The sequence below is a fragment of the Peromyscus eremicus genome, chromosome 14 (assembly GCF_949786415.1).
Source record: "Peromyscus eremicus chromosome 14, PerEre_H2_v1, whole genome shotgun sequence".
NCBI classification, from domain to species: domain Eukaryota; kingdom Metazoa; phylum Chordata; class Mammalia; order Rodentia; family Cricetidae; genus Peromyscus; species Peromyscus eremicus.
This window is the reverse complement of record NC_081430.1, coordinates 83,631,694-83,750,954: the sequence shown is the minus strand read 5'-3', so window position 1 is coordinate 83,750,954 and position 119,261 is coordinate 83,631,694. Positions and strand designations below refer to the sequence as shown.

The 119,261-nt window shown below is 49.2% G+C and overlaps 1 protein-coding gene across 1 annotated transcript; it reads right to left on the bottom strand.

Moving 5' to 3' along the window:
- Window positions 1–51,229: 51,229 nt before the first annotated feature.
- On the bottom strand, window positions 51,230–83,072 carry Jdp2 (Jun dimerization protein 2). Its single transcript, XM_059279465.1, has 3 exons — window positions 82,854–83,072; window positions 58,935–59,039; window positions 51,230–52,326 (listed from the first exon to the last, which is right to left on the bottom strand). The coding sequence occupies exons 1-3, from the start codon at window positions 83,052–83,054 to the stop codon at window positions 52,141–52,143; spliced, it is 492 nt and encodes a 163-aa protein (XP_059135448.1). The 5' UTR covers window positions 83,055–83,072; the 3' UTR covers window positions 51,230–52,140.
- Between the last annotated feature and the right edge of the window lie 36,189 nt (window positions 83,073–119,261).

The window sequence follows — 119,261 nt, the reverse complement described above, 5'->3', positions numbered from 1 at the left end:
TGAGAACCTGTGAAATGAAAAACCGATGTGCAGGGATCCAGCGACATATGGTAAACAGAGACCCTCAAGCAACTGCTGTCGTGAGCAGCTGAAGTGATTTACAATGAGGGACCGCCGCTACTCCACCTCTAACATGGTGGGCACTTGTTCGTCGGAACAGACCCTGGCCCCTTTGAGTCACAGTAATAATGTTTTAGTTGCTGATTGCAGGGAGATGGAAGAGGTGGGAAGAAAATGGAAGACACTCCAAGGGCTCAGGTCAAGCTGACAATCCAGTCTCTCCATAGCTGATATTGTGACACCTATAGCTCGGCCTTGTTTCAAAGCAGCAGACTATATCATTTGCAAATGGTTTCTTTCTTTTTTAAATATTTTTAGATTTTTAAAGTATGTATAACTATTTTGGCTACATGTGTATGTGCACCACATGCGCGCCTGATGCCTGTGGAAGTCAGAAGAGGGCATTGGATCCCCTGAAACTGGATTTACAGACGGCTGTGAGCTACACAGATGCCTGTGAGCTACCGGGTGGGTGCTGGGAACTGAACCCAGGTCCTCTGCAAGAGCAGCTAGTGATCTTAATGGCTGAGCGGTCTCTATAGCCCTGCAAATGGATTTCTTAAGATCGTCCAAAATAGGGTCTTTTTGTTTTAGCTTTTTAAGTGTGACAACGTATATTCATGCCAGTCCAGGTCCCCTATCTTTGCTCTTCCACGTCTCAGGAAAGACAGATTCCACTGGAACACACAGGGATCAACTCAGTTCACAGGCTTTCAGTTCTGACTGGCTGATGATTGACAGACGAGGGCAGGGAGGCTCCGGACACAACATTAGGAGAGAAACCTAGCAGAGCCAAGTGTGGTGTGGCCCTGGCTGACGGTGGAGAAGGTGCCTTCCCTCCTTGAGAATCATGTCAGGAGTCAGGCTTCCTTTCTAGGAAGGAGGTGAGACACCTCCAAAGCCAGAGAGAGGGAAGGAAATACTGACTTGACACCCATAATAGTGGTTCTCATGCAACCCTTGGTTAGATGGGAAATTCTGGACACATTGTCCAGTAGGGGGCAGTCTGTGGCCTCGGGGGCAGCTTAGTGTCTCAGAGGAGTAGATAGCCCTGGCCTCTGTTATCTCTCTTGACTCTCACTCATCTGCCTAGGGATGCACAGGGGTTGACTCTGGGCCTCGTCAGCACCCACAGACGCCGACTCTTCTGCCTAAAAGGTCTCAAGTAGATTGTCGTCTATTCTCACCATCTGCTTTGAGTTATCCAGCAACTTCTATGAACCGAAGCACCCCAAGCTAAGTGGGGAGCAGGATGTATGTGAATCCCTGACACCCCACTTGGCTCTCATTGGTGCTCTCTGAAGCCCCTGTCTGGGCTCTATGCCTCCACCTTGGCAGGTGGCAGGGCTGGTTCATATTCCCAGAGTGCCGGCCTCCTGTTCCTTAGTAGCCCCTTCTCCAGTTAGTAAAGATGAAACCCAGGGACAATAAGCAAGAGCCTCTGAGGAGTGTATGCAAATGACCCAGACTCCCCAGGGACTCCACGTGAACACTGGCTCCTGGCTGGGGGGGAAGTTTAAGGCCTCTTCCATGCTCCCACACACTGATGTCCGGCCGTGTTGGGCTGTTTCCCGGGCCAGGCCAGAACCTTCCTGTCTAAGCCATCAATTGATTCATAACATTTAAACGCCCCGCCACTCACCTTTTTTTCTGAGCTCCCTTTTGAGGGATACTCTTGAGATGTGGTATCTTTGAAGTCTTCGAATGGGCTGCTATTAAGTTATTTGAACAAAAAATAATAAAAATCCCCTAACTGCTTTAATTTAAAGAACTTTTTAGTGGAAAAAGCACATTAGGGTACATCATCACAGCTTATGGGATGGCGAGAGGGGAGTTTTTACAAAGTTCCCCAAACAAGCAGAGAAAACACTTACCTGAGGTAGAGCTCTCTAGTGAAGGGGCCAGAGGGGATGGCCAGGTGATGTCGAGGAAAGTCCCTTGCAGTGGCCCAGAGTCTAGTCCTCTGAGTTTTCAGCCTAGATAAAGACTGAAGGAAACCCTGAGATGGAGTGGTAGCCCTTCATGAGGCCAGCCTAAAAGGTAGAGGGCAGGTTTCTTGATATTTTGGCCACAGAAGTCTTTGTTGTGGAGGCTGCCCTGGGCTTAAAAGGATGCTTAGCATTTCTGGTCTTCTACCCACCAGACTTCAGTAGAACCCCAAGTTGAGAAGAACTGACATGTCTTTAGGTATCACCAAATGCCCTGAGGGAGGAAGCATGTACATCCTAAACTTCCGGCTCCATCTGTCAATCTCAGCCTGTGGCCTCTTCTGTCCCCTCCTCCTCAAGCTCAAGCTAGGCAGATGTCCCTGTTCCATGATACAGCTTTTGAGTCTTCAACCTGAGGGTGTGGCCATGTTGATAGCAGAGTTCCTGAGGCACTCAGCATTGCTTCTGGAAGGTTCCAATCTGCTTTTTACCTTTCGGACAGGAAGGCATTGGAGCAAGGCCCCTCAAAAGATGAGAGAGGATTTCCAACTTTTAGTTTCCCATAAGATTAAAAAATTAAGGGCTGGCAGGATGGCTTAGAAGGCAAGGGTGCTTGCTGCCAAGCTTGACAACTTGAGTTCAATCACAATGATACTCACTAGGAAGCTTCCTCCTTGATGGCTAGATTTCATAGTACTGATAAGGGGTATACAGGAAGTCTCTGATAGTCTTAACCAGCTGTGTACTCTGGATGCTACAGTAATAACCAGCATGGCAAAATATGTCTACGGATATACTAGTGGCATAACCATTATGGGGATAACCAACCACCTTCTGAATCGATTTAAGACCTCCTTCACAGGAAGAAACTCTTGCCTGCATGAAGAACCCATGTTTGAGTAGCTCATAGACCCTAGAAGTGAGCCTACTATTATTATTTTGCTAAATGGACATAGTATCAAACAGTTCTGTAAATTTGAATCTTTGTACCCATAGATTAGTGCAGCTCTTGGGCATCATCAGAGATGTTTCTTTGGATAGTGGTTGGTGATTAATGCAAAAACTTGCAACTGGTCAAGGTACAGAGAATAAATGTCTGTGGAGTGTTCAGCCACAAATGGGGCATCTATGTCAGACACACTCCTCCAAGGCTCATGGACTATTGCGGGAAAGGGGACAAAAGGGTGTAAGAGCCAGAAGTTGGGGAGGACCAGTGTGAAAGAGTGTCTTTTGGACATGATAGGACATGACAGGACGTGAGGACCACTGCACTCATAACTCACAGTAGCTATGCCTGCCACACAAGACCTGTACAAGATGAAGCCAGTCAACATTCTAGCATGGAGTGGAGGGGGGCAGGGCTCACAAGTTCCCATCTCCAGCTGAGGTGCTATTGACAGTTGATAGTTTTGGGAGGAGAGACAGTCAGGTTTCTTTGAAGGTGGCCTCTGGTAGGTTGATCATGTTCTAGTGGTCATGTGTATATGGGCGGCACAAATGGAACTTGGTGGGTTATTTAAAAAAGATAAAGAAGGGCTGGAGAGATGGCTCAGTGGTTAAGAGCACTGACTGTTCTTCCAGAGGTCCTGAGTTCAATTCCCAGCAACCACATGGTGGCTCTCAACCATCTGTAATGAGAATATGTATATATAATAAATAGCTAAATCTTTAAAAAAAAAAAGATAAAGAAGGATGTTAAGGGACAACTGACTCCATTTTCTTTTTAGTTAAATAATGATAGACTTTGATCATGTCTAGAGGTCAACTTGGTTTTTTTTATTTGTTCTTCCTCAATAATCTTGCAAATTATACATTGTAAATTGTTTCCATTGTTCCAAGAATTAGCTGATCATAAAATGTTTTGTGGTATGTTGACTGTCTGACCATAAACCCATAACATGTATCTTTCCCATGATCATAAAAAATAACTACAAAATTCCACTTTTAATCACTTGCTCACTTGCCTTTAGTCTGGACCATTTTCATTCTCCTACTGTCAGAGACTGAAAATATGGCCCAACTGTTAATAAATTTTTATCCTGCAACATCTTGGTGTTAGCTCCTGGGTTTTGACACTATAATAAAGAAGGAGGAGGAGGAGGAAGAGGAGGAGGAGGAGGAGGGGGGAGGAGGAAGAGGAGGAGGAGGAGGAGGAGGAGGAGAAGGAGAAGAAGAAGAAGAAGAAGAAGAAGAAGAAGAAGAAGAAGAAGAAGAAGAAGAAGAAGAAGAAGAAGAAGAAGAAGAAGACACAAAGTTGTGAGGAAGTGGGAAGGTGAGAGGTGGATCTGGAAGGAATTGGGGGAGGATTGAGGGGTGAATAAGATCAAAATACATGGCATGTATGTATGAAATTCTCAAAGAATGCTGGGAGGTGGTGGCCATGCCTTTAATCCCAGCACTTAGGAGGCAGAGTCAAGTGGATCTCTGTGAGTTTGAGGCCAGCCTGGTCTAGAGCAAGTTCCAGGACAGGCTCCAAAGCTACACAGAGAAACACTGTCTCAACAAAACAAAACACCTCAAAGAATAACAATATTATATTTTTTAAAATAAGGTTGAGAAGAATAGTAGACACCTATGCTGACTTCTGGCCTCCACACCCACATACAAAGATGAATGAGCTCGCACCCACATGCATACCACAGAGAAAAGAGCAAGAGGCTAAAATTATAAAAAAGAAAATGAATCAACAAAGAGATAGCATGTTTAAAGCTGTGTGTGTGCTAGAACCAGGCAGTCAGAGATTCACCTAGTCCTTCATTCTTGACAGTGAGGGCAAACCCCCTCTATCTGGCCCTTTCAGAAGATCTCTGGCCTCTCTGAAGCGAGGGACTTTGGGAATGCCAAGTGAAGCAAATTGTTCTGCAGCCTCTCACCTTCACCTACCTGTAAGATGATGGGAGAAAGACATGTCCCAGGAAGCAAGAGGGTAGGCAAGCTACCTCTTAGCTGTGAATTTGACTGTGAAATCAAGCGACTGGCTTTGTCACTCTGTAACCAATCACTTGAAACCACGCCCCACTTTCCTAATCTACATAGCAATATACATCATAGAAACTGACATATTTAAATTGCTTAGTGCCATGCTTAGTGCCTAGAAAAGCATGTGGTACCCATTAGCTCTTATTACCATAATATTCACTTCCTATAACCTAAATAGGGCTGGTTTTGGGAAATGACTCAGTGGGTCTGACAAGTATGTTGATTCTGAAAAGTTAATTTCCCTTGTATTACTGAGATCTTCTCTACACGTTCATTCTTCTTAGTGGATTTTTAAATTGAAATGTAATTCACAAAACATGGAGGTACTGTGTGTGTGTGTGTGTGTGTGTGTGTGTGTGTGTGTGTGTGTGTGTGTAGGCAAAAGATTGATGTCAGGTTGTGGCAATAAGTTATGGCAACATATATTTTACATTTTTGAAGACTGAATCTTTTTCTGGACCTCAAAGCCTGAGTTAACAATACACCTTGAGGTCTTAAGCCGTTAAGACTGCTGTCCTACTGTGTATACAGCCTGTTTGCTTAACCTGCCTTTAAGGGAACAATGTAAGCTCAGAGTAATACTGTGAAGGCAATGCAGACTCCATCTTAGGGAAGGGCCGCCATCTCAGACCACCTGCTGTGCTCAGTTCCAGGAAGGACCTCAGGAATGTGCCATGACAACTCATATCAACAGATACAGGGCAGTGTGCTCCTGCAGACATTCTGTCTGCAGTTTATGGCCCTTGAAGATATCTAGATAAATTTCTGCTGAGCATCCCAGATAATCCTGCTTAACAAGGTGTGATTCCTCGCCAAAAAGTCCAACCCAATAGTTTCAAATATAGTTTTGCGCCAAAAGTCTAGACCAATAGTTTCAAAAAATCACCTTGCCCTGTATCCCTTCTACCCAATTCCAAGTTGCCAAATCATGTCATTCCTGGCTTGTAGTTCTTCCCTATAAAAACTCTCTCTCTATCCCTGGGCCTGCCGCCGCAGCCGCCACCACCACTACCACCACCATATTTCCCTCCATCTGCCTGGTGGTGGCCCAGGTTCAAACCTGACAATAAAAAGACCCTTATGTGCTTGCATCAGAAACCGGCTCATTGGTGGTCTCTAGGGGTTTCGAGAAACGGGTACAACAGTAAGTAGCACATGCTTTTAGTCCCAGCACTCTAAAGTTCAAAGTCAGCCTGGTCTACATGATGAGTTCTAGAGCAGCTAGGATTACATAAAGCAGTGGTTCTCAACCTTTCTAATGCTGCAACCCTTCAATATAGTTCCTCATGTTGTGGTGACCCCCTCAACCAAAAAATTACTTCTTTGCTACTTCATAACTGTAATTTTGCTACTGTTATGAATCATAATGTCAATATGTGTGTTTTCCGGTGACCCCTGTGAAAGTGTCGTTGGACCCCAAAGGGGTCACAACCCACAGCTTGAGAACTACTGACATAGACACTGGGGGGGGGGAAGAGAGAGAGAGAGAGAGAGAGAGAGAGAGAGAGAGAGAGAGAGAGCACGCACAATATAACAGCCAATCTTACTTGCCTTGGATTCCCCATGTCATCAACTTTTGCAACCTAAGCTAGTGAGTAGCTGTGATCTTGTTGTATACTTTCCCATGCTCCTGACCCAGAACGGGGCGTATCATTTGCTGAAAGCAGCAGACACAGAGGTTGAAAGTAGTCTTCTAAAATAACTATCCACTATAAACATTGAACACAACACTTACGGCCATTGGTTGACAAACAATGATATCAGTTGTACCGTTTGTTGTCTGGGTCAGTTGGGGTCATTCGGATCCAGTTACTCCATCCCTACAAAACTCTGTTAAAGATTTTTGTAAAGTGCCCCATTCCTTCACCATGTGATGCTTCCTGTGCTGTTCAACAAAGCCGGAGCAAAGCCCTTTGTAAAAGACAAGACACACAGAGACAGACATATGCAGACACACACGCACAGTCCACACAGGGACAGACACAGGTACACAGTCACAGGACAGCCTTCAGTCAGGCGCAGATGCAGACTCACACAGCAGGTGCCGGATGGGACACAGGGAGCATGAAGTAGAGAATTCAAGTCTGGACTTGCTCTTGCCTAAATGACTCCAAGGGGGCGCACGTTTCTTCCTTTCCTCAATGCGACACCAATGCATTATTGGTGACTCAGAGTTGATCACTAATGCATTTAATCCACGCATCAGGGGTCTTTCTCAGTCACTTTCCGTAAGCCCCAGGGCTCTTCTCGACTCCACATCCCCAGGGCTGGAATTACAGGTGTACAACCCCAAACCTGTTTTTTGTTTTTTTTTTTAACGTGGGTTCAGGGGACCAGACTCGGGTCCTCGTGCTCACATAACAAGCGTTTTGCCCCCTCAGTCATCTCCTGGGCCCCTAATTTTAAAAACGACATTTGTTTATTTGTTTATGAGTGTGGAGGTCAGAAGACGGCCTGTGGGAGTCAGCTCCCTCCTCCCACCGGGCACGTCCCAGGATTGGCATTCAGGCTGTCAGGCCTGGTGCCAAGCACCTCTACCAGTTCAGCTTTCTCGTCGCCCTATGGTCCACTTTTAAAGTTAATCCTCCCCCCTCCCATCCATGTAGCTGTACAAGCATCACTACTATCTAATTTTCAGGTATCTTTCTTTTTAAATATGCTAGACATGCACCAGAAATATCAGTATCCTCAAAGAAGTCCCATTTCTGCTAGCAGTTACTCCCACCCTCCAACCCCCTCCCCCCCACCATAACCACACACACGTTTTGGAACTAATATTCTGTCTGTGTGGATTTCCCTGTTTTGGTCATTCCGTATGTGCTGGGTTTTGTTTGTTTTCTGTTTGTTTGGTTGGCTGGTTGGCTTTGGTTTTTGTCAACTTGGCACAAACAGAAACACATCTTAGATGAGGGAATCTTACCAAGAAAATGCCTCCATCAAATTGGCCTGTACTCTAGTCTGTGGGGCATTTTCTTGATTAATGATTGGTGTGGGGAGAGGTCAGCCCATTGTGAGCAGAGCCAGCCCTAGGCTGATGATCTTGTGTTGTATAAGAAAGCAGGCTGAGCAAGCTATGGGGAGTAAGCCAGTGAGCATCATTTCTCTATGGCCTCTGCTTCAGGTCCTGCCTCTAGGTTCTTGCCTTGGGTTCCTGTCCAGACCTCCCTCCATGATAGACTATGACCTGAGAGTTGTAAGCTGAAACACACTCTCTCTTACCCAAGTTGGTTTTGGTCATGGTGTTTGTCACAGCAATAGAAAGCTGACTGAGACACCATAGTAACGGGGACTATTGGGGTCCAGCCCCTCAGTAGTCCTCTCCCAGGATCTGGGAAGAATCTACAACCAGCTGATAATCTAATCTTTGACTATATGAAATGAATCTACATACACAAAATTCTTTAGTCCATACACTTTATTCTTCTGAGTCAGTTCTCTCTCTACATGGCTTCTGTTCTGCTCTCTCACTTAGCTCCTCTCTTGCCTGATTTCTCTCTACATTTATATGCTGTTCCCCCATGTGCTATCTAATTGTTTCCTCTAATTCTGCCCCATCTAGGTTCTCATTCATCTAGTTTTTCCATCTTAGCTCCTCTTCGTCCTTAGTTCCTCTCTATAATCTTCTAAGTTCCCTCTCTCATTCTTTCCCATCTCCTTAGTTCTTCCCGTCTTACTCTTACCTACCTAGTACTTCCCCATCTGGCTCTCCCTCATCTTCCATCTCATTCCTCTAGTCCTCTCTTCTAGCCCTTCAATCTAGTTCCTCTCTAATCTAGTTCTCTTCCAATTTAGTTTTTCCGCATCTCAGTTCGTTTCCCCTCCAGTTCTTACCCATCGAGTTCTTCCATTCTCTTTTTTTTCTTCTCCATCCTGCTCTGAAAATAAAACTGCCTTTTATCCCTTTGGCCCTTACCTCTCCAAGCTATCTCTGTTCCCACCCTTTCTGGCAGGGCGGGGGAAGTGTGCTCAGTCGCTAGGCTACTTAGCTAAGCAACTTCCTTCACAGCTAGATGTACCTGTAAGCTGGAGCCCTTTAGTTCTGAGTTAATTGTTAAGGGTGGATCTAAAAGTAGAGATAAGACTTTGGAAAGGAGAAAGTTAAACTTAATTAGCACATCCGCCAGGCCTTCTCAGACAGATAGTCTGGATACTTAAGTCTGTTCTTAGAAAGTACAAAGGTATCTCTGATAAGATACTTCGTCCATCCAGGGATAGTCCTGGCCAGATGTTGCTAACGACGATAATGACAGAAAGGCCTGAAATTAGGGATCCTGCCTGCATTACTGCACAGGTTATCTAAATATTCCATTAGTAGAGAGGAAATTGTGCCCAATGAGTGATAGGAAAGCTACAATTGCACATGAGAAATTCATAGCAGGAAATGGCTAATAATCAAAAGCCAATATCACCAAGACCCCTTGAGCCTGGGCTTGACCTCTGGAAGGCCCTCGGCTTCTTCCAGGTGTTAGCTTTGTCATAATCAGCTGAAATCCTATTTCATATTATTGCAGCTTGCAGCACCGTATAAACGAAATCATGTTGATCTTTTATAAGTGGCCCTTTGGGGTAATGTTTTCAAAGCACATCCATGGCACAGCAAGTATCCGGGCTTCATTCCCTTCTACAGCTCAATAATATCCCATATCATGCCTATAACACACTTTGTCCACGCACCAGCTGGTAGACTTAAGGTTGTTTATACCGTGTGGCTCTTACAATAATGCTGCCGTAAACATTTTTGTCTAAGTTTTGTGTGGCTGTGTTTTTAGTTCTCCTGGACATACACCTAGGAACAAGGTGGCTGTGTGTGCCGCAGGACACTCTGCGTTTGACTTTGGAGAAACTACCAGAATGTTTTCTAGTAGTGACCTCATTTTACACTCCTCACCACACACATGGAGTGGTCCATGAGGATTTCAGTTTTTCAAATCCTCACCAATGCCCATCCTTTTTGTTATAGACATCTGACACGTGTGATGTAGACATTTTGGTTTGGTTTGTATTTTCCTAATGACTCTTTAAGTATCTTTTTTCTTTTTATATTTTCATGTGTGTGCACTGTACATGTTTGCATGTCTGTGGACATACATAAATGCGATGCACATGTTTACGTGTATATGGGGGGGCCACGCGCATGCGTGTGTGGAAACCTAATGTTGCTCTTGGGAGTCATCCTCCTTTGCCCTTCCACATTGTGGATTGAGGCAGATCTCTTAATCAACCCCAGAGCTCCTGGATTAGGCTGGTCTTGCTAGCCAGATAGTTCTGGGGATGGCTGCCTGTACCTTCTGAGGCTAGAATTACAGGCAGGCTGCCGAATCCATGGCATTTACTGGGGTTCTCAGGATCTGAACTCCAGTTCTCATGCTTTCTTGGCAAGCACTCAGGCATAGGTCTATCTCCCCAGTCTTGAACATTTTTTTTTTTTGGTATATCTATTATCTAGTGTATATTTTATGGTTTTTTCAAATCCTTTCCCCATTTAAAGGATGGATTTCTGTGTTTTTACTGCTGGGAGAGTTCTCCATATATCATCGATACCAGTTCTTTATAAGATATATGATTTGCAGTATTTTCTGGGGTTGCCTTTAACTTTCTCCTTTTTATTTTTCAATCACACACACATGTATCTATGTGTGAGTTTGTGCACATGTGAGTACAGGTGCCCAAAGAGCGCAGGGTGTCGGGTGACCTGGAGCTGGCATCCCAGGTGTTTGTGAGTTGGATGTGGGTGCTGAGAAGTGAGCTCCAGTTCCCTGTAAGCTCGGCGTCCACTCTTAACTGCTGAGCCATCTCTCTAGCCCCTCACTTTCTTGATTAGCCTGGTTTTAAACAAAGACCTTTTAGTTTTGGTGAAATTCAAGTTACCTGTTTTTGCTGTGTTTGCTCATGATTTTGTGTGGTATCTAAGGATTTGTTTCTTACTTGAGGTCACTAGGTTTATTTCTATGTTTTCTTCTAAGAGTTTTATAGTTTTAGTACTTACATTTTAATCTTTAATCCCTCTCTCTCTCTCTCTCTCTCTCTCTCTCTCTCTCTCTCTCTCTCTCTCTCTCTCTCTCTCTTTCTCTCTCTGTCACTCACTCTTTGAGACAGGGTTTCTCCGTGTAGTTTTGCTGACTGTCCTGGATCTCACTCTGTAACCAGGCAGGCCTCGAACTCACAGAGATCCGCCTGTCTCTGCCTCCTGAGTGCTGGGATTAAAGGCAAGCACCGCCACCACCACTCAGCATCTTTAATCTCTTTTACGCCAATTTTTATATGATATGAGGAAGGGGTCCAGTTTCATTCTTTTGCATAGGTATGTTCAGTTTGAGCACAATTGGTTGAAAAACTTTCTTTCTTCATCAACAATCTTGACAAGTATTTTTTTTTTTTAATTCTCAGGCCAGCAGGATGGGTATGCGCACGCTTCTGCATGTGTGTGAGTGCACATGTAGGTGTGTATACTTACATGTGGAGACCCAGGGTTGATTTGGGGAATCATCTCAGAGTGCTCTTCTGCCTTCTTGGTTGAGGCAAGGTCTCTCAAACCCAGAGCTTGTCAATATGTTAGTCTAGCAAGCTTGCTCTGGGGATCCCCACCCTGTTCCTGCCTTCTGAGACTGGGCCACCACACCTATGGAGTTTACATGGGTCTCTGGGGATACAAACTCCAGACCTCAAGCTTTTTTAGCAAGGGCTTTAACCACTGAGCAATATCCCCAACCTCCCCTTCATTTCTTAATATCTTTACTGAGAAATGAGTCACATAACATACAGTTTACCCTCCCAAGTACACAATACACTGGATATATTGAGTTGAACATTTTATAGTGTTTTCATTACACACACACACACACACACACACACACACACACACACACACACACTTCCCTTAGCTGTTACTTTTCTTCCTCCAAACCTTCCCACTTGCCCATCCCCCAACCACTCATCCACTCTCTGTGTCGATCTTTTTATTGACTTCTGTGATTTTTAGGAGGGAGCACTTTTGATTTCACTGGTTTTCTGTGTCTTTGCGGGGCATCATCCTACTGTCTTCATTCCCATTGTGGTTGATATTCACTGAATGGACAGAACAATAGTTTGCTGAGCCGCTCAGTTATCGGTAAAATTTTGGGCTTTAATAAAGTGCATCCTGATTCTCTAAAACTATTTCGGTGCCCAGAAAACTGATGAGTTTCCAGTAACTGACGAGGTGCTACTTTCAGCCTACGTGGTGACTTCCATTTTTTGTCTCAGTCACTACAGTGTCAAAATATTTACATTTCTTGTAATCAATATCAGCACTTTTACTTTTTCTACTTTTTGCTTTTTAAAGGGAAAAGACAACGCACAAGTAAATATTAAGTACTCACTCAAATGGCTGCCATACGAATAGGCAAAGTTAAGCCTGGGACGGTTGGTCGAGAGGCCGGCGAAGCCTTCCACTCCTCTCCAAGCCGCTGTGACTCAGCGACACTGTGATGGCAACAGGTGAGTCAGAACAAGCATAATAATGAGAAGAACATTAGTATGCAAGAGATGGGGACGTATTTCTAGACGACCAAAAAAAAAATGTTGGAAATGTACACGATTTGAATGATGAGCAAAAAATCAGTTTAGCACATGAAAAAGGACGGGGCGGGGTGGAGGGAGCGAGGCAAAGGGTGAGGGAGAGGGATATACTGGAGAACTATGCAGTTATCAAAAAGAATGTCACAGAAGAATGATGAAACTTTAATGATGCCCAAAACATTCACAGTATGGTAAGATATTAATGTATAAAGATATTAAATTAAAAATTAGGTTAAAAATAATATAGTCATCATACTCATTTTTCTTAAGAGCAGCCGTGTGCATTTAACTGGGAGACTATACACCATGATTGTAACAATAACACAAACCTCACACAGGGTTTTTCTAGCTGCTAGGCTTTGAATGTGTCTCCCAGTTCATACGTTGGGACCTTAGTCTGCAAAGTGACAATATTGTGTGTGGGGGGGGCGCCTAAATGGGAGGTGTTTAGCTGTGCCCTGGGGAACAGATGAATGACTTTTTAAAATGGATCTGCATGCCAGGCAATGGTGGTGCATGCTCTTAATACCAGCACTCAGGAGGCAGAGGCAGGCAGGTCTCTTACTGCCAGGACAGCCAGGGCTGGCTACGCAGAGAAACCCTGTCTTGAAAAAAACAAAACAAAAACAAACAGACAAACAAATAAGTAAATAAATAAAACGAGTTTGCAGAAGGCTGAGAATGCACTGCGGTGGCAAAGCGCTTGCTTAGCAGGGGGGAGACTGGGTTTCTTGCCCAACACCATGAAAAGTGTTTTCTGGAGTGGCTTCACTCCTCGGCACGCTTGCCTTTCTGCCTTCCTCCATCTGTTGGCACCTCTAGAAGGTCCTTGCCATCTTCCAGCACCTTGATTTTGGATTCTCAACCTACAGAGCTAGGAGAAATAATATTTATTTATAAATCACCCAACCTCAGCTGGGCAGTGGCGCATGCCTTTAATCCCAGCACTCGGGAGGCAGAGGCAGGCGGATCTCTGTGAGTTCCAGGCCTGCCTGGGCTACAGAGTGAGTTCCAGGAAAGGTGCAAAGCTACACAGAGAAACCCTGTCTCGAAAAACCAACCCCCACCCCCCCAAAAACACAAAACAAAACAAAAAACAAAAAAAAACAAAACAAAAAAAACAACGTAAAATCGATGAAGACATGTGTTAGTCGGCTTGATAGAATCTAGACTCACCCGGGAGAAGGTCCTGTGGACATGCTTGTGGAGAGTATCTCAGATGTGTTAACCGACACAGGAAGATCCTTCTGAACGGAGGAACTCTTCATGGCCAGAGGATCCTGGACTGTACAAGGGTGGAGAAAACAGTCTGAACCCCAGCATGCATGTATCCCTCTCTGTTCCCGGTTACAAGTGTGATGTGACAAGCTCCCCAGCTAATGCCCTTGGGGCCTCTCTGCTATCATGGACAATGTAACCTGGAACTGTGAGCTAAAGTCAAGCCAGGAGGGTGGGTGGTTACACAGCTCATTAACACACAAGATAGCTGACCCTCAGCTTCAGCCTCAGGGATACACCAGTCAACGCTCCCAATTCAGGCCACAGAAAAGCCACTCATCAGCCCCGTTCCTTGCAAATAGGATCTAATTCACCTCACTAACACGACCCCCCTCCCCCCGCCCCCCGAGAGAACACAGTGTTTCCACACTGTCCTCCACTCTTTACAAGACTTCTCCGTTTCCTTCGGTTTCTCCCAATGGAAGTGAACACTTCCTTGGGCATCCCAGTAACAAGATCAATAGGCAATCAGAAATGAAGAATTCTTTTTCTCAGTGAGCCATTCCTTGTTTGTTTTAGAGTTCAAAACTTTCAATTCTTGTTTAAGATATTTAAAATTCAGAGAGCTTTGTGGGGAGAAATTAACTAAAGATGATGCAAGGAATTATTTCCAGACCGGCAGACACTGCAGACAGGTTGTTTGCAGGATACATTTGTATGTATAAGAACGTCTGTCTGTCCAGTCATAGAAGCCTAGAAAAACAGGATTACAAAATCCTCCAAAGGTGGTTATCAATGCACACACACACACACACATACATGTAACAAAGATACAACTGGTCCTGGAGTGACTGTATTATATTATAAGTTCTAGAAGAAAATGAACAAGAGCTTAAAAACACAATTTTAATCCAATAAAAGAAGGCAGCATTTAATCTCAAGAGTAAACAATAATTTGAGTCACATGATATAGGAAATACACTGCTAGTAAGCCATTAGCAAAAAAATGTATTTTATATAGTCAGGGTTTCTCTGTATCAGGGAAACTTGAAAGGTGACAGTCTTCATGAAATAGCTTTCTTGAATGCTAAGCTCAGGCTGTTGTCTAGCATTTCTTTTAGTTAAAAAAAATCAGCATATAATGTGTCAGATACCATTATGACATTTCAGGGGTTGTTTTAAATTTTTATTGAAATCTATTTATTCTGTGTGTCTGCTTGTCTGTATGTGCACTGTGTGTGTGCAGCGAAGGACAGAAGAGGATGCTGGATCCCCTAGGGCTGGAGTTACAGGTGGCTGGGAACTTCCCAAAGCAGGTTCTGGAAAATAAACCTGGGTCCTCTGCAAGAGCAGCTTTTAGCCACTGACCCACCTCCTCAACCCCCGCTACAATATTTGTTTGTTTGTTTGTTTGTTTGTTTGTTTGTTTTGAACAAGTGGGGTTTTTCACTCTCCTCCACCCTCTTGTCTCCCCCACCCTCCTACACCAACCTCTTCAGTATAGAAGAATATTCATAAAAGTCCCCCATGAGTGTATCTGATATCAGAATTTGAGGAGTAGAACTCACTGCGGAATTAATTAGGAGGACGTTTTGTTTGTGGAAGTAGATGAGATAGTGTCTAACAGCCCCTCCGGGCTCATGACCATCTTCAAGGATGTGTCTGAGAAGACACAAGGCCATTCCTCTGCCATTCCGCCAGCGGAGGCAGCATCCTTGGATGCATGCGGGTGCCCAGGAGGACTAAGGTATTCTGTTCTTATGCAAAAGATTTATTTAAACTCAGCCCTGACCCAAGATGAGCTGAGCCCAGTGTTTGTCACAGAAACACTTCTGAAACCATGGGGAAGATATTCCAAGGGACAAATGCTTAACAAGAGGAGGGAGGCATGTGAGCTGGCCAGGAGGCAGTCCGGGAGGGTATAACAGAATGGATGGAGCCATGTGAGAAGGAAACCGTAGTGGGAAGTAGAGTGGGAGCATGTGGGTATCCAGAGCTAGACCAGGGGACAGGGCGGAAATAAGGTGAGCATCAGAATAAGGCCCCAAACCCTGGTGTCTGGAGTGATAGCCATATGGCTGTTGAGCCCTTCAGACGTGGTTGTTGATAATTAAGGTGTGCTGCAAATGTAAAACACATACCAGATTTTGAACGCAGTTGGAAAAAAGAATATAAACTGTCACTTAGTTTTTGTTGAATTGAAAGTATTTTGTATATAATAAAATATTATTAAAATTAATATCTCTTTTTGCATTTTGAATGTGGCTACCAGAAAATTCGAGGTGTGGCTACATTATATAATTTGAGGTTATTTATGTGGCTTACATTAAATTTCCCTTTGACAGTGATAGTCCAAAGGAATGTCCGAGCACACTCCCCACACATGGTGTATGTACCTCCAGAATGGCGCTGAGCTCCACTCTTCCAGGAATACTAGAGAATTTAGGTAGAAAAAATTGACAGTTTTCTTAGAAATGACTACAGTTCCTCTATGTGTGTTAGAATGTGTGTGTGTGTGTGTGTGTGTGTGTGTGTGTGTGTGTGTTTGTATAGGGAGGACCTTCCTTGTACTCTGCCCCTCTACTAGAGAGTGAAGACTGACATACGCAGAACTTATATCAATAATACCTTAAGCTAGGCTTGGTGGCACACGCCTTTAATCTCAGCATTCTGGAGATGGAGGCATGTGAATCTTTGTAAGCTTGAGACCAGCTGATCTATGTAGCAAGTTCCCAGGGCCAGGGCTATGTAGAAAGACCCTGTCTCAAAACAAAACAAAACAAAACAAAACAAAAACTCCAAAACAATACCTTAAGGAAACATGTATACCCAAGAAACCCATGGCATCTCCCTGTCTATATCAACCTAGTCCTTCATTCCTAAGGATAATTGTTGTACAACCAAGGATTATTAAGTATACGACCTGAGAAAAATGACTACAAAAAGAAGAGAAAAGAACAAATAAATCGACTATTGACTCTGGAATAAATAGAGCTAATTAATTATTTAAATTAGTCTTCTCAGAAATATTCGATATGGCGCTCATGAAGGAAAAACAGTATAAGAGCAGAGCAAAGAAATGAATGTGAATTAATTCAAAAACTTAAATTGAAGAGCTGGAAGAAAAAGTGATACAAAAAGGCTCACCTGGAAGGTCCATCCAACATTTGATTAATAAGAATTCCAGAAGGAAAAACAGAACAAAAAATACAGAAAAACAAGCGAGCCCTGGAGATGGCTCAGCGGATAAAGGCTAAGCCTGGCATGAGCTGGATCCTGGGCCCCACAGTGGAAGGAGATAACCTGTTTCTTCTGCAAGTTGTCCTCTGACCCCCAACACACACACGCCATGTCCATGTGTACACACACAAATAAATGTAACTTAAAAATCTAAAGCAATTTTAGAAAGTCCATAAACATAGAAAGATATATTGAACTGGCCAAAGATATTTTCCCAAACTGAAAAAAATATGTATCTTAAAGTTGAAAGTACAGATGAGACAATTGTAGGAAAGCCTATTTCTGGATGCCTCTTTGTGAAACCACATAAGATCAAGAAAATGGGGAGAGCATCCTAAAAACTTCCGGAGAGAAACATTGGGTAACTTACCAAGGAGGTAAGTGCACACAGGTGTCAGGCTTTGAATTTACTCTGGTGGGTGGGAGGCAGTGCCACAAAGTCTCCACAATTCTGACAAACGCATTATCTTGTAGGCAGAAATCAATACAGCCAAAATATGATGAAGCTGAAGGATAAACGACATCTTAAAACATGCAAGCACTCATAAAAATAAATCAGTATTAAGTCGGGCGGTGGTGGCGCACGCCCTTGATCCCAGCACTTGAGAGGCAGAGGCAGGCAGATCTCTGTGAGTTCAAGGCCAGTCTATAGAGTGAGTTCCAGGACAGGCACCAAAACTACACAGAGAAACCCTGTCTCAAAAAAAAAAAAAAACCAATAAATAAATAAATCAGTATCTCCATCCCTTTCTCAAAAAGTTACTAGAGAGTATGCTGCAACAAGATAAAAACAGACCCATGAATGGTGGGGTCCAACAGGAGAGAGCCTAACCTGAAATGAAAAAAAAGTAGTATTCAGTCCATTGCAGAAACAGGCTTGGAAAATAATAATAATAATAATAATAATAATAATAATAATAATAGTAATAGTAATAGTAGCCGGGCCGCAGTGGTGCACGCCTTTAATCCCAGCATGCCTTTAATCCCAGAAGCAGAGGCAGGTGGATCTCTATGAGTTTGAGGCCAGCCTGGTCTACAGGGTGAGTTCCAGGAAAGGTGCAAAGCTACACAGAGAAACACTGTCTCGAAAAACAACAAAAAAGTAATAGTAATAACAATAGTAATAATAATAACTGAGGCAAAGGAAGGAGGAAAGGGAAAAAATAAAGAAAAAATGAAACAAGAATTATTTTATTTTCAGTGTGTGTTATAAGTAGAAAAAAATGAAACAAGAATTATTTTATTTTCAGTGTGTTATCCAAGGCCAAGGTAGCCCTGACCGGCTTGGAACTCACTTTATAGACCAGGCTGACAGAATGGACAAAGATCTGTCTGCTTGTTACTAAAATGTGCTTGACTTTCTTTTAAATTTGATTTTTGAGATTGTAATATAAATACATTTCTCCCTCCCTTCCCTCCCTCTAAACCCTCCCATCCATCCTGCCCTCCTTTAAATTCATGACCTCTTCATATTGTTAGTGCATGCATACATGCATATACACATACATTCTTAAATATAACCTGTCCAGTCTGTATAATATTACTTACATGTGTGTGTCCAGGGCTGACTGATAGGCACTGGTGTGCTGGAGAAGACCAGCTCCCCTAACCCTTCTATTCACCCTTCTATTTCTTTTGCATCTTTATTTGTTTGCCATGCCTCATGGGTGTGAGTGAATGCCTGAAGGATACCTTTTGTGAGCCTCGTTTTAGTTTAGTCTGGCTTAGCAGAACCCAAAAACAAAAAGTGAAAATAAAGCAGTCTTCAAAGGTGTAGAGGTGGGAGCCTGGTCCTCCCAGCCTCCAGGTGGCAGCCAAGTCCTCCCAGCCTCCAGGTGGCAGCCAAGTCCTCCCAGCCTCCAGGTGGCGGCCAAGTCCTCCCAGCCTCCAGCATCAGAAGTGCAACTCTTGCCTTTCTCAAGTCGGCTGTCTGTCATGGAACTCTGGAGGAAGCTGCTTCGGGTGTCCTCATTGGTGGGAGCCCAGTCCTTAGTGTAGCATGTGGGCTTGTTGGGAGACTTAAATGAAGTAATGGTTGTCAAGGGCTCTGTGCCATGGCCACTCACAGTGCCAGCTGTACTGGCAGCCCTGGCTACTTAGTTCCCAGGCTGAGACAGGAATCTTCTGGAAAGCCCAGGCCTAAACCATTGAAGACCTCAGGGGCATTTTCCCAGTGGGGATCTCCCCCATGGAGAAGACAAGACCCTGCTATCTGTCAGAGGCACAGAGAGCAGCCTTGGGCCTTCTCTCTATCTCAGTAACATAGATAATCCAAGACCCGCTGGTTCCCCTGCCTTGGTGAGAGCCCAGCGACCATGGCGTGTAAGACGCCTCAGTCACAGGCTGGCCTGGGTGGCCTGGTCCCAGACAAAGCTTAACCATTTCCTGCTATTCTGTTTCCAAGACAGGGCATTTGACAGAAAGTCCAACTCACTCTTCCCGGCCCTCAGACCCTAGAGTCCAAGTTCCAGCTAACTTTAAAAAAAAAAAAAAAAATTCTGTCATGGTAGAGCACACACACAGATTCAGGCTGGGAATCACCAGATAGCGGGGCTTCCAGAAGTCTAGGCTGAGACAATGGAGAGCCTCTGCCTGCTTGCTGAGGTTTCTTGGTCTGAATCACTCAGCACAGGGGTAGCTAGCAGCGGGTGTGACTACTCTAGCCACAGCCACACATCTGGCTGACTCTAGAGAAGAGGGATGGTGCCCCAAACCCTCCAGGGGCTCATGGGTAAAACAGTTCTCCAACATGTGCTGTGAGGTGTGTAGAGTTTAGAGTTTCTATGTGTATATTTTTTTCTTTCATTAAAAAAAAAGGAAGGAAATTATGGAGTGACCATAATTAACAAATTAATGCCAAGACAATTGTCTATTGTGTAAATATATACTGTTTCCTAAACAACTACAAATGTTCTGCCTTTGTTTTATAAATGCATGTACCAATTTTTATTTATTTATTTATTACATTTATCCACAGCACAGGGGTGGAGGTGAGAAGGTGGGGGTCAGTTCTCTCCTTCTACCACGTGTGACCCAGGGATTGGACTCAAGACATCGGGGGAGGCAGGAAGTGCCTTGACTCACTGAGTCATCTTGCCAATCCTGTCCACTTTCCCACGACACATCAAAGACTGTAGTAGATGAAGGCATTAACGGAAAAGGAGTAGAGATTGCAGATTTGTAAGGCTCTTTGGAATTTGGTTTTCAAAGATTTTTTTTTTTTTTTTTAATTCAGCAGTGACTAATGAGTGGCAATATCACGCTTGTCCTGGCCAGAGTTTCTGGTCAGAGTTCAGAAGCTAAAGACTGCATGCTCCAGCTGCCAGCATCCTCCTCCTCCACTCTGCTCTTCTAATCTGAATGCTTCCTCGAGATTGTCTCCTATTCCCTGTGGCCTACCAACCCTTATTCTCAACCAGGAAACATTGGGAGGCACTCCCAGGCTGGATGTTCTGAAGGAATGCATGTGCATTTCTTCATCATAGTGTGGTGGTTCAGATGAGAATGGCCCCCGTAGGCTCATATATTTGAATGCTTGGTCTGAAGTTGGTGGAACTATTTAGGAAGGATTGGGAGGTGTGGCCTTGTCGGAGGAGGTGTGTCACTGGGGGTGAGCTTTGTGGTTTCAAAAGCCCAGGTCATTCCCGGTGTTTTCTCTCTCTGCCTCCTCATTGTGGGTCAGATATAAATTCTCAGCTACTGCTCTAGCTCCGTGTCTGCCTGCCTGCTGCCAAAATCCCCACCATGATGGCCCCAGATTAAATGCTTTCTTTTGTAAGTTGCCTTGATCATGGTGTCTTATCCCAGTCATAGAAACGTAACTAAGACACACAGCTTGTCCACCTCACTGCTGTGAAGTCCTGTACTGCCCACCTCTTCCATTAGCCATGCGCAGAAGGTCTTGTTTGTTTCCGTTCTCCAGAACCCAGCACAATGCCCAGGGTGAAAAGACCACTGACCTCTCTTCACTTCCGTTACAGTGCAGGGCAACTGTTGATTGAAAAACCTCTGCCAACAAGAATAAGTAAATAAAGAACACGTTTCCCAGAGTCTCATTCCTTCTGCAGCTGGGGTTAAATTATGACCTCCGTCCTGGTCTATGGTTTCCCTTTGAGACAGAGAAGGCAGTTCCTGCCCGCTGCTGCACCATGGTCCTCCAGCACAACTCATGACCAAGGACTTCCCCTGGTGGCTCTGTCAGAGGCTGGGCTGAGGCAGCTCTTTCTGCAGAAACTTGATAGCATCAAAGCAGGAGGCTTCCAGGCAGCAGACTGTCCTTGTGTGACTGGAGAGCTGGAGGTCCCCTCTTTCTCTGAAAGCTTGCTTTCCCGCCTTCGCTGTCCTGTGCCACTATCGTTTGAGTTCAAATCATCACAGGTGCCGGAGAAACATCGCAAAGTGGCAATCTCGGCTTAGAAGAGAGACTCTGGTGGGTCCAGTCTGAGCCGGGGGTCCATTCCTGTCCCACTCAGTTCTTGGTCTTACAAACATGGCTGCCGAGGGCCCGTTCCAGTGGAAAAGTGGGAGAATTCTCAGAGACCCCAAAATACAGGCTCTCAAAAGTGTCGTCTGGAGGAAGTAAACAGAAAAGGCCATGTGCTTAAAAAAAAAAAAAAACCTTAAAAGTGAGGAGTCAGAACTGGGAAGTGGTAGTGCACACCTTTAATTCCAGCGCTTGGGAGGCAGAGGCAGGTGGATCTCTGAGTTCGAAGTCAGCCTGCTCTACAAAGACAGTTTCAGGACAGCCAGGGCTGCACAGAGAAACTCAAAAGATAAACAAGCAAACACGCAAACAATAAAGTAAGGAGTCAGCTCCCTGGGGGCTCCCCCTGCTGTGCCAGGCCCACACTGAGAAATCTGAAAAGGGACAGAAGATGAAAAGCTAACAGCTAGACAGATCACATGGGAGCCTGAGGTGGCATCAGAAAGAAAGGGGAGGAAGAGATGGAGTCACGTGTCCAAAACATATTTACATATTGCATGAAATGGCCTCATGTACCCGGTGCTGGGGGTTGGTGGGGGGGAAGCCTTGGGTCCACCTATTCTTTGTCCGACCTTAAAGCCAGGTCACATTCAGTGTGTCTTTCTTTTAATACTGGTCCTGCAAGGAATGTCAAGACCCTTCTAACTGCTGATATTTGACCTCTGACACCTTGAGATTTTTATCTGAGTATAGAAAGTACAGCCTTATTAACATGCAGAGATCCAGGGAGGTGAGTGTAGCGCCTGTGAGTGGCCCTGAGAGGTTAAGAATTGCTTTCTTGGGGCTAGAGAGATAGCTAAGCCAATTAAAGGCACTGGCTGCTCTTCCAAAGGACCAGGGTTCAGTTCCCAGCACCCACATGGCAGCTCACAACTGTCTGTAACCTCAGTTCCAGGGGATCTGACACTCTCTTCTGTCTTCCATGAATATGAGGTATGCAAATGGTGTGCAGACATACATGCAGGCAAAACACCCAGAAACATAAAATTAAAAAAATAATAATTTATTTTCTCTTTCTCCCTCCCCCCCCCTTTCTTTCTTTCTTTTTTCAAGACAGGGTGTCTACATAGTCCCAGCTATCCTGGAACTCACTCTGTAGACCAGGCTGGCCTCGAGCTCAGAGATCCACCTGCCTCTGCCTCCTGGGTGCTGGGATCAAAGGCCTGCACCATCACGACTGTCAGTTTATATTCTTCGTGCCCTATTCCAGGAGCTCTTTTTTCTTTTTCTTTTTCCTGATCGCCCCTTCCCGCTGTCCCTTTTCCTCTGCCCCTTTGTCTCTTCGTATCTGGACAGGTAGAACTCTTTGGGCCTCTCTGCGGATATTAGGACAACAGAATTGGCGGGTTTCTAGTCTCACAGCAGTCTGGAATCATCCCACTCTTGATGGGATTTGCTTAATCCCAAATTGGCCAGTCACCCTGGTATCAGTTACGGAAGACATAGGCTTCAGCTTTCCTGAGTCTCTGAACCTGGCCGCACGCGATGCCAGCCAACATCGCAGATGCAGCTGGGATCACCTGGTGCTACTGAGCTCTGCAGTGAGCAAGGCCGCTGGAGAAGAGAGGCCTCTGCCTTTGCAAAGCCGTGATAGCCCCAGAAGCAACCAGGCAACCCCCGGTAACAGAGGCATACTATCATCCCATGGATGAGTTCACTGGGACATCTTAAGATCATACAGTTCAGCTGGGCAGTGATGGCATATGCCTTTAATCTCAGTACTCAGGAGTCAGAGGCAGGGTGGATCTCTGTGAGTTTGAGGCCAGCCTGGTCTACAGAGCGAGATCCAGGACACCCAGGGCTACACAGAGAAACCCTGTCTTGAAAAAAACAAAAAAGAAAAAGAAAGAAAGACACAGTGAAAGATGGACCATCTTGTGTCCATGCACAGACCTCATTTGAACTTGTGTGAAATAGAGACAGAAGTTTTAACCCTGGCTTGGTTCATTTTCTGTAGCTGTAACAGTACACCTGACGTCAGGTGATTTATAAAGAAGTTTATTTAGCTTGTTTTCTGGAGGCTGGGAGGCCAAGGCGAGATGGTTGCCTCATAGCCTGTGGGAAAGGCAAATGGGCAGGTGAAGGCATGCCAAGAGATAAGACCCAACAGCAGCTGGGCTCTCACACAGCCGACTCTCTGGGACTAATCCAGTGCCAAGAGCAGAAAGTCATCCATTCTTGTGAGAACCGACCCCGTTCCGTGGGAGCAGCTGTAGTGACCGAAATACTTCTTAAACGTCTCACCTCTGACACCATGCCAACGGCAACGGAATTGAGACACTCGTTTTGGAGGAGACAGACCATCATAGTCAAGCCACTGATCCCTGCTTGCAAGAAAGGATGGGCAACCGAGAGTCAGATGAACTGCATCAAATCACAGTTCCACCATTTTCTAGTCATGTGACCAGACCAACTATGGAATTTTTCAGCGCCTCAGTCTTCTCACCTGAATATGGGGTTGTTGCGGGTGCATATGGTATAGCCCATTCCAGGAGTCTACACTTTGGGGGTAGTAGTGAGCCATAGTTACTGCTATTATTAGTAGACAAGTAGGCAACATCCTCCTCATCTGTGTGTGCCCCAAGGGCAGGGCACAAGGTCTGCACAGGGCATAACCCCTAGTTACGGTAGAACAGGGTCCACTTGCTGGTAGGAGTAAAAACAATTATAGGAGATGCTTCCCTGTGACTTCTCCGTTTGATCATGGAGAAGATGTGCTTTCAGAACACTGAAAATTTCCAATATTGCATAACTGATCGTGAAAATCGAAGACCTGCCTCCAGAAGTCACGTCAGCGACCGTTCATGAAGGATCTGCTCTCCCAGGTCCATGTCCAATTCTTATAATCAGAGTCTCGTGTGAGGCTCACAGCATCCTGTCAGGTGGGTGGTACCGGACTCCATTTCCCGTATGTGGAAGCTAGGCTTGCTCAACATCGTACCATGTCAAGAAAGACGAACTGAATACTGTACGTACAGTCGAAGTACAGCCTGTGAAGTCAGGGATGAAAGGCAGCTTCGGAAAAAATTCGAGTTGATGGCGTGATATGATTACTGGGCTAACTGTTGCTCCGTGTGTTTTCACCTTGGTAAATGATCTAATGGCTAAATACTCTGGGGCAGAATACTACAGAGTGACACTGACTTCCACTTCCTGTTGATGTCCACTTCCTGTCTTCCAGCTGGAGACAGGGTCTTCAGCCTCTTCAGTGACAGAGTGGGAAACCTGTGATTGTTGGAGGGCCGTGGACTTGCCAGCCTGGTGATGATAAATGCCCAAGAAGAGAGTGCCTCCCCAGCACCCTTCCCCCCAGGCCCATCTCCCTCTTTCTCAGCTTTACCGTCTGCAGAGGGTGAGGAGGGAGAGTTTGGGGGAAACCCCTCCTCCGGTTCAGGTCGGCCTTTGTTCTCTGTAAAGCCCACTGTGGGCCTGCTCCTTCAGAACCCTAGATTTTGTTTTAATTTCTTCTCTCTCTCACGAATAAGAGCAGAATTTACCTCAATGGGACAGAGACTCTGTCAGAATATAGATCTTACTGGGGTCCATTGCTCCTTGGTCTATAGACTCCTTCTCCCTCAGATTCCTGCCCCATTAGGGGAACACAGACCTAGGTTCACCTCAGTCCAGGCCCCCCACCAGCCAGGGCTCCCTGTCTCCAGGAGTCTCACCTCAAAGATGACCTACGAGTCTTCATAATCTATACGCAGTCACGAGGCTGAGAGGCCAGGGGAAAACTGTGGTCTAGCCTGCCCCCAACCCACTTTTCATGGAGTCTACTCTCCATAAGGGACCCTGCAGGAGCCAAGACTCTCTCCCCACCCCCACCCCCACCAGGCACAGCACCCCTCCTAAGCAGGCAGCTGGAGCCATAGCCTGACGTACTGGCCCCTGTAGAAGGACCCTGGCATGATCTCTAGGGTATTGGGTGTCAACAGATTGTCATATCCACCCAGTGCACCCAGGCTCGACAATCCCAGTTCCTACAGGAGACAGCGGAGGCTCTGAACCATGAAGTGACTTACCCAACACTAGCCAGGAGGGTGCGGCTGGGGTTGGCAGGGAAAAGGGAGCATCATTTTTTACCACCTAGTGTCCTGAGCAGGCTGTGAAGGGGTTCGTAGGCTGGGAAATGGAGCAGACTGGTGAGGAAGAGAGGTCTGACGGGGCTCAGAACCCCCAAGGGAGACCCTATAAGCCTGTCTTCCTGTTCTCACTCCTAGTCTCAGTGACGGACAGATTCACAGACGACAATGGCAGGGAATGGACAGATTGTTCTAGAAACACCAAAAACTGTCCCCAATGAAGACTTGCATCAAAATAGAGGGACAAATAAACCCCAGTATCTTTTATTCCCAGAGCCATCAGTGTGCAGTGACGCCATATGACTTCCCTGGATTTCTGCTTATTCAATATTTGTTTTTCTCTTACCGCAGTCCCTACGTAAGCTACCACAAAGGCGTTGAGAATTCGAACAATATGCCACTCTAGGCAAATAAATGCGGTCCGTTGTTTTAGGGTAGTGATGGTGATCTGTTCCCAAGTTCAAACCCAGGCGCTGGTGGTCACAGGCTCAGAATAGACTAGAGGGGATTCAACTATGTGAGGCCCTCATCGGGGGCCAGGTGTGGAGGCACTGATGACCTGTGACCACACACGGGGTCTCGGTTCCACTCTTAACGAGCAGCAGGTTCCAGATCAACCTCAAAGGGCTTTTCAGCCCTGTTCCTCACTCGCTGTCCCACGGTTCTGAAACCCACTGCGGTGGGGGGGTGGAGGAACCCAGGAGACCACTGTCAACTGCTTCCTCCACCCTGTCAACTCGCCCCTCCAGGGAACCATTGCCAGACTCCTTGTAACCTTGTAAGCTGGGAATCCAGCAGGGACCCACAGCCAGTGTCCGGGAGCCTGGTGTCATGGGAGAGATGCGGACACAAATGTTAGGATTCCGCCATAAAAGGGAGAGGGTGGGGGCTATCCCTGTACCTACCTGAAGAGTCAGGCCTCTTCCCTAAGGAACCAAAATGCAAGCCAGGACATCAATGCTGCAGGGGACATGGAAGAGACTTGGCCTCAGGTCCTGTGGCTTTAGCCTGCTGCATACACACAGACAGACACACAGACACACAGACACACAGACACACAGACACACACACACACACACACACACACACACAGCCTGCAGCTCCCAGCCTCCTTGGCAATAAAGTGTGACCACACAATAAGCCTTAAATCAGGGCAACATGGACAGTTCAGAAGCATCACAGAAAGCTGTGGCCTGTAATCTTGACTCCCTCACCAGCTAAAGCAGAGGACACCAAGGACCCAGAGGAAATTAGAACCAAGGACAGAAAGATCCTGGATTCCTAAATCACCATATGTAAGACCCATTCACAGAATGAGAGTGTCCCTATGTGCCGCTGCATACTTGAGAAAGAAAGATGTTGTATAAAGCCACAGAGACTTGGGGACTATCTGTGACAGCAGCTGGTATCGCCCTAATTTCAACCAAGTAGGAATGGGGAATAAAATATTCTAGGTAAATTTAAAGTATATTAGTAAAAACAACCTGACTTCAGGGGGTAGGAGAACAGGTGGGGATGAATGGGAGCTGAAAACAGGATTAAGCTCTCCTTTCTGCCCAGCTGTGTGGCCATTGGAAACTCAGCCTATCCGAATCTTGCTTTCTTGGTTGCAAAATGAAGAGAAGACATCCCTTCTAGGATGGTTAAGATCGCTTGTCGACTTGACAGGCTCTAGAAGTACTTAGGAGACGAGCTCTGGGGCTCTGGATTAGACCCGTTTCTCAGGGAGTATCTGGATTATGTTCACTGAGGCGGGTGGGATGACTCTGTGGGCTAGGATCCTGGACTGAACGAACAAAAAAATAAAAAGGAGAAAATAAGCTGAGCCAGCATTCATCTCTCTGTTTCCTGACTGTGGACGCAATGTGACCAGCCACCTCAAGCTCCTGAAGCCTTGGCGTCCTCACAGTGTTGGACTGTACTCTCAAACTGTGAGAAAAAAAAAAAATTTCCCTCAAGTAGCCTTCCTCAGCATGGTAGTTTTGCACACAACTACGGGAAAAGCGACCCGTGCATCTCCTAAAGGCTGGGGATGGAGAGTTGCTTGCCCTGTGTGTGTATGAGGCCTTGGGTTCCAGCCCCAGCGCAGTAGGGAGAGAAAACTTGATGGATTCTGGAGAGCAGTAAGTAAATAATACCCGGGGTTGTTTCTAATGCATAAAGGGCTTATCAAGTCATAATTCCTCTGCTACTAGTTATACGCATGCACAGCACCACTTAGTTATTGATATGCTGGTAACATTTATAAACTTGATAAGCATTTATCAAGAACTAAGTATGGCCAAGGCACCATTGCAATTACCGACAGGTACCACTCAATCTCTTCCTCATTCGCAGGAATGACCCTATTCTGCTCCGGTTTTGCCGATGAGGGAACTGAGGCACAGAGCTGTTCGGCGATAATGCCCAGGCTCAACAGCTGGTTGACAGAGCTGGAGGTTTAAATCTCGGACGTGATGGCAATGTCCACACTGCAGATGAAGTACGGAGAGACAGAGAGATAGCATGAGGCAAAGGCATCTGGGAGCTCGGGAGGGTGGGGCCCAGACCCAGCTGTGGGAGTCCAGAGCAGAAGCCTCCTCCTACTGCAGGAGAAGCACTATCTTTTGCATTTGGCCAAGTGTGCTACCTTGGCAGTAAGGTCACTAAACAAAAACTAACTCTGCTCCTCTGCCACCTGAACGTGGCCACCCTCCCAGCACCGCTCTTGAGGCCCTTTCTGACTCGGCAACGAGCTGGGGGCTTTGGAGATTTACACGATGGAGACTTCCCCCGGATCTAAAAGACTCACACCTGAGCGACTCACTGAAATATAAATGGCTCTCAACCTCAGAAAAGCAAACTAGTTCTAAGAAACCGGGTTCCTGGGAAACAAATGAGAAGTAAAAGACCAGCCGGTTTGGGACACTAGACGTGTTAAGGCCCCCAATGACCACCAGAGGGCAGCAAAGACACCGGTTAGAGGAAGCAGCGTGTTCCCAGATCCGAGGGGGCTCCGCAGAGGGCCTCCTGCCTGGCTCAAGGAGCTTTCTCCAGACCCAGCACTTAGAAACGGATCTGGCTCTGGGCTGGTTCTTCGGGCCATGTGCCAGATGCCTGGAAGTTGTAGAAAGTTTGGCAAATACAGAAATAAGTGAACCAAAGTGGGTGAGCAGCTCATACCCAAAGACCCAGCACTAGGGAATCGGAAGCCAACCTGGACTACTTAACAAGGGGTGATCTGAAAACAAATGTGGGGGAGGGGAGGAAAGCGCGCGGGGGGGGGGGGGGGGAGGAAAAAGGAATCAAATTATTGATCTGATTAAAGAAAATGAAATTAAACTATTATACTTCTACCACCCAGGGAGGCATAGGTTTAGATATGCACATAATACAGATTTTTATTTTATAAAACTCATATCAGTCACCATATTGCAAATTAGTGATCCGCTTAAAAAGCACACCATATAAATCCCTATATGTGTGTATGCTTGTGTCTCTGTGTGTGTGCATAAAGTATTCACCCACGTGTGTCTCGCTTGCCCACCTTGGGCCCCCCTTAAGCCCGGTCCCCATCGCATCCAGGAGTGCAGGGCCCGGAGCAGTGAGGGGTGGGTGGGCAGGAACATCATTCTCTTAGGCTGTTGGTCCCTCTGCTGGGTCTCAGTTTTCTGAGGTCTGTAAAGAGCAGAGCTTTCTGTCTGAAAATACTCCAGCGTGTGCAGGTGTTCTGAGTTCGCTGAGTTTCACCAAAATGAGTCACTGAAGGTGTGAACGAGCGTCAAGGTTTAAGGAGTTACCACTTCCTGGTCCCATGCCAACACATCCTGCACCTCAGACTGAGGCACCGCTCACATTGGCCACCAGGCAGCAGCAACCCTCGGCTTTTGCTCTCCAAAGCAGCTCTTTGTCCCCGCAAGGAAAGCCTGGGTACCCTTATTCAGGGCCTTCCCTGCTGACCAGCAGAGGAGCTTCACCCCTAAAACGCATGGAACAGTGCGGAACCCTAAATGGCAGGCGAAGGTACACCAGGGAAAGAGGCCCCCAACCTCCTGCACTCAGGAGCCACACTGCCTTATCCACACAGTAATGAGGTGCCACTGCCCCCAACAGAATTCATTCATTGTCTTGTGCCCTGGAAGGCAGCCTATCTGGTTCTGAATTTCAGTCCATTACGTCCTGACCTTCTGTTCTCTGGTAAGTCACATGAACCGGCAGTCTAAACGGAGCCAAAGCAAAGACACAGGGAAGTTTATAAGGAAGTGTCCGCTATGCAGTTCAGTTGGGGCAGGGGACCGGAGCCAGAACGAAGGGGGCAGGGAAGATGATCCTGAGGGCCACAGTACCGTGACATACAATGTATCTTTTGGTTTGGTTTTGTTTTTGAGGCAGGGACTCATGTACCCTAAGCTGTCCTGGAACTCACTGTGTGGCCAAGGATATCATTAAACGCCTTCAGTGAATAGAGCTAGGAAACACATTTATTAAAATACATAAATATTTGCTGTGGGATGTTCTGTATGTTAAGTGTGTTGCTCTGATTGGTTAATAAATAAAACACTGATTGGCCAGTAGCCAGACAAAAAGTATAGGCGAGATAAAGAAAAAAAAATTCTGAGAAGTAAAAGGCTGAGTCAGGGAGATGCTGCCAGCCGCTGCCATGAGTACCAACACGTAAGATACTGGTAAGCCACAAGCCGTGTGACAAGATATAGATTTATAAAAATGGGTTAATTTAAGATGTGAAAACTAAAAATCTGAGCCATAAGACCAAACAATTTAAATAATATAAGAGTCTGTGTGTTTATTTTATAAATGGGCTACAGGACTGGCGGGCCTTGGCGGGAGCTGGAGAGAAAGTCTCCAGCTACATATATTAATAAGCAAGTGAGACACACGTGTGTGAATGCTTTATGCACACATACAGACACAAATATATACACATATAGGGATATATATGGTGTGTATTTAAGGGGATCACTAATTTGCGTGTGTGTGTGTGTGTGTGTGTGTGTGTGTCTGTGTGTGTGTGCTTTACAAAGGTAAGTGCTGAAATTACAGGCGTGCACCACTGTGTCCAACTTATCCAAACCTGGCAACTGAACCCATGGCTTCATGCATGCTGCCCTCTACCAGCTGAACTATTACCCCAGGGCATGACGTCATATCAGCAGCTTTGCCCATTGTCTAAGAGTTAACAAAGAACAGTGAAGAAAGTGCTTTGTAAGCTAGACGCACATGCCACTGTCTTTCTCCTCTTTGGGGGCCTATCCTGTCTCCATGGCAACTGGGCAGGCTTCCCAGTCCTCCTCCGCACTCCAGCCATGCCCACAAGATAACTGCAGGGTGTGTCCGCCCCACCTTCTCAGATGGGTTGCGGTCATATTCAGGTGGTGATCTTTAACCTGCAGCCTAGCCAAGTTGGGGTTCGTGGGGGACAGATGGGGGGACAAGGCAGAGGCAAAGGGCCTCTCCAGCAGCGGAGGGTGACCTTCAAAGGCAAAGTCTCCCCCTGTGGCTGGCAATGGGCAGGAGCACAAGTTGTTACAACAGGTATAAACAGCCTGTCGGAACAAGCCACACCTCCCCTGCAGCCTGACTTCATTCAGCCTTTTCTGCTGAAGTAGCCAGACAGTGGGACAGAATGGCAGGATCCCCAGCCTGTGAGTCACATAGACCTTGATTGAAACCCTTCTCTGTCCCTGACAGGCTTAGCACCCTGGGCCAGTGAGGGGAATTCTCTGGGCCTCTGTTTCATTGTGTGTGTGTGTGTGTGTGTGTGTGTGTGTGTGTGTGTGTGTGTGTGTGTTGGCTAAGGTGAAACATGCCTATAAGACCAGCAGTCAGAAAGCTGAGGCAGGAGGATCTCTGTAGGTATGAGGCCAGACTGGGCTGTAGTGCAACTGAGACCCTGTCTCCAAAATTAAATGAATAAACTATTATCTATGAACCCCCTTGGTTATTAAAAGCCATACATGTACTCAATATATGGCAGTTTGAAAGTAATTGGCCTCCACAGTCTCATAGGGAATAGCACTATTAGGAGGTGTGGCTTTGTTGGAGTGGGCATGGCCTTGTTGGAGGAAGTGTGTCACTGTGGGGGCGGGCTTTGAGGTTCCACAGGCTCAGGATACTGTCCAGTGAGTCAGTCGACTTCCTGCTGCCTGCAAGATGTAGGACTCTCAGCTCCAGCACCACATCTGCCTGCATGTCGCCATGAAGATAATGGACTGAATCTCTGAAACTGTAAACTGAGCCACCCCACTGAAGTGTTTTCTTTATTAGCGTGGCTGTGGTCATGGTGTCTTCTCACAATAATAAAAACCCAAACTAAGACACAGTGCATCCAAGTGAGACTCTTTGTTACTAAAATGAAGTTTTGTTTCCAGGGCTCTGCTGCTGGACTGAAATCTCCTGGGAGGGCTGAATACCTGCTCTGTGCTCACCTTCCTATGAGAAGCCACATTGACTTATCCATTGAGCCCTAGGAAAGCAGTACTTGAGATTTTCAATATTTTAGGGGGACATGAACAATGTTTCCATTTCTTTCTCTGTGTGATGCATGCTCTACAGTATTGGGGGTGGGGGTCTGGGAGGGGACGCGCCATGGCATGCATGTGGAGGTCACAGGGCAACCTCGGGTATTTGTCTTCACCCCCTCACCTTCCGCCTTATTTGAGGCAGAGTCTCTGCTGCTCCAGCTTCCAGGCAATCTCTTGTTTTCACCTCCCATCTCACTGTAGGAGTGCAGGGATTAGAAGAGACACGGGCTGCCACACGCAGCTCTGTGTGGGAGCTGGGCCTCCGAACTCAGGGCCTCAAGCCTAGACAGCAAGCACTTTGCCTACCAAGCCGTCTCCCCAGCCCATAATTTCTTTTAAAAATAGGAGGAAAACTGACCATAACCTAGCCCAATTCTGTTAACATTTTTTTTTTTTAAGGCAGAAGCATCCTTTGGGCAAAATGCCTATGGCTTAATGAAGGTCTAGGGACAAGGGTGAGGGGTGGATAGGAAGCAATCAGGGGGGATCCAGCTCCACACTGGCTAAGAGCAAGACCTGGATAATGGTACCAAATCATTTGTTCTTATGAAAAAATAGTCCTTTGAAAATCCTACCTCTTGGACCAGTGGGGACCCCCCTTTTCTCGACTGTTCAGTCTGTAATAGTCTATTTAACACTTCCTTTTTCCCTCAGCTTGAGCTTGAGGGCAAGGAGTTTGTCTGCTTTTCACCCCACATGGGTGGATGTCCTACTGTGTGCCACATGCTGCATGAATTCATTTGATGTATGGCATCCATCTGCGGTTACTTCAGGCTCACTTTACAGATCAACCAACTCAAGTCAAATGGTCCAGTGACTAGCCCAAAGTCACACAGTCGGGAGTTTAGTCTACCATGGCCTGCCACCATGAGGCTTAGCCCAGAGCCTTGCAGGCCAGAGGGAGAAAGAAGAGGTGGGGGAGGAATGTTCCAGAGGATGCCACCCCCCTCTGCCACTTTAGTAAGGCAGCTCCCCGAGCTACAGGACGGCTCAGCCTCAACCTAAACTGGGCACAGCTTCCCAACCTGCCCCTTCCAGCCTGTTCTCTTTGTGGCATCTCTTATGTAAGAGGACTTGGCTTTATATATTTTTTAAATTGATTTTTACAAAGATTACCTTTTCTATGCCTTTAATCTCTGTGCTTGGGGAGTTGAAGCAGAAAAATCTCTTTGAGTTTGTCTTAGGGTTTCTATTGCTATGAAGAGACACCATGACCACGTTGACTCTTATGAAGGAAAACATTTAATTGGGGTGGAGGCTTACAGTTTCAGAGGTTCAGTCCATTGTCATCGTGGTGAGACATGGCAGAGTGCAGGCAGACATGGTGCTGGAGAAGTAGCAGAGAGTGCTACATCTTGCACAGGCAACAGGAAGTAGACTGAGTGTCACACTGAATGGAGCTTGAGCATAGGAGACCTCAAAGCCCGCCTCCACAGCGACACACCTCCTCCAACAAGGCCACACCTCCTAATAGTGCCACTCCTTTGGGGGGCCATTTTCTTTCAAACCCCCAGAGAGATCAAAGCCAGGAGTGAGTTCCAGGATAGCCTGGACTACATAGTGAGACCCTGTTTTTAAAACTATATTTTTTCTAATTAAAAATAGTACATCTATCCTCATCTTATAAAAACAAAATAACAGGGATAGGAATATAGCTCAGTGGTACAGTATGTGCTTTGTATGAATAGGATCCAGGGTTTAATTCCTGGTACCACCCAAAACTGAAGTCAAATAAAATAGGCAGTTGTTTGTTTTGTTTTGTTTTGTTTTGTTTTGTTTTTTAATTTTAGAAGTAGGCTGCGCTTCACCTACTGCCCATGCAATGCACTCAATAAACTATTCTTTCTACAAAAAGAAATATTAAAATAAAAGTAAATGTAGATTAAAAATGAACACAAGAAAGTCATCCACAATCTCGCCACTAGGAATATTTCATTTTCCACTCATTTCTTTTTCAGTTTTTTTTATTGCATATGAACACTTATTTGCCCCCATGCGATCACATAATAAAGCTTTTTATAAACATTATGCAGAGTCCAGGGCCTGCCACATAGTTTAGCATCTAAAGGCACTTGTCACCAAGACTGAGTACCCGAGTTCAGTCCCCAGAACCCTCATAGCGGAAGGACAGAACCAGCGGCCACAGATTGTCCTCTGATCTCTACAAGTGCACTGTGGTGCACCAAGGCACAGCCTGCACACACTGAAAATCAATTAAAAACCTAACATTAAAAAGCAAACGCTTAAAGGAACAATTAGAATTAGAATTATTAGCCAGGCGGTGGTGGCGCATGCCTTTAATCCTAGCACTTGGGAGACACAGCCAGGCAGATCTCTGTGAGTGTGAGGCCAGCCTGGGCTACAGAGCAAGCTTCAGGACAGGTGCAAAGCTGCACAGAGAAACCCTGTCTTGAAAAACCAAAAAAAAAATTATTAAATATATAAAATAAAACTTAAATCTGGACTCAGCATTCCTTACTTTCTTCTAGCTATCCACGGCTACTGTAGTGCATACAACATGGGCATTGGGTTGTCAGAAGTGAGACCTGTGGTTCTTATATCCCAGGAGCTGAAGGATTTGACCACAGCATCTGTCCATTGAGAGAGGAACCACAGAACTTTTATAGACAATCCATTTCCCTTTTCCTGGGTATACAACTGGGCTATACTTCTGTTGAGGTTAGGTGTCATCATGTGACTGAATTGTAGCCAGTGAAAATATATATTGCTTCATAACAAAATATCCCCAGATTCAGCAGTTTAAAACAAGAATCAGTATTCTCTCTTGAAGTGCTGAGCCTGGGATTCAGGGGTGGCTCACCTGGGTGCCTCTGGCTCAGGGGTTTTCAGGAAGTTGTAGTCCGTGTCTTGGTCAGAGCTGTGGTGTCTGGAGATTTGACTGGGATTGGAGGGTCAGCATTCCAGGTCACTCACGTGACCGTCAGACCCACAGCAGTGGGGCATTGATAACCCCGAACTGAAAACCTCTGAAACTGTGAGCTTGATGAACTTTCCTCTTACACTGTTTCTTTCTGGGATTTTGTTCACAGCAATGAAAGATCTGACTTGCACAATATGTATGTACACGTGTGTGTGTGTGTGTGTGTGTGTGTGTGTGTGTGTGTGTGTGTGTGTGATGCCTACATACATACATTTATGCACACAGAGAACACAGGTGTCTTAGTTACTTTTCTCATTGCTATAACAAAATACCTGTCCGAAGCAACTTAAAGAAGGAAGGATTTATTCTGGCCCCCAGTATCATGATGGGGAGGGGCTGGTGCCAGGAGCGTGAGGCTGACGGTCACATTGCATCCGCAGTGAGGAAGGTTCGAGAGATGAACGCTGGTGTTGGGCTCCATTTCCCCTTGTTGAGTCTGGATGCCAATCCAAGGGATGATGCCTCCCACATGCAGGGTGGGTTTTCCCCTCGGTTAAACCTTTCCAGCAACTCCCCAGAGACAGGCCCAGAAGTATTTCCATGGTGATTATAAATCGAGTCAAGTGGACGATGAGGATGAGCCTTCACAGTAGGTGTGCACAGATGTGCATTGGCCTATGTAGACACACACACTTTCTCTTAAATCAGTCCTGGAGTTCCTCTTATGCTCATCAACATGCGGCTGTTGAATGAAGGGAGGTTGGTGCATTCCCTGATTCATTGTGAGGTTAATTCGAACAGGCTTGGAATCAGCACGAGTCAGCTTACTGAAGTGAGCCGCACTAACCCCTGGTTAAGCATTAAGAATGCTGATGAATACCATGATTCTGTAACTATGAGTCACAAGGGGCTTCAGGGGGGTGGTGGGCTGTGTTAACTTTACACCAGAATCACTTAATGTTCTCTTTGCTCAGCATTGATTATTGGTTATCATGAGGTTAGTGATTTGCATCTGGTTTTGGTGAGCTTTTGGAAGACCCTGCTGCCAGAGCTGGTAACACAGTAGGAACCACAGCTAGATGAACAGCAGGCACAAGGCTTCCTGGCATTAGCTCCATGTTTGGCTTTCTAGTTCCAAGTGGTCTTGTGACATGTCTGAGATCTGAGAGGAATGCTATTTACTGACTTGCTCCCGGCTACCTTTCTTACCCAGCCCAAGCCCCCAAGCCTACGGATTGTACCGCCCACCAGGGGCCAAGCCCTCCTCTATCAACTAGTGATTTACAAAATACCTCCCAAACTCGGCCACAGAACAATCGGATCCCACCAATTCTTCTGTTGAGTTTCCCTCTTCCCAGGTGACTCTAGGTTTGTGTCAAGTTGACAGCTGAAGCTGACTACACCATTTTTCCATCAATAGACAGTGGATTTGTAGGAATTATTGATTCAGACCCTGTGGTCTTCCTCAGCAATCAACCGGACTATAGACCACAATTATATACAGAGGATGTAGACAGCCTTGATTTTTAAGAAAGCATTCCATCTGGGAATACAGCCTAGGTGGAGGTGTACAATGTAAGTTAAATTTAAAAAAAACATCAAGTTGCAAATTAATGTGCACAGAATGACTTTATCTTTTTTAAAAAAATACTTGAGATATATATGTATGTATGTATGTATGTGTGTATGCATGTATGTTTAGATATAATTGTAGAGAATCAGAGGAAAAAAATAAGGAAGTGTGCATACCAAATCATAAACAGCCACAACCTCAGCAGAGGATATGAGGAATGGGGGATTGGAATGATCTGGAATGCTTACTGCTACAGTTTGAATGTTTGTGTTACCTCTCAAGTTCATGTTAAACCTGAAACCCCATGAAGTACTGTTAAGAGGTGAAACCTTTGGGGGTGATTATTACGAGAGCTTTTCCTTTGAGAATGTAGGAGATGCTCTGAGAAAAGGAGCTGATGGGGGGCGGAGCTCACTCTTTCTTTTGGGGTTCTGTCTCTTCATGTGAGTACACAGCATTCCTCCCCTCTAGAGGGTGCAAGAACAAGATGCCATCTTAGAAGGAGGATCCAGGTCCTGGCCAGACATTAAGCTTGCCTGTGCTTTCATTTGGGGCTCCCAGCCTGATCTTTGGGAAGCATTTTGTCAGTTGAGGCATCTTCCTCTCTGGTGACTCCAGGTTGTGTCAGGTTGACATAAAACTAGCCAGCACACTCAGTGTGTATCCTTCCCAGACTGACTTCTTCCACAGAGCGATACAGTCCTAGGGTTCCTCCATCGATCTTCATGGGTTGATACCTTGCTTGCTCTTGCTCTCTCTCTCTCTCTCTCTCTCTCTCTCTCTCTCTCTCTCTCTCTCTCTCTCTCTCTCTCTCTCTCTCTCTCCCCCTCTCTGTTTGTGTGTGTGTGTGTTGAGTCTCGGTATGCAGAGGCCAGAGGAAGATATCTGATATCTTCTAGCGTTCTCCACCTTACTCCTTTCAGACAGGGCCTCTCATTGAACTGGAAGCTCACCATTTTGGCAAGGCTGCCTGGCCAGTGAGTTCCCAGAATCCACCTGTCTCTACTCCCAAACCCTGGGTCTACGGGCACTGCTTTTTACATGGGTGCTGAGGATCAGGTCTTCATACATGCACTGTTACCTACAGAACCACCTCCCAGTCCTCACCTGGAGCAGTTCTGAACAGACTGCTAAGAGCATTTGCATGGACATGAGCTTAACCCACTTGGTCAAGTTATGCATAGTTGCTGCATTATATGGTCAGAGTGTATGTGGCTTTTAAGAACCCACCAAGCCGTCTTCCCAAGCGTTTGGATGGTTTTGTATTCCCGCCAGTAGTCAATGAGCGTCCCTGTTCCTCCCCTTCTTCTCCAGGATTGAGTGTTAACCTGTAACTCGGATTTGAATCACTCCAATAAGTGTATAGTAGTACGTCAGTGTGATTTACAATCCCTTCTGACTAATGTGTGCTTGTCATCTGTATATTTTCTTTAGTGAGGTGCCTATTAGCCATTTTGCCCTAAAATGCAATTGTTTGCCACTCCCTCCTCCTCCTCCTCCTCCTCCTCTTCCTCCTCTTCCTTCATTTTGGATTTATGAGACAGGATTCCTGTGTAGACCAGGCTAGCCTTGAACTCACGGGAATCCACCTGGCTCTGCTGCCTGAGTGAGTGCTGGGTTTAAAGGCGTGCACCACCATGCCCAACATTCTCTTTCTTCTTGTTGAGTTTGAGCAATTCTTGGGATATCTGGGCCACGAGTCCTTTATCAAGATCTGTCTTTTTGCAGATATTTCTTGTAACTGTGTTTTTTGTTTTGTTTCCATTCTCTTAACTATGGTCATTTGGAATACTTTTGCATTTTTCAAGTAAATGTTTACATAAAGCCAAAGGTGAGCAGAGCAGTGTGGCTTCGTTCAGTCATCTCTGCCTGGGTACACTACTAATGTAACTCTCCCAGAGAAGGGGAACTGGCTGGAAAACGAATCCATGCCTAAGGGTTTTAAACTCGTGAACGGTTTTCACATTTATACAAATGATTTAATAAATCCCAGTCACTGTTGAATCTATCAGTCTATGATGGAAACCAATCTCTTTTTGCAAGTCCCAACTTCCTGAGTGTGGGAGGGATGGCAGCAGAGACCCCACGTGGGTCACCTGCTCCTTGGTGGAGGAGTCAGGTGGGGATGGAGTTAGCTGTAATGGCTGCCTAGGCTTCCACCTGCCTCACACCAAGCAGACCATGACCTACTGGCCCTTCCCTAAGAACCTGATGTTTCCTTGTGCTTTTTTCCCAGACCCCAGCAACCGTGACCTTGGACTTTTCCCTCCCCTCAGTCCCCCTCTCTTCTTAACAGCGTGGGGATGTCTCTAGAGCAGTGGTCCTCAACCTACCTAATGCTGTGACCCTTTAATATAGTGCCTTATGTTGTGGTGACCCCCAACCATAAAATTATTTTTGTTGCTACTTCATAACTGTAATTTTGCTAGTGTTATGAATTGTAATATAAATATCTGATGCACCATCGCAAGGGGTCTAGACCCACAGGTTGAGAACCATTGCTCTAGATTCTGGCTAGAGGATGTGGTAGGAATACAAAAGACTCAGTTCATGGACCTGACCCCATCCAAGAGAAGATTCAGCTGCTCTGCCCCATGCCTTCACAGAAGGACCTTTGAACAGGGCATGTGGCTTGGTTGTAATGTCTTGCATGCAAGAAGACCGGGGTTCAATCCCCAGCACCTTGCATTTATCAGAGCATTCTGGAGGCCAGCCTTGGGGTATGGGATACCCTGCTCCTGCCAACACACACACACACACACACACACACACACACACACAGAGAGAGAGAGAGAGAGAGAGAGAGAGAGAGAGAGAGAGAGAGAGAGAGAGAGGGAGAGGAAGTGTTTTTCAGCAACTCTGAATAACATGGAGAAATCAGCTACTCAGATCTCGAAGCCTGGAGGAGTTGTCTTGCGGTCGGCATTATCCAAAGCTGAGTTAACAGAAGGGTGGCCTGAGCCTTTATTTCAAGAAGAAAAAAAACAGAGAATGAGAGCAGTCCTGCCCTTCCCTCTGGGGCTATAAATACTGCAGAGCAGGGCTGGAAGGACTTGGGGCCTCGGGAGGGTGAATCTGCTGAGGCCTGCAGCCAGCCTGTCAAGTCGTCTCTCTCTTCTGAAGGGTTGCTGAGTTTCTGTGACTGGTCACCTGAGACAGGGACAGCTTCTGGTCACCTAGACGAAGCAACTCTGGGGTAGCTGAGGAACGGCGCCTGTGCTGTAGAGATGGGGCAGCGGGACCAGGGCTGCTGTAAGAATATTGAAATATTGTTGGCACACAAAACATTGACAAAATCCCTGAACTACTGCACACGTTCAGTCGCAGGAGGGTTTTGTTTTTCATAGGAAAGACTGTGGTGTGCAGTCACCTCACACCACAGCCTAGCCCTTACCACACAGGCCTGCCCGCTGCCCAAGAAACCGTGGCCTCCCGGAAGATGAGGATTTTATTGGGTCCATACTTGCTCTCCAGCCTAGAAGATGCTTGTGCTAGCTTCTCAGAGCAGAGGGAATCAACTTAAAAGGTGGAGTGCTTTGTTTGGACCTGTTTCAGAGGGCTTAGTCTGAGGCCTCTGTCTCCTTTATTTCTAGGCTGTTGTGAGGCAGAGCAACAAGATGAACAGAGGTGTTCTTCTCGTGGTGGCTGGGAAGCAGGAGAGACAGAAAGGGCACAGGGACGAAGTTTATCTTCCAGGGCATGTCCCCACTCACCTACTTCCTCCAGCTAAGCCCCGCCTCTCTATCTCTACAGCAGTCTACCAGAAGATAACCCCACTGATGGAGCTATCATCCTCATGACCCGATCACTTCATGAAGCCCCACCTCTAAACCCCACTGCTTTGGGAACCAGGCCTTTAAGGGGGTACAAGGCGCACCCAAAGCATCCCAGAGCTCAGCTAACACGGGCTGAACTGAACCTAGCCGTTAGTTGTGGGATACTGAGTAAGTCTCTCAGCCAAGCCTCGGTTTCTCCGGTCACAGGATGAGTCTCGGTAATTACGACCAATCTCACCAGCAGGTGTTTTAAAGTGCTCAGTAAAGGTTTCCATCTTTGGTTCATCCTATTGCGTCAGGGAGTCACGTGGCTTGCTGTAATTGCGCACGTGTGTGTGTGTGTGTGTGTGTGTGTGTGTGTGTGTGTGTGTGTACGTGTGTTTTGCTGGGGATCAAGGCCAGGGCTTGTAAGTGCTAGGTAAGAGTTCTAACATTAACTCACATAGTCCTAGGGGATACGACGCCCTCTTGTGGCCTCCACAGGCACTGCACCTATGTAGTACCCAGACATACATGCAGGCAAAACATCCATGCACATAAAATAAAAGTAAAAAGGGATTTTTTTTAATTAAAACTTTAACAGAGATAGCAAGGCACAGAAGGTCTGAATCCAGGTCACCATGTGCAGAACTGTTTCTAAGATGACTGTACCGTTACCTGGCTTGGGATCTGATCATGGCGAGATGGGGCTAGCTTCAAAGAGCAAATAAGAGTCTCATGGGATCACATCCTCTCATACCCCAGCATGAGGGAGGGGCTGCTTTTTCCTCCCCAGCCTCCAAGCCAAAGGAGGGGGAGGAGACATTTCAAAAAAATTCTTGGGTTGAGTGGAGTCCATATACCCTGAGTGTCTCTGGGCAAGGGACTGCAAAGGACTTCCTAGTACCAGGAGCAGGTTAGTGTGGACTACCTTGGGCTCTGTTTAGTGGTGCCATGGCACACCTGGCCTCCTTTGGTTCTACTGTGTCTTCAGTTACATAGTGTAGCTGGCTAAGAGCAGCTCCCCCGCAGTCTAGACCAGCTGCAGAGCCTCATAATTGGCAGCTTTCCAAGTCACTGACATGTGTATGGTGATATTTTATTTGTATTAAAATGTTATTTGTATGTTAATAAATAAAGTTGCCCGGGGTCAGAGCTATTAGCAAGCCATAGGAAAGCAGGGCAGTGGTGGTGTACGCTTGTAATCCCAGCACTTGGTAGGCAGAGCTTGGTAAGTCTCTGTGTGTTCCGGGATACAGCCAGTATTGGATACACATGCCTTTAATCTCAATACCAATCATGGAAAACCTGGAGGTCTATACAGACAGGCCGTGACGAGGCAGTCATGTGGTTGGGTTTACAACCAATGAGAAGGCAGAACAGAAACTCTATATAAAGACTTTAACACAGAAAGTAGCTCTGGTTTGGAGAGATAGGACCACCACAGGAGGAAGGGTAAGGTTTTAGCTCTTAGCTCTGACCTCTTGGCTTTCTTCTTTGCATTGGTTCTGTGTTTCTTATTTAATAAGAAGGTTGGTTACATCTACACATGTAGGTTAGTCGGAGCACAGTTCCTAACACATTATGTACATTGTCTCCAAATCCAGAGGTCTGCAAAGGCCCCATGGCCCTTTCTCTGGGCAGGTGCAACGTCCAATAACTTGTGCTTCGTTTTGAAGGAGATTATTCAGGACGCTTCCGACCCATGGACCAGTGGGGATGCCATCAATGTGACAGGTCTACAAACCCACCTAGGGTTTCTTTCCCATTGTCGACCACCTCTGTGGCTTACCAGGCATCTAGTGATTGCCACTTCTTGCTCTGTGGGTCTCATGAGCATAATGACATCCAGTGGAGGCTTCAGGACACTGTGGAATGTCAAGAGACTCAAACTTTCCACGGATCGTACTAGGATGGACACAGAGAGTCAAGTAATCTTTATATTAGATACTGCATGGGCACCTCTGCCTTTCCTGTGTGAAAGTTGACTCTCTTCCCCTGTGGGTGAAACTTGAGAAGAATGTATTTACCCATTAGTGGAACTGCAAACAGTTCTGTATTGCCATCTGTATTACCTGCTTTCTGTCACTGCAACAGAACATCTGGGGTAATCATGCAATTAGGGGGATTAATCTTAGTTCGTTATTTCTGAGGCTTCAGTTCCAACCGCTTACCCCTGTTGCCTTGGGCCTGTGATGGGGCAGAGAGTGTCATGGCACCAAATGTGTGGTAGAGGAAGTCACTCACCTCCTGGCAGCCAGGAAACCCAAAGAGAGAGAGGAACGACCTGGGGTCCCAATATTCTCTTCCAGGGCACCCCACTAGTGACCTAACTTCCTCCTACACAGGTACACTTCTTTAAAATCCAACCACCTCCTAACAGCGCCACTGGCTGAGGACCAAGTCACTAATGCATGGATCTTTGGAGGGGGCCTTCAACATCCAAGTCACGGTACCAACTAAAGTGAGCTCCTTTTATCCTACCTGCTGATGGAAACTAAGAAGAGTGCATTGCCCGAGTGACCGAGTGACCAAGTGGTATTATCTGTTCTAATGATAACACACCCAGCACACTGGCAGCAATAGTCTAGGTCCACAGTAGTCTACATCACCCTCTGCAATCCACCTTGGACAGGGGTCAAGTGGCTCCAACCTACATCCCACCGACATCCTCCAAGAACTTGCAGCAGGAGCTTTTCCTCTGCTTTGCTCAGAGGGTGAGCTATCCTTTCTGATTTTGGGGGTGAGATGGGGGTGGGAGTGGGGGACAGCTTCAAATGCACCTACTCAGCTTTTCCCATCAAAAGCCACTGAATGTCAAGAACGAACATGAGGATCCTGCAGCCCCCAAGCATCTTCATCCCAAGTGCACACGTTCCGGTTAGGCAGACACCAACAGAAAGGGTGTGACTGTAACGCACCCCTGGAGCCACTGTGGGGCAGACTAGGGCCAGTCACCATCCACCTCCATGACACCATCCACAGACTGCAACGGCTTGCAGGCACCATCTTGGGTAAGTGTCTGTCACTGTGACGAAACACCGTGACCAAAAGCAACTTGGAGAGGAAAGGGTTTATTTTGGCTTATAGTTGGTGCTGTCCATCACGGAGGGGAATCAGGGCAGGGACTCAAACAGGGCAGGAACCTGGAGGCAGTGGCTGATGTAGAGGCCGTGGAGGGGTGCTGCTTACTGGCTTGCTCTCTGTGGCTTGCTCGGCCCACTTAATTATAACACCCAGAACCATGGGTGGCCCTGCCCACAGTGATCTGGGCCCTCCCACATCAATCACTGATCAAGAAAATGTACCATAGGCTTACCCACAGGCCAGTCTAGTGGGGGCATTTTCTCAATTGAAGTTCCCTCTTCCAAAATGACTCTAGCTGTGTCAAGTTGACATAAATCTGGCCAGCACAGGTACCCTGTGTTGTTGTCATCTCACATCCTTTATATTAATGGGCATGGTGGGATTCAACAGTCCTCAAAAGAGCTGAGAAATCCATTTCCGTACTGGAGAGTGTGCTGGGGATGGAGGAATTCCCCCGGCAGAGTCCCTAGTGCCCTTCCATTACTGCCTTCTGGGTCTACGAGCTGACTTCCATCCAGACACGGATGAGGACTTTGACGCCTACAGTAACGATGTCCTTCACATCTCTAGCAGGCCTCTCCCATTCTGCAGTTCCACAATCACTGTCGAGGCCAGGCAGCTCCAGTCTTAGGGCAGCTTTCCCTATGGTCAGCTCTTGCTACGGAGTGGCCAGTGCCAAGCTTCTCCGAGATGCCGATGTCCCTCACCAGAACGTGCCTCTCCCCTGGGAGAAGGCCTCTGGGTCTCTAGGGGACACTGTCAGATGATGATCTTTCCATCTCACACGTCAACTTCTCCCTGGACCTTCTGGGCCCTTTCCTAACTCTCTGAGGAGACCTTGCTAGCATGTCTCCACCTCACTTACAGGTTAGCATCATCTGCAGGCTTTGAGCAGCAACACGGGCAGCGGAGCACGATACATCCCAGAGGTTGATGCTGATGCTTGAGTCAGGGTGAGCGCTCCCACTTTTCCAGACTATGGCTCAATACTGTCGAGATACAGCCATTCCCACGTCTTCTCCTAGATCCAGCAGATACCTGTCAGCCAGGGTCCGGGCTTCCTCCAACAAGTGAGCAATTGCCTTTTCTCTGACCTGTGCTGACACACAGCCTTGCTTGTCTGCCTGGAGGTGAGTGGGCCTGAGGATAAACACCACGTGGCAGGGCCTGCTTCTGCAATCTGTGCAGGGGGCCTGCTCTCCTCTGCTTCTCCACAACATTCGACAGATTCTGGGGGTTCTTAATTCTCACTCACCCAAACGCCCCTATTTCAGGTGTTACGGACTGTTGCCCTAAGTGTTCTCTTTCAGGGCCCCGAATTTGATGTAAAAAATTCATCAAGGAGGCTGGCAAGATGGCTTGGGAGGTGAGGGAGCTTGCTGCCAAGGCTGACTACCTGGATGTGATCTCTGGGACCCACATGATAGAAAGAGAGAACAGGTTCCTGCAGGCTATCCTCTGACCTCCACAAGTATATTGCAGTATGTAGACAGACAGACAGACAGACACACACACACATACATACATAAGTTTGTTTGTTTGTTTGTTTGTTTGTTTTTAAGAAAGGAACTTCATCAATGGCTATTCATTCACAGATAAGTCTGCTGTCTTTACCTTCTGATTCCGGGTCCAGTTCTCAGCACAGTGTGCCCTGGTGCTATAGAGACCAGGGTCCCTTAAACACTACCAAGGTGAATTCTGGTTTTCACAGCACCCATGGAGTTTACAGTCAGCTGACTTCAAACTCGGTTGACAGAAGGTAAGCATTAAGTCCAGCTTTGTAACTGGCCCCCGGAGCGCTCAGGTGCCACAGATGTCCTTTAACCACCTGTATCACATCTCGATGCACATAGAACATCTGAGTGACTGTGCTCCTCACAGGTGTTATCCTCTCCACCGTCCGCTTCAGACAGCACCTGGCCTTGCCTGGCTCCTGTAAAGCAGTCTTATGCTCGGATGCTTAGTGTGTGTGGGGGGGGAAGGGAGGGGGAGCCGGTGCTCAGGTGCTTAGTTGGGGCGGGGGGTTGGAGGGAGCGGGAAGGACACAAGGACACAGTAGGACCAGGAGAGAGAAAGAGACAACCAGCACATGTGTCCCCAAATTCCAAATCCCTTCTACAGGCCACCTCTCCGCAGCTCCCCACCTCACCGCAGCCCCACCCTCCTCCCCGGCTCTCTAACCCTGTAAGACCTCAGGGACTGTGGGAGAGGCCTCAGAACCACGCACTGGAGGATGAAAGGGAAAGAAAGGCATTCTCCACACTCTCCTCCCTGCTAGCAACTACAGAAGAAGGCTCTAGCGGCATCGGCGGACGCCCTGAATTTCCAGGCCGTATGCGTATAGCGCAGATGAATTCCAGGAGAGGAAGTGGGACTTTCGGGGCCGCACCTGTGGGGAGGCACCGTCTGGTTGTGCCTGTGTGGAGGTCTGCTCAGAGTAGGTGATGAGAAGAAAAAGCTGAGTCAGAGGACCCAAAGGAGCACAACAGGTGTCCACCCAGCGTGCACCGTCCTTTAGAGGGTGAAGGTGTGTGTGTCCTTTTGCTGTCCTAGCAAGAAGTCAGCCTCTCAAAAGAGTTAATATTTATATTTATTCTTTGAGAGTCTCATACATTCACATAATGTATTTTGACCACATGCAGCCCCCTACCCCTCCCTCTAACTTCTCCTGGATCCACTTCCCACCCACTCCCAACCCCAAGTCCTTCATAAAAAATCATCCGTTGAGTTCAGTTTGTGCGCTGTCTGTCCATGGGTGTGGGGCATCCACTGGGACCTGGTCAACCTACCACGTGTCACACTTCTAAATAAAAATGACCTTCTTCCTTCGAAGCAACTGTCACAGCCCCTCAGCTAGGGCTGAGAGTTAGCTGAGCCCCCACCCCCACCCCCACCCCACCCCCCACCCCACCCCGCTCCATGCAGGGATGGCTTGGCTTTGTGCTGGTCTCATCTTTCAATCTGAAACCGCACATCCAGCTCAATTAACCTCCCCTTTAACCAAACTTGGGCATTCCTAAATGACCAAGGTATGCCAGTATGGTTAAAGACGCTCATTTCAAAATTTCAGAACTTAATACAAATGAATAAGAGGAGACTCTCACGATTTTGTATTTAATATGCATGTGTTTCTGCATTTCTGTGGATAGATGTAGGTGCCTAGGTGGTCTGTATTTATCTCTGTGTTGGGTCATGCCCATGTTTCTATTGTTTCATAGATCTGTGTGCCGGGCACTGGGGGTGGGTGGGTGGGTGGAGGTCCACCACACATCTTGTGGTGCTCACAGGAAATGTAGCCTATTTTTCCAGGTAGCAGGAAGGGTCAGAGTTAAGGATCTCCAAGTCTTCATTTCCGGGGTCTTAGGCCGCCGAGAAAGGACCACATTCTAATCCTTGGAAGCTGTTGTCATAAACCAGGGGGAACTAAGGTTGCACCTGAAGGTAAGGTGGGGTGCTTTTTGTTTGGCTGTTTTTTCGTTTTGGTTGGTTTTGCTTTTGATTTTTCAAGATAGAGTTTCTCTGTGTAGCCCTGGCTGTCTTGGAACTCACTCTGTAGACCAGGCTGGCCTTGAACTCACAAGGATCCACCTTTCTCCGCCTCCTGAGTGCTGGGATTGAAATAAAAGCATGCACCACTGTTAGGATTCTGCCACTCCTCCAGCTGTATGATTCTGCACATGTGCAGTCCAGTAGCTAAGCAAGGGGCCTTACGTCTTACATCACCAGTCCGCTGCATTTGCACACAGTGTGCTCACGCAATCAGCACACGTGTGACAAACCTCTGTAAGCCCACCTGTGCACGTGCAGGGGAATCCTTAAAAAGCCAGTCACAGACTCCTCCTCTCTTCTCCCTGCTCTCTCCTCCCCCACTCTCTCCCTCCTGCACGTGTGTCTCCCCCAGGCCTGGCCATGCTTTCTTCTGATCCCCTCCCCCCCCAATAAAGCTCTGATACTGGGTGTTGTCGTGTCTCATGACCTTTTCGCCCGGTAACAGCGCCGCTTATATTTTTAAAACAACACGCACCACTTCCCTGCTGAAGGTAAGACTGTTAATCAGCCTTAAAATTGAAGAGATTGTCCTAGATTATGTGGGTGGGAACAGTGCTATCACAAGGGTCCTTAAAAGACAGTAGAAGGGGCCCAGGGAGATGGCTCAGTTTGTGAACCGATGGCTGTGCACGCCTGAGGACCTGAGTTCAATCCTTAGCATCCCCACAAAAAAGACAGGCGCATCCACACATGCCTGTAAAACCAGCACTGGGAGGTGGAGACAGGAGGTTTGCAGGCCAGCCGCTCTAGCGGAATTGGTGAGAGTCAGGGTCCGTGAGAGAGATCCAGTCTCAGAGAGTAAGATGGAGAGTGGGTGAGGAAGACATCCCAGGTAGACCTCTGACCTCCTTATGTACACACACATGAACATGTACATACACATGAACGTGTACACACAAGAGTCAATGTTAGGGGAACAGGGCATGAAAGGGCTTGGGTAGCTATTATTGCTGGCTTTGGAGATGGAAGAGGGTGAGAATCGAGGACTGTGATCCTGGAAAAACCAAGAACACAGATTCTCCCTTAGTCTTCAGAAGGGCCGGTCCTGTCAACGCCTTGGCATCAGCCCAGTAAGAAGCATTTTACACTTTTTTGAAACCCAGAGCTGAGCGATAATAAAATACGTGTTGCCCGAAGCCATTTTACCCGCTGTAATGTCACAGCAGCCACGGGAAGCTGTGCACCACTGGGTCCTTGTCTTCCAAAGGTTGCCTCCACTTTCTCCACTGAAGGGGTCCGGTGGAGTCTTTGCACAGGGGGTATGGGTGAGGGGCGGGGCTGCAAAGTCGGCGGGGAAGGAGGAGTCTAGGGAGCAGGAATTAACTTTGAATGCACCGTAGCTGCCGCCCCAGTGCTCAGGCACCAGGAGCTGCTGAGCCAGGGCAGAGTGGCAGGGCGCTCTCCAGGGTAATACCCGCAGAGCGTCCTCCCCAGGGCAAGGCCAACTGGATTCACACTCTGAAGTGCTTCTCTTTTCCTCTAGGCCTGCAACTGAACTTGCACAAAGTCAGAGCCAAGTGTTGCAATCCGTTGTAATTTCAGGGTGGCTTTTATTTCCTGAGTTTGCTACGGAAATAATAGGGGGAGGGAAAAAAAAAAAAAAACCTGAAAAACCCAAGCCTTCTATTTGAATTGGGATTTGCTCTTTTTTATCAGGAAACTTGAACCAGACAAAGGAGGAAAGGAATATAAACTGTGCCTTTGAGCTCACACGCCACCTCCGACCTGGAGTTACTGGAGTTACTCTACATTTGATGACCAGGCTTAAAAGTAACACATACATGAACATGTACATACACATGAACATGTATACACAAGAGTCAATGTTAGGGGAATAGGGCATGAAAGGGTAGCTATTATTGCTGACTGTACAACAGTCACACGTACAGTTGAAACCCAGTGTCCTACTTACCCTTATGGAGTCTTGGGTCCTAGGCATCTATCACGTCACGTGTCAAGACATGGTCAGACGCAAACTCTGCAGCCTGCCTTTAGAGACTACAAGATAACTCAAATCACGTTGTGTTTGGATAAATACCAGCTAGCCTAACAGAGGGCAGGATAATGCTCGTTTGCCTGTATTCCTTCTTTGAGCCTGATAACACCCCCCTAGAAAGACTAGGATCCTACTGTCCCACTTTACAGATTTAAAAAAAAAGAATACAAAGCTCTGATTTGTGGGTGGGCATTAGAGCTGGGGACTCCATGTGTGCTGTGAACACATGAGGTTCTGTGCCGTCGCTTCCGTCCCCTGCCGTGATCCTCTGGCAGCTGAGGTCTCATCAGATCGTCTTCTTTCCCAGAGAGGCGCAGAGGCAGCTGTTAGCCACCAGAGTGGCCTAGAATAGCATTTCAGCACTGCTACCTAACAGGTCTGTAACCTTGGGCAAGGTCCCTCCTCTCTCTGCCTTGTCCTTCTAGCGGAGACTGTAGCACGGACCTCTCAGAAAGGCTATGTGAACCAGATGTATCACAACGCAGTGTGTGTGTGTGTGTGTGTGTGTGTGTGTGTGTGTGTGTGTGTGTGTGACACACAGGAAAACACCTGAGAGCTGGTTCTGATGGTGAAGCCAGTGCGTGTAACCACGGAGGAGAAAGCTACCATGGCAGGAACAGTAGTTTAGGCGACTGGTCTGGGGAGGCAGCCATCCGCGTAGCCTAAAAAGGGCTGCATCTATGCAAGGCCAGGTCTTGGTATCCCAGCAGGAAACTAAAGAAGCCACAGCCTGGGGTGGACAGAGGACCTGCAGGGGCATCTACAGGCCTCTTGAAGGCTCTTACAAATTCTCACTCTCCTCTTTCTCCTGGTTGAAAAGTTTTAAAGGAACACAGGGGGGCAGTTTACTACTGCGCGCTACCATAGCAGACAGTGAGCTGGCCAGGCTCTGTCTCCAGGTTGGGGCTCTGGGTAGACAGACCACACCAGGCAAGTTGGAGGGAGGGAACACAGGGGAAGGAGAGAGGGACCAGCTGTTTATTATTATTATTGTGCCACTCAAGGCCACTGGCACAAAGATTCAACATCAAGAAGTCACCCGGCCCCAGAAGCAACCCATTCCCAGAAAGAAGCATTATGGAGTCTGCTCCCATCCCACTTCTCTGTAGCTGAGTGAGCTCTAAGCTTGGGAAGCCTCCAGGTAGAAGGGAGCTAATGACAACCACCTTGCCTGCCTCACAGAACCCTGCTAACAGAAACAGATAACACATCTAACTGTGCTTTGCAAACTACTAAGTAAATGGTCGTTGCTGTGTGAACAGCACTGAGCTGCTCCAGCTTTTCAGGACAGGAAATTTGACTGTGGAGATGAGAGAGATATGTGTCCCTTAGGTCAGGTACACCTTTGCTGGGAGAGCTGGTTCACTACACCATCGTGGGCCAACCTAGAACTCCCTGGAGTCCACAGCTTTCTCCCAAATTCTGTCTATAATGGTGGCCTCTAAACTTCCTATTCCCTGGGGTGCAGCATTCATCCATAAGGACAGTCAGAGGCAGGTGGTGATGGGAAAAGCCAGGTGTCCCCGTTTCTCACTAGCTGAGTGACCTTGGGGTAAGTCACGTGTTCTCTCCGAGCCTTAGTTAAGCTATCTGTGTGAGAAGAGGCTCTGCTCTGCGCTGTTGTAGGAAGTACATGGGACTTCACATTAATCAGGCCGTTATGACTTCAACAAATGGTGGCTTCATTTCTGTCACCCTGGGTCCCCCAAATCCCCATCCATGAACGGGGCCAACGGCTGTGCCTTGACAAGAGCTGCCAGACAGATGAGGGGAGATGGGTTTGAAGCAAGCAAACAAGTACAAGATGAACCCATTGCGGTCTCCATGGGGCAAGACCAAGGTTTGTTTATTCCCCAGCAAAGGTCCAGTTCGTTGCAGTGTCTGGCACACTCAAGGGTGCACTCAAAAAAACATCTGTGGAAGCTGGAAAGAGATGGTTCGGCAGTGAAGAGCACATACTGCTATTTCAGAGGACCCAAGTTCGATCCCCAGCAACCACATCAGGTGACTCACAAGAGCCTGTAACTCCACTCTGCACATAGCTACACAAACACACACACACACACACACACACACACACACACTCACACTTAAAAATAATAAAAATAAATATTAAAAAAACCTTTGGCCTAAATAAATGAAGCAAGTACTCTCAAAGTGGTATGTACAGAGTTCTTTAACATCTCTAGGCCTTGGCCTCCTCATCTGTGAAATGGACATATTCAGGCTTACCTGGGAGGGCAGCTATGGAAACTACTCCAAATACCTTCTGCCCTGGGCATGCCCTCTCCCTGGGCAGACACCACTTGAGGCAGCTGGGTAATTAAGAGCAATGTTTACTGAGCGATACAGGGCTGAGTACTAGGAAGGGTTTACAAGGATGGAAATGCACCCCACCCGCCGGGCCACCACCCCCACAACACCCAGAGCCTACAGTACTTAGGAATCAGAATGGCTGTAACTGGTGGGTGGATGTCCGTAACAACAGACCATAGCATATATGTACTGTGTCACATTGAGTGATTATAGAAATCCATATATATATTGCTCGTATAAAATCTTCTTTTTTGTAAAAAATATTAAAAAAAAAAAAAAGTATAAAAAACCATGTGCAGTTGGAAGCCCCGCCAGCAGCCAGTCTGTAAACATTCATCGACTGAGTGTGTGCTTTGGAAGGGCGCCCGCGCCTCAGTGCCGCAGCAAACTCCAGCAGGGCCACCAGGCTGCGCCACCTGGGCAGGGCCATCACAGCCCACACAGTGCACCCCTTTCCATCGGTCTTGGGCGGGACTGGGGAAGATGGATTGGAGTCCACGCTGAGTTCCCTCCTCGGCCACACTGTGTTCGTGACGCATGGCTTTTCTTGGCTGCTCGGGAGTCCCTTGGGTGGGAGTCTTGGCAGAGAGGCCAGAGGAGTGCCTGAGGAGGCTACCCGGTTGGGCATCTCTCTGGCTGAGGTGGCCATCAAGCTGAGCCTTGGAGTGGGACAGCCCTTACCTGCGGGTCAACTTTGGTCTCATCGCTTGGTCCCTCTGGTTTCTTCAGTCCACTCTTGCTCTTGCGTGTCTGGGCTGAGTTTCAGAAAAGGGCCAGCTGGAGGCCAGTTATACTAAAAGCCTCATCGTAAGAGTTTGTCCTGCGCCCGGGAGGGGGCCTCCATCACCACGCTCCTCTTCTCCTTTTGCTCCGCCCCCCTCCCCTCTTCCTCTGACGCCTCCTCCAGGCCTTCAGTCACTTCTTGTCCAGCTGCTCCAGCAGCGGGTTGCCTTCGGACTCGGGAGTCCTGACACTGTCTGTGCGCACGATGCAGGTGGGGCGGTGGCGGTTGAGCATCAGGATAAGCTGCTGCCGCTCCAGCTTCAGCTCCTCTATCTGGGTCTTCAGCTCTGCGTTCATGAGCTCCAGCCTCTCTGACTCCTGTGCAGACAAGAGACACACCGTCAGCTGTCACTGCCAGCCTGCTCCTTAGAAGTAGCCAGGCATCCAAAAAAAAAAAAAAAGGAAGGAAGGAAGGAAGGAAGAAGGGAGGGAGAGAGAGAAAGGGAGGGAGGGAGGGAGGGAGGGAAGGAGGAAGGAAGAGAGAGAAAGAAAGGAAGGAAGGAAGAGAGAGAGAGAGAGAGAGAGAGAGAGAGAGAGAGAGAGGGAGGAGGGAGGGAGGGAGGGAGGGAGAGAGAGAGAGGGAGGGAGGGAGAGAGAGGGAGGGAGGAAGGAAGGAAGAGAGAGAAAGAAAGGAAGGAAGGAAGAGAGAGAGAGAGAGAGAGAGAGAGAGAGAGAGGGAGGGAGGGAGGGAGGGAGGGAGGGAGGGAGGGAGGGAGGGAGGAAGGAAGGAAGGAAGGAAGGAAGGAAGGAAGGAAGGAAGGAAGAAAGGAAGGAAGACAGGCACTCTGGCCAGCACCTGTACTGCTGGCATGGTTTTTTCTGCCTTCCAGGTCCCACTGAAGGCTGAGCATCTGGGGTGACTTTCTGCAGGCAGTACCCTGTCACACAGTAATGACCTCTGCCACAGTGGGATGGGTCCAAATGATACGCGGGGAGTAGCCCGATTCATATCCCTCCTCTCTCCCTTCCTTCTACCAACTCCAGCTTCATGGCCTCCTTGCTGTTCACTAAACAACACACCCAAAGGCTCCCCTGCAACAAGATTTGGGGGCCAAAAAAGGGGGGGAGGTAGGCCAAGAATGGAGGCCAGGTGAATCTGGAGCAGGCCCATGAAGCGTAGTCCGTGGTGGCCCACAGGACCAAGTGCTTTGCTACGAGTCAAATGTTTGATGGGATAGTCTTGACGCTGGGATTGATAAACCCAGCGAGGCCGTTCCTCCTAAAACGCGTGCCTCCGGGCCATTGGCTTGTAATTACTTAGACATTTCCTCACTTCTTCCCTCGGTATCCCCCATAATCTAGGAGTTTCGTCCACAGACAATCAACCAGCAACCTGCTGGACCCAAACTGATCTCGATGAGACTTCCTACACACTCCCAGCCCTGAGGAGAGGAAGGGATGCTGAGGGTATGATGGGGTATGGGGCTGTGTGTTCACAGTGGGGACAGGTGACAAGCATGCCTGGTCAAGGCCTGGGGTTCACACAACAGGACCAAGGGACCCAGCAATGGTTCTTCCTGCTTTTCAGTTACAGCCGGTACCTGAAAGCTCTCCTCACGTGTGAACTGAGGTGCCTCGGGCCGGCGAGTTCTTCACTGGGCATGACCTTGTCCCCAGGTGTGGAGAAGTGTTTGGCTCTCACAGCTAAGTCAGCATTGACTGGCAGATGGAGTGTGGAGAATAAAGATGCTGTGACTGTGCCACACAAGGCAACCCTCACAAGGACCCTCCGGTCCAAAACGCCAATGGTGCAGATGCTGAGTGACCTGTGTTAGTCATAGAGGCTGTGTGACAGGTCCTTCTGCCCAGGGCGGGTGCAGTTGGGGCAGCTTCTCTCTCTGAGACTCTGGGGCCTTCCGTGGAGTCCCCACACCTCCCGTGAGGGGCCATCTTCCTCACACTGCCGGATTGTGCCTTGTGCATATCTCTGAGGTAGCCACATGGGCTCCCAAAGAGCTCAGAATGGCCAAGGAAGGCAGGCTTTAGAACCAGACACCCAAAGCAACAGCTTCAAAAAGTAGAAAAGAAATGCTAAGGGGAAGCTACAGAAAAAAGAAAGAAAAAAGTTCTATGGTGGCTTTTAATGGGACAGGCTGAGACAAGACCGGAATGCTGGCCTGGTCCACACTTCTCAGAAACCGGGGAGATGGCTAGTGTTTCCTCCATCCTCCCCACCTCCCCCAGCCCAAGCTGCTAACACAATCTTCAGATTGTCCTCAGCCTTTGTATTGAGAAGCCTCGGGGCCATCTACCCACCTCTGAGGATGTGCCTCAGCCTGCCACGACAGCCAGGAATACTTTGGGGAATCCGGAGCCCTGTGAACTGCTTGTCCCTCCCATGCTCCTGAGGAGGGTCCACTCAGCACACAGCAAGCCCCCCCTCCCCCCTCAACCCAGCCATTCTGAGTGCAGCAGACCAGCAAGCCAGCAAGGAGTGCTAACAGCTCAGTGAGGAGCTGACCTCGGACGGTAGGGCCGTCCCGGGAGGGAAGGAAGTCTGGGTAAGAGCCCTCAGTGAAGAGATGAGGCAGGGGCAAGTTGCCATGCGTGAAGAGATAAGCCGGGACCACTGTGCTCTGCTCTCTAGGACCAGTAGGATACAGAGTGGGGAGAGCTATACAAATACTGTAGGTTTAGAATCCGAGTCTAGAGCAAGTTATCTTATCTGTGTAGAGGTGATGATCCCTGGGATTAGAAGAGTTCCCGTGGGGAGAGCATTGTGCACACTGAAGGGCTAGAGTAGATTAAGGGAGCCTTCCTTTACCCTCTGAGCAGGAAGCGAGTAGGAAAAAGAAAGATGCTTCATGGACGACTCAGCAAGTCTTGAGGACCGCCTGAGTTTGAAAATGGAGGCGGCAGGGCAGAGGGTGACAGTGGCATGGGCACCGGAATGGAACCTGAGAGGGGCGCTGGGCTGGCTGGGGAGTGCTGCCTGGGGTCTGGAAGGAGTTTGGCCTGGGTTCCAGTGTGCTGCGCCTGAAGTTCAGGCTGGACATGGCTAGCTGAACGCAGTGGCGTTAGCTTGCAACTCAAGCACTCAGAAGATGGAGGCAGGAGGTTAGGGGTTTCAAGGCCAGCCTTGGCTACACAGTAAGCTTGAAGCCAGCTTGGTGTGTATGAGGCTGTCTCCCACACCCAAAACAGGAATAAAAAAATGAAATAAAATAAAGCCTAAGGGAAGAATAAAACACAGCCTTCAGTACCACACAGATCTTCCTCCTCCAAACCAGCGGTGGAGCGTCAGCCCCTTCTGTAGACATCTGTGTCACAGCCAGAGAGGGTTTGGGCAACTTGGCCTCACTGCCACCGCGTCACTAACCCCTTCTTTTTCAGTTTTGTTTTTCGAGACAGGGTTTCTCGGTGTAGCCCTGGCGGTCCCGGAACTCGCTCTGTAGACCAGGCTGGCCTCGAACACACAGAGATCCACCTGCCTCGGCCTCCCGAGTGCTGGGACTAAAGGCGTGCGCCACCATGTCCAGCCCTGACTTTATATTTTAAAATGCCCTAGGGGACATAAAACCGAGTTCCATCAACTTTTCCTAAGGGTTGGGAAGCAGCTTGTGTCTGGGCCAAGAGCTGGCTGTCTGTTAGCTACGCTACTGTGAACAGCATTCCCCATTTCTTGGAGTGTGGGCAATCTGAATAGAGAGAACTGGGCAGTGGAGGAGGCCTACCCACTCACCCCTTGGAAACCTGCCAACACAGGGGACCCTTCTCACCCTTCCAGGGCCAATGTGACCACCAGGAGGAGAGCACCTGGAGAGAGCCCAGAGTATCTTGGGAATGTAATATGGTCTCATTGCCTCCAGGGCCCAGAGACTCTTGCGTTGGGTGCAATGGCCCAGCAGAAGCCAGAGTTATAGCAGAGAGACACCTCTGGCTGCAGACAGAGGCTTTGGGGTAGGCCCAAGATCTGTGGGGTGTGAACTGACCCTTCCAAAGGCGTGTGACCACCCAAATTCAGGCCTTGGCTGATCTAGAGAGGCGAACTCTCTGAGGAGTTGTCTCTCTTTGGGTTGCAAGTGAGTGTCCTGAGGTCAGGGTGGGGGTGAGGCTTACAGTCCATAGGCACTACCCACACAGTGGTCTGCCTTCACATCCAGTCTGCTGCTTCCAAGGCCACAGATGGGGGGAGGGTGTCTAGGGAAGAGGGGACTGGGCTGGAGCCCACATAGTATTGCTTCCTAGACCCAAGGTCGCATAGTGTTCTCCATCTAGGCTGCCACATCTCTTACTGGGACAACACAGTACTACTTCAGCTGCCCCAACCCAGTGGACCTGCCCCGCAGCCAGTGGACTCCTCCGACTGGCTGGCGCCTTTCTCCTCCTGAATCCTGTCATGGCTCCCCACGACCACAGACATTATCGTGTAATGGGGACACTCATGAGTGGAAGAAGGTGTCTTAATAACTGGGCCAGGACAAGAGGGATACACCGGTCTACTTCAGACAAGCCAGCATGTAGGATCCCTTTCCAAACGAGGCTCTGGGCCTGCATGCCCCTCTGTTCTTCCATGTGGGCATCTAACCCCCAGCCACACTAATAATGTTCTTTTGCATGCCCTGGACACATCCTTAAACAGCATCATCTGCTTTCATATGTGCTGCTGCTGACGGCCCCCTCTGCCCCACACTCCTCATCTTCGTACCGCCTTCCCGTTTTATCTCACAACTGAAATAGTTTCCTCCGTTCATCCTCAGGAGGGGCCCCCTGTAGTAGCGCAGTACATCCCCACAGCACTCCGGGGCTCCTGAACCAACATTCCTCACCAGCTACTGCTCCCCATTTGCCCCCTGCTGTCCACTGAGAATGGGGTCCACTGACCCACAGTGCAGCGGGCCCCTGGTTATCACCTGCTAGACAGAAAGATGGATGAGTCCCCGCCCTCCATCTGCCAGCAGTGTGGCCTTGGGCAAGCAACTTGATCTCTCCAAACTACAGACCAGTTTCTAAAATGGGAATAAACTGATGTTACCTTATTGAAACGCTGTCACCACGTGACATGCCCAGCACACGGTAAGGGTTTGACAAGTTCACCTGGCACCAACTATAGAGGCATACAGCAGGTGTTTAGCAAGTACTAGTAGAATGAAGAGCCTTTCATCCGGTACTGGCTCTCTAGTGTACTGGTGTGTCATTGAGAGCCTCTGGGGTGGGCGCATCTTGCCTGCTAACTGCTGACAAGCTCCAGGAAGCTGGAGTCGCATGGGCAGCTTCTCCTAAGAAGCCTGCCTGCACCTCCCGGCTCTGTCCATCAGGTACTCGCTGATGGACAGAAAACACGGAACACGCCCCTCAGCTTTAAGGCCTGTGTCTTAGAACCTGCTGAACAATCTCAAGCCTCGTGTTGCACACCCTCGCTTCAAGACCGCCCAGCAGTAGGAGACTGAGTCCTGTTGATAAGCACTGGCCTGCCCAGGGTGCCCACAGCTAGAGAGGTCTACACACGGCTCACACGGCTCACACTTGTGACCCCAGGACAGCGCTCTGCTTCTGGCAGGAGCGAGAAGGAAACCCAAGAAGGACAATGTCCACTCTTGCTCTGTCCCCTAACCGTGTGCCTAGTGCACCACTGGACACTTTCTGCACTGGCTGAATTAATCAGTGAGTTAATGAATGAACCAGCCAAGGAACTGAGAATCATGACGGCAATGGGGACATGAAGACCAGAGGCTTTGAGGCTAGTAGCAGGCCTGGACCTCAGTCCCACCCTTTGGTGGCCGAGAGACCTGGGCGGGTCGCCATCTGCACTGTGTCTACCTCACCTGCAGAAAGTGAACCAAGCAGCTCCCTATCTTCGTGGCTGCTCTGCCAACACAGTGAGATCACACAGGCAGCCCTTAGCACCGTGTCTGGCTCTGCAGAGGTTCACGGCTACTGCTCATCACTGTGGTGTCCCATAGAACAACAATGCCTGACGGTTAGGTTAGTATTATAGCATTGCTGTTACTGTTCAGTAAAACCAGTGCTGGGGTGGGATGCGGCTGACGACTAGGGGACGGACTATTCGGCTTTCTGCTCACTTCCCTTCTGTGCCACCATTTTTTGAGACAAAGGCAGGGACTGAGAGGCAGGACCCAGGGGAAGAAAGAGCACGCACCCTGCTAGGCATATCACAAGTAAAAAGGCAGATGGTAGCAGGAGGCAAAGGGGAGCACATGGAGGTGGACCTCCACATACAGACCAGTCCTCTGGTCCCTGGAGGCAGCAGCAAAGAGTTCAGAGGTCATCTTCAGTGGGGCTAAGCCTGTGGGAGCCCATTCTTGGGTTCCTCGTGGCTTTACCTAGCAGGTCCGCATAGAGGATGATTAGGACCATGGGCCTGAGTGCAGGTGTCTGAGATGGTCTGCACTTGGCTGTGCTGGGGGAGGAGGTCTTTTGCTCTACCCCTTGGCGTCTCTATAAAAACCCTGGGGCAGAGACAGTCGGGGCCCCTTGGAATAGGTTCCAGGCCCTCTCGAGGCTATCCTTTATTTTCTATCTGTTTATCTCCGCAAGATTCTCCGCAATAAATCCTTCTATCTAATATTTCCTGCTGCTCGCACTCAAGAAAACTCTGGGGAACTGTGGGGGTGGTGGGTAAACGCCCCACATAAGCCCTAGCCAGTGGGGATGCAGGTTGGATGCAATTACAATAAATGGAGTTTTTCCTGGTAGCCAGCCCAGGAGCTTCACTGCCCACAGACACAACATTGCCACTCAATATCCTACTTTGTTAACATGTATCCTAGAATACTGTGGTAGCCACGAGGGGCCAAAACAGATAGTGCAAGGTCAATCGTACCCAGGATCTAAGCTCAGCGGAGAAAACCATGGATCCTTCTACCTTCTGTGAGTTGGCATGCCCCGATGATGCCCCCAGCTGCGGAGCACATCAGCCCCTTGCAAAGGACAAGGTGCCTCCCCACCACAGCTGCCCCGCTCACCCTCTGCAGAAACTCCGTCCGTTCCTTCTTCTTGTTCCGGCATCTGGCGGCGGCAACTTTGTTCTTCTCTCTGCGCCTTTTCCTCCTCTCTTCTTCCTCGTCTAGCTGCAAGGGCACAGAGCCACGGATTAGACACCACGGACGGCCCTGGGCACAGCTCCCCACCTGACACGCGGACAGACACGGGGACAGATCCCCCTTACGCACCCGCATCTCAGCAAACACCTCCGGCTGCTGAGATGGATCGGTCTCCTGGTCATAGGAGGCTACTCCTCAGAGCAGGTGGGTATCCTGGGGAGGAGCCAGCGTCCTCTAAGGGCAGGGCTACCTGGCTCAGCCAGAGTTTCTGGGGCTGGGAGCCTGGCCAGTCCACTCATCAGAGGCAGGTAGCTCCCCACAAGGGAGTGGGGCAACCTGTTCTGCCTAGCTCAAGCCCTCTGGGTGTGATTTTTTTTTCCAGGCCAGCAGCTCCCAGGCACTTCCTTTAAAAACACCTTGGGCAGAAACCAGGTTCCCATTCTGCACCCACACCCTTCCCAGACTATCTTCACCCCACCTCTTCTGTTGGGACTTCAAACCCTCCCCTACCCATTCCTACCAATGTGGCTCCTTTCCTTGGCCCCCCAAACTTCTGGTCTATTTCCTCAGGCTGTCACAATGACTCTGTCCCCTCACCTGGCTTCTCTTCCCCTTCCAGTACTCCCCCAAGACTCCAGCTGTGAGACAGATAGGAGGTGCTAGGACACATGGCAGAGTCCCCTGAGATTACAAGCTAGCCTGTCTCTCCTAAGGAATTCAGGCTGCATTAGTAAGGCCTATAACCCAGGAGGGGCAAGAACTCACCACCTACTCACCCACCCTGCCTGGCAGTTGTTAGAGTTTCACTATCAATAATAACAGGAGTTGCCTCTTGCCTACTTTGGCAAATGCTTTCAACACAGACCCCTCTATCTTCAAGAACAAGTAACAGCACTGGGAAGGTGTTGTTACTGTCCCATTTTTGCAGACCGTACGTCTGAGGCTTAAAAGGTCACTTTATGCAAGGCCATTCAACAAAGACATGGCAGAGCCAGATCTTGAACTCGGGTTTCATCAGTTTCAACCTTTGTGCTCTAAAAACAAAACAACAAAACAAAACAAAACAAAAAAACCTGAGGCAGAGTCTCATGTAGCCAAGGCTGTTCCCCAGCTCACTGTGTAGTCAAAGATGACCTTGAATTTACCATTGTCCTGTCTCCACTTCCTGGGTGCCAAGGTTGTAGCTGGAGGCTGTCACAAATTTATTAGCTACCACCATCTACTGGATACCGGGGACTGAACCTAGGGCCTGTGCATGCTAGGCAAACACTCTGACACATGAGCCGCATTCCTCCGGGGGTATTCTGTTGGGGTGGCTTGTGCTGTCCTTGTCAACCAGGGAAATCTGGAGGCCTCAGAGGGCCAGCTGGACTGGGGACAGCTCCAAGTCAGAGGCCACAAGCTGTGGTGTTGCTCTGGGCTTGCCAACTCTGTCACTGCTTGAGTGGGATAAGGTTAGGGGGTGACTCGGGCACTCCACAGCCTGTGACCAGGTCTCAGTCCAAAGGGACATCAGCCAGGAAAATAAGTATCCTCTCTCCACGCCCTTCTGGCATAGTCAAGAGCATGGGGAGAGGACCCAGACCAGCACGCTGGCCCACGAAACAGATTCTGGCAGAGTCATCTCCTTCCTCCTCCATCATCAGCTTAAGACTCCTCTTTAAGCCACACAGCACCCCCCCCCCGCTCCCCAGGAGGCTGCCGGAGGGGTGCCTCATCAGTGCCACCACACCCGACACCTCCCAGGCCCCTGGCCTCCTTTGAAACGGAACCAGAAGTGACAGCTCCTCTGGCTGACCTGCATCTAGGATCCAGAAACCTGGCGGAAAGTGATTCCGCCCAACCTCGGCCTCACCCCAGAGCAGGCCGAGGTAACTGTGACATCAGGCAAAAGGAAGGAACTGGAGGAAGTGGCTGGCGGCGCAATCTCCCCTCTGCCAGGAGGCTTTGCCCACAAACTGCCATGGTGACGGATGCAGCCTGCCCCTGCCGGGCTCCAGGACCTCCAGCCTTTCCCTAAGCAGCCCGAGGAGACACAGTCCCTGTCCCCAGAACCTGGGTCCCAACCCCTACCCCTGCACAAGGCCTCGGTCCAGAGCTGGGAGCAATATATTCAGGGCCTGTGGCTGCAGGTTAAACAGGTCGCCTGGGTCAGCTTGACACCAGATCAGGGGACCGTGCTGTCCAGCCTCTGAGCCCATCAAAATCCTTCTGTCAATACTCTTTACTCTGGACACCATGCCATCCTCCGTGCCAGTCGGGCTATCCATGCCAGCTAAGGGGACTTCCCTTTCCTACTTGGCAAACTCCTTCAAGAGTAAATGTCACCTTCTCTAGGAAGGCCCCTTGGACGCCCCTGATAGAACTCCTGTGCTGCTACAGAATTCCACCCCAACCCCGGTTAAAGTGGCCACCTCCCTCCCTGCTGTTCTGGAGGATGGGTGCCTAAGCATGGCACTCAGTCAATGACAATGGGCTCAGCTGAATGAGCGGAATACCCGGCTGTAAAGAACAGTGCAGCTGGATGTGTTTTAACTGTACAGACTTGGGTGGCTGAGCTAACGTCCACGTGACCTTCACTCAGCACTCAGGAGGAAACCTGTTCTGCTGGGGTGCCTCTTGCCTGTCTGGAGGTGCTGGAAGTGTGGTACCTGTCTCCCCCAGAAGCACAGTGACTGGAAGCAGAATCTAGATTCGGGGTACAGGGACAAATCTGCGCAAGTCCTACACAGTCCTGGCAGGAACTGGGGTGTAAATTCAAAGCTAGAGTCCCCCCATTCTGCAGCCCCCACTGCATACACCCACCCCAGGCCATTCCTCCACCTATGCCCACCCTGAGCAACCTTTTCCACTAAATGACATCTCATGAAATCGAGATGTAGCCCAGGATGCCACTTGTCACATTTTCCCCATTAGAATGGGAACGCATTCCTCCGCCAACCCCCTCAACGCTGCTTTGGAGCTGCCTAGGGGAGGTAAGAATGACAAGGCCCTTCCAGAAACTGGCCAGGGGCTCATGGGGGCCTCTGCCTTCTCCACCTTCACAGCCACTGGGCTCCTCACACTACATCAGTGCCTCAACTGTCTGTCTGTGGCCTTCACTAGACAGAGACTACTCTCCCTGCCCTCCCCCAGCCTCCTCTGGCATCCCCAGGAAGGAAGCTGGACCTCCCTCTCCCTGATATCTCCTGAGGAGTTCTCCAAGGCATCTGACAAAATGTTCTCACCACACACAGCGCAGCACCAGAACTCCCAATGAGGGGGTGGCAGAACTCTTTACAACGAACGCAGCTGGAAGAACTGAGGTGTCTGAGGAGGAGGTAGCTTATGGCAGAGGGCATTTCGAGAATGGTACGATGGAGCTAGGGGCTGCGGAGCTCATCCTTCCCAGCCATCGCCTTTTTCTCCATCTGTGTTCTCCCTAATTCCCAGAAGCCCCCAGAGCAAAGAAGTCTACAGCGTCAGTGAGAAGTATTTCTGCACTGTACTGTGCATTGAAGGAAAAGACTCTTCAGGGACCCGCGACCTAAAAGGTCCCTCCTCACCTCATCCCATCTCTGCTCTCAGGTCCCTGCTGAGGGACAGGGAGGACCCTGAGGAACAAGGTGAGGATGGTTGATATGAGCCGAACTGTATTTCGACGTGAAGATTCCGAACGCTAGACACAAGAGATGTGCCAAGAGCGTCACCAACGTCCACCATTGCTGGAGGCGGAAAGGCCAGCCAGCTGAAGTGTACAGGAATAAAAGGAGATCTGAAGGAACCACTCGGCTGCGGGTGGGAGTCACAGGGACAGAGAGGAAGGGGTCGGCCGAGGTGGGTGAGCAAGATACCCAAGGCACACTGGAGGAGGCCCTCACCCCGGGGTCCCTGTAAGGACACGGTGGGCCCCAGGGAGGGAGTATACCCTTCAATGTCACATCTAGGCCCTTCGCCTGCTCTCCCTGGTGATGGCCCTGAGAGATCTCCCAGGCAGACACAGATGCACACAGAATGAAGAGGCAAAGATGGATGAAGAGAGGTGGGGCTTGTGGAAACAAATGGGAGACACAGACAGACAGACAATGGCAAGCAGAGGCACACAGACAGAAAAAAAAAGCATCTTGGTCCTCTTGGTTCCATCTAGTAGGGCCTGACTATGCAGCTTGTCTTTGGGGTTCACGATGGACCCACAACTCCTGAGACTATTTTTCTTTGGCACAGAGTCAGTCTGAGGTTTCTACCACTTGCTACTGAAAGACACCTGGGACATCAGGGTCCCCCCTCACGTAGTCAGGGGTGCCAGGTGATACGGAAGGAGCAGAAGGTGGTCCCCAGTGATCTTAGGAAGAACTACCCAGCAATCATGTCTCTAGACTCAGCCACAGGAGAGTGGCAGAGCGTGGGTACAGAGGACCCTCAGATGAGCAGCTACAGAAAGCGAGCCAACGGGGCCAGCCTTGGGAAGATTAACTTCTAAAACTCTCTCTCCCTCCTACTGCTATTCTGCTAAATGGACATGGTATTAAGCTGACTCCAAACACCTTACGGTTTTACGCACAGATTAATGCCTCTCTCAACCCTCATCGGAGAGGCTTCCGTGTGTAGTGGTCAATGGTTGACAGAGAGAATGAGAGCGTGTGGAGCTCTCGGTCCTAAATGGGCGTCTACCTCATCACCCTTTCCCTCCTGACGCTCAGGGATCATTGTAGAAGACAGAATGGAACGTGTCAGTGCCGGAGGTGGTGGGTGACTACAGCGAAGCCCTTTGCAGGACACATCTGGGCAGCTGTGCACATGAACCTGGAACAGTCGTGACAGCACTCGAAAAACCTCGGCGAGCTCAAGACGGACAGGACCCCAGCACGGAGAAGGGAGGCGGACGTGAAGTTCCACCCCAGCCAAGGAGCCATGAGCAACATGGCTGCTCAGAAAAAGAGTCAGTGTTCTTCAAGGGTGCAGCCCTTGAGAGGCCACCCTTACTTCAGGAGATAGCCCTATGCCCACACACATTCCGGCGGCCCTCAGTTCAGTAAACAATAAACACACGGAGCTGGGAGGAAATCGATGCGGGGAGATGGGAGAGAAATTGAGTGGAGGGAATGAGGGTTAGCTTGATCAAAACACACCAGATGCATGTATGAAATACTACTACCCCCGCCAAAAAAAAAATATTTAAAAATACACTAAAAATTAGGTTAAAAAAATTTTTTTCCCCTTCTCCCTGCTGGTGCCTCCCATTGGCCAAGCTCAAACCAAGAGATGCTGGGTAATGGTACTTGCTAGGATAGGCCACAAGAGGCACACAGCAGGCCAGACCTACATGGATCTGCTGGATGAGTGAAAATATCCCGTAAAGCCCCCTTGAGTAGCAGCCCCAGCCCCAGCTATCCAGCAGGACACAATGACAGGGATTGGGGTCACAGTTAGCTCTTTCTGGGCAATTGCCATCAGGCATTTTGGGGCTGGGGTAAGGGTGGAGGCTCCAGTACCCTCAGACTCCGAGTGAAGGTCTGTGGACAGTTGTCTGTCTATCAGCTTCCTTCCTGAACCTCACCCCAGACCTTCAGGACTGGAACTTGTCTATAATCTGATTCCCAAGGGACCCGTGTGCACAGGAGTTTGCTCAGGGGGGCAGGAAGTGCTCTTTTTGTAAATACCACCGTCTACCTGACAGTTCAGCCAGAAACAAGCCGGAAATCACCTTAGTGCTGCCCCCCCCCCCCCACAACAGCCCATTTAACAGCCTGCGAGGATCCAGCTTGCAAGCGCCATCAGGTTGTATGACCAGCATCCCTCCAGCCTCCCCTGATCAAACTCTCACTGCTGAGCCCCACACCGCAATGGCTCCCCGGGGGCTCTCCTGGCTAAAATGTCAGTCATCTTCTCTGCTTTCAACCCTCCACAGCCTCCATCACTCAGGGCACAAACCCTCGTCTGTCGGGCAGAGCCCAGTGGGAGAAGACCTGGCCCTGAATGCTTCCTTCTATCACCTGGCTTTTGTCTACCCTCAGCTCCAGCAACAGGGCCTCCCGTGTCATCCTCGGAACGCCACGTTCTTCCCCATCCCTGGGCTCTCCCCATGCTGTCCCCTCTGCTGGGACTTCTTCTTGTTCTAGATTTTACCGCCACCTCAATGAAAAGTGCCTTGCTTTTTATCCACCCCATCCCACCCCCGCCCCTGTCTATTTCTTTCCAGGGGCTTTTCAGGAATTGCCTTTACCTTTTCCGTGTAGACATGTGCCTGCTGCTCGTCAGGTTCCCCTGAGGTTATTAACCTATAGTTAGTCTATCTACGCCTGTCTCTACCGCCATCACCCAGCCACTAGAGCCGAGCACGGCACGGAAGGAAAGGGCCTTCAACGGGTATTTATGAACTAAATCAAGAATATTTACTTTTCCGTCTGGTTAGGGATCTAACACAGCTCTCTCTCTCTTAGCTCCCTTACCCCCTCCCCGCCCCGGTTATAGATAAGGCTATTGGTATGATTGGTGACAACTCAGGGTTCTAATCCAGGTCTTTTGGCTCCCGGGGTCCAAGCACTCCTACCTTTTTGAAAAGTCACATGGTCTACATGTATTCCACATGCATATTACACCCCCACCGCCACCCCCTCAGCCTTTTCATCCATGCGCTCACGAAGGGAACACATATCCATATCAGACCTTCTGGTTCTCACAGCAATGTTCATTTTAAAAAAATACTGAGCACACAACGAACAGGAACAAGCGATGTCTACAGAGCGAACGGAGGGACCTCGTCTGTTCTCTGCAGCTTAGTCTTCCTCTTGGTTCAGGTTCCTCAGGCCACACAACTTCGCCTCGGTGGCTGGAGGAGCTCACGCGAGACTGCTGTGCGACATCTGACATTTCAAAAGCAGTTTCAAAATGATGTCTTTGGAAGGCTGGGGATATGACTCAGTGTCTGTCTGCTGTGCGGAAGGCCCCGGATTCCATCGTCAGCCCTGCATACACTGGGTGTGGTGGCGCACACCTGGGAAGTGGAGGCAGGAAGATCAGAAGTTCGAAGTCAGCATTGGCGACGTTATCTAGGTCAAGGCCAGCTTGGGCTACACAAACCTCTGTCTCAGGGGAAAAAAAAAAGGTTTCTTTTGCGAGACCACCAAGACAGAACAAGAAAGAAAAAAGACACGTTTAACCCAAGGTATAGGAAATACAGAAATCCTCTCTAATGAGGTCACAAGGACAAAGCAATAAAGGAACACAGAGCAGGCAGGTGGGTAGACAGTGAAAACAGAAACAAACAGTATTGTTAGAGTGGACATCTGAAGGGCCCCGAACCGGAGCATGCGCACAGAGAGCCAGGCTTGGGCATGTGGGCGATGGCATAAGCTGTCCTGCTCTTTACAGGTTCCTAAGACGCTCTGTGAGGAAGACTGTGGGCTCTTCTGTGAGTCTCCATCCCTCAGTGCTCATGGCTGGATTGGATCCTGAAGGACACAGCCCCAGCCCAGAGCCTGGAGCACAGGCATCGCTCTGCAAATATCCCTCTCTGTGTGCAGCAAGGCAACTTATACTCCCAGTTGCCCGGAGGCCTCCCTCCTTGGCATGGAGAGGGGAGAGAGACGGAAAGGGTGGAACAGCCTTGCAGCATCCAAACGCAGCGCTGGGCTTAAAGCCACTAGCCAGGCCCACAAGAGCTCCCGCCAATGCGAAGAAGCCACATTTCAACACCGGGGACCCATGAGCACCCTGGGAAGTAAACACCCAAATACCAAACATACCAGACATTCCCCCACATAAACAGGCTGCACTGAGCTGGGGGTTCCCCTGCCCCCCATCAACAAAGTAGGACAGTTCAGAGGTGAATTCTTGGCCAGGCCAGGCCAGCTGGGCTGGGCCCATCGCCTCTCCTGCAGGGATGAGAAAACCCCAATGTCTCTCCGCAGCCTTCAGGGGGCCACGCCTCTGGCCCTCAAAGGCACTTCCAAAGGCTGAGCCGCTCAAAACCGGCTGCCCTTGGCCTCTCCTCTTCCCTAGCCAAGACTTCTGATGCAAGTGGCCGAGGGCTGAAGATCCGCTCCTCCTGGGCAGGGCTTCATGAGCAGATTCACACAAATGACCAGGGCGGCCAACCCAAGCCACCTTCGAGAGCTAGGTCAGTTAACGGTTAATAAAGGAGAAGGGCTGGGGAGGGCTGTGTCTGCAGAGGGGACACCCAGGTTCACACCGGCAAAGCAGTCTCAATACTGCCCAATCTTCCAAGTTTTCAGGACTAGCCGAAAATACGGATTTTTAAAAATAAGACCTCTCAATTCTTAACGTGGCCAACTAAGTCCACTTTGAAGCGAACGCCACTTGAGCCTAAATAACAAACAAACAAACAAACAGGCAAACAAAAAAACCCACGGTTGAGGGTTGCACGGCCTCCTGCCTCGCATCTGACTCCAGTGGAGTCTGGGTCTCATCATCACCACCAGTGTCCTGTACCGAGACCTTGAGCCGCTCAGCTTACCTCTCGGGACCATCTAAACACTTTAACAATACGACAGTTCCCACTTCTCTCTGACCTTCCCGCACCTCTGCAAGGGAAGCTGAGGGGTCTGGTTTTCCTGGTTTACCAGTGAACAAACTGTAGTTTGGAAAGGCAAAGGTCAGCCTGTGGCTCCACAGGCAGGGAAACAGCTGGATTCTGGGATGGCAGGCGGCCTCCTGCATGGCTGACTAGACCAGCACCTCCTCTCCCCTGACTCTAGCATCTGACTTCCCCCGGTTCATCCATCCTGTCCTCGTGGCAGTAACGGAGTGAGCGTGAGGTACGGGATGGACAACGATATTCCCCAGATCCCTTTTAAGAAGTCTCTGTCTTCACAGACTAAACGGCCAACACCAGGACCCATCCCTAGATGGGAAACCGAGGCTGGCTCCAGGTTGACACTTGGGGGCAGGGACCGGGTCCCAGAGGACAAGTTCAAAGGACACTTGGGTTCATCCTCCTGGGCCACTAGACTGTGTTGTCTGTGTTCCTGAATTCTCTCCACCTTGGTCCAAGCCACTTTACCACCTGCCTGTCCTCCGACCCTGTCACTTCACATGGGAGCTTCTTCTTGGCCTTTCCACGCCACGCTCTAGCCCTACCCTTGGCTTCCCATCTTGTCATTTCCCCCGCACCACCCATGGGTCCCATGTCATCCACTCCTCCTGTCCACCATTACTAACCAGATCTTTATTTCCACACCCAGTGGATGTCTGGACACTCACTGTAATGTGCTTCAGCCCCCAAAGATCATACTCCCTCCAGGTTCCTTCATCTCTGTTCCCCACCCTGGCTGGAGAACACCGTTCCCCAGAGCTACAAGCTCTGGCCTACCCTCCCCTATCTTCCTCATTATCTCCAATTTTGATCTTACCAGACACTCAATTCCGTCCTACACCAGGAGTGTCCAACCCTCTGCAGTTGTAACACGGCATTATCGTCTGCACATGTGATGAACGGCATTCATAGGTAACCTGAGATGCACGTGGCCCATGCAACATAGGTTGGACGTGCCCACCCTGCGTGGCTTTCAGATTGGGTCTCTATCTTACATCTCCACCGCCGCCGTTTTCCTGAGCCCAAGTCACAGCTGGAACGCTGCGACAGCCTCCTGGGAGGATTCCTGGTCCTGCAGTGAGCACCCTTCACCATCCTTCCAGCCTCTGAATCCTTCAGAAATGCAAACATAACCAGTGGCAACCCTTTGATGGTGGTAGTGGCTTTCCTTGCTCTAAATGCCAAGCTGCTGACTCTATCACACCAGGTTCCTGTGGCCTGGCCACACCTGCCTGTGGTCACACCTGCCTGTGGTCACACCTGCCTGTGGTCACACCTGCTGCCCATACCAACTCTACCTGAAGCACCTGGTGTCTATCTGCCTCACGCTTCCCTACCTCTGCACCACTGTGCAGCTAAGAGCTCGCTCACTTTTCAGGTCTTCTGTATACTTGGTGGGGAATATCCCCTCCATCAGGAAGTCCTCCTTGACTGGAAGCCTTCAAGCTGAGAACCATCCTCCTGCTCTCAGCTCCTGCTCAACTCTGAGTTTATCCTTGCCCCCACTGCACGGTTCTCTCCCTCTGCTGCTGTCTCCATCATACTGGGAGTTCCGTGAAAACAAAGCCTGTGTCTTGTTGGCTTTTTGTGTACCCAGTAGATGGCTAAACGTTTGCTAAGAGGAAAGAACGTTCCATCTAGACAAGAACCTGGGACTTTCTTTTTCCCTTTACGGTGCTGGGGACCAGCCCTATGGCTCCAGTACGAGAACCCAAGATTTCTGATCCCAGTCCAGTGCTTTGCCACTGCACTCTGCTGCCCGCAGGGCCAGCATGTAACCATGACAACCGCAAGTACCAGGCCCTGCTCCCTTGAGGCCACTTGGTAAATCCCGGGAGAAGGCTCCATGGGAGCACTGAGAGAGGTCCCAGAGCCCCTGCCGCAGGGATTCCTCAGCTCCAGCACCTGCAGGCAGCAGTAGGCAGGAAATGGGGCTGGAAACTAAACCCAGCCTGAGGTTCCAGAACAGACAAGACCCTAAGATTCTATATCCCTGTGCATCAGTGAGGCCAAAAGCTCGCAGAGGGGCGTGGGCATGCCCAGGTCCCCGGGCCAGATACCGGCAGCCCAGGCAGAAGGCCACTGTCTTCTGGGAAGAGGCACGGATACCATTTTTTACAAACCGATAGTCCTTTATGAATTGTCACACCAGCTCTGCAGGCTCACTCATTAAACCAGCTTCTGTCTCCCCACCGCCCCTCACCAAGAAGCGATGCGTGTGTCTGACTTTGGCCTCCCACCCACCTAGTCCACAGGGAGAAAAAAAATCTTCTGGGTCAAGAGAACCTATAAAACAAAAGGCTGCTGCTAGGCGTGGGCTGATTTACAGCACACATAGGGAAGGGCCATTTTCGCAAAAAGCCACACAGAACAGCCTGTTTCCAAGGCTAAGAAAAGACAGCATTGTGTTTGGAACAAAGCCTCCGAGACCAGGCTGAGCAGGGCGACACCCATTCGCTGACAGCCCGGCTGGAGAAAGAGCAGACAGCGTTACCACCACCGCGAAGGAGAATGGAGGAGACACAGGGATCAGGTCAACGACACTGGCCAGGAAGGCCGCCAGCGAGGAAAGAGCTGTTTGCAGAGTGATGATTTTTATTGAAATGTGTCTATTTCAGACTTGGTCCACACTTAACGGGTTAGTGGGGTCTGGTTTCCCACCGCTAGGCCATCAATCTTTTTCTTGTCCAGTTGACAATTACTTCAAAAGACAAGAAAGGACTCCCCAATATTCCCCAAAAGGCAGGCATGAAGCAGAAAACAAATGGCAGGGGGAAACCCATTGTCCCCCCAAAAAGTTAATAACCCAGTTGAAACTGATTTTTTTGTGTGTGTGCCCATGCCTAGGCCAGAGGCTGACACACTGGGTATCTTCCTCAATAGCTCCTCACCTTTTATTTTATTTTAATTTAATTTAATTTAATTTTATTTTATTTTATTTTATTTTATTTTATTTTATTTTTTGAGACAGAGCCTCTCACCAAACTTGAAGCTTGCCGATTTACCAGACTGGCTGACCACTGAGGTGGTCTGGTCTCTATCTCCTCAGCAGTGGGGTCACGGACCTGTGCCACCACATCTGGCTTTTCCGTCGGTGCCGGGGATCGAACTCAGGTCCTCATGCTTATGCGACAATCATTTTATTGACTGAACTACCTCCCCAGTTCCAAAACGGACGTGTGTGGTGTGAAATGCCCGGGAGACATCGGTCCACAAATGAGAGGCGTGCTACTGCACATGGACTCTACCAGCAAGGAGAGGGAGGCTCGGCCGCTGAGCAGAATATTTATGAAGAGGGATGCTCTGAAAGCCCCGGTTGGCCAGAGCTGCCCTTTTCAAGTGCCAACCCATTAAAGCCTTTGGAAGTCATTTGTCTTTCATTGTGAAGGTGAAAAACAAGGTCCTGAGCTTAATTATTCTCCACCAAGGCAGCTCCGTTTCATCTGTATGCAGGCCGTGCAGCCAAACCACAGATTTCAGCCAATTTCTCTCCGGCGCAAGAAATAGATAACTGACAAATCACTCAGCAGAACGGCCACCTCTCCATCGAGGGAACTGAACGCCGGCTAATAAAAATCCTGCACTTGTGACAAGGTCAAATAAGGTCACAGCCGGGGATGCCCGGCCTGGAGGACGGAAGGAGGATTTTACCATGCGGATGAAAGTTCAGATGGGCGAGGAAAAGCTTGGCCATGCTAAGGCAGATGAAGTACGGCAGACAGCTGTCCCTGGTCGGAGGGATGGAGTGACTCCCTACCTAGTCCTTAAAGCCAGAACAGTTAAGGCAGCCACAGCAAATGCAGGCTCCTGGGGCACGGGAACAGTTTATCTGATTGTCCCGCCCATTACAACAGAGGAACCAGCTTAATGAATTGGGTAAAGTCCCCCAGGGCGTGGGCACTGCTGATGTCAGGCCAGGGACCTCAGGACATGGAAACAGGGGTTTTGGATGCTGACTCAGACCAAGCTCTGGTTGAGCAGATCCAGGTTTCACACGCTTTAATAAATACCCAGGGGCAGGCGGATCCACGCAAGAAGCGGGAGTTAAGATCGAAGAAAAATGTGGTTTTAGATCCTTGTCAGTCATTCTCAAGACAGGAGCTTGCCAGGCAGGCCTGAAAGGCCCAGTCACCTCACAGCATCCAAATTCCCAGAGGGCTTTATGGACAAAGGAGTCCTGGACCCCGTCCTCCACAGAATCAGCTTGGGCAAAACCCAGTGTGGCATTTATAGCATACTCCTGGCTGCCAGCATCATTGGCCTTTGGGCCCCACAGTGGAAACCATCAGTATGAACCCATACACTGCAGGCTAGCTTTATCAACCAAAGCCTTCTGTCCATTCGATACCACGAAAGTTAAATCTAGAAAATGGCAGGATCCATTCAAAGGCCTATAGCTGTATCAATACTTAACAGTCATTCAATGACCAGGTATGCTTCGGTTGGTGCAAAATTTAAACTCAGAATTAGCTGGGACAGTTGCAAGGCTCACAGAGCCCCGGCATCCAAATTTACTTACAACAGTAGGTCAGGCTAGATAGCTAAGTAGAAGAATAGACAGAAGATGATGCCTTGGCTGCTCATCAGTTAAAGTCAAGTCGCAGGGAAGCCCCTATTCTGAAATCTATGCAAAATAGATCATCTTGGCACCCGGAGTCATTAGATTAGGTAACTAAGATCTGTCTGGGCACATCTCAGACCAAAAGACAGCTTTCTTTCAAATAGAAGAAAGGCATGTTTACAAGTGAGGCCTGGCTGGTGGCTTGGTCTTGATGAGTCTCCATTCTCTGGGAGCTAATGGTCCTCCCACCCACCTCACACGGAGGCTGGAGTGGATGGGAGCTGACATCTGCAAAAGCAGCTCGCTGACCATCGAGGGAGGTTTCAGGTAAGCCTCCTGCCCTAAACACAGCCGCCGTCACTCCTTAGAAGACCCTAGCTGCTTTCTACTGAGCTGAGAGGGTTTCAACCAATAGACCTGTGTTATTGCTGCCTGCCAGTCACATGCAGACGGAATGAATCAGAACTGGGGATCCAGATGTGTAGGCAGAGTTAGTGGTCATTTTGGTGTACCCTATTTCCTAGAGTTCTGCACAAAATCCTGTCCATGCTGTCTGCTCCCAGATGGCCACTAGCAACAGAAAGGAAGTTGCTGTGGGGTGTCTTTCTGTATGCTGTGAATAGATGCTGTTCCCATTGGTTAGTAAATAAAGCTGTTTTGGCCTATGGCAAGAAAGCTTACAGCCAGGCGGGAAACCCAAGTGGAGGGACGGAGAGAAGAAGGGCAGAGTCTGGAGAGATGCCAGCCACCGCCAAAGGAGCAGCAAGATGCTAGCAGACTGGTAATGGCATGGTAACGTGGCAACTTACAGATTAATAGAAATGGGTTAAGTTATAAGAAGCATGCCATAGGTCATACAACTGGTAATTAATATAAGCCTCTGAATGATTATAAGTGGCTGTGGGACCTCGGGGCTGGGCAGGACTGGAGAAAATTACAGGAAGTGGAGAAAGCTGACCCTCACCAGCTCTGGGATTTTGTACAGCTGTTGGCACCACAGGGGGATTTTATTTGATTGTCTTCTAGATTTATTTATTCTACATTTATGTGTATGAATGTTGTGCCTGCATGCCAATATATATGCACCGTGTGTGTGCCTGCTGGAGCGCCTGGAACTGGGACTATGGACGGCTGTGAGCCACCATGTGGGTGCTGGGAATCAAACTTGGGTCCCTGTAAAGCAGCAAGTGCTCTTAACCACTTAGCTCTCCCCAGCACCAAAGAAGGATTGAGTAGCATAGACGCAAATTCTGGAGCACTGCTGCATGCTGGGAGAACTGTTATATTGAACCTCTTCAGACCCCTGTGAGGCAGATATCATGCTCTCCAACTCGTAAGTATTACTGAGATAAAATTCACATACACAGCTCACCCACTGAACTATGTATATTGAGTCGGGGAACTTGTATAACCATAACCACTTTTAAAACAGTTTATACTCCCTCTCTACAACGCCTAGCCCTAGCCCTGCCAGATTCTCTGTTCCTTCAGTCTCCCTAAGACAACCAGGGAAACTGTTCTGTGTCTACTTGCCTATTCTGAGCATCTCCTGTATATGGAGTTATGGAATGCCTGATCCTGTGTGACTGACTGCTTCTCCTCAGGACACTGATTTCAGTGTCACGTCGTGTATCAGTACGTCACCCTTTGCGCGGTCAAATCACATTCAGCTGTACAGTTTCGCCATGGCTTTGCTGAAGTGTGTGCACGTGTGTGAAGAGGCACAAGTTGATGTCAGTTGTCTTCTCGACCGCTCTCCCCATTTTCACTGAGGCAGAGTCTCTCACTGAACCCGCTGCTCACCAGTTCTGGCTAGTCTAGCTAGCCCCTTGGCCCCGGTGATCTCCGTGTCTGCCTCCCGAGGGCTGGGATTACGAACAGCCTCCGCCCTGCCTGGGAATTCCATTTTACCCACCTAATGGTCTCTCCACGCCCACATGGTTTCTTTTCCATTGGATGTAGGAGTGGGATCGCTGGGTCTTACGGTAACGGTGTCCAGTCTGTGGGAAAGTGCCAGACGGTTCTCCAAAGAGAACACTTATGCTCTGCACCCTTTATATTCCCACTAGCCGCTTCCGATGATGGCCACTCCTCTGCCTCCTCCCAGGCTTTGCATTGTCTTTTCAAGCACAGCCATTCCGCGATCACACGTGTAGCTTTGCATGTTGAGCTTCTCCGTGGATTTATTAGCCATTTAATTTTTTCCTTTGACCAATATCACGTATTTTCTTTCCTATGTAAAGTCTAGATTTATACGTAAATACAGTACAAAGGTAAAAGGGGACAGAGAGGAAAAGAGGGGAGCCAACGAAAGGGAACAGCACAGGGTAATAGGAGGGGTGGGTGTGAGCCAGGAAAATGATAGGAATGTGGGGAAATGTCATAATGGAACTGATTGTTCCTGTACTTCGATTAAAAAGATTTCGAAAACTAAGAATAAAAATGTTCTTGGAAGAAATCCTTGCCCATTTTTTTAAGTTGTGTTATTTATCTTTTTTAATATTGAGGTGTAATCATTCTTTTGTGTAGGGGTGCACATGCATGTGTGTGTACATGCAGAGGACAGAGGTTGACATCATGAGTCTTCCTCAATCACTCTCCACTTTTTTTTTTTTTTTTTTTTTTTTTTTTTTTTTTTTTTTTTGAGACATCTCTCAGCCCCCAGTGTTGGGATTACAGATGCATGTCATGGTGCCTGGGCATCAGGATCCAACTCAGGTCCCCAAGCTTGCACAATAAGCAGTTTGCTAACTGGGCCATGTCCCCAGCTCCATGGCCATTCTTCATTCACTGGACACCAGTGCATTATCGGATCTATGATTTGCAAAAGCTCTCATCTGTGAATGAGATGTCTAATTTTTCTCTTATTTTACTGCTAGTGGTGTGTGTGTGTGTGTGTGTGTGTGTGTGTGTGTGTGTGTGTGTGTAACCACTGCCTAGTCCAAGGACATCAAAATTTTGTTCCTTCTAACGATATAATTATTTTTTCCTTTTTGAAAAAAATAATAATCTTGTTGGTACTGAAGTACCAAACAAGACCGGGTTGGTGAGTAAGACGTCAGACTTACAGAGGCAGACCCCGGTGACCACGACAAATCTGCACTCAGGCTGCCGTCGCCTCCCTGGTCCCAGGTGGCACCAAGCAGAACGGTTGCTTCTTTGGCCCTTGCTGACTCTTTGCTTTTCACTGTGTTTTACATTTCCCCCCAACTTTTACAAGGGTGTGTCACGGCTTCGCTAGAGTCCAGCCCCTTGAGCAACAGCGGCATGGGCTTCGCTACACCATTGCCACAGAACTGGGGTGCTCACTGAGGCTGGGCGGTGGCAAGCATAGAAGAAGAAGGCTGGAGAGGTCCTGCCACCTACAATGCGTGTGTGCACGCATGCGCGTGAGCACACACACACACACACACACACACACACACACACACACACACTGGCCTCAATAAAGTTGAAGATGGATGCTGCAGAGCATAGCAACCATCCAAGGTAGTTAGACCCAGACTCACTCCCAGCGCCCACACAACCTGCCTCAATCCATCTACATATCTTCCTAGAGCTCTCTGCTCAACCTCAAGCCAAGTTGTTCTATGCCTTTTGGGACAGTAGAGGGGAGAGAGAGCCTTAAATGGCCCACATTGCTCAACCAGATACATTTTACCTGGGAAAGATGTCAATCTCCTGACCTCCCGTCCATGTTACCATGGATCTGGGGACAGCAAAGGGGATGGACAGCACGACCTGAAGGGGCCACTTTACAAGGTTGCTAAAAAAAAAACAATAACAACAAAAGGTGGCCAATGGGCATCCTGAACACCACAGGAGACAAGATGAGAGGTCGCACAAGACAGCAAAGGGCTAGAACACCTCCCCACCCACAGGCTCTGAAAATAGCAGACTCCAACCGCCTCTCTACTGCAGGAACAACCAGAAACAGGAAGGTCCACTGCTTCCCTGCGGCCCAAGTCACAAGCTCTGCACATCATGAGACCAGCACCGCCAGGACAGTTGAGTCATGGCAAACACACTCATTCCCAGGAGAGGTGATTCCCCAGCACGGTGTGCTCTGTTTAGTCAAGGTCGTCAATGGTCTCCCCTAACCTTCCCATTAAAATTTCTGAGTCAGAATTTCCTTGTTCTGTGGCTCAGCCTGGCCAATGACTTGCCCAAAGTCACATTGGGAATGAGTGGCATTCTGTTTTAAACCCAGAAGCACAACCTCAAGCCCCATGTGCTCCCATGGTTAGGAAGCAGGGACAGCGTCCTACTCTTGGGCACCTCTAAACACTCAGACTGTCCAGCACTTTCAGGGACAAAGGACCTTCTAGGAAATGAGAGCCCGTGGAACAAGCTCCTTAATCACAAATATGAACGTGCACAAGCAACACTCTGGATGTACATGTTCTATTATAGGCCGGGCATCCTGGGAAATCATTACCTACATTAACTCACTATATCATATCGACTCTAAGAAGGAAGAACTGGCACCATGCCCTTCTTTCGGCGGGAGCATGAAGAAGCCACAAGACTCCCAAGAGTTTTCAAAAGTGTTCAGTTTCGACCAAGAAAGTAGAGATGTGCCCATGAAGACACAGATGTCTTCCATCATCTCTCCAAGGGACCCTGTGTCAGGACAACAGCTATGACCTGTATGTTTGTGCTAAGGATTGAACCTAGGACCCTGAGTATGCTAGGCACACACTCTACCATTGAGCTACATCTTGATCCCCCAAACATCATTTTCAGTAAAAATTCCTTGAAGCCCTGGACATGCTCAGGGTTTGGTATCAACTTAGACTCAGGACCACAGGGGCCAACATCAAACATACTCATCACTGCCCGTCACTATCACTCACTCCTCCTTCAACTTAATTGCTTAAAACAAAATCCCAGAGCTGTGGGGATCGCTCTGACAATAAAGCATTTGCCATGCAGACACGAGAACTCCCAGGGCCTACCTAAAAATCTGGGCACAGTGGCACATGCTTGTATTTCCAGTGTCATGAGGCAAAGGAGGATCCGTGGAGCTCACTGGCCAGCCAGCCCAACCACAGTTGAGGAGCCTCAGCCCAATAAGAGACTTGGTCTCAAAAATCAGGGTGGATCATGACCGAGGAAGTATGACATCTGAGATCATCCTCTGGCTTCCACAAACACACGTGCGCATGTGTACCTGTATACACATGAGCATACACACTCACATTTTAAACAGTCACCCACTTTCCAAAACATGCTCACAAAGCAATAGAGCCTAAGTAGAAATTCAAGATTTCAAAGACGAGTTGGGAAAGTCTGTTCCAGAAAGGACAGACTGGCTTTCTCTGCCAACCAAGTATGAGACCAAAAAAAAAAAGCATCTGAGCCAGGGGGAAGAAGGCCGCCAAGCCTATTCCAAAGAGCCACAAATTAAAAACCAATTATGCAAGGCTTGCTAAAAATGTCAGCGGACTGCCTTTACGTTTCAAGTCTCTAAAAACACAAGCAAGCTTGAGCCAATGTTTACCCAGCACAGCGCTAGCTTGACGCAACTTCGTATGCTCAGGCTAAAACAAGGATGTATGTCTTGGTCCCTTTTGTGAACACACCCTGGACACACCACTTGTGCTGGGGAGGTCACCCTGGGCCCACAGATTCCAATTCACCTTCATCCAGTGGGTGAAAGCTTTGAAATGTCCCATAGGGGCCTGGAGAAGGCAGGAAGTCACCAGAATGAGATCTGCCAGCAGCAGATTTCCTCTCTTGCTCTGAAAGTGGCGAAGGAATAGACCCTGTACTGAAGTTGGGAAGGACGTAAGGATGTCAGAGGTATAGGTGCCTGAGAGTCACACTCCCCAAGAGATCTGAGCGCACACAGAGCCTCCTAGAGTGTGCAGAGCCCCTAAATTCTGCTACACCCAGGGCATTCCAGGGGGTGGGGCGGGGGCGGGGCAGGGGGATGGAAAGCTGGACCTTGAAAAAGCTTCCCAAGCTATGTGGATGATCCACCAAGTTTGAGGATGGTTGTTTTGATTCATTTTCGCTCTCTCTCCCCTCTCCCTCTCCCTCCCTCTCCCCCTTCCTCCCTCCCCCCTCTCCCTCATTTAAATTCAGAAATAGGAAAACTAGGGAAGATAAGACTCGGAAGATAGAGCAAATGAGAGAGCAGAGATGTAAGTGCCTTGCCAAGTTGACACAGTCAATAGCGACCAGCCCAGTAAGCAGATGTGGAACACACCACCCACACCAGGAGTTATCGGACCGGACCAAAGAAGTGAAATGGAATGTTAACACTCAACCCCTGCACCTGAACCCAGAGCACAGACTGGAAAATCCACCAGTGGGCATCACTGTGAGAAGTGGGTCAGTGCAAGACAACCAAGAGAGCAGTGTGAGTGTGACCCGGCGACATGGAAAGTACCTGCACATAGAAGGGTGTAGGCCTGCGGCAGCCAGGGAAAACACACACACACACACACACACACACACACACACACACACACACACACATACACACGGCTGAGAAGGGGGAGGCTCAGGAAGCTGAGACAGGAGGTTCATGAGTTCAAACCTGGGCTACCTAGGGGAGACCCTAGCTTAGAAAAAATAATAACAAAAAAAGGAGGAGGTAGAGGAGGGAGGGAAACCACTGACCACTTTGACAGCACCAACAAGACTCAGTCTGCAGGTGACACCCAGCCCAGCTGGTGTCATAGTTTACAGCCTCTGTCCTGGAGGGTCACCCAGACCAGTCAGTCCCCTTCGGAACCCTTAAGCTTCCTCCAAACATTGCAGTGCAGTGGTGGGGTGTAGGGGTGCTGTCCACCAGGGTGAGTGAAGGCCTGGTGTGTGGCTGAGTGTGCAAGCGTGAAGCTTCTGGCCTCCTTCCCTCCTCCCAACTAAAAACGAATTCCAGGCCAGCAGGCCACAGCTGCCCACTGTAGCAGGGTTGAGATCTCCAGGTCAGAAGGGACTAACTGGCCAAGGGGTACCATCATCAGGGGATGCAGGGCATAAAAGAATGGGAGGAAAAGTCTGGGGTCTTCTAGAAAGCAATGCCTCCTTGAAAAGAAGGGAGAGACAAGAAAGAAGCTTTGGCTTTTAACACACACACACACACACACACACACACACACACACACACACACACACCCCTAAATCCTCCACAGGACGGAATGTCCGCAGAGGCCCTGGCCAGTCACTAGAATGAACACCATGCCATCTCATCAGATGGGACTGACTTGACCACTACCTGGCCTTTAATACTACAAATTAATTGCCTTCTTTTTTGGCTCCCAGTGAGGGGAGGAGCCTATCTCCTTTGTTGATAGTTCCAGCCTCAGGGCACAGCGCAATGCTTGGTGAGTAGTAGGTACTTAGTGGATGGACCGCACGCAGACAAGTAATTGGCCCTGAACCATTTTAATATCATGTCAGCCATTAATAGGAGCAACATCAGCACAAAGCACTTAACTCACAACCTGTCGCCTAATTCCTCTGACTTTCTCTAACTGGACTGCCGTGTGTGTTTGGATGTGGCCCGGGAGACCACTGGTCTTTACAAGACGGACGGCCCAAGAGCCAACTCCAACAGAGCTGTCTGCACAGAGGCTTGGCCCTTGCTCCCTTGGGATCCTGAAACACTGCCCACTGCTGAACTGTCGTATCTTGGAACGGATGAGTGTATTAGGGCTCAGTGTATCTGGCATCCTCAGGCCAAAGGAGCTCAAACAGAAACATGGGGCATGGGAACAGCACTGCCTAAGGTTAAATTCATTGCCCCAAAGTCACACTGTTCTGTTGTTCTCCCAGCGGGTGACCTTGGACCTCACTTGGCCCTGAAGACCTCACCTCTAACAACTATATAATAGCAATCGTGACTTCAGGGATGGCGAGATGGCTCAGCAGGTAAAAGCACTTTGTACAGGTGTGAGGACCTGAGCTGGGATCCCCGGAACTCTTGTAAAATCTGGACACGTAGCCTGAGTGTCTGTCATCCTTTGGGGAGACAAGAAATGGGGCCCGGAGAACCTTCCAAAGCTTCGGAGCCAGCTAGCCTGGCACACACAGTGAAAGGACACCAGTGACCCTGCTACAAGACGCAATGTGAGGGCCTGACACCCAAGGCTGTCCTCTAACCTCTGCACACAAGCCGTGACATGGAGTCAGCCATATTCACACACACACACAGGAACGCACAGGGAGAGAGGCGAGGGGAGAGGGAGACAGAGAGTGACTTCACAGAGGCCTGTGAGACAAACCAGGAGCCTCACGGAGTGACTAGCACTACCCCTGCTACCTGACTTGGGGGAAGGGAGACGGGGTTGTGAGGACAGCCACCGCTTTCCAGGACCCGGCAAGCCGCTGCTCAGCAGCATGAACTCGGTCACTTCCCCGGCTTCCTAGACCTCAGATCCCTGTTCTCTGCTCCAGGGAGGTGTGGTCACCAGGACCAGTGAAGGATCAAGTGTGTTAAGGACTTTGCACAGAGCCTGGCGCGGTTCCTCAATGTGAACTGGCACCTGAGCATCATTGCACAAAGTTGTGCGAGCCTAAAGTACCGACGGGAAAATCCACAAAGGCTGTTTGCCCCCACACAAATAGGCCTTCCCCCTAGCCCCATCAGCTGCAAGGTTCTCCACCAGCTCCTAGAAAGAGCTTCTGACCCCTCTGTCTGACCCAGGGAACATTGGGAAGTCAGTTCGAGGGGCAGGGCTGGCCTCCCCCCTGGGAGGTGCAAGTCAGCTGCTCCAACTGCCTCTGCCCCCACAGTGCTGCAGCCTGACAGTGAGCGAGAGGACATGCAAATACACCCTAAAAACAGCCTGCCATCTTCACGGCCTGGATGGTACACGTCTGTGGGTGCCTGCGAGGACAGAGCGTCACTACCAAGTACAGGGCATATGCCACCAGTCTGGGGGTGGCTGTGAAATGTAAAAATACCCAACCCCAAAATGGTTTTTTTTTTCCTCCAAAAAAAGGAAGCTCCTCCAAGGTCTTTGGGGGGAGGTGAGAAGTGGAAAACGCTGCACCCCCAGGAAGGTCACAGCTGGGCCAACGCTTACCCGAAGTTGCTAGTTTCATCAAGCCACTCTCGGCCTCAAAGTTCAATGACACTGTTCAGTTAGCGGCTCTCATAACAGAAAAACCCAGAAAGGACCACTTTCAGGTCATGGGCCCAGGAAGAGGAGAAGCAGAGGGCCAAAGACAAGGGTCTTCCGTGACAGCATTGCTACCCATAGCCCATTGTCCCTCGAAAGTAAGCTCAGTCAGTTCCCATCTTGGAGTCAGTGGTCTTTAGTAGACGCCAGTGATGCCCTTCATCCAGGTGTCCTAAGCCCAGAGGCTCCAGGAGGGACCGTGCGGTGGAGGGGGAAAGCAGCTAGTGGTAAGATAGGTCAAACCCACAGAAAAGGCCGAGCCAAGGTTCGAGGGAGGCGTCAGGGTCTATGGTAATGAAGAGTGAGACAGCTCCCTCCATCCATTTAGCCTTTGTGAGGCCTGGCCGGAGGAGCAGTGTGCAACTGGATTTTCCAATTTTTTTGCTGAAAATTTTAAGTGAAATAACAGGCTGGGTTGCTCTTAAAACACTGAACAGGCCAAACCAAACACATCTGAAAGCCAACTCCAGCCTGCAAAGAGCGAGCTTGCCACTCAGGGCAAGCCCCCAGAAGCCCTTCTCTGTAGCTTTCACGGTACTCATGTGGAGAGAGGGGACGAGAAGAACAAAAACCCAGTAAATGCACACAGTGTGCATCCTGACATCTTTCTCCACCCCAAAGCCCTTCTCTCCACGGCCTCCAGCTTCCAAACTCTGAGTCTCCACTGAGGCTTACCTTTGCAAGTGAACGCTTCCTCCAGGCAGGACCACACACACACACACACACACACACACACACACACACACACACACACACACTGCTTGGCCACTGCCTGCTCCCAGCCCACCCCAGCTACCAGTACCTCCTAGCCCTGGCTCCTTCTAGGTGGTGGATTTTTGGAAGAAACAGTCCTGCAGGAACCCTCACCAGGTATTCCTTTGGACAAACCACATCACCAGCTCTGGGTAAACGCACGAGGCCTGCACTCCACTGGTACACCGGGACCCACGCTGGGGACTGTTGCCTCTCACTAGTCACTGGGGAACAGCTGTCCTGACAGTGTGAGGTCCTGAGAGCAGCAGGTGCAGGAGACCTCAGAAGCGGGTGCTTCCATGAGTCAGCCCTCTGCAAACCCCATCTCAAGCAGGTGGTGCTGGGGACTGAAGCCACACCCATCTTTGCAGGAGCCTAAAGAGGAAGGCTACACTCTCCTTTTTCCTGATTTCCCTTGTTCAGCTCCAGATGGGAGCCAAAAAGGCTAGAGACCATCAACACTGACTTTTTAAAAAGAATTCAATGCCCTCTATGTTTTTCAAAACATGCTCACACCTCCATGACCTCTATTGATCCTCCCAGCACCCCAGAGAGACTGCTAAGGTAGTATTCAGTGCTCAGTATTATCATCAGTCTCCTCTCACCTCCTAGACCCACAGGCAGGGTAAGCCTCCTGCCCTTGCCCAGTGCAGCTCAAACTTGAATGCATGCATGAATCCCCCAGAGCTTGGTAAAAATACAGGTTCTGATTCAGCAGGTCTGAGAATGAGACCTAAGAGTCCCCATTCCTCCTACCGGTTCTCAGACCACGCATTGAAGAACTCGGCTGAGGTTCCAAGGTGTGTTTGGAGCCACACCTGGAAGCCTGGGCTTTGTCTGGAGAACAAGGGTCTCACCTCACTCTTCACAGGTTGGGGCCTCTTGCCCAGTTTCACCTCCAGGAAGTGCAAGGGCGCAATCATGGCCCCAATGTTGCGGATGTCAGCGTATTTCAGCTCCTCTGTGGTCAGAGCAGAGCTGGGAAGTCCGGTGAGGGGGCCGAGCCCTGGCAGAGAGCCTGCGGTCACTGAAGGGTCCGGGATCTGCCCAGGCATCATAGCAGGAGGAGTGGTAGGCCGGCCTGGAGGGGTTGGAGAAAGCAGGATGGGTAGGTTAGCTTGAGAAGAGACTCTGTCAGCTGCAGGAGCCCATCCTTTCCTCACCAGGGTTCCCTGAATCCTTTCTCCTCCCGGGTGTTCTTCCTGCCTGTAAGCCCCAAGTCCTGGTGATACAGGGAAACTCAGCCAACTGACTCACGCTAAGGCCATCCATCTCTGGCACGCAGGGAAGAGTTGGCCCCTTTTAAAAGACGATGCTTAGCCCAACTGTGGGCAACGTTTATCTGGCACTGGATGGCACCAGGCTGCCCATAGTCTTCCCACTCACCACACCACACCCGGCCAGAATCCCTTGCAAAGGCAAAAAGGTAACTCCTCAGGGCTCTGCACTGACGCTGTGGACTGGGGGTGAATAGCAGCGGCAGCAGCCTCTGAAGAGACTGAGCGGAGACAGCCGTGGAATCACAGGCACCTTCACACCTGTTCAAGAGGCAGCTATTTTTGGCCTGGCATGGTGCCTCCCCTCAAATCACACATCCTACTCGGCACACTTGTTAAGACACCACGAATACAAGCTGAACCTAAGCAAAGTTAAAGGTGACTGTGTCCGTGTCCAGTGCCCAAGGAAGAGCTGGGGGCGGGGGGGGGGGGGGGGGGAAGAAGATGGAATTAATCTGCATGTACTTTCTCTATGCACCCCCAGAAAATTCCTTCAAGAGCTCTCTGTTCTCAGAGCCCCATACAAGAAAAGACAGAAGCCAACTTCAAAGGACATAAAAGGGAGATGAATAGCCAGGGAATTCTTATTTCTTCCTTCCCCTCTACTGAGGAAATCTCACAGGTAAGACATAGTCATTTCCAGGCACAGATACAAGGGAAGAAAGTCTGTCTGCCAATAAACGTATCTAAACGTCTAGACATACCTAGTCCTCCAGCCCACCCATCCATCTATCCATCCCTTCATCCTCTGTCCATCCATCCAATTGCTATACAACACCAGCTATTATGAACCAGCAGGCACCACAACACAGAGGTCAGAGGTTCATAGCCTCGACGCAGCCTCGTACAGAACAATCTAAAACAAAAACCATTCACACATTCCAGTGCTATAAGGGAAGTAAGTTCACCCTTTCCCCACCTCTCTGCCCAGGTCCATATAATCCAATCTTTACTGTCTTGGAAATCACGGGTAGTAGGCAGGCAATGAACATGTGTTCCATCCTTGCACTTCATCCATCTCTTTGTGGAGAAGGACACACAGGTCAGGACAGCGGAGATGGACATCAGCTGGGCCAGGCTTCTCTGCTGTCAGAGTTCAAGTACTCCTAAGGCCGTGATGTTTGGGGCTATTTGTCCTCATATATAAGTGACCCTGGATAGTGACCCTCACCACCTGTCCTCATTCAATTTCACGGATCTAGGATCAAGAGAAGGATGCACCTGGAGCCCATTTTTATCCATGAATACAAGATACATTCTCCATTTCACCTCTGAGGGTAAACTCTGCTTCCCTATCTAAGTCTTGAGCCTACTTATTTATTTTTTGTTTTATTTGGTGTGTAAAGGTGTTTTGCCTGCATGTATGTCTGTGCACTGTGTGGGTGCAGTGCCCTTGAAGGCCAGAACTAAGTGTCAGATCCCCTGGGACTGGAGTTACAATTTTGTGTAGTTGGTTTGTTTTGTTTTACTTTTGGGGGCCCAACATCCAGCTCCCAAATAAATACATGGAGGCTTATTCTCACTTATGAATGCCCAGCCTTAGCTTGGCTTGTTTCTAGCCAGTTTTTCTGAACTTAAATTATCCCGTCTACCTTTTGCCTTTGGGCTTTTGCCTTTCTCTATTCTATATACCTTTCTTTACTTCTTACTCCGTGGCTGGTTCTGTGGCTGGGTGGCCGACCCCTGGCTTCCTCCTCTCCTTCTCCTTTTCTCATTCTTCCCTCTTCTTTTCTCTCCTCCTATCTATCCTCTCTGCCTGCCAGCCCCGCCTATCCTTCCTCCTGCCTCTCTATTGACCGTTCAGCTCTTTATTAGGTGTTTTAGACAGGCACAGTAACACAGCTTCACAGAGTTAAACAAATGCAACATGAAAGAACACAACACATCTTTGCATCATTAAACAAATGTTCCACAGCATAAACGAATGTAACACATCTTAAGCTAATAGTCCACAACAGTTGTGAGCTACCATGTGCATGTTAGGACTCAAACCCAGGGCCTTTGGAAGAGAAGTCAGTGCTCTTAACTGCCGAGTCACCTCTCAAGTCCCTGTCTCTTAAAAACACATGGGTGATTTGCATGCACCCTCAAACGACAGACTTCATTGGATGTCATTTTGTCTAAAGAAAGGCACATCTGGAGGGTGAGTTGGCTTCTCCTGCAGTACCACATGGCCTCTGTCCATCGCACAGCCGACAGAGTCCTTGTCTTGTAGGGATCTTTCATCCGAGCTCCACCTACTACAGCCTCAACATCTGGTTCTCCCTGCTCTTAACACCCTCTTCCAACATCCTGAGCACCAATGAGCCCCCACCCCCACCCCCACTCCCACCCCCACCCTCCACCCCCCACCCCCGTCACCTCAGAAAAGGACCTGAGACTCATTCACACTGAGTGGCAGTCTCACAGCTGGAGAAGGCCCTGAACTCATCTGAACCACATCCTCATTTTGCACAAGAGACTGAAGCTCAGAGAAGTAAAATGACTTGCCCAAGGTCACCCAGCTGGATAAGGACAGAGCCAAGACTAGACTCTGGTCACTAGTTTGGGACCCTGTCTTTTTTTTTTTTTTTCCCATTTCCCTTCAGGAGGTTTAAGAGGTGTTAATGCCTTCAGTAGAAGACCATGTCCCCCACTGACAAACTTTGACCTAAGAGCCATATAGTACAGGACCCTCTGTTTCCTATGGAGACCCGGTTCTAGGAAGGTCCCCCTAATAGCTCCAGAACAGCTTGAGTAGGAGGATCCCATGTAAAACAGGCACGAGGCCCTTCCCACATGGACATACCTTAACCCCAAGGTGGTACCCAGGGTCAGGGACTGAGTGGGGTCTGTGGTACAGAGGGTCTGAAGCTAGCACAGGAAGAGGCCTCCCCGGAGCGCCCTTGGGCAAGCTGCCATCTCCCTAGACAAGGGAAGGGGGCAGCCGCCAATTCCTTCCCCTGTGTGGCAAAGCGTCACTGAGAGCAGGTCACGCCGGTTGTTACTCGGGTGATCCCACTGCCTACTATCATTTCCGGCACAACAGCATAATGAAGAAAGACTGGTTGGATGAGTGAGCCTGTGAAGAAAGGAACAGCAGCAATCCATGGCGGAAAACTCTACTATGCAGGGTACGGATCGCTCTGGAGTCTCACAGGCTCTCTGCTAAGCCACACTTTTTCCTCCAGGCCATTGGTTCCCATAGAAGAGCCCAAGAGAAAGCCCCCAAGGGCTTTGGCCCGTTTCTCATCTCAGCCATCCCTTCACGATGGAAGCCAGACCTCACTCTGTTCCCGGAACGGAACGGCAGGCTCTGTTTGCAGCTTGTTTACGTTCATACAGATGGTATACACGGGACACTAACAAACGCTCCCGACAAATAATGAATTTTCTGCTACCGAGGAACTCCCCCTCCCCGGGAATAGTTGCTCCCCAAATTCTTGCCATTCCTGTCCCCCTGTGAATCCATCCCAAAGACAAATCTTGGGCAGGGGACCAAGCCATAGGCTTTCTTTTGTAGAAGCAAAAAAATCACCCTCTCCTTCCCCAGCTTGGGAGCCCTAACTGCTCAGATGGAAACCACAGAGTCCTTAACACATGCCATTCCTAGGAGACAGCCACAGCACTGACACTCACCAGGGAGGAGTCATCCCTCTGGGCTGTCTAGGGGGAGGGGGAGGGGAGGGCAGAGGAGCCGCAGCAAAATGGAAGCCCACTGATTGCAAAGCCACCGGTTGACTTATCCAAGGCCAAAAGGCAGTGTTGTTGTTTTGGAAAACAAAACAGTTCCATGTAATTTAGAGAATCTGTAAAAGCAGAAGGGTTGGAGATGGAAGGAACTCTCAACAACGAAGAGGAGCCCACGGCTTCAAGGAAGAAGACGCGGGAAAGATGAGAAGAGGCGAAGTCATCCGCCACAGTCCTCGTTCCAGACAGAAACAATTCAGTGGGAAATGAGAAGTGCACACTGGATGCCCTAGAAGAAAGACCTGATTTTTCTTCCCTTCCGGGCCTCGGAGGTCTGCAGTAAAGATAGACATCCTCCATGTCTCCATGAGTAACTAGGCTGATGATGAGTACAGACCAAGCTCCCAATAGTCCCCATTTGGGTGTTTTGCCTAAAAATGCAGAAGAGAATCCAAAGTGACTACGGCGATGGGACACTGACCAGGGATAAGTTGGAAGCTAGCCAATGAAGGGAACCCAAGCTAGGTATGTATCAAAGTATCACCTGCTACTTCCCATGCAAAAACAAAATAATTTAATTTAAAAAAAAAAAAAGCAAAAAGAAAATGCCCAAAGCCAAGATGACAAGCCCAGTACAAATAAGACTTCTAGACAAGGGTCAAGGGTCACAGGGACCCTAAGCCGCTGTGGAGCTAAGATAATGGGAGGACCGACGAGGCCCTCTGAAAGCCAGCTTAGAGAAAATGGGACAGATGGGCTCAACGGGAAAGAACTGGAGGAAATATCTAGTATTTTATACGTCTGTGCTGACTTCCTTGGGGACTTGGAAGAACACAGTAGGGTGCTGCATTGGATGCACAGAATAAAAAGCCACAAAGTTTTTCCAGGCCAAAAATAGCCAGCGGCAGATATGAACACCAAGAGTCCTTCCCCTCGAGAGAATAAAGGTGGCAGGAATTTGCTCAGCTTCTCCACTTGCTCTTCTTGTCCACCGTATGGAAAGCAACACAATACCCCACGTCTTTTTGTACGCCTGTAAGTCACGGTCTCACTTTGGCAAGCCACACACATAAAGGGCTCTCCTTAAATAACCAGCATCTTCCTCTAGAATACCAAAAGTAGGTTTGTAAAATTAAAAAAAGACTAGTTGAAAAGAACATAGAACCTAACTTCTAGAACTTCAGAAAAAGTGTGAACTCCCTGGGCACCTATAAAGACAGCTGCTTGCCACGTGAGCAGCCGAGGGACTGGTGTGCAAACGGATGCAAGATGGCCTCAGGTTTGAGGCTCCGGGCTGAGAGAGAGCAGAACAGGAAGAACAGAGCAGGGAAGGGGTGAGACTGCCCACGTAACCCCAAGAGTGGAGCCCAAGTCAGAGGTGAGGAGCCATGATCAAAAATCAGGGAGACTTGGGAGCTGGACTCTGGGAGGTTCCCAGGAGGGTAAAAGATGTCCACGGGATGGGACAGAGAGGTGGCAGGCCAGTGACCACAGAGTGTGGGACCGATGGTTAGGAATCCCAGGGAAAGCGAGACATGGTGGGGTTAGGGGATTTGGTCAAAGTTTCACAGCGAGGAAGCAAGCCCAAGCGTCTTCTCAGAGCTATACAATCAGGCGACGATTTATTTCCAATAATCTGAATGATACTGCCAAGCAGCCTCCAAAACCAAAAGAGACCCAGAGGGCAAAGAGCTAAGGAATGGACAAAGCACCTGGGTGACAGCAAGGTGCTCCTCTTGCAAAAGCTGGCCTGAAGTCTACAGGGGGGTGACAGGGAATCCGTGGAGCCGGATGGTTGAATGTAAAACCTTGCTATGTGACCTAAGGCGATTCTGTGACCTCTCTGGACACCGATTTCCTCACTATAAAGTGGTAATGACATCATTTGCCTCATAAGGCAGTAGAGAAAATTAGATTACTTAGCATTTGCGAAGCACCTGGAACAGCCCTTCATTTGATGAGCTGGGGGGTCAGGGTGGCACGGTATTCCTTCCTGTGGAGGCACCAGCACCAGATGACCCCTCCAGACCACCTCTAGATCATCCCATCTATCAGTGTTCTCTCTTCCCATAGTCATGAAGAGGATTCTCCCCACCCCTCTCCCTGCTCTGCTCTCTCTCTCTTCTCAACTCTAAGCCCCAAGAAGGCAGGGCCATAGTGCATCCTGACAGTGAACGACAGCATAGAGTAGGAAGGTGCTGAGTCAGGGCTGGGTACCAAAGGACAGAAATGAGGCCTGGCACCTTCAGCTTGCTTCAGTTTCTCCTAAAGTGTCCTGAAACTTGCAGGCCCAAAGTCCAGTGGCATGTGCTCTCCACCACGGGTACTACTGATGGGCTAGGGCTCTGGTCCTGCTCCAGAAAAACAGAGTGCCAGTATCGTTTACCTCTTTGGCTGGTCACTAGGGATTACTCATGGGCTGTCATGGGAAGATGAAGCGGGGCAGCTGGGGTCAGGAGAAGCCACAGCACGCTGGCAGGAATGACTTCTGCAGAGCTGACCCAGCCATAGAAGAAGCCAGAACTGTCCCCCCCGCAGACTCCTGCCCTTCCCTGGAGGCCAGAAAAATGTCTTTCACAAAGCTCTGCCTGAAAACATGGCTCTGTCCTCTGCCCAATGTAGAGGATCGATAAATGGCACCAAATTATTTCTGCCAGAACCCATACTGGGGAAGACTATAGGGAACCAAGAAGATCCTACCGCTAGACAGTCTCTCCTCAGCCTTCCCTCAGCTCTGTCCCTTAGTGGCAAGGCTAAATAGCGCAATGCAGGGGACAGACCATGGTGTATGATGGCTTTGGTCCTAAAAAAGAAAAGGGGGAAAAAAAAAGACATCAGCCAGCTGAAGTTTTAGAAACACCAAAACCCCATGGGCTGCATCCAGAAATCAGACTTCACGGTGGGCTCTGGCCAGTCCTCCCACATCCAGTGAGTGCAGAGAAAGACTGGAAATTCCAAGCCTGGGTCATTAAGGCATTTGTCTCTGCTGAGTCTCAACAAACCACACACACACACACACACACACACACACACACACACACACACACACGAACACACACACACAGGCACACACAGGCACACTGAGCTTGGCAGCCCCGGAGCTCCGAGAGCTGGTAACACAAGCCATGGAACTGACTGCCAAAACAAGCAGTTGAATGAGCCAGACCAAGTTTCATTGGCCACCATACATTGCATATGGACCCGGGACGAAGCCAAAACAGTGTTCTCACCCTCCTCAAAGGCATAGGAGACCCTCTGTTTCCAAACACACCTCCACAGAGCCTTAATTAAAGGAAAATGGAAAAAGAGCGTGCCTTTGGCTCTCCCCCTACCTATAGAGGTATTCGCACACAGAGCCGTGCACACACACTCTTTATTGCTTCCTCCGGTTGGGGGCTTCAAACCCAAGTCATTCCCACGGAAAGAAAAGTCCACTGCATTCTGCCACAGAAAAGAATACAAGTTGTCCTCCGCCCTGGAGGGTTGGAGGGGCCGAGGAGAGTTAGAGCTGAATGAACACAAGGCCAGGCCAGCCTAGAGAGTCTGTGCTGACTCCTTCCTTCCCAGAGTGGAGAGAGAGGGCAGGAGAGAGGGAAGAGGGAGATGGGGAGAGAGGACGGGGGATATGGACTGCATGCCACACCAGGAGTAACTCCTTAACAGAGGAGGCCCCGAGGGCCTCGCTCTGCAGGTTGAAAAAGGTGGGAGAGAGGACATCCCTGCAAACAGGTGGGAGAAAAAAACGGAGCTGGGGGGGGGGGGGGAGGAGTTCCCTGGCCGCTGCTAAAGTAGGCAGTGGATGAGTAAGGGAGACACATACCAAAGCTTTTCCTAAGTAACATCGTCACATGATAGACATATCTCCTTGGAGATGACTGCAACCAATTTATTGACAAAAAAAAAAAAAAAAAAAAAATCAGAGGCCTTCTCCCCCAGCACTCCTTCAAACCCCACAACCCCCCCAGCTCTTCAGGAAGATTCTGGAGCTGCCTTCTCCTCTGAACTGAAGCCAACATGGAGGGGAAACAGAAGATTCTTTGAGAAATCCGTCCTCCCTACTTGAAGCAAAGCGAAACCCTGAGCACCCAGAGGTATAAGAATAGTTCTTGTTTCTATTCCCCTGAACCTCAGGTTTCTGCAAAACCCAGAGTCCGGCTCACACCTGATCCCTGGTTCAACTCTCCCCTAGAAACCGGCACATGAAGATAAGCCTGCCATCCAAGCTGCAGCCAGATTTGTGGAAAAGCAGTGAACGCAGGGGGAGGTGATTTTTAAACCCCTAGGGGAAGAGATGAGGGCGGGCAGTGAAGACAGTTACTAACAGTCCTTAGGACAAGCAGGTACCCACCCTATTGTGGCGCAGATCCTGCTCTCTCATGCTCACTGAACTAAGATCCTGGGTAGCGTGGACCAAGATCTAACAGTACACACAGTGCAAGCCCTTTTCAGACATAGACCTATGCCACAGCCCCCCTACCCTGAATGGCCACTCCATCACACAAGGGCTGGGAGCTGTCTCAAACAGTCATTGATTCTCTCTTCCACTTCTATCCCCAAATGGCCCATCCAATTCCTGCAAATGAGCTAAGGTTTCCAAGGCTTGCCAGCTCCCCCAGAGACCCAGGCAAAGCCTGTCCCTGCCACTCTACGGTCCAGGAGTCCAGATGGAAGGCCTAGACTTCTTGGAGAAGAAGGACAGAAGTGTGCCTTCTAAACTGGGCAGGTGACCTAAAGACGCCTGCTTACCATTCTTATGTAACCTGATGTGCGAGGTAGGATCCCAAGGGGACCCGGGACTACCCCGTGGTTCCCTCCTAACCCAGCCAGAGCTTGCAGCAATGGTCCTGAGCAAAGGAAGCCCTGTTGGTCAGATACCTTTCCCAATACCCTCCCTCCCGGTCCTGCGGAGCTGAGGAAGAGACTGGGGCGCGACCTGTCAGCAGGTCTGGGGCGTGCATACCCCTTTCGAGTTCCCCCGCAGTCCCCGCGACAGTTTTCTCCCGCCCACCCCGCCCTCTCCTCCGTCCGTGCACAGCACCTCCCAGCACGCGCACTGGGGGAGGAGAGCGAGGAGAGAGCGCCCCGCTGTCCCGGCCGCAGACAGGACTGGCTGGCCCAGTCCGGGAAGCCACGGGTGGGCAGCGGCTGCAGCTCTCCCGTACAGAGCTCTGGGGCCCCGGGTCGGGTGGGAGCCCCCAGCGGTAGCTACTACGACGGTGGCCGCCCCAGGTGCCCGCGGCCGCGCGCCCCGCCTACACCCCTCCCAACACCCCCCCCTCCCCGGGCACCCACCGTGCAGAAGCCGCTGGCGGAGGCGGCGCCCCCGGGCCCAGACCCCGGCTGCAGGCGCCGTGCCCACTCCGCGCCGCTGCCGCCCGCTGCCCAGGCCCGTCCCGGCCCGGGAGCCGCCGCGGCGCCAGCCCCGCCGCCGCCGCTGCAGCCTCTGCCGCCGCCAGCGCCCCCCGTCGCGGCCGCCGAGCGTCCCTCCCGCAGGCTGTGGCGGGCGGCGGGACGGGTTGCATCAGCCCCGGCTATATAGCGGGCCCTGAGTCGCGGCGGGGAGGGGTCGGGAATGCGGAACCGACCCAGCTGCCAGCTCCACACGTCAGAGGGGGACGGAGAGGAAGAGAAGGAGGGGACGGGGAGGAGTGGGGGTGGTGGTGGTGTGGATCGCTCGCTTCACACCCACTGACCTTCACCTCCCCCGCCGCCGGCGCCCTCCTCCCGCCGCGGCTCCCGCTCCTCCGCCTGCCCGGCCGGCCGGGGCCCTGTCGCGCTGGTCCCGGCAGCATCGCGGTCCCGCGGCGCGCCCCGCCCGCGGCTCCCGAGCGCGCGAGGCAGCAGGACCCGGCGAGCGGTTATGTAAGCGCATCCCCTGCTCGGTCGCGCGGCCGCCACCCCCGAGGCGCTGAGCAGCCAGGGAGGCAGGGACGCGAAGGCGGCGGCCGGACGAGCGGAGAACCCCTTCCAGCTCAGCCCGCGCTGAACCATCCTCCTCCGTCCGGCGCGCTCTCCCCCCCCAAACCCAGAGCGAGGGTGACGTTCGGCGCAGTGATGTCTCCGGACGCTGCGGGATCTCGCAAGCCTGTTTTGTTTTTTTTTTTTTTTTTTCCGTGGCGGAGCATGGGCGGGGAGATTAAGGCGTTTGGAAGCCTCTGTCCCCACCCGCTGTCCGCCAAAGCGCCATGAGGTCCTGAAGCCACGCTGTGAGTGGACCGAGACCCAGACTGGAGCTGCAGCTAGAGGCCACCGTGGTTGGTGGCTGGCCCAGTTTGACCCAGGGCTCTTTGCCCAACTCCCGCAGGCTTTTGCCTGCCTTTGACAGGACGCAGCCGTGAGCGGACTTGACTTCTGCAAGACCTGCAACAGCCTTCTTCCTCAAGGACTCCCAGGGCTGGCTTCCACGCCCTCCTCCCAACCTCCTACAGAGGTAGATAGTAAAAGGACACTCCAGAGAAAATAGGACAGTCTTTCGAAGGGTGGTACACAGAGCCCTCAGGCAGAAACACACGTGACATCTGAGAACTATTGTTGTCATCCCAGATCTCCAAACCCTTGGATGGCCAGCCAGCGCCCCCCACCCCACATTTCTGCTTAAGCCAAAGAGGGGTGGCAATGTTGACACTCAGTGACCTTCAGACTCCTTCTCAGAGAGACGGCAGGTCATCACCCATAGAAGAAAGGAAGTGAAAGAAAAAGTTCATGCCTTCGTGGAGTACCAGCGCTTAGAGTGAAAGACTTCAACACGGAGGGAAGGAAGTCCAGAGGCAAGCCAGACATCCCATTTCCATGTGCCTGCCTGCGGGGAGGCATCCTTCTCCACGTTTCTCTTAAATCCCTCTGCAGGGGAGAACAGGTGGACTAGAAAGAGACAGACCAGGTCCCAGGGACATCACCTGTCTGTCTTCACGGTCACCATCAGCAGCTTCCCTCCCAACACTGATGCAAGAAAAAAAAAGAAAGAACTCCAAAAGAACACCCTCTGCCAGCTCAGTAGTCATGTGATAGTCCTGTACAAGAACATGACTCTCCATCCCAGAAAAGCCAGCAACACCTTTACCACGGCCCGAAGATCAAAGTTGGAGAGTGTGAAACTGCCTTACATGATGTTTCTCCCCCAGGATGAGGGGTCTGGGCATTTGTGTGAAAGAAAACACTGAACACGGGAAGCACTACTTTATGCATCCTCTGTTGGGACTTTGAAAAAGCTAAACTGATCTCTGTGCAGGGACTAATAATTAACATGTGTGGTTAAAGCTGGTCCTCTTCAGGGCGCACTTTGGATCATGGCTGGGGTGACTGGTAGTCCTACTGGGTCTTTACTTCCTACACTAAATATGCTATAGGAAAGGCACTGGGGGGCCACTAAGGAGTCTTTATTCCCTCTCATCTCCCATAATATCCATTAGGCTTCCCCTTTTTGATATAGATGTTTTCCAGTTTTATATACAAATGAAGCTCAAGACCTGTCTCCTAGGCATACTGTTTCCGACCAGACCCCTGTGTATAGACTTTGCCTCTAGGGAAAGGCCACAGCCAGCTCCTCTGTGCAGACTTACGGTCTCCTGATGTAACTGATCTACCTCAGGCGCTTAGGGAAACAATGGTCTAGCCTAAAGCAATCTGAATGTAGGTGGCCTGTCTCTTGCAAGTCCTGATTAAGATATACAGCCATGGCTGGTGGGCTGATGATTCAAAGATAATCACATACCCCAGTTCCAATTGATGAGACTAGGCGTTTTCCCGAGTCGCTGGGAAGAGAGGGTTCGAGAAGCTGACCTGAAATTAGTAGATGCCACCTCAGCAAAGGAGTTTCCTGGGAATAATATTAATGCAAAGAACAGTCGAGGGACGCCAAGCCACTGAGGAGAGAGTGACAATGGATGCTGATGACACCCCAGGCCCTACATCCAGCCAGGCCTGCTTTCCTCCTGCCACTGGGGATTCCATTTAGGAATCTCTAAACTGTGGCTTGTCTGAGGCAGCTTGGGTTCAGATTTCCTAGTATTTGCTACTAACGTCCTCCTCAATGGAACGTGTGTTGGGGTGGGGATAAAACCCAGTTGGTAGAGTGTCCTCCTAGCATGCATAGTCCCTGGCACCAGCATACGCTTGGTACAGTGAAACATACCTATAAATTCAGTATTTGGGTGATAGGGGCAGGAAGATCTGGAGTTCAAGTTCATCCTCAGCCACATAGTGAGTGTCAGGCCGGCCTGGTATATGTGAAACCCATGCTAAATAAATAAATATACATTGGCTGTTGTATCTCTTATTTGGACTATCCTGTTTTAAAGGTTAATGGACACTGATAAATCCCAAGCTTTTTACCGAGGGAAAAAAAGTGAATTGATGAGATAAAACAGTTCCCCAGAACTGTCCCTCAACATCAAAAGGGGAAGCGATAGTTCTGACTAACCAACCGATCGGCTCACCGTTACACTCAGTATTTACTGAAAATCTGTTAGATGCCTGTGACCTGTGACATGCACGAAGATGTGGTTCCTCACCTGTCCCCACCTCCCATCTAGTTAGGAAAAATGAGTTCAAACAAACAACAAAGAGCCAAGTAGCAACGTCAAGTGTGGCTGAGAGGTAACTACTTAGGCACTACAGGAGTCCAGGCAGGGTTCCCGCTTTTGTCTCCATTCCAACCGTGTCCACCAAGATTATAAACTGCTGATGCTTCTTCACACATGATGGGGTTATGCTGTGTCAAACCTACCGTGAGCTGAAGAGTCCATAAGCCAAAAGATATATTTAATTCATCTAACTTACAAAGTACCAGGGCTTAGCCCAACCTGCCTTCAGCTTTGCTCAAAACACATGTGCTAGCCTAGCCTTGGGCCAAGTCTTCTAACACACAGCTTATGCCATGTGTTCATGTTTCATGCGATTTCCCAACTGCCGGACTAGAAGGGAAAAACAGAACGGCTGTATGAAGGCGTGCTAACACCGCCGTAAAGTTGAAAGATGGTATTTCCAATCACCGGAAGTCAGGGATCATGTGGCAAGCTGATAGGCTTCTGGATCAGCCTTTGTATTACTTTTTTTTTTTTTTTAAGATTTATTTATTTATTATGTATACAGTATTATGTCTGCAGGCCAGAAGAGGGCACCAGATCTCATTACGGATGGTTGTGAGCCACCATGTGGTTGCTGGGAATTGAACTCAGGACCTCTGGAAGAGCAGTCAGTGCTCTTAACCTCTGAGCCATCTCTCCAGCCCTGTATTACTTTTTTTTATTGCTGTGATCAAATGCCTGGCTCAGGGGGTAGCGTTCACCTTGGTGTGGAAGGCATGGTGGCAGCAGCATCTTGGTCAGACCTGTGCACGTCAGGAGCAGAGATGGGAGCCATGTTGCACCTGCTGGCTTACCTTCCCCTGTTCTCAGTTTTAGTTTGTCCAGAACCCTAGGCATGGGATGGTGCCACTCACATCCGGGTAGGTGTTGTTCCCTCGGTTAAACCTCCCTTTGAGTTAAACCTCTCCTCTGTGCCTCCTTTTATTCCTCTGCCTCCTCTTCTCTATGTCCCAAATATTTCACTCAAAATCTATATTGCTACCTTCTCTTAAAAAAGCAAAGCCCAGGGCTGGCGAGATGGCTCAGCCATTAAAGACTAAAGCTCACAACCAAAAAACTCAAAGCCAGGCAACTTTGGGTCTACAACCGGGAGTGAAAGCAGGCTAGGCTTTACAGAAGTATCCCAGTCCATTGACTTAACATAAGAAAGGTTATTCCTCATTGTTGTGCGACAGAACTTTCCCTGGGGAAATGCAATCTACACATCTACTCACCCCAGACAGGGAGCCCACAACACAGATACCAAAATACGGATACCACCAAAGTCCAATTTGGTGAACCATGAGTTTTATTGAGGTTACCTACAGAATCAGATATGACTCAAAGACGGCTTTTCACCAAAGCCCACACCAACGTGGATGACAACTCACACATGGGAACCTGAGCACACGTCACAGCCTGCAGGTTGGAGAGCATCTTTCCAGGTGCCTCAGTTGGTCTACACCTCTTCTAGGCAGCTCAGCTGGTTTCTGCTCCTTCCAGGAAGCTGGTCTGCTCTCGGTCTTCTTTGCAGCTCTGTTCTGCTCATTTTAGGGGGACTCTCGGCTTTTATTGTTTACTCTGGCAGGGAGGGGCCTAGTGAATCTGGTCAGTTTCAGGGACTTCCGCCGTTTCTTTGAGTTGTTTACGTTTGTGCTCAAGGAGCTTCCCTACAAAGTGTAATGTTTCTGTCTTGGAGGAACCTGTTACACAACCCTCACAAAAGACAACTATGGATCTAGGTGATTGGCCAGGGCAGCCATCCTATCTGTGAGGGCTTGGTATTGTACCTTCCTGTCAGCAAGGCCACCATGGCAAAGAGAGACGAGAGGACCAAGCACCAGCAGTCCTGTCATCCCTCTTGGAGTCCATCACTTTAGCTAGCTTCATTTCATTGGCCAAAATAAGGTGGTTCTTGATCCAAAATCCACAGAGAAGAGAACCAGGAATTAGTGAGCAATTGTCTACCACCGCATGCACTTCCTTTTGACAATGATAGACTGAAACCCACTATGTAGCTCCAATTCTATTTAGTCCTAAGGATAAAAACCCAGAGTCAGATATTGGGGTAAATGCTGAAAGAACAGAGAAGTAAAACAGCCACAGTCACCTCTTACCTCCTGAAAAAGGGGCTGAGCCTCTGTCTCCTCCTGCCTTATATTCCCCTCTCTGTCCAGCCATATCACTTCCTGTCTCCACCTCCCTAGTGCTGGGATTAAAGGCGTGTGCCTCCCAACTACTGGGATCAAAGGCATGAGATCCCAAGTCTGAGATTAAAGTTGGGAGCCACCACTGCCTGGCCTCTATGGTTAACTAGTGGCTAGCTCTACACTCTGATCTCCAGGCGAGCTTTATTTGTTAGAGCACAAACAAAATATTACCACACCACTAGAAACTGTTCCTTCGATGTGGCATGTAAACACCCTAGTTTGACACAGTTCCATCCTCCTTCAGTCATTTACACCACCTGTCTGGACTCACAGGATGCTTGTTTTTACAAGTCCTGGTCTAGGCAAAGCCAATCTCAGTATCAGACTATCATCTATCCCTAATGAGCTATGGAGTTATCATCATTTCCTCCCACAGGCTCATGGTTTGAAGTCTTGGTCTTCCGCTGGTAGTGTTAATTTGGGAGGTGGGGCCAGGTTCAATTCCCAGCACCCACATGGCAGCTCACAGCTGTCTATAACTCCAGTTCCAGGGGATTCAGCACCTTCACACAGACATACATGTAGGTAAAACACCAACACACATAAAATAAATAAATTATCAAAATGCCATTGGAGGCATATAGATTGCAGCTGTTGGTGGTCATTTTCCTATCTTGTGACTGGAGTCTGACCTAGATAGGAACCGATGCATAGAGGAAAAGAAAGTTCCAACATATAAGAAGAGAACTAGCCATGAGTTCACCATTTGAATCCCTGAGTCTAACATGGGACATGAGCATGCTGGATCAGTCTTTGCACACTGTAGTGATGGAGTCATCCCCCTCTTCCTTTCTTGTTGATAAGATGGCTTGAGTCAGGTTTTCTGACACTTGCCACTGAAAGAATGCTGAAGAATACACACAGAAGATACCCAAAGTCAAACTTTCAGAGGAATGCTGAATTGGCTCCATGGAATTTTATCTGTTTCTATTATTGCTCATCCATCAAATGCCACTCAACCTCTAAGATACTAAATCCGGAACTGTAGAAACTGCTTTCTCATGGTTCACAGTTGAGTTAGTCATTTAAATAATTTAGTCAGACAACCTCATTTGAATATCTGCTTGGAGCTGGTGCCTTCCTTATAAAGGAAGCAAAGTAGAAAGAAAATATCATTACTTCTTGCCCATAAAGAATGACAGCCTGTAGACTAGGAGTATAGGACAAGTGGTATAGTTCTTGCCTACCATGCACAAAACCCTGGATTTGATCCCCAGCATCCCAGAAACCAGATAACCTGTAATTCCAACACGCAAGAGTTGGAGGCAGGAGGATAAGGAATTCAAAGTCATTCTCAGCTACATATCGAGTTGGAGGTCAACTTGGCCTATAGGGGACACTATCTCAAATTAATAAAACAAACAAAAAACACACAAAACAAACAAAAACTAACCTCAAGGTCCAGGAAGACGAGTGATACTCATAGAAATGAGGCAATGAATGACTGGGACCCAGAGAAAACCTGATACATTCTGCTCCCAGAATGGAGTGATCCCTGAAGGCAATACTAGGATTGTATGTAGACTCGCTGAACTCTGTTAGATCAAAACGATGTTTCAGTCACATCAAATTTCAAATCATGAGTTAACAAGTAAATACTGACTAAAGAAGTGAATGAATTAACAGATTTTGGATGGGACCCAGTCTTAGGACACAATGATCTTTCAGCATGAGGCAAATACGGAAAGGCATTCAGGTTGAGAACGGTGGCACATACCTGCAGTCCCAGTACTCAGGAGGCTGAGGCAGGAGGAGTTTGAAATCAGCCTGGAATACGTGTTGAATTCAAAGCCAGCATAGGCTACATACTAAGACCTTGTCTCAAAAATAAACAAGCAAAACAAAGGAAGGAAAGAAGGAAGGGAGGGAGGGAGGGAGGAGGAAAGGGAGGAAGGAAGGAAAGGAGGAAGGGAGGAAGGAAGGAAGGAAGGAAGGAAGAAAGGAAGGAAGGAAAGAAGGAAACACCACAACTGAGTTCAACACAGAAATAAGATCTGAAATGGTCTTGGTGCCTTTGCCTAGATCTGGGGGCCACATTATAATCTTAGAGATGTAGAGTGAAGAAACACCAGTTACTTTTACAAGAGGGGGTTTAATGATGTTTCATCTTAGCCCCACACAATGCTACTTCTAGAGGCACTAAAGACTCCCCCACATCTTCCTTATTTATCCCTGCTTCCCACTCCAAGGAAGTGCTGCTGCAGATTGATCCGACTCTAACATAAGCAGTCTGGACCTAGTATGGGACATGGTGGTTCATACCTGTAATCCCAGCTCTTGGGCAACAGAGTCAAGAGGATAAGAAGTTTGAGGCAAGCTTCAGCTACATACTTACTGAGTTAGAGGCCAACCTGGGCCACCTGAGACCCTTAAAAAAAAAAGTTGGACCTTACTTTCTTCATTTTACAAATGAGGATATAGAACCACATCAATATGTACCATGTGCTAAGAGCTCAATAAATTCTGCTGTTTTCCTGAATACTACCGTTGTCTTTTCTTGTTACATAATGATATACCCTGACAAGAGAAAGTTTAGAGAGACAGATTTATTCTGGTCACAGATCAAGGGTACAGTCCATCATGGCAGGCAAGTCAAGGCAGCAAGAACTTGCGGCATCTGGTCACATGACATCCACAGTCAGGAAGAAGAGAGAAAATGAATGCTGATTCTCGGCTCACCTTTTCCTTTTTACACAGCCCAGGGAATGGTGCCGCCCACTGTGGGTGAGTCTTCTGACCTCAACCTAATTGGATACTCTGCTACAGGCATGTCTAAAAGGTCCATCTCCCAGTCTATTGTAAATCTCATCAAGTTGACAATTGAGATGAAACATCGCAATCATCATCCTGATCGTAACCATCAACATGATGTTTCATCCAACGCAGACTCTGTTGCGAGGTGGCCTTCTCAGATCAGTCAGACTCAGGGTGATTCCTCCCTCTCCTGAGCCAAGTAGCTCCTTCCCCTCCAACATCAGATCATCTTCGATTTTAAACTCTGCTCCTTATTTCATATGTGAATGAAAAATAGCTAAATAAAAAGGAAAGGAGAACAGGACTGCTCCTGGGTATGGTAGAGGAGGTTTGTTGTAGACATGTGGGAGAGTATAGCCCGAGGGCGAGACATCTGGGAGAGTCTAGAGTGGACATGACAGTCAGCCAGGCCGTGTGGGGAGGGGGTGGAGAAAAGGAGAGGGAGGAGAGCCAGGTGCAGCAGCCAGGAGGCACCAAGGCACAAAAAAAGTGGGTAGCCAAAATGGCTGGATTATATAGAGAAGAGCAGCCCTGCCCCCTGGGCTGGAGGGTTCAGGGTAGCGGGCGGGGCATGCCAGCCAGGAGGTCCCTATAACAAGTAGGGACTGAGGGATGCAGGGAAAACCTGGAGCCAGGGGCCACTTTGACATGTTAACTAGGCACCTCAGCCCTTTGACCCGGGGTTGGAAACCTAACAATATGTTCTACCACTCCCATCTGCTTAGACCTGCTGTAGAGGTGGGGACAATATCTTAAAATTTTTTGTTAGTTTGTTTGTTTTTGTTTTTGTTTTTGAGACAGGGTTTCTCTGTGTAGCTCTGGCTGTCCTGGAACTCACTCTTTAGATCAGGCTAGCCTTGAACTCAGAGATCCACCTGCCTCTGCTTCTGGAGTGCTGGGCCTAAAGGTGTACGCCACCACCCAGCTAAATTTTTTCAACTCCTATAACACCAACCATATGCTGAGCTTCTGACTGGCACTTAATGGACATTTAAATAAACAATGGGCAGGGCCTAGGAAGTAATTTATTTGGAATCCTTGCTGAGGCAGAAAGCAGTCTGGGTTCTGGCATTTAAGAATCTTCACCAGGCAGGTGTGGAGCAGAAACAGAATTATCTATCAGTCATACCTCACAGGGCACAACACCGAGCCTGTGAGGAAAGTGCTGTATTTCATCGAGGAGGAAATTAAGACCCATACCGATGACACAGATCTAGCTGAACAAACGTTAAGGTGGGAATAATTCTCAGGCCTCTTTTTCTGCTGCATGTCTTAAAACAACCATCAATAAGAAGTTATTTCAGTAAATGTTTATGGAAGGGGGGGCGACGTTCCCCAGGTTTTCTGTGTGAGGCGGCGTTTCCTCCGACACCCATCCGTCCTGGTGTGGTGGAGAGAAGTGTGGGAAGGCGCTCCAGGGGCAGAGACTGGGCTAGTGTGTGTGGGCTCCGGTGGGGGAGGGGGGGCTGTCACTTCGAGGACGGCTCTTCCGCTCCAGGCACAGGAGCCAGGTTTGACGCCTGACTTTTCTAAGCACCGGGCCCCAAGTCAGCCAATGTGTGTGCTTTCCAGAGCAACACTCCTCCAGCTCAACTGAGGGAGTCCCCACGTTGGGGATGGAAATGCACCCTCAGAGACAGGAGAAACTTCCTGCAGGGGTGATCTGGAGTATCCGCTGTCATCATCCACCGGTGGGGATGGAATGCACGCACGCCTGTAAGACTCCTCCTGCAAGACGGCAGCTCTCTGGCAGGCCTCCAGGATCTCACACAAGAGAGGCCCCGACCCCCTTAGGGAGTCCTGAGGGCAAGGGTCTCTTTGGTACCCCAGGCTGGTTCACAGGCTCCTTTTCAGGTTTCATGCCCACAATTCCTCTGTCCGTCCAACTGGCCTCTTGCCAGTCTTCTCTATCTCCTTAATCCTCCCTTCCTCCTTTTAAAAGCCCGCCTTTCCTTTCAAATGCTTCCTCAAATGCAGGCTTCTTTTTTGTGTGTGCTTATCCCTTCTAGGTTTTCCCCAGAGGGTTCTGGCTGAAGGCGGGCTCCAGAGCCAGGCTCCGGTTCTATTCATCCCTTCGCTGAGTGGCCATTCACTCTGCAAATATTTGATTAGGTGCACGGGCAAGGTCATTATTGTCAGAAATCGATGAACAAGGCTAGCCCAGATGTTAGGTGAATGAATAATTAGCCAGTTAACTAAATGATTACCAGAGTGAATGGGAGAATTAAGAAGTGTCACAAGACAGAAAAGCCCCTGTGACCAACTTCTCCCATTTATCAGACGTTGTTAGCTAACCATGCTTGGTAGCACACACCTACAACCCAGAACTCAAGGAGCCAAACAGGGGGATCATGAATTTGAAGCCAGCCTGGACCCTAAAGTAGGTTCCATCACACCCTGGACTACGTAAGGAGATCTTAGCTAAAAATAAAACCAAAGCCGAAATTCTTACTGAGAGCAGCATGGTGCCCCAGGACTATCCCTCATTGGGCATGGCTAAGAACCTTTGAAAAAGCCTTCTCTGGGAGCTTCCTCCTTTCCCTTCCTCCCGCAGTTCAAAGTGTCCATGCCACAGAACATCTCTACAGACGCGATGACCCAGTCATGATTCTTCCAGATGTGCTGGCCACCTTAGTGTCTCGGACTGTATTTGCACTTTCTAACGAGTAAGCTCATCTTTTAAGATTAGTACATAATGCAGAACAGTAGGGCATGGTGGAAAGGGGGTGGTGGATTCTGGAGCCAGGGTGCCCATTGGCATGACTCCTGGATGCACACAAGGTGTGTGGCCTTTGACAAGTTATAAGCACCCTGTGTTCAGCTCCCGCCACCATTGATAGGGCCTATTCAATAATGCCCAACCCGTAGATGTATTATAAAGCTGTGAGGCGTTTCTACCCATTCAGAACAATGCTCATTGTGTAGTAAGGGCTGGAGGCAGCTGTTGGATGTTCTGTTTGGAACTCCACAGCAACGTAGTATATAACCGCTCAGAATCCGCCAAGTCTCAGGATGCTGCTGGTCTTGGAGGAGGGGCTGGAACATTTATCAAAGGGACCAGTCACTGACAGCAATGAAGGATGCTCCAGAGGTAAAGAGACACGGAAGGCAGGTAGTTCTCTAACACCAGCAGTCACTTCAACTGCCCATTGCTCAGACAGTGAGAAATAGGCCCAGGGGCTCGTGAGCAGGGCTCAGCTGCCCGTCACTTCTTATGTGGCTCTCAGTGATAATCATTTTCTATGCTTCATTCTATTCTTTAATGGTGGAGGGGAGTATTCTTAGGATAGTGGCACTGGACTATATTGGCCTCAGGGATTCCATGTTGCGTTCTTCCTAATTTTCCCTCTAAGGGACCTAAGACTCAGGAAAGCCATATGTCACAGGCAGCATGGGGTGGTGGAAACATGGGAAAGGGTCAGAGTCAGACCCTAGGCTCACAACCCAACCTGGCCCCAAGACTCAGTTACTTCCCCAGTTTAAAGAAAGAAAGAAAGAAAGAAAGAAAGAAAGAAAGAAAGAAAGAAAGGAAGGAAGGGAGGGAGGGAGAGAGAGAGAGAGAGAGAGAGAGAGAGAGAGAGAGAGAGAGAGAGAAAGAAAGAAAGAAAGAAGGAGTAATCCATACTCACTGGGTCACCTTGAGGACCAGGCTGACCACGTGTGTTATGCACCTGACCTAAGGCCTGCAGTAGTTGTATGAGTGCCCAGTGAGGACATTTCCTGGTGCCCTTCTTCACTGGGTAATGGAAGAAAAAACACAGGAAAGGGGCCGGAGAGATGGCTCAGGAGTTCAGAGCAATTTCTATTCTTCAGAGGACCGGGGGTCGGTTCCCAGCACCCGGCTGGTGGCACACAACCCTCTGTAACTCCAGTTCCAGGAGATACAGCACCCTCTTTTGGCCTGTACGGGCACTGCACACACAGAGCACAGACACACGTGCAGGCAAAATACCCGCACACGTAAAATAAAAAAGAAAATAAATGTAAGCAGCAACAGGGCCCTAAAGACAGAACTACCAAATGATCCTTCAGTGTCATTAATATTAACAGCCCAGTTGGGATCCACTAAACCCATTTGGGAAGCTAGTAAGGGTACCGGAAGCTAAAGGGTTAACGTTCAGGTATGAATTTTTAGTTTCTGATTCTTGATGGCACTTGGGACAGGGCTTCTCAGAGAAGAAAAGCCTTTCCCAAGCCCCTGCCTAGCAGCACGGCCTAGCAGCATGGTCTCCAGGGCACAGTTCCCCCTGGGAAGTCTCTCTGCCAACATACTTTTACTGTGAGGTTGAATTGTTAAGGTGATGCACATGCCTGGGCCTACGGCTTGGCTCTCTGTCTTCTCTGAAAGTAAATGTGGTTGCGTCCACAAGTGCCACTGCTGGTCTGGACCTCAGGCTATGTAACAGGGACCGTGGCACCCTCTCCCTGCCTCAGGCCAAGGTGGAGATGCATCCAAGTGCATCTAAGCCCAGATTCAATTGTGCCATCATCCTGAGATGCCAGATCCAGAGTCAAGGAAATGAGCAGGGTGACGTTTAAGAGATAGTGGAACATTAAGTAGAAGGAGACAGTTTCTTCTTTATGTGTTTACAGTCTGGAAAACATCTTCCTTGGGCCTGCCATCACCTCTCAATTGCCAGCATTGAGCTGTATGCACACTTCTGGACTAATTGGTTTAGACCCTAGTCACCTAATGGAGGCCGAGTCCCTGAACCCCTAGGCACTTGAGGACTGTGCAGTGGGGTAGGAGAAAGTGGGCTCTTAGCAATGCAACAGGCTACCCTTGACCCCAGGGACTCATTTTTGTTTGCAATGGGAAAACATTAAAGTCACAGACTAGCCGGGCGGTGGTGGCACACGCCTTTAATTCCAGCACTCGGGAGGCAAAGCCAGGCGGATCTCTGTGAGTTCGAGGCCAGCCTGGGCTACAGAGCGAGATCCAGGAAAGGCGTCAAAACTACACAGAGAAACTGTGTCTTGAAAAACAAAAAAAAAAAAAAAAAAAAAAAAAAAAAAAAGTCACAGACTAGCCGGGAAGTAGTGGTGCACACCTTTAATCCCAGCACACGGGAGGCAGAGGTAGGCAGATCTAGCTGAGTTCAAAGCCAGCCTGGTCTACAAAGTGAGTTCCAGGACAGCCAGGGCTACAGAGAGAAACCCTGTCCCAAAAAACCAACAACAACAGCAAAAAAGGTTATAAATTGAAGGTGGCTTTGAAGTCTGCCAGTTGGGTCTAAAGTCATAAGGACTAAAAATCCTTGAGGATTCTACACCCCCAGAGCTCTGGACTGACTACAGGATTGTTATGAGATTCCAACAAGGTGGGTTTGTGTGTGTGTGTGTGTGTGTGTGTGTGTGTGTGTGTGTGTGTATGCACACGTGCGCGTGTAGATTTCAGCATTCCACATTGGAGGGCATCCTCTGTCTCAGGGTTCAAGGTGACTGTTCTGGTCAGAAGACTAAACGGCCTTGTGGTAGACCGTGAACCTAACTCAGTCCAGCGCCCAACTTTTCTCCCCAGAGCCGCAGCGGACACAGAACAATACTTAGCCGACGAAGGGCAGGATGCGGGCTGGGTATCTGCCAGGTCACTCCAGCAAAAGATCCTCAAGTGTAGAGTATGTCTCGTTTTTGTGGCTGGGGTTGTTGGAACAGTCCTGTCAAGAGCATTTTCTCTGGGCCCCAGAGCATGTGTGGACTTGAGAACTCTGCCTTGAGATCTTCCACTCTGTCACAGCGGAGTGAAGTCACACTTTTCATGCATGCTATTGTGTATCCTGGCAGCAAGGGATGGCAGTGCTAAAGGTAGTGCCAGCCAATCGATGGGAATCAGCTCTTCAAAGCATTTGTTTTTAGATAGTAGCTAATATTGATTGAGCTCCTCCAGGTGCCAAGCACTTCTCTAGACATTTTAGATCCGTTCATTCTCCCAATCCACACAGAAACCCACAACACAGGCAGTCTTGCCATGCCCATTGTACAGATGAGGACTCGGGAGGGCAGAACAAGTAGCTAGCTTGTGACAGTCACAGCTGCCTAGGGGACAGAGCCACAATTCCAACTCAGATTCTACAGCCCAAACCCACGCTCTTGACCACACTCGGCACAGGAAGTTTTGTTGCTGTTACTACTTGGTTTTGTTTTCAACAGACTTAACTTGTAAAGTCTGCTGAAACTCCACCCCTAATCAATACCTCCAAGCACAATGGCATGAATGACCCACGATGGAGGTGCCTGCATTGACACAGGAAATTGCTCCAAGCTTTGAGCTGTATATAATGGCACATAGCCACTCTGAGAGCATCATCCCAAATGATTGTCTGCCCTGAACATCCTCTTTGCCAGCTGTGTCTCCCCGCCTCCAACATCTGGCAAACACTGATCCTTTTACTGTCTTGCGACTTTGCCTGCCGCGGGGCATCGATGACCGTTGGAATGATTCAGAATGACTTCCGGCACTGACTCGTGACTTCAAGGCTCCCTATGTCTTTTGGCTTGGTAGCTTCTTCCTTTTCATCACCGAATTAAAGTCCAGCATCTGAACACACAACCATTTATTTCTTTACTCTCTTTGTTAAGCTTGTGAGATTGGGCAAGTATGAATGACAGCTGTACACATCTGTCTTACTTAGTTAGGGCTTCTCTCGCTGTGAAGAGACTCCGTGGGCCTTCACAGCATCAGGAATGGGAAGGCTTCACCCATTTTGTACGTGTGAAAGAGCACACAGCCAAGTGGAGCAGAGTCCTGTGCTCTCCATCACAGGGCATCCCATTAGCCCGTTTCCTTTGGGGACAATTGGCTCCCGTGGATAGAAGTCACACCTGACCCCCTGTCGTCTACCACACAGTGTTCAGCATGTGATCCATGGATGTCTGCGGTTAGGAGAAGGAATGGCCTTCCTCTGACACTTCTGCACCTTTCTGGAGAGCTGGCCCTCTGACCTCTTCTCCTATCTGTAGCAGAGGAAAAGAAGGGAATTAACATTCCAGATCGCCTCCACGGAGCAGTCGTCAGGGCAGAGGCCAAGTCAGACCATAATTCTTAGCCTTGGCTCTACACTACATCACCTACCAGATGCCAGAGCCTCTCCCCAGGCATCTAGTTTTTGTGTTTGCTGTGTACCTGGCCCTAGGCTAAGCCCTTTGTACACGTGACCCTCGGTACCACCCTCACTCTGCAAGTGACAAAGCAGAGCTCAGAAAGGTTAAGGAAGGCCCTCAGGGTCACATAGCTAGTGTGTGGTAGAGGCAAGATGCCACTGAAGACACTTTGATGGCTTTCTGATCTGTTGGCTGGCCTGAGCCCTGCACATGGGTGAGCACACACCTCTATACACCAAGAGCATCTCTTGCTCCCTTCCCCTCTTTTCTGTGCGCACAATGTATTTGATTCTGCTTTACATTTCATAGTGCCGAGGATTACACCCAGGACCTCATGCATGCTAGGCAGGCTTTCCACCACTGAGCACACCCCCACCCCACAGTGAAGTCTTTCCGCCAGCCTATCTATGCAAACCATATTTGGTAAGCCCCTAGAAGCTGCCAGCAGGAAGCACCAGATCCCCAGGAGCCAACCATAAGAAAGCAAAGCTTACCAGAGAGGTTTGCCCACGGCTGGGGGTCGGGAGTGGGGGGTGGGGGCTGAGGGGTGCTGACAGCCCAGCTGGAAGGTCAGCGTCAGAACTGGTTGGTTCCACCCAAAAGCAGACAGAAGCAATCAGGGCCCTCTTGTACCTTGTTCTACTGTAAACACCATGCAGAGATAGCTCAGCTGGCCTCCAGTACCCAGGCTGGAGCAATGCCCCAGCCTCATCTTCTGAGTGGCTGGAACTACAGGAAATGTGCCATGGATTTTGATCTCTTTTGTTTTGTTCTCCCTCTTTCTCTCCCTCTCTCTCCCCCTCTCTCTTCCTCTCTCCCTCTTTCTCTCCTTCTCTCTCTTTCCCTCTTCCTCTCTCTCCCTCGCCATTTCCCTCTCCCCCCCCTCCCTTTGTCTTTCTGAGACAAGACTTTACTATTGATTCCTGGCTTGCTATATAGACCAGGCTGGTCTAAAACTTATGCTAATCTTTCTCAGCCTCCCAAGTACTGGGATTACAGGAGTGCACCACCAGGCCTGATTGGCCTGGCTTTCAGGTGACATTTTTTATCGATCTAACATAGTAACAAAAAAGTACATAAGTATTCATTGTAGTGCCCAACAGATTCTCACAAAGCAAACACCCTGGTGTGTAAGTCCCTTCCAGGTGTAATAAAAGATCGCCATAGATTGCAGGCTGATAAACAACAGGGTTATTTCTCATGGAGTGCTGGCGGCTAGGAAATCCGTGACCAAGGGAGTCAGCAAACTGGGTGTCTGGTGAGGGCCCTACAATCCATACACTTGCCTTCTCCAAAGCAGATAGCCCAAGTTGTTCTCAGGTCTCTTTGATAAAGGAAGTGGCTTTCTCGTTCATGAGAACACCACCCTCATCACAGTTTCTATCTCCTAACGCTACCACAGCGTGGGTGAGGATTTGGATGCGTGGATGGTGAGGAGAGGGGACACAAACATCACCAACAACTTCCAACAATTTCTTCTGGGTACCAATGTTATTGAAATGATTGGGGGGCGGGACATATTTACACGTCCCCAGAGTCCCACCGGAGACTTCGAAGCTAACATTTCTTGCACTGAATTTTACATCGCAGACAGATGTCCTTTCACAAAGGAGATATTGTAAAAACAAACAAGAAAGACAGTCCATCGCATTCTGGAAATCACCCGTTACTATTTTAAATACAATGCGAACCTTCGAGGAGGCAGGCTGCTATTTATTCCAGTTCATTAAACCCCGGAAGGGGCTCCTCTTCACATTTAGACGGGGTTGGTTTTCTCCCTGGGGCATTTAGTGCAAAAGTGACAGCGAAGGGGTGGGCCCTCTGTCCTTGGCCATCTTTCTGTTCCCTGCAGCTCAGTGCGTGCACCTCTTCATATCTAGGCAGCTCCACCGTGGGGACCAGCTGGAGAGACAGCGTCTGTCTGATTCCAGCACAGCCTCAACCCTCAGACAACCTGGGCTCCCATCCAAGTTCCATCACAGCCTCGCTCAGTGACCCTGGGCAAGGCACTTATTTCCTCAAACATCAGAGCCCTCAGGTGTAAAATGAGTCCTACTCTCTATGGGATGTGATCATATCAGAGGGAAATGGGGCGTGTCGAGCACTTATTACCATGCCTGCCGTGTTGAAGGTCTGTGCCTTGGTTATCATAACTAGCTAGCATCCTCCCTCCTGGAACGTAGGCTGAAAGATAGAGCAGTCAATTCAGAGCCATTTCCAAGACAGGGAGGGAGGGAGGCGAGGTGGGGGGAGTCTGGAACGGTCCTGCAGGCAGGGAACCATTACCACTTTCCTTCTGGCTGTGGATTGTGGACAAATTTGCAGTACAGAAGCCCCGGAATGTGGAGGGGCAGGTTTGTTCCCATGAGGCTGAGAGACTTCTGCACCATGCCAGGAACACCGCTAGTGAATTCTGAAGCCTGTGGTGTCCAAGCTGGTGGTAGTGTGGTCCCTTCACGGGGCTGCTCTTTCCACCCAGCTGAAATCAACAGTCAGCCAGGAAGTTACCTGTCTTTGGAGACACTCAAATCAATGTGAGCGTGGCTGCAGGAGAGGTCACCATGACAACCAGGAGCCAGCGGCCGATAGGATGTGAAGCCCCCCTCTAGCCCCCACCCACTCACCACACACTCAGACTTCTCGGGTAAAAAGCCTGGCTCTGGCAATGGCAGCATTTGGGGTCCCCTGGGTAGGAGAGAGAGAGCGTGTGGTTTGCCCATTCCCTCTCAGGGCTCCCCAGAAGGCTTCTGTGCAGCGCTGCTCGAAGGGGTGAAAGCGCTCAGGGTAATTGCCCTCCCAAAAATAGCTAGCTGGAAATGATCCCCTTAGGGCCTCGGCGAGCCAGGCAGGAAGCTGACGCGGGGCCCTGCAAAGCACCAGGGGAAAGGCCGCCGCCATCATCGGGATGAAGGACCTTCACGGTCTCTTTCTCACCCACCTTGGAGTGTCCTTTCTCAGGACTCCTCTGTTTACTTCATGTAGGTGTTTCCAGGTAAAGGCATGGGCTTTAACCTTCCAGAAATTTTAAATCCTAGTCTATTCTTTCCCTAACTTGAAATGCTAAAATCAGAATTGGTGGTTCACTAGGAAGGCTGAAGCCTAGAAAAAAAGAGCAAGAAAAAAAAAAAAAACTCTCTCAATCCTCTCTCTCTCTCTCTCTCTCTCTCTCTCTCTCTCTCTCTCTCTGAAACAGGGTTTTTCTGTGTAGCCTTGGATTTCCTGGAACTCCCTCTGTAGACCAGGCTGGCCTCGAACTCACAGAGATCCACCTGCCTCTGCCTCCCAAATGCTAGGATTAAAGGTGTGTGCCATCACGCCCAGCCAGGAATAAATCCCCTAATAGTGGAACTTCTGAAATCCTAGGAAACAGGAGTGCAGTCACAAGCTCCGGAGAACTGATTTCAGGGCATGAGATGAGTAATCCTCTTTACCAAGAAGACTGTATATAGTTCAGGTTTAAAGTTGAACAGAACCGAGGCTGGCCTTTCCTTTGCACCCTTGGGTGGGAGACTTAGTCCCCATGTCTACAAAACAGAATCCTAAGGCTTAGTGCTTATGGCTGTAGACACAAAGTCTAGGGCAATGTCTCAAACTGCAACCCAGCCAAGAAGGCTGTAGTCAAGTCTAGCCAGGAGCCAGGGCTGGTTCTGACCATCTGGGTAAGGCTAGGGTGTTTATCAGCCAAACAATGTCGGGCGATCAGACAACCATAGAAAGGCTGGAGAGAAGGACCCTGTTAAAGAGCCAATACTTGGGTATGGTTGTGCTTAGAAGTGTGTGTGTGTGTGTGTGTGTGTGTGTGTGTGTGTGTGTGTGTGTGTTGGAAGAGTCGTCCCCATGGGGAAACAAGCATTGAAGGCACACTGGGCTTGGAGTCAGGAAGAGAGAGATGCAGTTAGGATCCTCTGCAGGGCCGTAGCCTGGCCTGGAGACTCCCAACACACAGCCTGCAGAGTCCCGCCTGCTCCAGGAGAGGAAGACAGAAGACTTGCTTTCTCAGCAGGGCAGCTCTTGGGTAGCAGCGGGTCTTTTAATACTGATGCGGTATGAGCCTCGGTTTGCAAAGCTTTCCTCTGCTGCTCCACCAAACAGGCCTAGCTAGCTCCTTGGGACACGCCTGTCTTTCCAGCCAGCACTCAGGAGCCTGAGGCAGGAAGATCTAGAGTTGAGATCACGCTAGGCTACACAAAGATCTCCTCTACAAAGTCTGCCCTAGTGGTTCACACTTGCAATCCCAACAGCACTACTCAAAGTTAGCCTGGGCTACAATGGTAAGATCTAGGCCAGCCTAGGCTAGAGAGTGAAATCCTTTCTTTTGGAACCAACAAGCCTGTCAATCAATCTACTAAATAAATAAAGCTAACTCACAACACTAGTGTAGTAGACAGTCACAAAGGGTGCTGAGCTAGATGAGTCTGCCCATCTCAGAGAGAACACAGCTCGTCCAACCTGTCTCTGTTAGCTGCGTGACTACAACCAAACAGTCAGGCCTCAAGTATCTGTCTGTCACGACAGGTTCATTCCACTTGGGCAGACCTGGAAGTTAAATGGGTCCTGCTTATGAAGTAACCAGGGACTCACAGGCGCTCAAGAAATATTGTCCTTCTTCGGCAATTCAAAAAATAGATTCTTCCCTGTTATCACACCCAACACCCCTGATGGCAATCCAGGGGGAGATTTTATCAGGCAAGCTGTCGGCTGCAAACAATAGAAAATCCATCCAACGGTGGCCTAATTAGGTGTTCATTTTCGTCACATAAGGACAAGTCTAGGGACAGAGAGTACTGGTTCCTGCACTGTGGCTCTGCATTGTGCAGGCCGCCGTTAGCTCTGTTAGCATTGCTCTCCTGGCTAACTGGGGCCTCCAGCAGCTCCGCCAGTAGGCAGAAAGAAGATGAGGTAAAGCACAGTTCATAAATGTAAAAAAAAAACAGCTTAATACAAACTTTACAATCTGAGGAAGCTAGGGAGAGGGGGGTCTGCAGTAAAATACCTGCCACACAAGCATGAAGGCCTGAGTTCAGATCCCCAGTTCCCCTAAAATCCAAGCATACCAGTGCACACCTGTAGCCCCAGTACTAGAGGCTTGGAGGTTCTGCAGCTCATTGTCCAACTGAGACCCAGGTTCAGTGAACGACTCTCTCTCAAAAATAGCACAAAAGGCCAGGCGGTGATGGGGGCTCTTGGTGTATATGTAGGCAGATCTCTGAGTTCGAGGCCAGCCTGGTCTATATAGTGAGTTCCAGGACAGGCAGGGCTACACAGAGAAACCTTGTCTTGAAAAGCCAAACAAACAAACAAACAAACAAACAAACAAAAACTAAAACAACAACAACAAAAATTGCACAGAGAGTGATCATATACATACAGGAACTCATACATACCTCACAAATGATATCACACACACACACACACACACACACACACACACACACACACGCGACTTTTCTCCAAGAGCTCCCATCAGGTTGGCACTACTATTTTATAGTCTCTCCTGGATGGTGGTGGCGCACGCCTTTAATTCTAGCACTTAGGAGGCAGAGGCAGGCAAATCTCTGTGAGTTCAAGGCCAGTCTGATTAATGAGTTCCGGGACAGCCAGTACTACACAAAGAAATCTGGTCTTGAAAAACCAATGAATAAAAATTCTCCTGAAAACATAGAAGAGTTGGGACTCTGGGTCATCACCATGACATCCCTAGGTCCCCCCTGAATCTTAGGCGCTGTATTAGTGTACTAATGGCCTCTCCCAACACTGGGACAGAGCTCTCCTGATGCCCAAACTGTTTTTCTGCTTTGTCTTCTCTGCTGCTATTAAATATTATTTTTGCTTTTTTTTGTTTTGGTTTGGTTTGGTTTGGTTTGGTTTGGTTTGGTTTGGGTTTTGGGTTTTTGAGACAGGGTTTCTTTGTGTAGCTTTGCGCCTTTCCTGGATCTCACTCTGTAGCCCAGGCTGGCCTCGAACTCACAGAGATCTGCCTGGCTCTGCCTCCAGAGTGCCAGGATTAAAGGCGTACACCACCACCACCCAGCTATTTTTGCTTTCTTAAGTAGAGTCTATGGGACAGAAATGATCCCTTTGGTCTTTTGGGTTTAGCTTTCTCTGGTTCACTTCAGTTTCGGACTGTGTGTGTGTGCACTTGTACGTGAGTGTGTCATACAGTACTGAGGACTGTGAGCTATCTCATCAGCCTTTTAGACTGTTTTTGGTGCTACTGAGCTTTCTAGGAAAGTCTTCAGCTTGCAGTCTCCTGTCTCAGCATCCTGAAAGTAGCTGAGATTTCAGGCTGGCCTACCTGACCCGGGTGGTTTTGTTTTTGTTTGTGAGATAGGGTCGTTCTATCTAGTCCAATCTGGTCTCAAACTCAGGCTTCTCCTGCCTTGGCCTCCCAAACACAACCTCATCTGACTATTCCCTTTTCTAAATGATTGTCACTGAAGTCTAGACATTAATAAAACAACTGTACAGTTAAACAAATGTAATATAAAGTACCAACCAGCAGGATCGCTTAAGAAAAACAAACATCAATGCCACAGTGGTGGCACATGCCTTTAATCTCAGCCCCCGGGAGGCAGAGGCAGGCGGATCTCTGTGAGTTTGAGGCCAGCCTGGGCTACAGAGTGAGTTCCAGGACAGTCAGGGCTACACAGAGAAACCCTGCCCCCAAACAAACAAACAATCAAAACAAACAAAGAAAGAAAAACAAATATCCTAGTGGTGCCTTATAAACCTGCTTCTCCAAATTATATACTGATTGTGTGTGTCTTTGACATTCTTTACTGATTTACTGCATATGAATATAGCCCCAACTTGACCTGCTCTTGGATTTTATATAAATGGAGTGGTATATATGTACCCCTCCCCCACTCCCCCAGGGTCTTATGTATCTCAAGCTGGCCCCAAATTCATTACAGAGACAAGAATGACACCAAACTCCTGTCCCCCCTGCTTCCACCTCCTGAGTGCTGGGATTATAGACATGCCCCATCAGGCCTGGTTTATGTGATTCTGGGGACCACACCTAGGACTTCATGCATGCTAGGGAGTGCTCAACCAATGTGCTTTCCTGGAACTCATTTCTTTCATGCTTAGATTTATCCATGTTGACTGGCTTTAGTATCTTCATTTTCTCTACTGTATAACATTCCGTTATGGATAATTGTAGCCAGAGTTTTCCTGCCTGGCCCACAGTCAGGACAAATCTCTATCACCTGCCAGTCCCACAGCCTCAGACCCAACCAAGTAAACACAGAGACTTATATTGGGTACAAACTGTATGGCCGTGGCAGGCTTCTTGCTAACTGTTCTTACAGCTTAAATTAATCCATTTCTATTAATCTATACCTTGCCACATGGCTTGTGGCTTACCGGCATCTTCACATGCTGTTTCTCATCGTGGCGGCTGGCAGTGTCTCTCTGACTCAGCCTTCCACTTCCCAGCTTTATTCTCCTCCTTGTCCCGCCTACACTTCCTGCCTAGCCAATGGCCAATCAGTGTTTTATTTATTGACTAATTAGCAACACATTTGCCATACAGAACATCCCACAGCAGATAATACCACCATGTATGTATGCTCAGGGGATTTTCTAGCACAGTTCCTACAGCTACTGTAAAAGCTCTCCTCTGCACTGAGCTGCTGGGCGTTCAGCCCCACAAAGAGCCGCTGAACCTTCCCCAAGTGGTTGCTCTCCCTCCAGGGATACGAGCTTCCCATTGCCCTACATGCTCACCAGCAGTGGAGACTGTCCTGCTGGCTAATTTGCCACAACTTTTCAAGTTCCCCAGGGGGATCTGAAACCACACATTCCTCTCTCCACACTATTGGAGCACAGTGCTCTTCCCATTGGACTCGATGGGCTCAGATGCCACCTCTCCTGTCTGCTGGCCATTCGAATCCCATCCCTGCCTTTGGCACAAACCAAGAGCCATCCTCTGGCTCCTGGTGGAGGGGACTTCCGCAGCCTTTCCTCTCTCTCCTTCTTAGGGGACTGTTCCTTTGTGCTGCGGACTGTGAAGTCCCTCCAAGGATGGAAATGAGCTGGGAACCGCCTGCCAGTGAGTAAGTCCATAAACTAGGGTGTGGGTTCTGGAGCGTTTGTATTGGCTGTGAACAATCTTTCTGCGTTTTGGTTTTCTTTGAGGGCTGTTGTGTGTTCATTTGCTTTGGGGTTTTTTTGCTGATTTTTTTTTCTTTTCCACCCCACCCTGGCTTTTGTTTATTTTTGTCCTTTTCCTCGTTCCTGACAGTGTTCCAAATAGCTGAGGTTTTTGTGTAAATCACTTTGGGACAAACGAAGCGCCACTGGCCCTCGAGTGTGCTTCTGACCGACTCCTATGCTGCACTTAATTTTGTCCTGGTGAGTCCCCAAATATCAGGGCTTCTGCTAGCAGATGCCACACTCCCCTACAACAGGAGACACCAGCTATTCCAAAGAACCCCATTCTGTCCCAGAAGTATCTATAGAAACAAAGGTGTGAGAAAATTCTGACTTTTAAATGGGACTCATGCCTCAACATAGACTTTTAACAGATTATTCGGTGACTAATTTGATGGCAGAGCCAACAATCTGCCTTGGGAACTTTTATTGAAAAGCATTTTGACGGGGGCTAAGGCTGCACTGATGACTGATTCTGGCAGAACTTATTAGCAGGACATCGGATCACCCGAGAATCACTGGGTGAGCTGGAGGACAGGGTGGGAGCCGTACAGCCCAAAACAGTAGTACCCAGTGAGGCCCTCGTGCTGGCTGCCAGTTTCAAATTCTTCATCCTGCCTCACCCACACCCCATGCTGTATGTCACCACTGCTGTCTCAGGAACTCGGGCTTCCTGCTAAGACTGTCCTTGACAAGAAGGCTTCCTTTAGATGAGCATGGTAGCGTGCCCTTCCCTAGCAGTAAGGGAGGCTGGGAAAACAAATATGTCACTCAAGATTGAGTTTTACTCTGTGACAGAAAAATGTAAAATGACTGTGGTGTAAACAAAATACACATTTATTGTGCGCCCCCCGGGGGGCGGGGGTAGTAAGAAGTGATGACAAACAGTACAAGGCGGCTTATAATCCGTTCCTTCAGTGAGCTCTGCTCTTGCATGCTGCCTGGTGCCTGTCTGAGACCTGCTGTCACACCCGTGTGCCCGCCGTCAGGAAAGAGAACAGGATTGGATGTGGAAATGTGCCCCACAGACTCTCATGTGTTTGAACACCTGATGGCACTGTTTGGGGAGGCTGTAGAACTTTGAAGAGGTGGGGTCTCGATGGCAGAAGTGAGTTGCTAAGGGGCAGGCCTTGAGGGTGAGACTCGGCCCTGCTTCTGCTTCGCCAGCCTGTGAGAGGTCCCAGTTGCCTGCTCTTACCCCAGTGAACCCACACCTTTTCTTTTGATGGACGCCACCACCTGAAACCAAAAGCCACACAAATCCTTCCTCCCTTAAGATGAACTCTCAGGTATTTGGTCACTGGGAAGACCTGAGCAATGAACTCATCTACTATCCACTTCCTGGAACGTGTACATGATGCCACTTACAGCTCAGTGGCTGAATTCGTCACTTGGCCACATCTAACAGAGAAGGAATCTGAGCAATGTGAGCTTTGATCCAGAGAGCCAAGCACCCAACTACAAATTGGAAGCTGTTTTTTTTGTTTGTTTGTTTGTGTTTGTTTTTGTTTTTCAAGACAAGGTTTCTCTGTGTAGCCCTGGCTGTCCTGGAACTCACTTTGTAGACCAGGCTGGCCTCGAACTCTCAGAGATATGCCTGCCTCTGTCTCCCCAGTGCTGGGGTTAAAGGCCTGTGCTTCCACTGTCTAGCTAAATTGGAAATTCTTTTATGAAAGAGAAACGGGAAAGCTGAATGTCCCCTCTCTGCGGACCAGCTTTCACAGTACCAGAAAGCACCATGCAAGCTTCCAAAGGGGGGTGGTAACCAACCATCCTAGGCAGCTATGACACCTATGAACCATATCAATGATCAGCATGGCCTGATAACCCTACAAGTGCAGTAGTTACACACATACCTCGGTGGTAACCAACAGCTCTCTAATTGGACTTAAGACCTGCTTAGCAAGAGGGAGAGCATGCCTAGTACTGGAAATCTTACTAACTACTCAGTCCTAGTGAAGTCATGGTTATCGGGAGAGAATCTACAATCGCTAATTTACTAAATCAGCGTACCCCCTAACAACAATCTATAAACATTTGTCCTTATACCCACAGATAAGTGCAGTCTTCACCCCTCATCAAGGAAACTTCTCTTTGCAACAGATGGAGACCACGTCAGAAAACCACAGCCAATCAAAATGCAGAGTTGCGGAGCCCAGTCCCAATGGATGCATCTATAAAACACTCTGGTACCTAAGGCTCAGGGAGCATTGCAGAAGAGGATTCGAAAAGATTGTAAGAGCCAGGTGATCATGGAGTTTGCTGTGAGATTGCGTCTCCTAGTAACATCAGAAGCTACACCCATAAAGTCTCACCAACATGACTGCCCAAAGGTGAGCTGAACAAGGATGCCACCAATGGACATGCCGAAGTGGATGCGGGAAAGCCCACGAGGCCTCCACCCTACACCAAGAGCTCTAGGCAACTGAGGAAAGCTGGGGGCAGGAGAGGTGTCCTTCCCCAGGGAAAAGTACAGCAATTGGTTGTCCAGGGCCAAATGATCAGCTCTGAAAACATGCGCATGATATGTAACATGATATGGACTGAGCAGGTTATATTTAAGAATATATATGTATGCAATAACAAAAAAAAGAAGCCATGAATTTGGAGGCCATTGGGGATGGGTATATGGAAGGGTTAGAGGGAGGAAAATGAATGGAGAAATGTTGTAATTATATCATAATCTCAAAAATAAAAGGAAAAGAAAAACGGGAGAATGGCCATCAGAGGAGGCACTGACAGCGTCTGTCATGGGAATGTAGCATTTTTGTCTTTGGTTCTGGGGTACATACGAGCTCTATTGCCCGTCAGGGATCAGGAAAGCATAAGTGTGGGGGTAGGACACTCTGCAAACAGGAAATGGTTTGGTAACATGTAGTTACTAAAAATTACAGTTTGGCTCTTAAATGTCCTCCAGAGGCTCATATGCATATGGGCCCCAGGTGACCCATAGTCTCCAACCTGTGACAATCTCTAGAACCTTTAGGAGGTGGGGCCCAGTGGAAAGACGCTAGGTCATTGGGGGTTGTGCCCTTGAAGGCTATTGAACTCTCAGCTTTTCCCTCTCCTCTTCCCAGCAGCCACGGGGTGAGCAGCTTTGCCCCACTGCACCTTCTGCGTATCAAAAACTGGAACTCTGTGACCTTCTGGACAGTCAAAGGTGAAGTCAGGATTTTCTGACTGCTCAGGTGACTTCACAGGGAGACAGCCCCAGCTCAGGACCTGTCCCTATCACCTTCCATCCTGGCCATGTCTGAGGCCAGCCTGTATCTCCCTGTTCTGTGTGATGCCTAGCAAGCAGCCACCATCCCTGGAACCATTCAGAGAGGGCAGACTGTTGGAACAAGCCCAAATGAGACCTGGAAATGAGCTTGGGCCATCCAGGCAGATGCTGGGGTCCTGGGTGTTTTGAGAACATCTGGAAGCAGCAGCTGTGGCCATGTGTACTGTTCAGGTGTCTCCCTTGGTACAAGGTCTTCTCATGCCAGAGACAAAGGGAGAACCGGACAGGGGTCTCCAAACAGCAGCAACTT

Bases quoted from the DNA above. Each gene is read 5' to 3' on its own strand.
- Jdp2 (XM_059279465.1), bottom strand. From the start codon at position 83,054: ATGATGCCTGGGCAGATCCCGGACCCTTCAGTGACCGCAGGCTCTCTG. The intron at 59,040-82,853 runs GTGAGACCCTTG...GTGCCCTTGCAG, and splicing joins CCCAACCTGTGAAGAGTGAG to CTAGACGAGGAAGAAGAGAG. The intron at 52,327-58,934 runs GTGAGCGGGGCA...TTGTCTGCACAG, and splicing joins GGACGGAGTTTCTGCAGAGG to GAGTCAGAGAGGCTGGAGCT.